The sequence below is a fragment of the Vicia villosa genome, linkage group LG1 (genome assembly GCF_029867415.1).
Source record: "Vicia villosa cultivar HV-30 ecotype Madison, WI linkage group LG1, Vvil1.0, whole genome shotgun sequence".
NCBI classification, from domain to species: Eukaryota; Viridiplantae; Streptophyta; class Magnoliopsida; order Fabales; family Fabaceae; genus Vicia; species Vicia villosa.
The window spans coordinates 19094572-19238750 of NC_081180.1; the positions used below are offsets into that span (position 1 = coordinate 19094572).

Consider the following 144179-nt stretch of genomic DNA (forward strand, 5'->3'; position numbering starts at 1 on the left):
ACTGCGATCCGATCGTCCGGGAGCGTCCAAAGAAATATTCCTTTCGTTTCGAGAATGCTTGGTTGGAAAATGCAGAGTTGGATGATGTTACTACAAGAGGTTGGAGTAGTGAGGCTCAAGTTGGAGTGTTGCATCGTATAGACAATTGCGCAAAGAAGTTAGCTAGCTGGAATAAGGTAAATTGTAACAACCAGCGATAGGAGCTATCAATTCATATGGCAGCCATGGAGGCTGCGAGGTCGGCAAATGACGAAGATGCAGCTAACAGGTTTATAGCAGCACAGAGAGAGTACAATAAAGTTTTGATTCAGGAGGAGGTTTTTTGGAAACAAAGGTCTAAGATGCATTGGCTACGGTATGGTGATTCGAATTCCAAATTTTTCCCCAGGTCGGCTACTGTGAGGAAGAGATTCAAGAAAATTGAGATGCTTGTAGATGAGAGAGGAAATGTGGTAAGAGATCATGAGGACCTGTGTCGTGTTGCGAAGTCATATTTTGATGAACTGTTTGTCGTTAAGCAAGGGGTGTACGAACCGGTTTTGCACTGTGTTCAATCAGTAATCTCACAAGAAGATAATTGCAAGTTGTTATGTCTTATTACCAAAGCAGAGTTATATGAAGCTCTTCTCCAGATGCATCCGGACAAGTCTCCGGGCCCCGACGGGTTTAATCCTGCTTTCTATCAACATTTTTGGAATTTGTGTGGTGATGATATTTTTCATGCAGCATCAACGTGGCTGGCCAGAGGTTTTTTTCCTCCAGAACTCATTGAAACTGATATATGCCTTATTCCTAAATGTCCTAACCCGAAAGATATGAGGGACCTCAGACCCATTTCACTCTACAATGTGGTTTAGAAGATTGTCTCCAAAATGCTTGCTAATTGTCTGAAGATGGTCTTGGATAAGTGTGTTTCGGAGGAGCAATCTGCCTTCGTTACTGGGAGGTCCATTCTTAATAATGCAATGGTAGCTACTGAAATTATTCATGCTTTGAAAAGGAAAACGAGCGGTAACATGGCTAATCTGGCATTGAAGATTGATATTAGCAAAGCCTATGATAGAGTTGACTGGGGGTTTCTTAGAGGGATTCTACTTCGTATGGGGTTTGATAAGCGTTGGACTCATTGGTTGTTGATGTGTGTAACTTCAGTGCATTACTCTGTTCTTGTTAACTCAGATAGAGTCGGACCCATTATTCCAGGAAGAGGTTTGAGACAGGGCGACCCTTTGTCACCTTATTTGTTCATCCTTGTCTCAGAAGGCCTTTCTGCTCTTATTAGAGAAGCCGTTTCCCGTGGAGATCTACATGGTGCTCATATTTGCAGGGGGGCACCAAGCGTGTCCCACTTGCTTTTTGCTGACGATTGTTTTCTTTTTTGCAGGGCGAACCTAGAGGAAGTCTCTAAATTAATGGAGATTCTAAATATTTATGTTGAGGCGACGGGTCAAGTGGTTAATCTGTCTAAGTCCGGAGTGTTTTTCAGCCGTAACTTGAGTGGGCCAGCTCAAGATGATCTAGCCAAAGTGATGGGGGTGAGACGTGTGTTGGGACCATGGACTTATTTGGGTCTACCGTCCATGATTGGTAGAAGCAAAAAGGCGGTGATCTCTTTTATTAAGGACCGGATTTGGAGAAGAATCAATTCATGGAGTGGTCGGGCTTTATCTAAAGCGGGGAAAGAGGTTATGATTAAATCAGTACTTCAGTCGATTCCAGCCTATATTATGAGTGTCTACTTGATTCCGGATGGGGTGGTGAATGATATTGAAAAGATGCTTAACTTGTTTTGGTGGGGGGGAGGTCGTAATAACAAAGGTATCAAGTGGTTGGCTTGGGAGAGAATGACTATGCTGAAGAGTGAGGAAGGTATGGGATTTAGAGACTTCAAAGCTTTCAACATGGCTATGGTTGCAAAACAAGGTTGGAATATTCTGGCAAAACCCAATTCTCTTGTAGCTAGAATCTTCAAAGCAAGGTACTTTCCTCGTTCATCTTATTTGGATTCTAAGGTTGGTAACAATCCGAGTTATGTGTGGCGTAGTTTATGGAAAGCTAAGGAGGTGCTAAAGGTGGGGAGTAGGTGGAGCATAGGGGAAGGAAATAATATTAAGGTTATGTATGAACCGTGGCTTCGAGAGAAAGATAATTGGTGGGTTAGAGGTCCACAAGGTCGAGATGTTCATGCACTTTTTGTCAAGGATCTGTTACTTCCCAGTGTCAAGCAATGGGATGTGGGAAAGGTGAAGAGTTTTTTTGATCCTGTAGGGGCTGAATCTATCCTTTAAGTACCGTTGGTGGAGGATGTTGTGGAGGATAGGTTGGTTTGGCAAGAGGAGAAGCATGGTGAGTATAGTGTGAAATCGGGTTATAGGCTTTGGAGAGAGTTGCAGAGGGGTACGAGGTATCATGGTATGGAGGGTAATTGGAAGAATCTGTGGAATATTTCCGCCCCTTCTAGAGCTAAGCATCTGTTATGGAGAGTTTGTAGGGGCTGCCTCCCGACTCGCACTAAGTTGCAACAACATCATGTTCTTTGTCCATCTATTTGTCCGTGGTGTGAGTTGGAAGAAGAGGATGAGTGGCACATTTTTTCCGGCTGCGTTTCTACTTTTCAGAGTTGGCGGGCAGCAGGTTTGTCTTCTATAATTGACTCTCGTCTACACTCTTTTCATGATGCTAAGTCAATTATTTTTGACGTCTGTAGCCGGGAGGACCGTAGGAATGCAGGTAGATTTGCGGTCATGCTTGAGGTTCTTTGGAAAAGTAGGAATGATGTAGTTTGGAAAGATAGTCGAGAAGATTCCCTTCGAATTGGTTTACAAGCGTATTATAATTGGTATGATTGGTTCGCAGCTAGAAAGGAACCTTCGGAGTGCGATACTAATAATGTTTCCGCAGTTTGGAGTCCGCCAATGGTAAATCAGGTGAAATGCAATGTTGATGCGGGTTTTAATAATGTTCGTGGTACTACTAATAGAGGATGGTGCTTTAGGGATCATTTGGGGAGATTTATCAGAGCAGGTATTTTGTGGGATGTAGGCCTGCTTTCGGTCTTTGAAGCTGAAGCCATTGCTTTGAAGGAAGCAATCCAACATGCTATCTCCTCCCAATTTTCTCATGTTGTCTTTGAAAGTGATTGTCAAGTTGTTGTCAACTCTGTCCAAGCTAAACATGTCGACTCCTCTGAATTTAGTTTTATCATTAGATCTATTCAAGATATGTTATGTTTATTTCCGAACTTTGAGGTAAAGTTCATTAACCGCCAAGCGAATTTGGTTGCCCATACGTTAGCTAAGGCGGCCAATTCTTGGACTAGGCATAGATTTTTTAATGTAATACCTCCTTGTATTGAGCTTTGTTTAATGAATGAAATATGTTGAGTTTGCTTTTGTCAAATATATATATATATATATATATATATATATATATATATATATATATATATATATATATATATATATATATATATAATTAAAAAAAATCGCCTAAAAACATCCTACACCCTTGATTTAGGGTCTAGCTCCGCCATTGTATATTACAAATTAAATATGATGAAGATGAGTTTCTAAAGAAGATGAGTGTATTCAAGACAATCATCCCACACTAAATTCAAACCCCTACCACACTGTTATCTGTTTATTATTTTTTTTCCTATTGAAAAGCTTAATAAAATTTCTTATAATGTGCCTTAATTTTATATAAGCTCGTCTATATAGTTTATTGTTAATTTATGAAGATTCAAATGCATTGTGATCCCACGTTTGCAATATGCTTAATATAAAATTCTCTAACTTAGCAATTGATTTTTTAAATAAGTTTTCAATATGCTTAGTACAAAATTCTCTAACTTTTACAATTGATTTTTTTAATATGTCTAACAACATTGTTTCTAAAATTTTAAGAACAACTAAAAACAATGTTCTTGAATTGTTAAAGCTGCATTAATTGTTCTCTGTTTAAGCTGTTTAAGTACAGATGGCGGCAAGAAAAAACAAGGATTTGTTTTGTCTTGTAGTTGATTAATGGAGAACTCTTTCATAAAATTGTAAGTATTTTATTATTTCATATTACAACTATTAACAAACCCGTGCATACGCACGGGTTCTGTTCGGTTACGCGAATTTGGATACATCATTGATTTTAAAAAAAAATTTTAAAAAAAAATTAGATTAATAATTGATTATTTCATATATAAAAATATTTAGATCAATAATATATTTTTTCCCGTATACCATTTTTGGATTAAAAATATTTAATCATAAATACCATTTCTCGTATATAAAAATATTTAAATCAATAATAGATTTTTTCCCGTACAGAATTCATTTTTGTTTAGGTATCATTCACAAAAATATTTGAATCAATAGTAAATTTCGTATATAAGATTATTTAGATCAATAATAAATTTTTTCCCGTATACCATTTTTTAAAAAAAATATTTAGATCAATAATATATTTTTCGTATATTAAAATATTTAGATCAATAATATATTTTTTTCCGTATACCATTTTTTATCAAAAATATTTGATCATAAATACAATTCCTCGTATATAAAAATATTTAGGTCAATAATAGATTTTTTCCCGTATACAGACTTCATTTTTGTTTAGATATCATTCACAAAAATAAGGGTATTTTGGACTTTTCCACAACGATTAATTTTCTTATATTATAGATTGATAGATTTTTTTTGAAGAAAGAAGTGAGAAAGTGATGAAAGAGAAAAAAAATAGAGAATAGAGAGAGATTTGATAAGTTTGATAAAATATAAAAGTTGTATTATTTTAATAATAAAATTAAGAACTTTATGGTACAAAGACCAAAAAACCACAATTTTAATGTGGTGGCAAAAAATCAAATAAGGGTATTTTGGACTTTTCCACAACTATTAATTTTCTTATATTATAGATAAGTATTTCTTCCCACTCTTTTTTTTCTCTGTTATTTAACTAATCACTTGTTAGTTTTGTGCAGGAATAAACTAATTCTACACTTTTTTGAGTTAAATTAAAGAAAACACTTATATTCGCTATATTTTGCCGCTAGAGAATCTTACTAATTTGGACACAAATTGTGTTGTTTAAGTTTCAGTTTTTAGATCATGTATATATAGGGGTGGGAATAGGCTAGGCTAGGCTAGGCTTTATAAGGCCTGGGCCTGGCCTACGATAAACTTACAAGGCCTGAGCCTGGCCTATGGCCTACTATAGGCTCGTTTTTTCAGCCTGGCCTGGCCTTTTTAAAAGCCTGGCCTGGCCTGAAAGCCTATTTAAAAGCCTATTTCTTATTAATGTTTTCAATTAATTCATATTACTTAATAGATTTATTCCTTATAGGTCGCATATATATGAACATTTAGATCGACCTATTTAGCATTTTTTTTCCTATTACATATGCATATATAGACCAATCTATTTAACACTTTTTCTAATATATATGCATATATAGGTCAACCTATTTAGACTAATTTTAATATATATATATATATATATATATATATATATATATATATATATATATATATATGAAAATATAGGCCGGCCTACAAGGCTTTATAGGCTTTTTTAATAGCCTAGGCCTGACCTATTTTATTAAATAGGCTTTTAAAAAAGCCTAAGCCTGGCCTTTTTATCAAATAGATCTGGCCTGGCCTGGCCTTAAGTAGGCTAGGCTATAGGCCCCTGTAGGCCGGCCTGGCCTATTCCCACCCCTATGTATATATTCACAATAGGTACGATGCCTCTTTGTTTCCCTTTTAAAATAGATTTTACAAAACTGTTTTATAAAATATTAATTTTTTTATATTTGTTTTTTAAATTGAAATATTATTTTTAACATTCAATAACATAAAATGAAGGCCAAAATATAGTCAAAATTATAATTTTTTTTAAAAATAATATTTCAAAAATGATTTTTATAAAAATCTATTTAAAATAGCTTCAAAATTAAGTGATTTTTTAAAATTTTAATATATAAAAAGTAGTTTCAATAAAAAAATGAAATACCTAAAATAATATTTTAAGAATTTTATTTGGAACTTTTCATAAAAGTTTCTTTGTAAATTATTTTTGAACAAAATTAAATAATAATATAAAAATCTTTTTTTTTTAATTATATAAAAATCATTTTTTAAAAAACCAAAACAAACTCAAAAACCATTTTTAATTCGCTTGATATAATTGTTTGATTCCATTATCCGCGATTAATTTGATTCTGGATTGTAGCTTAATTAATTCAATGTTTACCTAGTTGATACTTTAGTTTTGTTATTTTTTGTTGGTAGCATCTAGGACTAGCTTTTAATGAAATTGGGTTGTAAAGTATAAGTGGGCCTTTAGATTCTGGATTGTAGCTTAATTAATTCAAGATAATTTCTTTATTCAATTTTATGATATCTGAATTAATCAATATCTCAAATTTTTTAATTTTTTTAGATTTTTTCGGATATGCATATCCGAAAAAACCTCTGATCATTTGTTGGGTTTTTTTTCCGGATATGCATATCCGAATTAATTAAAATCTCAATTTTTTTTAGTGTTTTCGGAGACGCATCTTTGAATTAACCAAAACCTCAATTTTTTTAGAGATGCATCTCTGAAGAGTATTTTGCGGTTTCTGGCAAGGGTTTTCACCCCATGGGGGTGGATAAAGAAATTGTCTTAATTCAATGTTTACCTAGTTGATACTTTAGTTTTGTTATTTGTTATTGGTAGCATCTACTACCAAGTTTTAATGAAATTGGGTTGTAAAGTATAAGTCTTTAGATAAATATTTGAAGGGAAATTATCATTGCATTCATATACCTACTCAAAGATTCATGGTGAAAATCCTAAAATACTCTTATAATTTGGATATGCATATTTGAAGACACATTTTTTTAAAAAGGTGACTTCGGATATGCATATCCGAAGGCACCCTTTTTTTTAAAAAAAAAATGTGTCTGCGGATATCCATATCCGAAATAATTTGGGATTTTTCACAAAAAGCAAACAGTTACCCCCATTGTTTGCATTCTCTTCAAACACAAAATATTCACTTCAAACCGATTTGTACCAAGTTCCATTCAAAGTATTCCTACTCTACAAGTTCCATTCAATTATCTCGAAAAGCTCAAAGCTACATTCAAGTTCTACTCAAAGCTCCAAAAATTTGTAAGTTTTCTCTACTTTTTAATCTTGCTCAAAGTTGTTATTATGGTACTTTTGATTTAGGATAATGTTTAGGCTGAAGTTATTTTACTTTAATGATAGTGTTTAGATGGAAAAAATTGAATTTTAAATGAGTTAGGGCAAGAAATGGAAGTCTGTCAAAAATGGCTTCGCAGGTTATTTCGGAAGTGGATTTCTAAAATCCCCTCTAACCAGTTTCGGATATGCACTTCCGAAATGTGTTCTGAGTTGTTTTTTTTTTCAAATTTGTTTCATACTCTTACCAGTGACATTTTTTCAGGAAAATGGCTCACAACCAGGCACCAACCAATCGAATTAGACAGAGGAGGCCAACACAGACAACCTCAGCTTGGCGCGAGAGATCCGCACCGCAAGGAGTGGCTTGGGGACGGGGTCGGGTCCGATTCCAAGTCCAAATGGATGAGGAGCCTACAGGATCCTCATCAGCACCGATGAGTCGGCTATCTCGAGCGTCTTCCTCTTGTGAGGTTAGTCGGGAGGAGGAGATACTTGAGGAGGACGAGGTACCTGAGGTTCACCCTGAGCACTACGAAGATGCTCAGGACGATGCTCAAAACGTGCAGGAGGGCGGCTACCCGGGAGGGCCTTCACACACGTCTGTCTTGATATACTATCATGACCACGCCGCTCAACATATTTGGGACGGAGAGGTTGTTTTTTTATTGCACATTTTAATTTAAACGGTTTACTTACAAATAATTGAAATGAATTTAAATATTCTTGTTTTTTTTGTTTTGACAGGAGCGGTTGCCCATAAAATTCATGAACCATTCGCAAAGTGATTTATTTAAACCACACGTTGAGTGATTTAATGATTTTGTTGCTGGATCTAGACTTTGAGGGTTATGATGTACCAGATAAGTTACCATAAGCCACGGTATGCAGGGGGCATTTTCCGAAAGGTGGCACAAGAAGATGTCGTCTTTCCACTTTCCTGTTGGGGAGTTGACAATCATACTGCATGATATGGCTTGTCTGTACCACCTTCCCATCAAATGGAGGTTATTGGACCATTCTCGGATACAGAGAATTGAGTCCTTTGAGTGGATGGTGAATTATCTAGGTATGGACCCATATAAGGCCGATTTTGAGTGCAGGACGACGAATGGGGCACATGTCTAGATCTTAACCCTGAAGAAGATTTACGAGCACCACTTGGTGGCAGCAGCTTGGGCCGAGGATGAGGGGGAGCGATTTTCCTTGAGTACCACCGAGCCTGCGCTTTGCGGTGTTAGTTCATACTTTTGGTTGACACGTCCCTCTTTATGGACAAAAATGCAACCTACGTGGACATGACATACCTCCACTACTTTATTGATTTGTCTACAGTTCATGAGTGGAACTGGGGGGCTTCCATTCTTGTATACCTATACCAAAAGCTGAATGAAGCATGCAATTGGAGGACTATACAATTGACTGGCTCTTGCACACTCCTCACAGTACATTTATTTTTAATTATATCACATTTAATATGTTATTTGTTAACTTGTACTAACATATTATCATATTTGTGTTTCAAAGCTGAATCATCTCTTATGTCCACCGCATTCATGGCTACGATCCTAATCCCTTGTACACTGACGCCATGCCTAAGGTTGTACGATATGTCCTCCATAGGGTGAATCAGAAAGTGGATCCATATCATGTATACCTCGATCGTACTGCTCACGATGACATCAATTGGACTCCCTTCAGTGATTACGGTGATGTTTTCCTACTCGACCGCATCGCATTATATTCCAGATAGTTGGCATGTGGGACATACTCAGTAGTAGTAGCCTATGTTTTATTTATGATTTTTTTTTTTGCGTTGTAATATTTCGACATTTTTTATTATATCCGAACAACTATTACTATATTTCGATATCGATATTTTATTCTAGTCTATGTATTTTTATTTCCATTACATTTTATCGAATAAAAGGAGGTATTAATTTTAGTTGCTACGTTGCTCCGATTATAACAATGTAATTTTGTAGTTTTTAAAATAAATGAAAGACAGAACACATTTCGGATGTGCATATCTGAAACTGGTTTATGGTGTTTTCGGATATGCATATCCGAAATATTTAAAAACATGAAAAAGGACCTTCGGATATGCATCCGAAGGACATTTTGGAGATTTCAAGAGTGTTTTCACCCTATAAAGGTGCAATGAGAAATTTCCATATTTGAATTGCATGCTAATATCTAATTTTGATCACATGACTATGTATTTTCTGCTTATGTTGAAATATTTTTTCGCTTTTTATTATTTATATTATTTTAATTAATTTTATGTATTTTAAATATATATATATATATATATATATATATATATATATATATATATATATATATATATATATATATATATATAAACTTAAATAGTTTTTCTGTTTGATGTGTATAGTAAAGCAGATTGCAATTAAGGACTATGTAGAAGAATATATAGTTTGATCACAAAAGATAATATATTTTTTTAAAAGGAAGTAATAACGTGGCAAATATTAGTATATTAAAATTGGAATAATATATATTAGGTTGGACCGAAACCGACCTAATAATTTATCTTTAACCGATTTAACAAGTATATTTTGTACTAGTGTAATTTTGTTCATATCAATATTGAGTTTAAAATCAACGGTATTCTATTTCCTAATGAAAATACTATTTTTATTAATAGCGTACAAATTTGCTTCTATAGCTTGAATAAATTCAACTTATACAAGAAAAATTCAGAAACAATATTCTTCCTAATCTCTAGAGTATGCATAACTTCTTTGAGGATCAAAGTCTTCAAGGATCAAAGCCATACCTTCAATGATGATTCAGTGTGTTATCTCTTGGATTTTGTGGGATTCGGTTTTCACAGGATTCTTATCAAACATCTAGTACTGAAGGTAATGAATCATAAATTCGCTGGCTGAGTTGCGTATTGTCTTACTCACATAAGCCATCAAAGAAACTACTGGTTGAGTCTCGTACTAGGTCTCTCTCCAATTGGTTAAGTTAACTTATACCCTAAGTTGGCTTGTAATGGATATTTGTAAAAAAGCCCATTAGTTTAGTATGTTAGGTTTATTATAAATAGCATACTAGTCTTTCATCGTTGCATATTACAAATCCTAATTTAGGGTGAGAGGGTTATTTGTTATTCTTGTAACTTGTAATCTTGATTGAAAGAGAAAAGAAAGAATAGCAGTAATAACCAATCGTTGTTGTTCTTCTTGTTTATCATCTTTACTTTTCATTGTGTTCTCTATTATACTCTGTTAGAAACATCCTTTTCACAACATTCTAGAATATACCATTAAATAATGATCATTATAAAATTTATAATAATTTCTCAAACGACGAGAAGTTTTCTCAAAAGGTAACTAATTCTCCAAAGAGAATTTTAAAATATACTTGAAAAGGTTTACGAGTAGAAAGAAAAGAAGGGGTTTCCAAAATTCAAAGAAAAAAAAAGGATTGTGAAGGAAAACTGTGAATTTCTGATGTGATTTAAGAAGTGATTGAAGATCTTTATTTGTAGTGAAAATTTTAGATCTATCTCATGAACGAAAATACCGGATTAATTGACCTTTATGGAAGGGAACAACTAGATGAAAAAAATGAGAATTTTTTTTCAAGGAGATTGTGAGAGAAATTAGAAAGATGTGACACAATCTCACACTCATTCACAACTTGCTCATTCAATATTAACCATAATAGGACTCGGTGTGAATAATGACCGTTAATGATGACATGACAATTCCAAAATTATTTTTCTTGTTAAAAATTAAAGTTTTTACTTCAAAAAAAATATGATTAATATCGAATCATAAGTCGGCTAGACAAAAAGATCGAGCTTGATATGAATCATTAACACCGCTTGCTCCATTCTTAAAATTTCTATACTCTTTTAAATTTTAACAAATAATTTAGCAATTCTTTTAACATTTTTAATATCATCTAAAGTTTATATACATTTTAAAAACATATATAAAAGTAAATAAATATTTTATTTGACATCAAAATTTTGATGTCTAAAAAAAATTTTCCCATTAAATATGGAGCTTTTTTTTTTTTGTTGACCGAATGGAGCTTTTTTTTTTTTTAAAGTTGAATATGTCTAAAAATAATTTTCTCATTAAATATGATGAATTTGTTACTTTTAAGTTAAATACCTAATTTTCCTATAACAGACAAATATATTTGTAGTGTTTGCCGGAATTTGGATAGTAATTAGAGCAAAACCTTGACTTAAAAAACAAGTGTTGTTTAATACCTTTGACCCAGGTATAACACATTTATAAATGACATCATCAATTAACAATTAACATTTATGCATATTGTCTTCAAAATAATGTTTTAAGATTGGCTCAGCCACGAGATCAAAGTATCGATGGTCGAATAACTAAGTTGAATAAAATTAAATGATTCAATCATATAATTGAATCTCAATAACAAAGCAGTAGTATAAATATTAAATCGGTTTCTTAACATTATTAAACAAATTATCTTTCTTTTATGAACAAAGACAAAGATTTTATGTTAATATTTCTATTTTTTTATTACATTTTAACTTTTACTTTTTAATTTGAAGTTTGTTATTTTTTTATTAAAATAATAACAAATGACATGGTTTTCACTATTGTGGCAAAATGAGTCCAATCCGCCAGACATATCTGTTTTATCTGTATTTTTTTTTAAAGACAAATCAAGATTTTAAACACGCACCCCTAATATGTTTGTTCAGTTTCATCCAATTTTTGTTGGACTTTTGCGGACGCAAGCATTAATATGAAATTTTATAATTTTTAAACTTGAAAACTGCAATGCCCATAAGCCCGTCTCGTCATACACACATTTTTTACGGAACAGAACAAAATTTTAGGCTCGCACCCTCAATAAACCTTTTTCAACCGCTTGTACTTTTACAAGACCAACTTAAACAGGACGGACATGCTCGTTTGTCACCTTTAATTTTCACTAAAAAAACAAGCACTTCATCTCTAGTATGCAAAAAGACTAGGGGTGCTCGCGGTGCGGTTTGGGCGGTTTTGACGAAAAAAATCATCCGAACCGCAAGAGAAAAAATAGTGCGGTTTGGTTTGGCTCGGTTGGCTTTTAAAAAAAATCCGAACCAAACCAAACCAAACTAATGCGGTTTGGTTCGGTTCGGTTCGTTCGGTTTTTTACAAATATTTTATTGAGCCATACATACACATATAGATGATAACATAATTTTGTATTTATACATTCATACACTATCAAATAACAACAAAACTCGTCATATTTTGACAACAATTTTCCATTTAATATGTAAAAATTAAATTAGACAAAAGTGGAATATTAAACATAAAATAATAGCATAAAACAATATAAAAATTATTATAACGAAACAAAAAAATAGAAGAGACGAAAGATTAGTGAAAGTGAAAAAGAAAAAAAGTGTTGAGAGATTAGAGAAGAAGATATGCGATAAAAACGAAACAGAAATACGGAACATTTACATAAAAATGAGAAGGTGAAAAAGAAAGAATATAAGAAAGTAGAGATTATAGAAGAAGAAGGAAGATGTATGTGGCAAAGAAGGTGCGATAAGGTTATTAGAGATTTTAGAAGATCGGGACTGAAATTATATGTGTAAGAATGAGAAAATTGTTCGTAATCATAATGCTAATGTATAATAAGTTTAAGTTTGAGTTGAATGTGAGTTAGTAAAATTTAGGTTGTAACATAGTGCGGTTTGATTCGGTTTGGTTCGGTTTACAAAATACAAACTGTAAACCGAACCGAACCGTGCAGTTTTGTTAAAACTGACCCAAACTAATCCAAACCAAATGTTGTTTTTTGCGGTTTCGATTTGGTTTGGTTTGGTTTGCGGTTTTCTATTGGGTTGGTTTGGTTTTGATCACCCCTAAAAAAGACCTCCCCCGAATATCCAAAAGATCTCTAATCTATCGATATTTTTTCAATTTATCCAATTCGCACGGACTTTCGCTAATATGGCTACTGAATCGGATCTATCAATTTTTTTTAATTTTATCCGGTTAGCATCAATTCTCACTAATATAGTTACTGAACCGGTTCAATAGGCAATTCAAGTCTACCATCCCTTTAGTCTAACCAATTTAAAAGCCGATCCGAGTCAACTTTTAAAAGACAGTTTGAAAGTGGTAGACAACAATGATTTGGAGTTAAAATTAAAATATTAAAATCATAAAATTATCGTGATTGAAAAATAAAACAAGGGTTGTTTCCTCCATGAGACTTGGTCAAGTTATTATAGTCTAAAGTCAAAGTTGAAACGGTCTGGTCTCATGTGAAAGTAGCCACTATCGCAGCTTTCCTTTACCAAATGACCAGCTGCAATTTGTTATTTATTCTTTTTCCATGGATTGATTGGATTAGATGTATGACTTTGAAGTAAGTCCATGTTCTTTTGTCCCTATCATCTTTAGCATTAGTAAACTCTCTTTTCAAATATCAAGCCATTGCCGCATGTTACAAGCAATGCATCTATCTCTCTCCCTTTCATTTCTATAGCCCGTTTCTCTTTTTTGTTTTTTTCTTTGTCTCAAAGACTCTCTGTCTAAGAATTTGCTTCCACTCCAAAATAAATAATCTATTTTAAAAAAATATTAATTTTAAATGATTAAGTCATTTTTAATATATAATACAACTTTAACGATTATTTTTTTATTGTAAATTTTAATTCAATATTGTTTATATAATTTTCAATTCAATATATTTCACTTTATAATTATAATTAAAAGTAATGTTTTAAAAAATAACCGGAGATCGAACTGGTGAAGCTTCTGGTTTGAAGTTAAATTTGTTCAATTGATTAAGCCTATGGTCGAACTGTTTTTTTAAAAACTAATAATATGAAACTAATTTTTGATTAGTTATTTCACACATATCATATATTCGTAACCTTATAAAATAAATATTTCAAAAATTAATTACAAACTCAATATAACAATATCGATAGTACATATAATAACACAACATAGTTGTACACTTCATTTCAACCTTCATTTAAAAATAATTTAAACAAATTAAAAAATTATAATAAAATAAGTTAAACTAATTCAAACCAAAAATAAAATAATAGAACATAATAATTAAAATAAAGTTCAAATAATTAAGAATACCTAAATTAAAAGAGAGTACAAAAAATAAACAATACAATACAATACACTTAATTAAATAACAAAAAGCAAATTCGAGTTAAACTACGACAAACATATGATAAAATGTGGTTGAAAGAAAAACTATAATGTAGTGAGTGACAAAACTTAGAAATTTGTATGTTTATAATAAAAACACATAACTTTTGTTTGTGATTGGAGAATGTATGTTATGTTTTTATATTTACATATTAAACTAAAAAAATAAAATAAAAAGACTAATTTGATGATTTTTTTGAACCTGATGGTTTTATAAAACCGGCTCCGTTTCTATGGTTCGAATGGTTTTGAACGGTTCAATTTAGTTTTTTCGGTCCTACTCCGGTTTTGACCCACTAGCGGTTTTAAAAGATTGACCCAACCAGATACATCACCGATTCATGGTCCAACCGGTTGAACCGGCCGATTCGGTCCAATTTTTAAAACATTGAATAAAAGTGAATACACCCATACATAATAATAAAAAACACCCCAAAATTCAATTACTATAAGAAATACCCTCTTCTCTCTTAATGTCTCTTAATTCCGGGCAACATAAGTGTTACTTTTTTGATTTATTTCTAGTGTTATTAATTCGATTTATTTATGTTGTTGAATAATAGTTGTGCAACAGTCTCACAATTTTTCTTCAATGGTGAGTGCCTCTGTATATAGTCCCAAAAATTAGACCGTTGAGAAGGACAAGATGTCGCTTTCCATAACAGTTGACATAACGGAAGAGATTTCACTATTGTTAGAACTTCCTAAAGAGATTTCTAACTAAGTTATCAACAACAATCCTCTTGATAACTTACACCACAAGACAAGAGAACAATCCTTTTTTTACTTGCACACACTTGTTTCCAACAATCCTGGAAAAACAATCACTCTACTTATTTCCAACAATCATGAAAATAATTAATACACTCACACAATCTTATTTTCAACAATCCTGAAAAATAAGATGTTGATATAAATGGAGATTTTGAATATATATAAGTTTGTGAAATAATTATCACTTTGAGTGATGTATCAATATACTTGATATTCTCTTCCAATGAAAATAATTCACACTTATAAAAGTATAGAATGCTCAAGAGTTTCCTGTTATGAATGATATGAAAGTTATGCAGAAAATTCCTTGAACGAAGGTTAAGTGTTTGAAATGTGAATTTATGAAAAATGCAAAAGTTTGATTGGAGTAGGTGAATTATAAATTGAAATTTCATGTATTTATAGTAGTTTAACACCTCTATGAAACATGGTAAAATCTGAAAAAATTTCATGAACAAATGTCAAGATAAAATGAAATGGTTCCATAAAATGGTGCATGAAAAGGTGTATGATTTTCTAATGTTTTTTCAAAAAAGTATAGGTGCAAATAGATTTGCATAATGGAGAAATTGATTGCACAAGCCAACATATACTTGAAATTTCAAAAAATCACAGTGTGCAATCGATTAGCACAGGCAAAGACTAGATTTTCAAAAGATGCAGTGTGTAATCGATTTGCACAGGGAGATGCATAATTTCGTAAGGGAAATTTTTTGGCCATATAATCGATTTGCACATTGGTGCAATCGATTTTCATGTGTTAAAAAAAAGAGTTTTTATGTTTTAAAAGAGTGACTTATGCAATGGAGTGTTTAATCATTTGGGCATCTAGGACTTTAGTAAAGGTAATCATTGTCATTATACCTTCTTGAAATATATTTGCTTGAGTCCAAGGTCTTGAACACGATGCTTTAATATTGAGGATCATCTTTGCCTTCTTGTTGCTAGAGGTTTATCTTTATCAAAACAATATTGATCATGGAGAAGCTTGTCTTCACAATATGTTTAGTCCTCTCATGGAAGTCTTGATTTGAAGCAATGTTTATTGCAGTTTGATTATCACAAACAAGTTTCATTGGTCTTGCTTCTTCAATTTAAAGTTCTTTGAGCAACTATTTTAACCAAAAAAGTTCACATGTTGCCATTGTCATGGCCCTATACTCTGCATCGGCGCTTGATCTTGCAACTACATTTTGTTTCTTACTTTTTCAGAATATAAGGTTTCTTACAATAAGTACACAATACCCAGAGGTGGATCATCTATCAACGCGTGACCCCATCCAATCAACATCAGAGTATCCAACTATTTGAGTATGTCATTTATCTTCATACACGAGGCCTTTCCCAGGAGCACATTTTATGTATCTCAAAATTCAGACAACAACATCCATGAGTTCTTGGCAAGAAGAATTTAAGAATTAGCTTACCACACAAACGGAAAAAGAAATGTCCAGACGAGTGACTAAGAGATAATTCAATTTTCCAACCAATCTCCTATACCTTCCTGAGTCAGATAGAGGCTCCCTCTGATTGGGTAGGATTTTTACACTTGGATCCATAGGAGTATCAGCTGGTTTAGCGTTCAACAAACTTGTTTCTTCCAAAATATCCATAGCATATTTTCGCTGAGAAATTATCAAACCATATTTAGATTGGGCTACATCAATACCCAAGAAATATAGAAGTTAACCAAGATCTTTTGTCTAAAATTGATTCGAGAGATGTTGTTTCAACTGGAGAATTCCCTGCTGATCACTATCAGTTTTGAAAATATCATCTACATACACAATAAGATAAATACACCATCAGGCTTGATAGAAAATGTGTAATTCAAAAAGGAGTAGGTCACCAAATCATAAGTTTTCTCAAAATCTAATTTTAAAATGAGACAATTTTTTTAGTCTCGTTAGTTAGGTCTAATAACTCATTCATAATAACCACTTCATCAACTATAAACATACCTTTAAGGAAGGCTGACTAGTTAGGAGAAATAAGTTTATCCATAACACCAAAAATCCTACCCACCTAGATTTTAGCAAAGAGACCCTAACAAGGAAATAGGTTGAAAGTCCCCCAACTGAGAAGCAAAATCAACCTTTGGCATCAATGTAACAAAGAAAGAGGAAAAACCATGGGGAAGAGAAGCCAACCGATGATACTAATCAAACATAATCCCAACATCATCCCTATGGAGGGACCAAAGCCTCATAACGAAGAAGAAATTAAAACCATCAGAGCCAAAAATCTCATTACCATCAGACAGAGCAACACACCGACCAATCTCAATTAAGAGGAAAGGAGCAGTAAGACCGACGCGATCCTTCTCTAAGAGAGAACGAAAAAAGACCTATTCCCAACCTAGGTCGATCAAAGAGAGATTATCTAAAATGGTTGAAAAAGAAACTAACCACCTCCTGACGGATCTCAGACATCCCCTTAACCCAAACATCCCCTACCTTAACTGTTAAGATTGCATTCCTTCTAGATGTGCTCTTAATACATGCATGAAAGAAACTGTTGGCATCACCCTCCTTAAATGACTTAACTCTAAACCTCTGAAAAAGTTAGACATCTCCTACCTTAAGAACAGGGACAATAGATCCGAAACAACTTTCTTCCTATTATCAATTTCCCCACTAAAAGTTCACCCTAATCAACTCTCACATCCAAAGAGCTTACCTCCCCTTTAAAGAATCAATTTGAGAATCAAAGTTATCGAAAAACCTGATGGTTCCAAGTTTTGAAAATACATTTGAGAGTTTTGAGCTTCTATTTCAAGAAAAAAGCTTTTCAATCGGTAAACTGAGAACTAGCCCAATTGCTAAGATTCACCTCAGAAAGACAGGGAAGATAAAATCAATGATTATTGAATCGAAATGACTTAAGACCCCGCAAAGGTTGAATTATAGTTATTAATGTCTATTAAATTAAAAATATATATAATTAGAAGTTTTTTTTCTATAAATCTTTTCTCTTTTCGACATGAGACTTCAAAAAAAACTTTAATAAAACTTTTACTATTGTCTTTTTCCCCTTAATTGTCCTTTCCACTTGATGAAAGGAAATGAATGAAGTCTACCCTTTGATTGTATTAGTCCACAGTGCAGTTGGACGGTAGCAGCTTCTATGGTTGACTTAAAAGATGAATGAATTCCTTTTTATAGTTATATATATCACAAGACAATTGATGCATGGTTAAACCTACAACACAAATAAGAGGTATCATAATAAACACAAATAGTGCTGTAGTCTATCACTCTATTCACACTAAGTCGAAACAAAAACTACTCTAGTGAGACCACTATTATTTAACTATAAAACTATAATATATATATATATATATATATATATATATATATATATATATATATATATATATATATATATATATATATATATATACACACACACACACTTTGTAAGACTAAAGAAATAAAGTCTTGATGTGCACTCTTTATATTGTTCAGTAGGAAGGCTGCATCCATCTTTCATATGCTGTTGCTAGCTACAAAAATGGAAGCAAAAGTTGGACTGAAAAAATTGCTACAAGGTGAAGAAGTACTATATAATAAATATCCTGTGAGTTCATTCCATTCAACTAACTAGTATATAGCTAACTAACACTTCATCTTTTGTGTCGATCTACTTATATATTTACTTCATATTTTTGATCCTTTCTTCTTTGTTAGTAAATTAAATCTAAGACACAGATTTATAAGACGGATCTATAATATGTATGCATATATATTATATTGGTTTTGAATAATTGTGCAGGTAGGACTTGGATGCAGTGATCTGAGTTTGAGTCTGAATAATAATAACAACAACTCAGAAGAGCTTATCCAGAACCAAGAACAGCCTATCCCCTTACTCAAAGTCAGTAATCTTTCATGATGATATTTTAACTCTATGCACTCTAGTGAATTTTGGATTGAGACTGTGTTCCTCTCACGGTCTTAGGTTCGAGTCATGCTAGTTGCAAAAAATTTCTATGTTTGATCAGTCTATACAGAATTTAGTTTGGACTTCGCTAGTGAATTTTGGATTGATAATTTTATGTTCCTAACCTAACCATAATTTTTTGTGAGTTGACTTAATTCAGGTAGGATGGATGGAAACAAAGGTAGAGGAGATGAAGAAAGAGAATCAGATCTTAAGATCTATGTTAAATCAAGTAACTCAACACTATGCACTTCTTCACACTCAATACTTAACCGTGATGCAGCAACAGAAGCAACAATCTTCTACATCACCTGATAAAATCAATAAACAAATAATAGAGGAGGATCCAACATCTGAGTTAGCTTCTTGCAGAAAAAAAGGTAGAGTGTCCATTAGGGCACCATCAAATTTCTCATTGGTATGTATGTATCTTTCATTTGATTTGTATTGATTAACATCGTCCATCTATATGTCATTTTAACCATATGAAGCACAAACACCATACCCGGCACAGACACTAACACGTCAACACAAACACAGACATTGACACATATTTTTTCAGAGATGGAAGCATGTACATCACTGATAAAAATGAAATATATAGTGAACTATCACCTACATGTGTATGAGAATGATTATGTATTAGCAGTATAATTATAAGTAATTTGATTGTCAGATGAGTGATGGGTGTAGATGGAGAAAGTATGGACAAAAGACATCAAAGGTTAATCCATGTCCCCGGGCCTACTTTCGTTGCAATATGGGAGAAACAACACCATGTCCGGTTCGTAAGCAGGTAATTCCATTTTTTATATAGGCAGGTTTTATTTATTTATTTTATGTAGTCAAAAGTACATAATGCTGTTCTTTTTCAACACCTTTTGGGAAGAATTGTGGCATATATATATGTTAGGTCGGGTTTGTATGTCGGCGTTGGAGGATAGTTGGTATTATTGGGGGCTAGATCCACCGTCCAAACTGTGACAACTTGTATTTTTGGTGCTAACTGTTAGGAGTCAGAGTGCTCTTTCTAATTATAACCTTTGTGTTCACTCTATCAAGTTTTGTGGATAGCAATTCCACCATATTTGTTTTTGTCTATTTTCTGTCTTCATGTTTTTTGAAGGTTGTCCTTGTCATATGAAAGGCCTCGCTTGAATCTATCATATGTGGTGGTCTAAGGTATTTACAAATGATGTTATCTTCTCTAAAAAGATTGAGTCATGTGTTGAGAAATTAGTGAATATAGTTAACTTATTATTCTCTCCGGTCCCTTTTATAAAAAATATACTTGGGTCAACAAAAATTAAAATATTTGGTTTAATATGTGAAACCAAATACATCAACTTTTATTGATTTGGTTTAATATGTGAAACCAAATACACCAACTTTTATTGATTAAAGTGTATCTTATAGAAAGTATATGATGGAGTTTTAAAGGTTCTCTTACACTTTCTTTGAGGGGATTGGGTTGTAAAACATTCCTTTTCTTAATTTAATATGGTTTAGGTGGACCTTTCTCTCATGGAGCTTTTTAGTCTTGTTGGCCGTTTTTCTTTATTTGTGAATGCAAGATTAATATTCCATTCTTCTCTTTATATAGTGAATATTAGACATGAATTTAATTTACCTGTAAAATGGCGCATTCTTCTCTTTAAATAGTAAAGGAGGGTTATACCCGCTTGTGAAATGTGGTGCATCGTGGCGGGGATTGTCAGAATGATTAGGATGGTGTGTGCTGAGTTAGACGTTGGAAGTGATGATTGAATATGAGTTTAAGGTGTTTTGATGAAGACGAAAATTGCTTAGGTTTTTTTAATAGAACGAAGATGAAACGAGGAGTGTTAGAAAGATAAATGAAAGGTTAGAGTTTAATTATGTGAAATATTGATACAAAAGAATTAATTTAAAATTAAAAAGAATTTAAAAGCACCATATTAATTATGATAATTTTCTACAAATGATATATATTACTCTTCGGTTGGATAAAATAATCGAAGAAATAGATCAATTAAAAAATAAAAAATTAATAGAAAAGTGAGGTAATTTGAAACAATGAGACATTAATAATTTAAGGAAATAAATATTTTTATTGTAAACACTTAATTCAATTTTTTTTATATCAATAATATTCTTTTCCATTCTTCTCCTTATATAGTGAATATTAGAGATGAACTTAATTTACATGTAAAATGACGCATTCTTCTCTTTATATAGTAAAGGCGGATTATGCCCGCTTCATGTGAAATGTGGTGCATCGTGGCGGGGATTGTCGGGATGATTAGGACGGTGTGTGATGAGTTAGACGTTGGAAGTGATATTGAATATGAGTTTAAGGTGTTTTGATGAAGATGAAAAATATTGCTTAGGTTGTTTTAATAGAATGAAGATGAAACGGGGAGTGTTAGAAAAATAAATGAAAGGTTAGAGTTTAATTATGTGAAATATTGATAAAAAAAAACTTTTTCGTAGTGTTTAAGAGACAAAGACGCAATGAATTAATTTAAAATTAAAAAGAATTTAAAAGCACCATATTATTTATGATAATTTCCTACAAATGATATATATTACTTTTCGGTTGGATAAAATAATCGAAGAAATAGATCAATTAAAAAATAAAAAATTAATAGAAAAATGAGGTAATTTGAAACAATGAGACATTAATAATTTAAGAAAATAAATATTTTTATTGTAAACACTTAATTCAATTATTTTTTATATCAAGAATATTCTTTTCCATCCAACATATTAATTTCTCTATTCAAAATAAATAAAAAAATGGAAGGAAAAAAAAGGAGTCAACTGAATAAATGTAACGTGGGGTTCATGAAAGATCTATTTCCTCGGTGTTAAATAAAACCAAGAGAATACCCAATATATCTTAGTCATTTAACTAACGTAGTGAAAATTTTATCTAAAATATGTTATTTATAGTAGTGTTGAGTTTACTGAAAGATGTAGAACACGTATGAATTATATTTTTTAAATGGTTGTTTTTTTTTTTTTTTTTTTTTGATGTGAACAAATGGTTGTTGTTAATGTTAAGTAATTCAAAAGTATAAATTTTATAGAGAAAATAAATTTTTAATACATTATGTTTTGTGCAACATTTTGAAGTCAATATTTTTCTCAAGTTTTTTATTTTTTATTTATTTTATCATGTCTTTCAACACATTATGTTTTGTGTAACATTTTGAAGAAAGTTGACATTCACACTCACCCACCATATAAATCTGTGAGCTAAACTCTTTTATAATGCTGTATAAAATACATATTAGTAATATCTCAAGCTAGTCTTCACCACATTATATACATTTACTTTGTAACAGGTTCAAAGATGTTCGGTTGATGAGACAGTTTTCATCGCAACCTATGAAGGAAATCATAACCATTCCCTTCCACCAGAAGCCAGGTTGACAGCAAACACAACATCAGCAGCATTAAGCATGTTTCTCTCTGGTTCAACCACCAGTTTACATGGCAGCACTATCTCAAATCCATGCCTCTTCTCTCCATCACCATCATCCTCATCATCATCTAGTATTTCTTCCACCTCCACTGGCTTGTCTACTTACTATTCATATGCATCATCATGTCCCACAATAACATTGGACTTAACTCAACCCTCTACCAACTTCTTCAAATCTCAAACACCTATTTATCCAAACCAGTACTACAATCATCAATCTCAAGAGGGATTGTGTTTGTCTTCTAAGCTTTCAAATGCCATGATACCAGAGAAAAACGTTCCCTTGATGGATGGTGTGATTGCAGCTATAATAAAGGATCCTTCTATTAAGGCAGCATTAGATGCAGCTGTTTCTTCACTCACTGGAGTAGTGTTGCATCAGTGATCAAATAGTTTATACTTGGTTGTAATTATTGTCAATAAATTAAACTTGCATGTTTAATTTGAATACATGTTTCCTAACACATATAAACGAGTTCTTGTTATCTACCTCAAATTGAATATATATTATACCAATTTGTAACCATGTTTTATGAAATGGTGGCATGGCAAGTAGTATAACTTTCCTAGGGTAGGCAAATATAGTGAATCTATCCATTGAAAAAATTACACTTATCTCCGCAGAGGTTTGTTAAAATGCCACAGACACGGAATCTAATTTTAAAATATCCAATAATTTATTATGGATATACATATACCATTGCAACCCGTGTTTTAAAAATCGGACCGGTCAGTCGGACCGGTTGAACCGGGAACCGGCCAGGTAATCGGTCTAGTTTGATTGTTAGATCAAATATGTCATTGAACCGGTGTGAATCGGTCAAAACCGATGTAAACTGGTAAAACCGAAAAAACCGACGGTTTTCCAGAACCGGTGGTTTAAATGCATTTTTAATTTTTAATTTATTTTAAATACTTAAAACAACATTATTTTAATTATTTTAATGAAAAATTAAAATAAAAAATAAAAATAAAAATAAAAAAATAAAAATAAATAAATATAAAGATATTTCGATGTGTTTAATTTTGTTGTAGATGATTTTGATATTGAAGAAGGAGATACCAACATTGAAATAATTTTTTCTTTGAAATTAAATTTAATAGACAATGAAGTTACTTTTTATAACTTATTCAATTAGATTATTTTGCAATTAAATTTTGTTTGCAAATATACACTTTGTAATTTTGTACTATTTTATTATGTTTTTTTTGAAAGCAAGAGATATATTAAAAGGAGAACAAAGGGTTCCCCAACCCATGTACAAAATACACGGCACAAAGCCTACAACGAACAATATTACAACCAATTACAATTACGACATGAAATACAAAGGATCTTTGTAAAAATCGTAAAAACAACAATTGGAATGTGTAATATTGCCATAAGAAGACCACCTCCAAACCAAAAATTTGATGCTCCAAACCATATTATTTATGTTCCACACTTCCTCCCTAAAACAAAAAGTATTCCTAGTTAACCAAATTATCCAAGCTGTGGCTAACCAAAGCACCCCCAATTTGCCGCTTTTGAACTTTTTACTACGGCTCAAAGAATGCCAATTCACAAAAAAAGATGCACATTCTTCCTCCATCCAACCCGGAAATCCCACCCACGAAGCAATTTCATTCCAAACCAACTTAATCACATAACATTTAGAAAACAAATGATCCACCTCTTCCACATGAGCTTCACAAAAAATGCAATTTAAATTACTAAAAGGGATATCTATACCTCTATACACCAATAAATCTTTGGTAGGTAACCTATTCAAAAAGAGCCTCCAACCAAACGCTTTTATCTTATACAGAACATCCGTTTTCCACAACAAATTAAAAGCCTCATCACCCTTTGCCGGAGGGCCATAAGGGATACGCCTAGAAGCATACAAATCATAACAAGAAGCAACCGAATAACCTTTTTCCAAATCCAACATCCAAACCACACAATCCTTCGAAGAATTAACACTACCAAAAGAGTCCAAAAGATTCTTCAACACCAAAAGAGAGTTTAAAAAGACCACATCCCTACCCGCAACCGGAATACCAAGGTCCCCCCACTTCGAGCAACCATTGTTCCACTCACCCATAACCGCTACCGAAACTTTTTTCAAAGAAGAAGCCAAAAAAAGATCCGGAAAAACCTCCTTTAAAAAACAATTGTTCAACCAACAAGACTCCCAAAAAGGGGTATTATACCCATTTCCAACAATGAAATTGCAAGACGATACAATGGGATCAATATCTAAAGAATTAGAATAAACACTACTAACCTTTAAAATATCTCTCCACCAAAAAGAAGAGGAAGCAAGTTTGTGAGCATCTCCATCACAAATAATTTGCAAGCACAAATCACCGTACCGGGCCTTTAACACATCTAACCATAAAGACTTATGACCTTGAGCTATCCTCCACCTCCACTTGTTCAAAAGAGCCAAATTGAACTCGGCAATATTTTTAATCCCTAGCCCACCTTTCTCGAAAGGGAGAGTCACACCTTTCCAACCAACCCAATGAATAATCCGATTATCACCCCCACCTCCCCATAGAAAATTGCTTTGGATCGCCGTTATCGCTTTTACCACCCTAGCCGGCATTTTATAAAAGGACATAGTAAAGATAAATAACGGACTCAAAATAGACTTTAAAAGAGTTAACCTCCCTCCGAGATTTAGAAATCTAGCCTTCCATCCGGATAATTTCTTTTTCAATTTCTCCATTAAAGGAGCCCAAGTCGCTTCCTTCCTAGGATTGCTACCAATAGGAATACCAAGAAACAAAAAATTGTTGTCTTCAACCCTACAAGAAAGATAAAAAGCCGCGGCATCCAAAAAATGAGAAGACACATTAATACCAATCAACTTGCTTTTGTGAAAGTTTATACCAAGACCCGACACAATTTCGAAGGATCTCAAAACAATCTTTAAAGCCTTAACATGTTTCCAAGTCCCCGTTCCGACCAACAAAGTGTCATCCGCAAATTGAAGAATGTCCACCTCGCATCTACTTTTAAAATCGAAAGCCTCAAAATCACCAATCTCTATAGATTTTCTAACCAATCTCGTGAGGGCCTCCGTCACCAAAACAAAAAGAAAAGGAGATAACGGATCTCCTTGTCTTAAGCCTCTATTAACAACAAATTCCTTTGTTGGACTACCGTTAACCATCACCGACATATTACTTTTGAAAATCAATAAATCCATCCACTTCCTCCATTTAGCTCCAAACCCCATTTTGACCAAAAGATATCGAAGGAAGTTCCACGATACTTTGTCATACGCCTTTTCGAAGTCTACTTTGAAAAGAAGACAAGAACCTCCTTCCTTTCGGGCAAAGTCAACCACCTCATTGGCCACAAGCACTCCATCAAGCAATTGTCTACCCGGAACAAAAGCACTTTGACAATGCGAAACAACCGAATTCAACACATGTTTCAATCTTCCCGCCAATAATTTTGCCACCACTTTATACATACACCCCACCAAACAAATCGGCCTATAATCATCCAAACATAACGGACTTGAACCTTTCGGAATCAAAGCTAAAAAGGAAGAAGTGATTACCTTAGACAATTCGCCTCCATTAAAAACATGTTCAAAATACCTCAAAAAATCCTTTCTCAAAAAAGGCCAACACTTTTTAATAAAAAGGAAAGAGTAACCATCCGGACCCGGGCTTTTAGAACCACCACAACAATTAATAGCCTCCAAAATTTCCTCTTCTTGGAACTCTCTCTCGAGCCAACCTTTCTCCTCCTCACCAATGCAATCAAAAGAAATCCCATCAAGCCTAGCATTGCCCTCGTCAAAGCCATGAAATTTGTTAGAAAAATGATGAACAACTTCCTCCTTAATCCCATCCACCGAATCTAGCATGCCTCTAGATGAATTAATAGGACCAATGTGATTATGATTCCTATTATCCTTCATAACTTTGTGAAAAAGGCCGCTATTGGAATCCCCCTCCTTAAGCCATCTCAATCTAGATTTTTGAACAATCATATTCTCTTTGATTCTCAACCTTGTCCAAAACCTACTAGTTGCCTCCTTTCTCCCTTTAATTATATCGGGGTGTAGATCTTCCGCTTCCACTTCCAACCTATCATCACCAAAATTAATGTCTCTCACTCCTTCCTCTATTTCCAACTCAATCTTGCCAAACACCTCTTTATTCCACCACTTTATTCTATTCTTCAAACGTAAAAGTTTCTCTTTCAAAACATAATCTCCTCTCCCTTCCACCTTAATATCATTCCACTCCTTTTCAACAAAGGGGTAAAACGAAGCTAAAGAAAACTATTATGTGTGATACCTATGTTTAAAATTTGAATTTAAATTATGAACTTGTGAATTTATTTAGGATATTATATTTTTTTTAAAATTTAAGTGTCAGTTATATATTGTAGAGACTGAATCATCATGTTCGACATATTTTATACTTATATAGTTTTGCTATAACGACCGGTTTATTCAACTGAGTTATCCGGTTTAGTCATGCGGTTCGACCAGTGACCCAGTGGTTCGACCAATAAACCAGTGACCCAGTACTCTCACCAGTTTGATGCCCGGTCTGGTTTTTAAAACACTGATTACAACAAATAATAAATTTTATATATAATAAAGTTTTCATCTAAGTCCATATCTAACTGAAGCCTAAATTAGAGGCGTGTTATATTTTAATTTTATATAAAAAAAATCAGTTGAGTTGTCAACTGATAGGAAAAATCTTCAAGAAATACGCCTTCGATTTCCATTAACTACACTTTTTAATTTTATTTAAAAAAATACTATATATATCTTCTTGGTTGAGTTTAAAATCAATAGAAAATGTATTTCACTTGGCGTTCAGTTTTTTTTTAATTTTAAAATGGGAGTTATTACATCAATGGGATGACAACTCACAGCCGATAAGAAATCCCTTTAGTTTTTTTAATTAAAATTATGGCATCCTTTTCTCTCGGTTGGGGTAACAACTCACAAGTAAAGTATTACCTATTACTTTGGTTTAACCACTCAATCGAGGTGGAAAATCAAATACATTTGTATTTCCATAATAGAGACAGTTTTCAAAACATACCGCTATTTTCAATTCCCCTTTTAAATCAAACAAATCATAAACTGAATCTTCATCTTCTTCATCGAAAATTTATCTTCTTCACTATAAACAACTCAAAAATTCATTTATCCTATAAAAGAAACTCGAAAAACATCTTTTCTTCCATAATGAGTTTTAAAAGTTCATCTATTTCATAAACGTGTTTGAAACTCAAAGGAAGCAAGGAAAGAAACAAAATCCAAAGAGAAGCTTCCTCTACCATTTTATTTGTCATCTTCATCACGTTTCTGATACCTAAATGTTTTCTCCATGCATGTAACCAGTGGCGAATCCAGGAAAATTATAAAGCCTGGGCAAAAACTTATGTCTAATATTGGTTTGAGATTGACGGTTCGGATATTCCGATGATGGAGGAACATGCAAGTATGGATGCTGCAAGTTTAAAAAACTCATATTTGGAACAATAGCAGTTGTGTTCTACAACTGCCCCTAATAATACTTATGATAAGTAACAAGTAACAAATAACATTGTTGAAGCCATATAGCTATTCTGTTGTCTAAAATGTAAATTATGCTACATAGCTATTCTGTTTTCCATATAGAACATCAACATTGTTGAAGGTTCAAAATGTAAATTTTTCCTAAAATGACAGTGACACATCTTTGCCAAATACAGTTTCCATCCAAATATGCACTTATATACATATCATTGAAATGTTGGGAACTAGAAAGATATTTGATTTGCATAAAACATAAATGGACTTATTGAAGAAGTCTCTTTCAATATTCCCAACTAACAATAAAAAACAAATTGTAATACAATTAAAAAAGACACTCACATTTGAAGCAGCCATTCATAAATGTTATACTCTTGCATGGTAAGACTTAAATGTTATACTGTTGCCTCTGGTATAGAAAGAAAATTGTCCACACTTGATGGATCCATTGGAAACTCAACATACTCCTCAAATGCACTTGATTTCGTCTCTCTATTATCATTGTTGCATAAACTTATATCAACACCTATAGTTTTCTCATCCACACTCGAATTTTCACGCCTCGATATCGAAAACCAAACTATTCATTTTTTAGGTTACAACTTTCAGCGTCCATTCCAAAAACGGAACTTTCTGGATATTCATTTAAAATAGTAAAGCAAACTTCCTATCTTTTAATTTTTCAACTCATAATTACCGATAACAGTAACTCGTACCTTAAAAGTGATTTCAAGACAGAAAAACAAAAGAACATGGTTCAGGCATTTCACCGAACACTTGGTATGCATAGCACAAAACGATAAATTCAGAAACAATTCTTCACTGATTCATAAACCACAACCCGCAAAAATAATGAATAACATCACAGCAACAATTCTTCATTGAAAATCGAGCTTAAAGTGAAAGAAAAAGAAAAAGAAGAGAACTCACGATGATTCGCCATCTAAACACAATCACTTGATTGTTCCTGTGTGCGTGATATATATATATATATATATATATATATATATATATATATATATATATATATATATATATATATATATATATATAGAGAGAGAGAGAGAGAGAGAGAAAAGTGACTTTAATATTTTGATTTCTTGAGTGAGAGAGATACCACTGCGATGAGATTTCGAGATTCAGGCAAGAGAAGGAAGAGCCCGGGAAGCTGCCCTAGGTCGCCGGGCGCTGGCGTCGCCCCTGCATGTAACTTAGAAATGTTAGTTGTTAATGTTATAAATTAGCTAATGTTGTTGTTATTGTTGTTCAGATTAAAGGTTTAAATATGTTAGTAATATATGTAGTTGTTGATACTATAAGGTTTAGTGAACCATGCATGTAGTGTATCAACTATAAAGGCATTTTCACCTAGAAAAAAGAGCTCACCTAGCGAACATGCTTTTTGGCAGAACCAATAATTACTATCCTGATTTCGCTGAGCGAGCTCATTCTTTATCAACAAACTCTATGTTGCTAAGAATCCTCTATTCAGTTATACTTTTGACATTATTGGATTATTTAACATGTATTTGAGAAGGTCATAAGTCATAGTAATTATAAAGGTGTTAAAATTAAAGTTATCCACTATTTATAATGAACTTGGAGATTTTCATAAGAATATGAATAATCATGAGCAAATAATAAAATTAATTATTTGTTGTCGCTTGTTTAGAATGAAAAATAACAACTAAGAAGCAAAGAAGCCTAACAGAGAAGAAAACATGTTGGTAAATGATTTCATCTAGTGGGTTAGTGTGGTGAAATTTATCGTGATATATGAGAACAGAATCTGACATATGGGCGCATGTGTACAACGACACCATAGGTGCAACACATATATATTTTATATGATCAGTGCATCACAACCACTAACTAATAATACTTTATATGTGTTTAAAAAAAGTCAAATATTTATAAAATTTTAACGTCTACGATTCACTGACGGTGTCAAACTTCTTTACACTATTAGTGTATTTCAATTAAATTCTAAAATTATACCAAAAAATTTAATAAGAAAATTATTTCTTACAATATGTTACATTGTAACTTAATTATATACTAATAAATAAGAATGTCATGACTTAGACTTCTTTTTATTAATTTTTTCATTGCATATTTATTTATTAAGTATTTGTATAATCAAACTTCTTATGTTTCTATTATCTATTAAATGTTATTATATACTATATTAATATTAGAGGTATTTGTATAATCAAACTTCTTATGTTTTTATTATCTATTAAATGTTATTATATACTATATTAATATTAGAGTTGTTATATTTGTATGTTAATTATTAAATTAATTATTTTTAAGTTAAAATATTCATATGTAAAAGATATAGAATTAAAATAGAAATCATTAAAATTTATAATTATATAAATCATAAAAATTTATAATTATATTAAGAGAAGCACTATTAGCATAACACTTAAGTTAAATGAAAGCATCTTTTTTAATGTTCAAATTATAAATAATATTAATATTATTTAACAAATTTAAGTAGATAATTGAGATTATATAAAAAATTAGTAAAAAACTCATTTATAACAAATTATTATATTGTAATTTAATTACATAAAAATGTTATGTCTTAGACCCTTTTGTTTTTTTAATCATTTTTATTGCGAATTTATATATTTATTTCATCCGTTATCCATGGTTTATTGTCATACTTCTCATGTTATACACATGCTAATAGTATTAGAATTGTTGCCCATTTGTCTATTAATTTTTTTTTAAGTTACTAGATGTATGGCCCGTGCGTTGCACGGGATTTATTTATCTTTACCTCAAATATTATTTTAAATAATATATATTTTAGTAAATTTAATTACATATAATTTATACTCATAATAATAATAATAATAATAATAATAATAATTAATATTATGAATTTATATTTTGGTGTTTTCCGTGGAATTTTATAAATCAAAGACAGCATGAAAACTATTATGAATTTATTAAAATCTTACTAAATAAGTATAACATGTTTTCAAATTGTTACCTCCAATTTAAAAATACACTTATTTCCTCAACTCACAGCTTTTTTATTTTTATTTTATACAATATATTTTTATCTCACATATTTCATATTTTGTGGTCTACCATTCTCTTTACATTACATTTAAAATTGAATAATTAATAAAAAAAATACAATCTACAAAATATAATACAATTGAGATTCTGAAAAAGATTGAAAAAAAATTCTTTTATTCTTGTAATACAGTGTTAATATATATATATATATATATATATATATATATATATATATATATATATATATATATAAATATATATATATATATATATATATATATATATATATAAATAATTTTTCTCATTCTATATAATAAAATATTTTATAGTAAAAGGTTTTTAATTCAAGTTCTTAACAAAGCAAACATAAAATGTAATTAAGTTAAAAATATAATCGTATTCAATACAATCAACTTTAAAAAAATATAAATTTTTTAAATATAACATAATATAAATACGTTTAATGTTAAAATTTTATTATAGTAATACTGAATATTATAAAAAAATATATATATCTTTCTTCTTTTATTTTGGTAAGGTAGAGGGTCAAGACCCAAAATATAAATAAAAAAACTACAAAAGAACAACTGGCATACATCTAAATCTCTCAAACTATATAATTGGTAGCATGTTACATCCGATGTAGGATATGTAATTGGTTTGCCAGTTTGTCAATGTATCTATTTCATTCACTTTATGCATGTGAATAATAAAAGCATATGGAAACTTTTATTATGCGTTGTATTTGTGCGATGAGGTATAATAGTACTCTAACCTTCAAGTTAATTTCAATCTTGCCACCCAAAATTTCATACTGGAGTTATCATGGAAGGATACCTACAAACAATAAAACAACAATAAAACAAAAAATTTATCATGTAAAATAAAAATACAAAATACGGTATGTTAATGATATATTTTCAATATCAAACATTGTTAGTCATTTTGACTAATCTACTTAAAAAATTATATGTGTGATGAGATGACTAAATGTAGATATGTGTATGATGAGATGGCCAAATAGAAATAATGAAGGAGGTATTTATAAAGAATAACAAAAATATTAATATAAATATGATTTAATATATATTTGGGAGTTACAAAATATTAATTAATATAAATGTAAATTATATTATATTAATGTGATTAATGATGGTTAATCATACTCCACCGTTTTTTTTGTTAAGATAATATGTACTCTACTGTTTTAACAAAATATATTTAGTAATAATAAAAATTAATTTGGAGTTAATGTGGAGAATTTGTAAAAAGAGTAACTATAAAAACTGAGGATACCTAGATTTTTAATATGAGGTGAATTCATTAATGATGATTAAATTCTATTTTACTAAATTCATAATTGTAATATTTATTATAATCCACCGTTTTATTTTTTTTGTGAGATTTTATTCCACCGTTTTTGCAAAATATATTAAGCAATAAAAAGATTGACTAACGTGTGGAGAATTTAAAATAAAAAAAGGGGGTAACACAAAAATTAATGTTTAATATTCATAATTTTTTATTTCAATTGTTTACCAATTATTAACTACATTACTTTCAATTATATTATTTTTTTAATTTAAATAAAATAATGTTAATCATTTATAACAATTATTTTTTTAGAAAAATAATTAATTAATAACTGAAAAAATGAATGAAATAAGTAAAAAATTTAGTTTTTTTATTATAATTTTAAAAATGTAATGATATTAGAAATTATATGTTTAATTTTTAGATTTGTAACTGAAAAACTTACAGTTGAGTGATTTATAAAAAAAATAAAAAAATAATCCATTAATAATTTAATGGTACATTAATTGAAGAGGTGAGTGATTAAAAATGATTTCTTATTTTTTATTTCTTTTCTATTATAAATTATTTATATAAAAATTTCATATTACGTGATCGACATTATATTTATGTTGTAAATAAGAAAAATAATATTGTATAGAAGAAAGATATGTTTAACTTATATTTTAAAAATGACAAATCTATATTAAAACTTTATATATATAATAAAAAATAAATAATTATTTTAATATATTTTTTCATTAATATTTTACTTTTAATTATATTATTTATAATAGGGTTATTACCATTTTTGCCCCCTGGCATATAGGTGACTTTTGGTTTACCACCCTGTAAAATTTTTTTTTGCAAAATAACCTTGTCAAATGAAGATTCTGTCGTTTTAGACCTCGCCAGCAAATGGCACATGCCATTTGCATATGTGGCATGCTGATTGTGTAATTCTTTTATTTTTTTAATTTTTTAAAATTCAAATATGCTGACGTGTAATTATATTTTTTATATTTTAATATTTTTAATTCCACGTCATATTTTTTTAATTTTTTTAATTTTTTTAATTTTTTTTTAATTTTTAATTTTTATTTATTTTTAATTTTTATTTATTTTTATTTTTTAAATATATATTTTTTTAAAATTATTTTTTTTACGAATATTTTTTTTGCCAAATAAAATACCTGCGGATTTACCTACGGATTTTAAAATACCTGCGGTTTTAAAATACCTGCGGATTTACCTACGGATTTTAAAATACCTACCGATTTTAAAATACCTGCGAATTTACCTGCGGATTTACCTACGGAGTTTAAAATACCTGCAGATTTACTCGCGGATTTTCCTACGGATTTTAAAATACCTGCGGATTTACCTACGAGTTTTAAAATATCTGCGGATTTACCTACGGATTTTAAAATACCTGCGGATTTTAAAATACCTGCGAATTTACCTACGGATTTTAAAATACCTGCGGATTTACCTACGGGTTTTAATATACCTGCGGATTTACCTACGGATTTTAAAAAAAATAAATTTTTTAAAAAAATTATTTTAAAAAAAATATATTTTTTTGAAAAAAAAATAAAAAGAAAATCCACGCGGAAATAAAAAAAAATCAAAATAAAAAAAATAATTCCACGTCAGCTTAGCTGAAATTAAAAAAAAATAAAAAAGAAAAAAAATGCCACTAAGCACGCCACATAGGTTTTGGGCGTGTGTCATTTTTCTCCAAGGTCTAAAAAAATAGAATCTTGAAATGGCAAGGTTACTTTTACAAAAAAAAAAAATTACAGGGAGGTAAACCAGAAATCACCTATATGGCAGGGGGGAAAAATGGTAATAACCCTTTATAATATTATTATTTTGTTTATTATTATTGTTATATATAATACTTAATTATTTTAATTTTTTTATTATTAATATTATACTTTTAAATATATTATTAATATTATTATTATTTTTTTATTATTATTTTGTTTATTATTTTAAGTATAATTATAATTATTATGTTTATTATTATTATTATTTTGTTTACTATTATTGTTATTATTATTATTATTATTATTATTATTATTATTATTATTATTAATAATTTTTAATATAGGGATAAATTAGTAAAAACATAATTAGGGTTGGATAAATTAGTAAAAACACAATTAGGGTTTATGTTTAGAGTTGCTACCAAGGTGACATGTGGCTAGGGTTGCCATCCTGACAACCTAGGATTTATATTAAGTAGATAAGATTCATGATTTCAGTTATCTACTAAATTTCCATACATATTATCATTGATTAGAGATGTTATATCTATTAATTAGTTTTAAGTTACAATACTCATATCGTTTAAAATTAATAATTCACCCTTTTACTCTTCAATGGTGATTATAAAACCAAGTGGATAAATTCGTTCGAATAAACAACAAGTTAGTAAAATTAATAAGAAAAACAATATGATTCATTATTCTATTTTATTAGTGTTTTTCCTATGTGTTACGTCCTCGTACGCGGCTAATAAAGTTGTCCCAGTAAATGTCATTTGTGGAAGAGCCAAAAATCCTTCATTTTGTTCAAATCTTCTCAATCCAAAATCTGGCGCAGACCTTGTTACTCTTTCACAATACACAATTGATGTGACTCGTGCCGATATGACCAACACGGTGAAATTAATCAATACGTTGATCAAACAAAGTGCAAGTAATGTCAAAGCATCAAACCATTACAATTTGTGTTTGAAATTATTTGTTAACGATGGAGGTGCTCTTTTTGTGCTTGATAACGTTCAAAGAGTTTTGAAGGAGGGAAATTATCATCTCATGAATGTTGGAGCAAATGATATCGCAGCTGATATTAATCGTTGCATTAATGATCCTAATTTTAGAGATACTTCTTCCCTTCCAAGGTCCGCAGGAAAGGCATTGCAAGATGATCAAGTTATTCAAACTTTATCAACTTTTTTGATGTCTAATTAATTGATTGCTGTTCAATTCTTTTATGTGTAACTTTAATTTTGGAACAATCGTGCAATAGGTATATTTCTCTCCTTTTATTATTAAATAATACTACTTGAGAATCATTTTCATGTTTGTGAAGACAAGTCTATGCAAATTTAAACATCAAGAATTTTGATTTGTCAATGAAAAAATATTTTTCTTATGTTTAGTTCTAGTAAGTATATTATTCTTTATTTTTTATTATTACTATTTCTTTTCGTCTTTATAAAATTTATTTAATAATTGATCTTTATAATGTATAGAATTTTTTTAATGCCTAATATAATAATATTAAAAATAAAAAAGAATTAGCATAAGAAAGAAACAACATAGAGCACCAACAATATTATCAAACAAACACAACAAACACACATGTAGTGATGTCATTTTATTATACCCTTAAAAAGGGATAGTCTATGGGGAAAAAGGAAGCCTATGTGCAATGCCTACGATTAAGCTACTTAGAGCAACCACATCCATCATCTCCATTTTGATTTTTTAAAAGGAACTCACACAATATTTTCCATTATATTATGTTTTCACATTTTTTAACCAACTCAACTACATTTTACAAATATCCATACAATCTATAAAAAAATTAAAATGGGTCTCATCTAACCCTACACTATACCTAACATTTAAATACAAGTGGCACTTAATATTTGAAGTATGTAGCAATGAATAATTAAATAATATATTTGCAGAGGTGCTGGAAGTGTAGAAGCGTATTCAAACTAAAGAACGTTGGCAAGTATACACACGTTTTTTATGGTCAATTATCCAAAGTATATGACACTGTTACTTTGATAATAGTGTAGAAACAATGCAAAAACCAGTGATATCCATGCTCTTAGAGCATCCACATCCATCATACTCATTTGGGTTCTTTAAATGGGACCCACTTAATTTTTTTATATTATTTTATACTTCTCAATTTTTTAAACAACTCATCTACAATTCTCAAATATCCATCTAATCTATCAAAAAATTTAAAATGGGTCCCACTACACTCCACAATATACTACTTAATGGCTTTATGCAATTTTTTATTAATATTAAGAGTCTAGCTGGCAAGTGTAAATGGTTCACAAACTAACCAACGTCACAAATTAAACAACGCTTATTCTTTCTCAAATATTCATTAATGCTGACAATAATGGCTTTGGTTACTGTGTAGGAACTTTAAAAAACCAGCGATAATTGTGCTCTTAGGCCGCTTAAACGAGTCATATGGTTGCCCAAAAAAGATTACGAGGTCGCGCAGATAGGGTTCCTATTATTCACTCGTCCAATAAATATGGATGATGATGTGGACGCACAGTAATTAACTGACAAATGGCCGGTCAAAGGAAAGAAACCACTCTTCGTAAACTTTATGGTGATCACGTACTCCCATTACTATGTTCTTTGGTCATAAAGCTAGACAATTTCTTTATCCATCCTCTTACTTTCTTAGGAACCTGCGGCGAAATTTTTTAAATGCCCTTATATTTCAGAAGTGCATCTCCGAATGTATTTTTTTGGAAAAAAAAAAGTTATTTCGGAATGCATATCTGAAAACGACTTTTTTTTTATAGAAAAAATGTGACTTCGGAGATGCACTTCCAAAAACACTATTTTTTTTAGAAAATGGTGTCTTCAGAGATGCATATCCTAAATATTCTAATTTTTGGTCTTGGAATTATTGAAAAATTAAAATCAAGGTGAATCAATACAATTAATAGTATAATTAATTGTATTAATTAAAATATATTATTAAATAGATATCATTATAATCAAGATATAATAATAATAATAATAATAATAATAATAATAATAATAATAATAGCTTAATAAATATTTAAATCAACATCTTATTTTTATATATATAATTAATAATAATAATAATAATAATAAAGATATTTATTTATTATTTTTATGATACATAAAAAAATCATTTCATAAACTAATTTTCAAAAACAATTTTATAGTTAAAAAAAATTTCATTTTATAAACAAAATTTCCAAAACAATTTTAAAGTAAAAAATTATTTTACTAAATTATATAAATGAAAAATATTCTTACTATATTACTATATTTCATAAGTAAATTTTGAATTATATAAAATTAAATATATAATTTATTCACTAAATAAAATTAGGACAAAATCTTCTTGTAAATTTTTTTAACTAAGTAAAAAAATAATTTTTTTATTATAATTAATTATTAAAATAATTTTTATATTTTTATATTTGTGATTTTTATTTATTATTTTAAAAAATTAATTAATTTAAAATTTATATTAAAATATGAATAAAGTAGTAAATTATTTTATTCTTACTCGATCTCTTTTATTTAAGACTTTTGTTGAATAATTATTAATATATTTATTTTTTATATAATCATAATTGTTGTGTGTCAATTATAATTTTAGTAATTATTTATATGAAATTTATCAAAAAATAATTAAATTTTTTATGAGTTTTACTTTTTAATTTATAATTGGAATTAGAATAGAAATATCAACAGTATAATTATCATTATTATTATTCATAACTTATAAATTATATTAATTTTAAGATATATGAATTAATCAATATCTCAAATTTTTTAATTTTTTGGAATTTTTTCGAATATGCATATCCGGAAAAAATCTCTGACCATTTTTTGGGTTCTTTCGGATATGCATATTCGAATTAACCAAAATCTCAATTTTTTTTGGTGTTTTTGGAGATGCATCTTCGAATTAACTAAATTTCCAATTTTTTCAAAAATACATCTCCGAATTATCTAAAATCCCAATTTTTTCAAAAATGGATCTCGAATGATATTTTGAGGTTTTTAACAGAGATTTCCCCCATGAGAATGGATAAAGAAATTGTCTAAAGCTAAATAAACTACTATCTAGATCTATAATTCAGGCCCAATAAAACCTCAATAAATACCTTATTCATTCACGAAATAAGGAGGAACATAACACAAATGATCTAATACAAAATTATTAATGAATAACTTTTTTGAAAAGAAAATATACAAAAAAAACACAAATGTTTTATTTCAATAAAAAAACCCAGCTTATTTTGAACAAGCTTAAATCCCAAAGATAACAATTTATTCAGTAAGGAATTTAATCCCACATATTCCTTGATTTATTTATCTAAAAACAGAGTCCCAATTTCCCCAAATCTAACATCTTTGTGCCTAATCCAACCCAATTAATTTTCTGTACATCAAAACAAACTCATAGACATCCTTTTCATCCGACAGAAATTTGGACACACTTTCTCTCTCCAAACACCTCTTTCCCCATTCAATGAGTTTTGGACACTCTAACTTCAATTTGCCCACAGCCTCATAAGTTGAAAACCATTTATAAAATGGAATTATTGCAATATCAAGAAACCCAAATGTGTCTCCCCCAAAATATAGGTTTTCCCCAAGAACCTCTTCTATTTTTTTCAAATTCTCTATCAACTCCTTCTTTTCTTTCTCAAGTTCATCCACCTTTCCAGTCCATATCTTCTTTGCAACCTCATGCACCTGCATATTCAACATAAAATTTGTTGTTGTTAAGAAGTGTGGTTGGGCCTAACTCAACCCTACAAAACCGGCTTGTAGGGTGAGGATTGCCCCCACTTATAAGGACATGTTCAAGCCATATATTGTCCAATGTGGGACTCTTAACACACCCCCTCACGCCCAGGACTAGACAACTGGAGCGTGGCGGGTGGCCCGATAGCGGAAACCATAGAAGGTGGCCCACCGGATCTTAAACGAGGCTCTGATACCATGTTAAGAAGTGTGGTTAGGCCTAACTCAACCCTACAAAACCGGCTTGTAGGGTGAGGATTGCCCCCACTTATAAGGACATGTTCAAGCCATATATTGTCCAATGTGTGACTCTTAACAGTTGTCAACATAATTCTAATAATTTGGTAATTTGGCTCGCAAATATACACATAAACGTATGTGGAATTAAAATTCACACAATGTGCATGCAGTCACGTGCATCTCAATCGTTTTATTTGTATTATGTAACGATTGAGTTGCACGTGATTGTAATTGACAAATTAAAACTAACCTTATTATCAAAAAAATCAGCCCAGAATCTAGCATGGGCTCTTTGATAAGGATCAGTGGACAGCAATGGAGTTTGATCCTTCCAAACCTCATCAATGTACTCAAGAATAATGCGAGATTCCGAAATGGGCTTCCCACTATGGATCAGGACAGGGACTTTCTTGTGAACTGGGTTCATCTGCAGAAGCAATTCACTCTTGGTGTGGACAAGATCTTCTTCCTTGTACTCATACTTGACACCTTTCTCTGCAAGTGCAATCTTAACTCTTACCACAAACATACTCAAATGATAACCCAATAAAACCACTTCTTGCCCCATTGTGAAATGGCTCTTCTGAACAAAGAGGTTTAGGATAGTTGAATTTATAGCAGTAGAAATAACACTCAATTCAAGTTGTATTTAATGTTATGAATATACAAATAAAAAACAATAAAAATTATTTCTTTTTCTCTTAAGAAAATACTATAATCGTCCCTATATAAAGGATCTTTTATACAATGAACTTGAATTATAAAACTTCGGTGGCATTTTGACTGACCAAAAAAAATTGTGATAAAAGTATTAAATTTAACAATTAATATTTTACAAAATTATCATTTAAAAAGACACTCTTTTTTCTTTTTTAATGTTATTTATAGTTTTTTCAAAGTGAAACTAATAATTTTGTTACTTTTCAAATAACAAAGGTTCTTTTATTTATAATATATTTAAGAGAAAATGGGTAATGCACCGACAGTGTAACCATGTATCCAATTTAATCACTCTTTTATTTTTGAAAAAAATTTAATGACATAACAAATTGGTGGTTGTTTATTGAATGACAGTGTAAAACTAGTTTTACACTATCAGTGCATATCCATTAAACCCTATATTTAATAAATTTAGATTTTTTTTATAATTAATAATTAAGAATAATTTTGATAAAAGTGAAATTAATATTAATTTAAATTTGAAAAAGGACAATTAAAAATAAACAAAAATTCATTAAAAAATGACATTTAAATGGAATGGACGGAATAATAATTTATGTTCTTATTATAATAATTATTATAAATAGGTGGAAAATGTAATAAACTATAAAAAGTCTAATAAAAAAGAAAAATCCCTTAAAAAAATTACAACCTTCTATGCTGAAATTTGAGGATGGTGACTTGATCCTCATTTTTATTTAATGTTATTAGTTGAAAATATATTTATTATTCTTAAATGAATGAAGACCAATTTTGGTCCCTCACAAATATTACACAAGTTAAATTAGTCCCTCACAAAAAAATAGACTCGACTTAATCCCTTACAAAATTTAACCAGATTATAGTAGTTCTTCTGCTAATATTTTTTTCAAACAGGGTTTTTTATTTTTAATTTCATTTTTAAACCATTATGAATTAATAATATCAAAAAAGCTAAAATTATTTCCTATAAAGAATCGAACACATTGTCTTTAAAAGACATCTTTGTGCCTTTGTCACTAGGTCAATATACATTCATGATAAATAATTCTCATGATTTCTACTAATATTGAGGAATTCTGTACATATATTTTTACCTATGAGGTCTCAAACCCAAGTTCTTCAAGTTAAATAATATTTACACAAATCAATTTCTATTATTAATAAAGTGACTATCATTTACAACTAGAAAAATCTATTTCTATTGTTAGTAAAGTGACTATTTTTATGTGTAATCTAGTAAAGTGACTATTTTTATGTGTAATCTAGTAAAGTGACTATTATTTACAAGAAGACAAATCAATTTCTATTTTTAATAAAGTGAGTCAACTAGACAAATCAATTTCTATTGTTAATAAAGTGATTATCATTTACAACTAGACAAATTAATTACTATTGTTAGTAAAGTAGTTGTCATTTACAATTACACAAATCAATTTCTATTGTTAATAAAGTGATTATCATTTACAACTAGACAAATCAATTTCTACGGTTAGTAAAGTGACTATTAATACAACCAGACAAATCAATTTCTATTGTTGGTAAACTGACTATTATTTACAAATAAACAAATCAATTTCTATTGTAGTCCCATAAGCTAAATAGGATGTCTGTCGCAAATGCTAAAGTTGGAATGCTACAACAATGCGAAGAAGCTGAAGCTCAATCATTGAAGATCAAGAATCTGAAACCGAAGGACAAGATAAAGAAGAGAAGATTACTACAAGATGCAACTCAACATTCATCATAAACATTCATCATAAACATTCATCATAAATATCTTTGTAGAATCTTGTAAATGTGAATAGGAATTAGTTTAAATGTAATTATTTAGTGTAATTACCGCTATAGCCCTGTAACCTTTATATATACGAGAAATAATAATGAGGAAAGTATCAAGCCAAGAATTATTGACATGGTATCAGTAGGTTTTCGATCAAACCTGTGAGTTTTAGGTTAATCTTGGCTTTATTCAGCGACACCCCACTGGGTCGCTCTTGAAATCGTCCCGGTAGATCTCGTTTCTCGGTAATTGAAATCATCTCGGTTCTCGGCAATCTCTTCCAAGATTGCGATTCTAATCTCGGGTGCTTACAAATCGTGTTTGCTTTGATCGTGTTATCGTATCGGTGTCGGCAAGTATTCTGAATTAGGGTTTTGACTCGGTGTCGCCAAGTATTCTGAATTAGGGTTTTGACTCGGTGTCGGCAAGTATTCTGAATTAGGGTTTTGACTTGGTGTCGGCGAGTATCCTGAATTGGGGTGTTGATTTGGTGTAGGCAAGTATTTTCTTCAGTGTTCCGTTGGTGTTTCTTGTTTCACGTTAACAAAATTGTTACGTTAACAGAATTGTTCTTAAGTCATCTCTGATATTATGGCTTCCGAAGAAGAGATAGATCATATTTGTGTTCGTTTTACCGGAAAGAATTATCTTGTTTGGGAATTTCAATTTCGGATGTATGTCAAAGGGAAAGGATTATGGAGTCACTTGGACGATGTCTCTTTGGCACCGTCAGAGACAACTGACTTAGATGCATGGGAAATAGAAGATGCTCAGATTATCACTTGGATTCTCGGTACTATTGATCCTCACATGATTAATAATTTGCGATCTTTTTCCACTGCCCAAGAAATGTGGAACTACTTGAAGCGTATCTATAACCTAGACAACGCGGCCAAACGTTTTCAATTGGAGCTAGACATTGCCAATTACAAACAAGGCAATCTGTCCGTTCAAGAATATTATTCTGGTTTTTTGAATTTGTGGACAGAACACTCTGCGATTATACATGTTGATGTTCCCAAGAGTTCTCTCGCGGATGCCCAAGAGGTCTACAATACTAGTAGGCGAGATCAATTTCTCATGAAGCTTCGTGCAGAATTTGAGGTTGTCAGAGGTGCTCTGCTGAATAGGAATCCTGTTCCTTCTTTAGATACATGTGTTGGTGAACTTCTCAGAGAGGAACAACGTCTTGCTACTCAAGGATCCATGTCTCACGGTGTTGTCATTTCTGAGTCTGCTATGTTTGCATATGCTCCTCAGAGTAGAGGTAAAGGTCGTGATATTCGACATGTCCAATGTTTCTCTTGCAAACAATTTGGACATTTTGCTCAGAGTTGCAGTAAGAAGTTTTGTAATTATTGCAAGCAGCGGGGCCATATTATCTCTGATTGTCCCACCCGTCCTCCACGATCAACACAACGTTCGGTGCAAGCATTTCCTGCTAGTACAAGCTCTGCAGTTGGTCCTTCCATCACCAATCCATCTAATGGTGGTGCTCTCCAACCTGAAATAATCCAACAGATGGTACTTTCCGCTCTTTCAACCTTGGGAATTCAGGGTAAGTCTTCGAATGTTTCCTGCCCGTGGTTTCTTGATTCTGGTGCATCCAATCACATGACAGCCTCTTCTGAATACTTGCACAATTTACAATCTTACCATGGTAATCAGAAAATTCAAATTGCGGATGGTAATGCTCTCTCTATCACGAATGTTGGTGACCTCAACTCTGATTTTCGGGATGTGTTTGTAGCACCTGGACTTGCTTCCAATTTATTATCTGTTGGTCAATTGGTTGATAATAATTGTAATGTAAATTTTTCTCGTGATGGTTGCCTTGTGCAGGAACAGGTGTCGGGGAAGGTGGTTGCGAAGGGGTCTAAAGTGGGAAGACTGTTTCCACTTCAGTTTATTTCTAGTCATTTATCTCTTGTTTGTAATAATGTCTTGAATTCTTATGAGGATTGGCATAGAAAATTGGGTCATCCTAACTCTGCTGTTTTATCTCATTTATTTAAAAATGGTTTATTGGGAAATAAAAATGTTGTTTCTAATGCCTCTCTTTCATGTTCTGTTTGCAAATTAGCTAAAAGTAAAACACTTCCTTTTCCGTCTGGTGCTTATCGGGCTTCCTCTTGTTTTGAAATGATTCATAGTGATGTATGGGGTATGTCTCCTGTAGTTTCTCATGCTCGCTATAAATATTTTGTCACATTTATTGATGATTATAGTCGTTTTACTTGGATATATTTTCTTCGGTCTAAATCTGAAGTGTTTTCTATGTTTAAGAAATTTCTGACATATGTTGAAACTCAATTTCATGAAAATGTTAAAAGTTTTCGCTCTGATTCTGGTGGTGAGTACATGTCTCGTGAGTTTCAAGAATTTCTTCAACAAAAAGGCATTTTGTCTCAACGATCTTGTCCCAATACCCCCCAACAAAATGGGATGGCAGAACGCAAGAATCGTCATTTGCTTGATGTGACCCGCACTTTACTTCTTCAAGCTTCTGTACCACCCCGATTTTGGGTGGAGGCTCTTTCCACAGCTGTCTTCTTGATCAATCGTCTTCCTTCTACGGTTATTGATCTCGATTCTCCTTTTTTTCGCCTTTTTAAAATTCAGCCTAATTATAATGATTTACATACTTTTGGATGTGTTTGTTTTGTTCACTTACCTCCATTTGAAAGACATAAGCTTGGAGCGCAGTCTGTTCAATGTGCGTTTATGGGGTATAGTCACTCTCATAAGGGATTTGTGTGTTATGATGTCACTAACCATCGTTTTCGCATTTCTAGGAATGTGACATTTTTTGATAATCAGTTTATGTTTCCATGTGTTTCTCCTGTCATGAATGATATTGTTACTCTTCCTAAGTTTTCTATTATGCCTCAATCTATAGAACGCTATAAATCAGGTCATGTATATGTCAGAAAACACAAACAGCAGGTTCCCTCACCCCTTCCCGACGCTGAACCGCCACCTGATCCTGTAACGGTTGAACCACGACGTTCTGGTCGAATATCTCGAGCACCAGATAGATATTCACCAGACAGGTATGATTCCTCACATACTTCTCTGACTGCCACACTCTCTAGCATATCTATTCCTACTTGCTATTCACAGGCTGTTAAAGATGTACGTTGGATAAAAGCAATGAATGAGGAACTTCAAGCTCTTCAAGAGAATTTCACATGGGATATTGTCTCTTGTCCTCCTGATGTTAAACCCATTGGCTGCAAATGGGTGTATTCTGTGAAATTGAATTCTGATGGGTCCCTCAACCGTTTCAAGGCTCGCTTGGTTGCCTTAGGAAACAAGCAGGAATATGGAATTGATTATGATGAGACATTTGCACCGGTTGCCAAAATGACATCTGTTCGTACAGTACTCTCTATAGCTGCTTCTAACGGGTGGACTCTTCATCAATTAGATGTGAAAAATGCTTTTCTTCATGGTGACCTGGCGGAAGATATTTATATGACTCCTCCTCAAGGTTTATTTCCGTTATCTAAGGGTGTGTGCAAGCTCAAACGCTCCTTATATGGTTTGAAACAAGCGCCTAGAGCATGGTATGAAAAATTTCGCTCCACTCTACTTGGGTTTTCCTTTACTCAGAGTCAGTACGATTCTTCTCTATTTATTCATAGAACATCTACTGGAATTGTCCTACTTCTTCTGTATGTTGATGATATGATTATTACTGGTTCTGATCATGCTTCCATTCAAAGCCTTAAACAGCAGTTACAAGCAGCGTTTCATATGAAAGATCTTGGTAATTTGCATTATTTTCTTGGTCTTGAGGTTCATTCTACATCCAAGGGCATATTCCTCCATCAACACAAGTATGCCACAGATTTAATTTCTATGGCTGGTCTGCAATCGGCTAATCCAGTGGATACTCCTCTTGAGGTTAATGTTAAATATCATCGTGATGATGGTGATTTGTTGCATGATCCCTTATTGTATCGTCAACTCGTGGGTAGCCTTAATTACTTGACTATTACTCGCCCCGACATATCATTTGCTGTTCAACAAGTAAGTCAATTCATGCACTCTCCTCGCCACCTTCACTTGGCAGCAGTTCGTCGTATAATTCGTTACTTGAAGGGAAGCTCTCATCGTGGTTTATTCTTTCCTACTGGAGTTCCTCCTAAACTGAGTGCTTATAGTGATGCCGATTGGGCAGGGTGCCCTGATACTCGACGATCTGTCACTGGTTGGTGCATGTTTCTTGGCTCTTCATTGATCTCATGGAAAAGTAAGAAACAAGCGAGAGTCTCTAAATCTTCTACTGAATCTGAGTATCGTGCCATGTCTGCTGCTTGTTCTGAAATAATTTGGCTTCGTGGTCTTTTGGCTGAACTTGGATTTCCTCAAATAGAGCCAACTTCACTTTATGCTGACAATACAAGTGCCATCCAAATTGTTGCGAATCCTGTTTTTCATGAACGCACCAAACATATTGAAGTTGATTGTCACTCAATCCGTGACGCTTATGATGACAGAATAATATCACTTCCTCATGTCAGTACTCAGTTGCAGATTGCAGATATTCTTACCAAGGCTGTTCCGCGTCCACGTCATCAGTTTCTTGTTAGCAAATTGATGCTCATTGACAAGCAGCATCAATTTGAGGGGGGATGTGAATAGGAATTAGTTTAAATGTAATTATTTAGTGTAATTACCGATATAGCCCTGTAACCTTTATATATACGAGAAATAATAATGAGGAAAGTATCAAGCCAAGAATTATTGACAGTAAAAGCAATGAGTTGTTGCTCATATCTTGCTCAACATTTTTGTGTTGCTTATACTTAAACTTTTGTGTAATTTGCTTTTAAGAAGCAACCTTGTAAACACAAAGTTAATCAATTTTGATTAATTGTTCCTTAAGTGACTAGTCTTAGTCTGTATACTCAAGAAGACGGTGACTGGTTGTCATCGTGGGAAATCTTCTTTAAGGACCACTTGGGTCAGAATTCTTAAAAGAGTCGTTGATTGTTATATCTCTTAAGGGACCAGTTGGGTCAGGATTCTTAAGGAATCACTAATAATTTGGTCAATGTGCTTTGGAAAAATCTTCTTTAGGGGACCAGTTAGGTCAGAATTCTTAAAGAAGTCATTGATCGTTATATCTCTTAGAGGACCAGTTGAGTCAGAATTCTTAAGGGATCTTTAACAGAATTGATCAATGTTTTGTTGTTAGTCACCGGCAATTGGCCCGTGTAATTGCAATCATTTTTATGATTAGTGGATTAAGTCATTTTCTAAGGCAAAATTATCTTGGCGGGTGGACAGGACTAACCTTTTCTAAAGGGAACCTAGATAAATGAATGTGTCATCTTTCTATTTTTTGCATGCGTTAATGTTTATCTAAACGGATATTTTTCTAAGAAGGGAAAAGTTTTGAAAACCCAATTCAAACCCCTCCTTTCTTGTGTTTTTCTCTACCTTCAATTCTTTACCCAGATCAAGCCCTTACCACCGCGCTAAAAGCAATTCCTTGTAGCCATAACGCAACTATATTTCCTTATAGTGCGCCTCTTCAAGGGGCCTACCTGGGCCACCTAATACACTTGTGTAGGCGCCCATGGGTGGGATGTTAAGCCCTTCGAATCCCTCAGGTTGACGCTGGATTAAATAATCCAACAATCTCCCCCAGTGTTAGTCGGGGGAAATCGAACCCATGACCTTGCTCTGATACCACTTTACTTGAATTAAGCACTTACCGATGCACTAAAAGTAATTGCTTGTAGCCAAGACGCAACAATATTTCCTTATAGTGAACCTCTTCAAGGGGCCTACCTGGCTCACCTAACACACCTGTGTAGGCGCCCATGGGTGGGATGTTAAGCCCTTTGAATCCCTCAGGTTGACGCTGAGTTAAATCATCCAACAAATATCTCTTATTCTGATGGCATTAGCTTGCTCATTATTTCTCATACAAACAACCCCAAAGTCATCGGTCTCGTAAGTTAAAGAAGATCACACCTTGAGGTAGCGTGAGTAGAAACACCGCTATCAACCACCCAATATATCTCATTATAGGATAGATTGATATTTTTGCACAATTATCACAAAAAACAAAGAAATCCTCAACAATAGCAACATCTTCATTATTGTTACCTTCCTTTTGTCATTGTTGTAGCTATTCTTGTTGTTTTTCTTTTCAGCTTCCGGCAATACCTTTTTATGTGTCCATTTTTCCCGCAATGATGACACTCAATATTATAGAATCTATTAAAGTCTCCTTGTGATTTATCATGTCATGTCTCACGATTACTTGAACCTCTACTTTGATATCTCCCCCACAATTCGGTATGCAACACCTTAGAATGTGAATAAGAACCTTATGACTTATGCCCTAACTCCTCATTCAACACACTAGTTTTAGCCAAGTCCGTCGAGATGATACCATTCAGGACAGAGTTAGAAAAAAATGTCCTAAAAGTCTCCCAAGAGAGCGAGCATGAGTCACCAAGCCTACATGATTCAAAACATTATCATCCACACGAATGTAACCACAAACTTGTCTATGCAACAAAGTTCATTATTCATAACTCTTTCCATTAGGTTTTTCACTAGAGAAAACAACCTTTAACATAAAGCAAATTTTTCATCTTCCCTTTCTAAACATTATGGTTTGATCCATTCAAACTCACCATCTTAGATGTGTTCGTCTCCATCGTTACACAAATCAAATCACGGCTCTAGATACCACTTGTTGGGAGGAAATCCACAACGCAACAAAATAATTCAACACAATCTCTCCCAAATACCAAATGCAGCGACAATCAACAAAACAAACCAAACAACACAACACAATTTTAGCATAGAAAAACCTCTGTTAACTAGGAGTAAAAAAACACGGGATCCGTAAGCTACTTAAATCTCCACTATAATCAAACAATGGGTACAATCAAGGTTTTCTCTAACACTAGTTAGAGGCATACATCAACATACTCAGGACTGACAATCAATCTCAGAATACAACAAGTAAGAGATACAATCAACCAAAAAACAACCACAAAAATAGCACCTCAGAAAACCACTAGATAGACAGATCTAGAAAACTCAAAATTAGATCTCCACCATTCAGAATGTACCTCTATGAATGTTGAACACTGCCACAAAAAATCAGAACGATCTGACGGTTGGATTGTAAGAAAATTTCAATCTCGTGGGACTGATCTATGCTGAATTGGGGTTGCGGGAATTTCACCTTTTTCTCTTCTTTTCTTTGTTGTTGCTCACCCAAAGAATGAAATGACCTAAATCTCTTTGTTGGATAATAACAAAGGCTTACACATATCTGGGCTACTAACCCACATTCATTTGGGCCACTCCAAATAGCCCAACACAGCCCCCGTTTCAGATTCAGCTAATATTAGGCTAATAGTAACACAACTCAAACGCTCATTTCTCCTTCTTTCTTTATCAATGGCAACAATTCAATACTTACCTAAAGAAGCAGAAAAGTAACATACTAGTTGCCAGTTTATGACTACATCAGGGTTGTTAAAATAACCTGGTAGTTTGGTAGAGGAACATAGCAATTAGAATGATGTTTGTCATTAACAAAAAGTTACCTTATGCATTAGTCGTATTATAGTTTGCATTAAAAGAATCAGAATCAATATTAAATGGATATAAACCAAAACAACAAGGCACAGAAAGTTACCTTCCTGTCAACATAATCAGCCCGTCAGCCCAGAATCTAACCCGAGCTCTCTCGAATAAGGACCAGAAGGTAACATGTGTCAAGTCCCCCTCTTTGTACTTGTAAAGTTGTAATTGATACCATTTTCTCTTAGAACAAGAGAACTCAGACCCTCATCCCAAATGTGCAGCCCCAGTAATCGAATAAAACCAACTCATCTACTATTGCTTACTTTGGGAAAGAATGCCAGTCAGACAAGAGCAAGAGGATCACAAAAAGCTCAAGAAACAAATACGGCTACAACAATGAAGTGATTTGCAGACAGTTTACTCTTGTCAATTGACAGTGAAAATTTGAAAATATCAGAGTTGAAAAATGAAATAGAATGCCTAGGAAAGCAAGAACAATTTTTGCTCATAGATAAGAAAGAGTGAAAAATAATTCATATTGAAAAGAAAAGTAACTTAAGAAAAGAGAGAAAGAAAAGAATAGTGCATTAAGCCACAAGTCCGCCAGGGATTGTGTACATCGGCCTCCACTAGGGGCGGAACATTTCATAAGGTGTCTTGTGAAAGTAAGCTGAACCCCTCTAAGCTATATGGCCAACGGTATCAAGCTACGAATTTGAGACGGTGAGAATAAAAGATAAACGAAACTTCTTTAATGATTTTGAGCCGCTTAATTGAATTGTCTGTCATACAAAAAACAGTAATTTGAGATTGAGAAACAGAACCTGGAGATCCTGACTAACTGCATGTCCCTTTCTGCAACTCAACTTCCACTGTTTCGATAACAATAACATTACAGCACTACTGTAACTATTGCAAGTAGGTGAGTGGATCTGTTCAGCAGACAACAGAATGATCGTAAAATTATGAGATTCCTAAGTATGTGTTATCCTGGCTTCCATTTTGCAAACTAGAACAGAGTTTATTCCATTGAAGTTGTGACACAGGACGTTTATAAGACACTCTCCATCACTGACAAGCAAGAAACAATATTTGATAACACTGATGATGATAAGCATATATACTAGTTAATTGTGTCATATGTAAAAAAGGGTGTATATTTGAAGGAATGGGAGGGGAAGAATGTGTAGGAGAATATTCAAGGTCTCTTGAATTTTCCTTGAAGATTGTATATAGCTTCTCATTCTTCCCTTCTCTGGCTCGTTTTAGAATCGGTAAAGATTTGATTTTGGTTCTTACATAAATTTCTAACTCATGTGCATTGCAAAAATAGAGAAAAGCTGACACAGTCTTCTACGCAACAAAAGTTCATTGCAAAAATTAAGTATGCCGAAAATGTTATGTATTAGAGTTTAGAAGTTGGAGAAAACCAGCAACAGAATTATTCACGGATATTGTCAAACAGGGGTAATGGATCAACAAGGATACACATCTAGAGAACATTCATTCAACAAGATCAAAGCTCATAATCGACATATAATTCACTCCTAAACTGATTGATTAGAGCAAAAAGCATTATGACCTCTAAAGCTCATATTGAGAATAAGTTGTATTCGCATCATTCACCATCCAAAGCATTGGCCAGTGCCTTCTCTACCTTGGACATTAGAGCACATTGACAAACTCTTTTGTACATACAAATATTTGTCCCCTCTAAAGAAAGAGCAAAATATGGGAAATTTGTGACTGTTCTTTTCAGTAAAAACAGACAAATAAATAACGAGATTGACACCTCTAAAGTGTGATCTTCATATACATGCCTAGATCATACAAAATTGATATTATTTTTGAACAAAATCAACTATATTGTTATAAATAAACTTGAATTGGTGAATAACATGATCAACTAACCTTTCAAAACAACTGTAACTTTATCAGAAACATAGATATTTGAATAATGCAATCAACCTAATCAACTAGTCCTAATCAAAATCTTTGACAAAAACATTATCACTAGGCCAATCGACATTTAGTTCACAACAATAACCTAAATTCCAATCTAAGTTTCAATGGCAAAGACTAACAAACACTAATCTGATGATTCTGAGTCAGAATTCTCTATACCAGAATCTTCCTCCTGCTCCGACAAACCTTCTTCCCGCTCCTTAGCAGCCACATCCGCGAAAAGCTCCAGCGCCTCAATAGCTCTCTTCCTCGCTCCCACCGCAACCATAGCTCGTCTCTCAGCATCCAACCGAATCGCAACCGCGGCTCTAGTCAAAGTATTAGCCGAAATCTGAGCAGCAGCAGCGAGCACCTTATTGGCATGAAAATCAATCCCTCTCCGATCAACCTTAAAGTAAGCAAAATTCGGATCCGCGCAAGACGGACAGAGGAAAGCGAAATCAGGCGTGGACGAAGGAAGGACACACGATCGGTGAGCGATTGAGGGGCAGCGGATGCACATGAGGTGGAGGTTAGGGATGAAGGAGTCGTTGAAGAGTTCGAAGCAGATGGGGCAGAAAGTGCCTTGCTGTTGCTTGAGGACGCAGTTGGTGCAGAAGCGACGGTTGATGGCTCGGTAGGTGATTGTGTGGAGGAAGAGAGGAGAGGTTGGGGTGATGTTGCAGCAGTCGCATGGGTCCGGAGAGGGGTGAAATGGATTCATCGGAATGGCATTGATGGAGGGTGGAGAGGAGTAACGGTAACCCTAGAAATGAAGTCGAAGTGTAAGTAGGAAAATATTGGTGGGAACTAGATCACTATACTATGTTCTTCACAATGTTGTTGTCTTTTTTTTGGTAACTAGTACTTTATCCCGTGCGATGCACATGTTTAGGCGGGATTTTGATCTAAAATTGGCGCCTAAACATGTATTCTGTTTTAATATATTAAAGATAACACGTGATGTATTTTCTTAATTATACGAGGGGGCAAAAGAAAGATAAGAAACTATTTTATTAAAACAATGTTTGGATTGATTAAATATGATCAAAAGGAGTGAAATGAAATAAAGTTAGCTTCTATCTTTTTGTATCGATTAAAAATAGATGGAAAGTGAAATGAAATAAAATAAAGTTAGCTTCTATCTTTTTGTATCGATTAAAAATAGATGGAATTGACTAGAATCTAATGGAATTTATCATATCTTATTTTATATTTTTTATTTTATTTTATATACTATTTAATTTTATATATTTGAATTTTTATTATGGTTTCATTTGATTTGGTTCGATTTTTTGGTTGAATTGTTATCAAGTTTTAAATTATTTAACCTCGAGATGGAAAAAAAAGAGAAGTAAAATTTAATGACGTCTCTATGGAAATCCTTAGCCTTAATTCCAATATTTGCATTTAAGATGCTAAGAACTATCTAAAAGACAAGGACCTACAAAATTATATTACAACAATTTTTTGAATTATTATTTATGGGTGACACTTTTGTATATCAATTGATTTTGACGAACTATATTATATGAAGCATTAAAAGCTAATGAATTGTTGATAAAGGATGAAGATGTTAAATTAATCAAAACATAAGACGTCAAAAGATCTTTGCCGCCATACGAGGCAATATGATTGTTGGACGTTCACTTAAGGATCATTGTCATCCTAAGAGGCGATATGATTGTTGGACCTTTACTAAAGGTTCCTTGTCGTCCCGAGAGGCAATATGATTGTTGGACCTTCACTGAAGGATCCTTGCCGCCCTACGAGGCAATATAATTGTTGGATATTCACCTAAAGATCCTTGTTGATCTTCGAAGAAATATGATTGTTGGACCTTCACTAAAGGGTCATTGTCGCTAAGAGTGAAAATAAATCAAGCCAACTAACAAAAGCCTACGACCTAGCCTGCACAGAACTCATGCCAAACCAATAATTTTTTAAAATAGAAAGACATATGCTTTTTTATAAGTCTATTTAGCTAAAAAGGCTATGGCACAAACCATAAAAAATCTTTTAAACCTATCACATTGGCTTATTTAAATAAACATGAATACCTTTATTATTATTATTATTATTATTATTATTATTATTATTATATTGTATTTTATAATTTGAATTAAAATACGAAAAAAATATTGCTTAGTTATCTTGAAGAACTTATGAAAATAAGTTAAAAAACACATGAACAATGTCTCAATTCATTATCATAAGTTGTATTCATAAGTTCTCTCAAATAAATAGTATCACAAAACTTATGCTAATAGGTAAACTCGAATGAGTCAATAAAAACAAATATTTAGTCTCATAGATATTTTAATTTATTAGTCTATGTAACATTAGTTGAATAACTTATTTACAAATATTCAAATGAAATAGACTTTTAAGTATGCTAGCAAGCCAATCAGGCATTCGAAAAGACTAAGGTCATGCCTAAAAATAAGCCTATGATAGGCTATAAGTCAGACTTAAGCTTTGAAGTTTTTAGTAGGTCAAACTCCGGTTGGCAAATCCTAACTTGACACAGCCTATTCCCACCCCTACTTGTCACCTTACGAGGTAATATAGTTGTTGCACCTTCATTGAAGGATCCTTGTTGCTCTAAGAGGCAATATGGTTGTTGGACTTTCACTAAAGGATCCCGATCGCCCTAATAGGCAGTATGATTGTTGGATCTTCACTGAAGGATCCTTATCACCGTAAGAGAAAATATCATTGTTGGACCTTCAATGAAGAATATTTGTCGCTCTAAGAAGCAATATGATTGTTGGACCTTCACTGAAGGATCCTGACCATCTTATCGAGCAACATACTATTGGATTGTTTGCCAAAGCGGACTCAACTCGCCCCATGCAAAACTTGGGGGACTGTCCCATGAGGGAAATCTACTCAGTTGGGGCGACATAAAGGAATACTTGTCGAAACTAATTATGAAGAAAGAAGTCTGAATGTAATAAGGCGAATCACCACAAGGTTAGAATATTTTCATTAATAAGACCATGAAAGGAGATGTTACAGAACCTCTCTAAGAGACAATAAAACAAATAGTACAAAAACATATGCCTAAGAGTTGGACAAACTCCCATTTACAAAGTTTCGCCCGGGGAACTCGATTATCTAAGTCTCGCCTAAGGGACTCGATTATCTAAGTCTCGCCTAAAGGACTCAACTATCTAAGTCTCGCCCGAGAGACTCGTCTTTACTAAAATTTGCACGAGGGACTCGATTACCTAAGTCTCGCCTAAGAAACTCGCCTTAAGGACTTGATTATCTAAGTCTCCCTTGAGGGACTCGACTATCTAAGTCTTACGCGAGAAACTCGCCTTTATAAAGTCTCACATGCGGCATTTGACTACTTAAGTCTTGCTTACAAAGTCTTTCCTGAGGGATTCAACTATCTAAATCCCGTCAAGAAACGCACCTTAACGAAGTCTCGCCTTAGGGACACAACTATCTAAGTCTCGCTTGGAAATAAATTACTCGCATCTCGATTAAATCACTTCGTCGTTTCCAAAGCCTCATGCTTAACGGATTGTGGTCTGGAATAATTTTATTGGGCCTTAGAATAGATAGTTCTAAAAGACATAAGCATAGTCAACTACATCAATGTTGGACAAGCACCCAACACAGGGAACTAAGCCGCCCGAAACAGTGGAGCGGTCCGCCAAAAAAAAGGTAAATAGGGCGCCCAAATCGGTCAATTCGTCTGCCCACGTAGCTAGTAAGGTTTATAAGCAAGTAACTAAACAAATGACCGATTCAAAGATAAAACCATCTCTGCTATAATTTGAGGAGAACAAGTCTTCCATTACCTCCACCTTTTTTTGGTCATGGGAGGAGGAAAACCACTCCTAACTTTTTAGCCCATTCCAAAAGAGTCGTATATTTTAGAATTGAGGACATCTACCTAAGTTTACAAAAATCTCGCAAATATATAGTCTATTGAAACCCTCCCAAACAGACTTTATAAATTATTATAATTTTAGTGAGTACTTCTCATAAACCTCAATAATAATTTCTAGTTTGGTTAATGAAGTACCTCAACATAGTTGAGTTAAATAAATATAAAATTTTATTTATGTTCTAAACTTTTTTTTTTTATAATTTTTATAATATTTTTCATTATTTGAAGAAAAGAGCATTTTGTTAAAAGTGTCTTTTTTCAACTTTTTAAGAATCAAGAAAATACACAAATTTTAATAATTTTAATACGGTTATTTATCTTTTCTTATAATACCTTAATAAATTTTCATTATAGTTTATGCATTTTTTCTTAAAAAAATTAAAAATAATAACTAATAAATAATAAATATTACCTTAAAATTTAAAAATCATAATTAAATACCAACGCATTTTTTCAAAACATCTTTTCTCTCCTCACCAATTTGTAAGACCATGTGCAATGGGTTTTAAACTCAACATGCAAAATCTCCTCCAATGGGTGTTGAGAGAGGTGTTGAGTGTGTGCTGGAAGAGAGAGGTGTTGAGAAAACTTAACACAATTGAGGCTGACGCAGGGGACACGTGGCAACAGATGAATGACTGAGTGAAAATAAAAATAAAAAGTTGTGGGGTGGGGTGTTGAAAATAAAAATAAAAAGTGGTGGGGTAGGGTGTTGAGTGAAAAATCATTGGAGAGGGTAAAAGTTGAATGAGAGTTGAGTTATTAGGTGGAAGAAAGAGAAAATGATGTGGAGTGTTGAGAGTTGAAAAAGTGGGTGTTGAGTGTTGAAACCATTGTACATGGTCTAATTGTAACATCTGTAACCTACCAATATACTGTAGCAGCATATAAACGGCAAGAGAAAATAAAAACTTAAAAAAAAAAAAAAAACAAAGAAAGCAACGAATTGTGGAAATTCAAAAGAAAGAAAACCCCAAAACCTGTTTGAAATTGAATTGAAATTTGAAAACATGGAACCAGAAGACTGGGATTTGAGCGCCGAAGACCTCGATTCCCTTGAAAGAGACGCTTTTCAGAAGATTGCTCAACTCCGCTCCAACCCTCCTCCTCCTTCAAACCCCTCTACCGCTTCACATTTTCAAAGAGTAAAGTTCCATTCTTTTTCAAATTATTCTTTTCCGTCATTTTTTTCGTATCACTCATTCATTACCATAATCTCTCTCATTTTAGGTTGATGCTTTGCCTCAAGGAGCTAGAACACTCCCTCACTCATTAGTGAAACCAGGGACAACAAACAACACTAACAAGAGTATACATGCTTGTTTTTTCATCATTGTTTATGTTGGTTTTTTATTTTTATTTTTCTATGTTGGGATTTATTACATTTATTTGTTTTTTTATAAGCAGATGAGCAGCATTTTAAAGAATTGATTAAAGCTTCTGTCAAATTTTTTCTTCATTCAAGTGGAAATGTTGCAGCAAAATTTCAATATGATCAGGTTATTAGGATTTATTATCATTGATCTTGTATACGAGCCGGTGAAGAGCTTTGTGGTTTATGCTTTAGATTTTTGTAATGTTTTTGTGTTAGGTAATAGTGGCTGCTTTTAGAAGAATCCCTAAATCTACTTGGAATGCTAAAGAAAGGTATGTATGTCTCTCCGCTTTTACTCCAATGCGTGTGCGCGTGAGTGGCGAGTGAATTGTTTATCTGGATTTTTTGTCTGTTTTGTTGTTTTAGTTTATGAAAGCTTTTGAGTCTGCAGGTTATGGATTTTCCCTTTATCTTCCTTGTCAGAAGCAGAAAAGGTTCTTAGAGAAGTATCTGGTTATAATGTTCAGGTAATAACTTCTTCCGTCTATGTGGCTGATCTGAATTTTCCGGCTTGAGAGAATCCTTAGTTTTTCATGAACGAGAGAGATAGATTATTATGGAAGTAAAGCATCATATGTGAATAATAGAACTGGGTATTGAAGTTGGGGTCACTAATTCAATAAATGTATTGATCATTGAATCATATTATAATCTGTTATGTTAGAGTGAGGACTAGTAAGGATGTTTGCCATGTTTTGTGATTTTTATCTGATATGATTTTGGTCCTGAATTTATATTTGTTCTAGCCTTCTCCCTACATTTATGCAAATTATTTTACAGGTGGAGAACTTAGATCCCTTAGTGCAGCGTGCTATTGCTGCTGCCACTTCTGTCCCTGATCTTCGAGGTATAAGCTGAATGTTTTGATTATCATTTTTTCTGTTCTCTCCTTTCTATATCAGCAATAGATTTATGTATATATTGGTTATTCCCCAAATAATTTCTGAAGTTTCTATTTTTTTGTCTTTACTGAAAGATCGGTATGATAAGATCCCTGACTATGTTGAAACAAAGCTTTTGCCATTTCAGCGAGATGGTATAAGGTATGTAATGGCTTGCTCATATTTTTCTCCTCAGTCTCACATTATATGGATTGTTCATTTTTTCCCTCTGTACTACTTGCCGTTGATTTTAGTTATTATTTGTTTGTTTTCAGGTTTATATTGCAGCATGGATGTCGTGCTTTTTTAGCGGATGAAATGGGACTGGGGAAAACGTTGCAGGCAATTTACCGCCTTAAACTAAATTATTTCCATACATTCAAGTTTCAACTGTTTTCTGCGTGTTTTATAGTAGTGCAACAAACATGCAACTTTTGTTGATTATCTTCCTTCTCCTACCTTCTGCATTTAAATAATGAGTATTTAGTATCTTCAATGTTAATTAAGTTATGGTAGAAATCACACTTGATGCTTGTATACCTTAATTCACAATAGTACACAAGAATCACATTGTAATTAATGTAGCATCCATGAATTGAGTATAGTTCTCTTTTGCAACTCCAGGTAATACGTTGGAGTTATGTTCTTCATTTCTTAGGTTGTTCCTTTGCTATGACTGCAACTACCTTTTAGTAAGGGTGAAAAGTAAAATTCTGTTTACAGTTCATACTACCCCTGCGCCATCAATGCGGAATAATTACTCTTGTAGGACTATGAAAACTTCTATCAATTTTGATTGACGACGCTGAATATCATAATCTGAACTAAAATTAGGCAGTAAAACTTTAAATTTTAAGTTGGGCAGATAATTCATATACTTAATTGTCTTAAGGCAATGCAATAATACATATCTGCTATGCATTTGTTTGTCTGTCAATGGTATAATCCTTTTTTTCCACTCGGAGAATTTTGTATGTTGCTAAATGTAAGTTTTTAGTCGATCAGATCATCCGCGTATAAATTGCTAGATATTATTTATTCTGACTTTGGTGACTGGGCAGGCTAAGTACTTGTTCCTCACCAGAATTACCCTTCTATTTCATAGGAGTCAACACTCAACATTAGTTTTGAAATAAAGCATAATTTGTGGATGCTTTTATTTACATGCATCTTCACATCAATTGTTGACGCTACCAAAGTCCCATATAATGATTGGAAATTCCTAAACTAGATAAGTAAAATAAACATTCTGGGCTTTTTATGCTTGTGTGGGAGAAGAGGAAAGTAGGCTTATGGGGGAGAGGATTCTGTTTATTGTTAATTAACTTGTGGTTTGGTTTGCCTCGTCTGTTTTTCCGTTCTTCCTTCTAAAAGAAAATTTGGCAATGTTTATTCTGTTGGAGTACCATATTACTGAAGAGTTACATGTATAGTTTCTATTGGTTTTTGCAGGCCATTTCTGTAGCAGCATGCGTTCAGGATTCATGGCCCGTTCTCATTCTTGCGCCATCTGCATTACGATTACAATGGGCTTCTGTAAGGGTTTTATTTCTATATTTTCATAATTTTTTGCAACACACTTGCTAACATATATCCTTATTGTTTTGCTTTGATTTAGATGATTCAACAATGGCTGAATATTCCTTCATCAGATATACTTGTATGTTTTCCACAATCCCTTAATTGACTTTTATTTATTTATTTTGTTTATTCCTTATATTGGTTGGTATTTAAAACTTTCAGAGATTTGTTTTTGGTGCTGTATGTTCCCTTCTGATTAAGTTTACCATATTGTAAGTTCTCTTACACTAGCCAATTATCATGATTAGGTTGTCTTATCTCAAAGCGGTGGATCAAATAGAGGAGGTTTCAATATAGTATCTCCAAGTGCCAAAAACCGCATTCATCTGGATGGACTGTTCAACATTATCTCATATGACATGGTGGCAAAGCTACAAAATACGCTTATGGAGTCTGACTTTAAGGTTAGCGCCATCCAGTTATCTTATTTTTCTCACTTCATTGTAATTCCTAAGTCCCAATCTTAACCATATGTCATTGTATGCTGTTAGTCTTCCATCAGAGGTACAGTGAGTACAATGAATGAAGTCGTCTATATATTATGACTAAAAGTGTTGAAATAAATGAAGTTGACAAAGTACTTGTTTGTTAATTGTAAGTGTCGTTATGTTCAACAGACAATGGTGCATTAAGCTAGGGCTGTTAAACGTGTTCACTGAAAAATGAATTGTGAAAATGTTGTAAAGATTGTTGAAGGCTACAGAGTACATATTAGGTGGAGAATTTATTATTATTGGGTTATATGTACTTTACCATCAGATATTTTCCCTTAAAAGATGACTGCGTCTCTATCTACCTGTGCGCATGTACTTCACCAATTGATGCTTATAAATCACATTCTTAGCTGCAAATTATTTTTGTCCAGGTTGTAATTGCTGATGAGTCTCACTTTCTGAAAAATGCTCAGGCAAAGAGGACAACTGCTTCTCTTCCAGTTATAAAGGTACTCATTCTTGAAAGCCATAATCACATGCTTGCTTCTGGTCTCTTTATACTTGGCTCTAGCCTCTAAAGTACATGTGTTATAAACGTAGAACACAAACATATAACAAAAGATAAAAGAGGTCTGTGGTGTCTGGTGTGTGCAAAGCACGTGCCAACTGCCAAGGGTCTCTCCTCTGAACCCTGATTACCTCCCCCTCCTCCCCAAGAGGGAAGTCTGGTGCTAAATGTGAAACATTTTGATTGGAAAATATATTAGCTTTGTTATTAGTTGCTGTAGAGAGTACATAGCTGCTGAGTAATACCTATTCAATTCTCTCATGCCTTCATTAAAATTTGTGCGCCAATTTCAGAAAGCTAAATATGCAATTTTGCTTAGTGGAACTCCTGCTTTATCCCGACCAATTGAACTATTCAAACAGGTAAGTTATTCATGTCTAGTAGGTCTAATACCTCATTAAGCTCAACATTGATGGAGGAATCTACATTTTGATAATCTCTTTGAAACTGTGTTATAGCTGGAAGCTTTGTATCCTGATGTGTATAAGAATGTTCATGAATATGGTAACCGGTATTGCAAGGGTGTAAGTAATCTCATCTTTGTTACACGTATGATTTTTAAATTAGCCACTTTCCTTTTACTTTTACTGGATAAATATTCCAGCTTGTCGTTTGCATGGATTTTCCAGGGAGTTTTTGGACTTTATCAAGGGGCAAGTAATCATGAAGAATTGCACAATTTGATGAAGGCAACATCGATGATTCGAAGGCTTAAGAAGGATGTTCTTTCTGAACTCCCTGTTAAGCGTAGGCAACAAGTGCGTACATTCATCATCCCCATTTTTCTCTGCAATCGGTTTATATAGTGCATACTTTGACCATGTTTTTTTATGAAGCTTATGGTGCAACTTAAAAGTTTGTATTTGTTTTATAATTGATTTTTAGGTCTTCCTAGACTTGGCCGACAAGGACATGAAGCAAATTAATGCTCTATTTCGCGAGGTAACTCAACATATGTGTTATTCATCTTGCGATGAGGATTGCATCATTCAGTTCTGTTAGGTTATAACTCAAGCTTGTTATGAAATGCAGTTGCTATGCGTCCTTACTCCTTGCAATATTCTTTTAGCTTACTTTATTGCGTCTAGCATTTCTCATAGGATTGTTGAATTTCAATGTTCAAACGAGTAAGTTGATTTGTTTCGTCTGGACTGTTTGGTTGGTATTCATATTACACGGATTTTATTTAACTTGTTTTTGTTAATAAATGAATTGTAGTTTGGCCTTGTGAGAGATGGAGAGATGTCTGGTTTACTTTTTACTTCTGAAATGGTTTGGAATGGGCTTTTAGGCATTTTTATCTAGAAACATGGCTGCAATTTTTTTTTTACCAATAATATGTTAAAAAACAGTAATATTTTTGTTGTGCATATGCAGTTTAAGGTGGTAAAAGCTGACCAGTATTGATTTTTGTTTTGCAGTTGGAGATGGTAAAAGCCAAAATTAAGGCAGCTAAATCACAAGAGGAGGTTGAATCACTCAAGTTTACTCAAAAGAATGTTATTAACAAGGTATTAATGGAAGCAGTTGTGCACATAGATTTAAGTGCACACCTTGTTTTGAAGATTGTTTTGCACTAGAAAATGTTTATAGTTAACTGCAATGCCTGCTCATATCCCTTATGCATGGCAGCAAATCTAAACATTATGATTTGTGTGACTTAACACCGAACCTTTGATTCATTCAATTCCAGATTTATACTGATTCTGCTGAAGCCAAGATTCCAGCTGTTCTTGATTATCTTGGAACTGTAATCGAGGTATGCTGCAGCTTTTTCTCTTTAAAGCAATCGAAGATTAATACTTTCAACTGCTGCGACCTATATGAACTTAAATAGCATTAAAAACTTTGGGTCTTGTTTTAGCTTTTTCACTCAATGCACATTAATGACTTTAATTCTACAAGGATATATAAGGTGTTACTTTGTTGTAACTTGTATCTGATCTCCTTAATTTTGACCCCTTCAAGTTCCTATATATAGTTAGCTATGCTCGAAATATTTGTGATTATTAACCTTCCACGAAACAAATTTGTGAAACTTCAACACTAGGTAATTTAAGTACATATTCCCTAGTGCAATGGAATTTTTAATATCTAAATTATATTTCCAAACCATAGATCTTGACGTACAAATATAATATGGAACAAGACAATGTAGGGCATTTTCTTCTAATGCAACAATTTATTTCGTAATCTTAATTAAAAAGGTGTCTGCTTCAATTTTGTTACCTTTATTTTTTTTTTCTTGTGATTAATCAAGCTGTTGATCACCATAGCATGTGGTAATTCTATGTATGTAATGATTGTTGCAGGCAGGTTGCAAGTTTCTTATATTTGCTCACCATCTATCAATGATTGATGCAATACACGAGTTTCTTCTTGTAAGGCCTCTTAAATTTTACATATTTCATCAATAAGCGATGCTAAACACTTATGAGAACTGTTCAAAATTTCCAGAAAAAAAAGGTTGGTTGCATCCGGATTGATGGAGGTACACCTTCTGGATCAAGGCAACAGTTGGTTACAGAGTTTCAGGAAAAAGATTCTATCAAGGCAGCAGTGGTATTGCAATTTCATTCCCATGTTTTATTGTAATTGTTTTTTCTGTTTGATCTGTCTAGTTTTGACTATAGTTCAGGTGTAAAATATGGTTGAATTTAGAGATAATAGTTTCTAGTTCATTTATTGTCCTGCAGCTATCTATCAAAGCCGGAGGTGTCGGGTTAACATTGACCGCTGCCAGCACCGTCCTCTTTGCAGAATTGTCCTGGACTCCTGGTGATCTAATTCAGGCCGAAGACCGTGTTCATAGAATTGGACAGGTATGTTTTCAAACATGGTTGTTAAGTTGAAAAGAAAGGAAAAGAGTTATCTTAAAGGCTGTTGTAGTTTAAAAGTCAGCATCAAGAGTAAGAGAGTACGGGCACGGTATTGTTTTATAAATTGTGGTGATATCCTAAAATTTTTTGATAGATTATCTCTTTAAAGAAAACATCTCTTTAATGAGAATATGTCATTGCTAAGCTTAGTTGATAGATAGTTCAGTATCCAACAACAATCTGTCATGTAATGATTATGACTTTCTCGCTTTTTTGTTTTCAGGTGTCTTCGGTAAATATATACTACTTGCTTGCAAATGACACAGTTGATGATATCATGTGGTAGGTTGTGTTTTTCGCAGTCCTCTAATTGACCTGACATCTTTGATGCATTGATAATAATCTTATAATTTTCCACATGACAGGGACGTAGTACAAGGCAAACTGGACAATTTGGGACAGGTATATCTCTATTTTGTTTGGGAACTCTGTCACATGTAGTGCAATTTGAAAGTATTTGTAAAATCAGTTTCTACACAGTATAATGCTAAAAGATTGAGTTCTGCTTTGAGACGAATTCTGAACTTTAGTTATTGAAAAAAATCAGATGCTTGATGGCCATGAGAACACCTTAAAGGTCTCAGATGATCAGCCGCTATTGAGAAGCCCTGCAAAGTACTTAAAGGTCTCAGATGATCAACCGGCATTGAGAAGCCCTGCAAAGCAGAAAACTCTTGATCATTTCGTCAGAAGATGTGACAACAGCACGAGTGGATTGGAACATCAGTCATCCCCCAAACGTCCCCGATACTGACCCATAAGTTTTGTGTAATGGTAAGTAAATCCGGAACTGCTGTATAGATCATATAAAATAGGTGGTCAGCACAGCTGGATTTGCAACTAGCAACTCTAAACTATGCTGCTGGGATGACAATGGCTATGAAGTCTTACCCAATAGATTTTGGTTGTATTGCTTAACAACTTGTCCCCCTCTAGTTGTGTGTGGGACTTGTACATAGAATATTTTTAGATGAACGTAGTTTGTAAATTACTTTACTCAATGCAAATTTTTATATTGTCTCCATGTATGCTGCTAAGATGGAAAACCTGTTCACTCAAGGGGAGAAATTTGTTGAAAGAATCTGCGTTAATCATGATTTATAATTTGTTGTGTTCATTTGTTGAGAAGCAACCTCACGAAAAAAAGATTCTTGATTAGGAAGATATACATATTTTATAAAGTCAAAACTAATGTTAAAAATCTCACATCGGATAATATATGGCTTGAACATGTGCTTATAAGTGGGGACAATTCCCACCCTACTAGTCAGTTTTGTAGGGATGAGTTAGGTCCAACCACGTTTTTTAACAAGTATCATTACAAAGGGTCACTTCTAAAATAAAATTCATTAACCATTCAAACTCAATTGTTTAATTACATATTTTATGAAGTCAAAAGTAACATAACAATATATCAATAATATTTAGGTTCATTTTGCTTTTCTTTCGAAAACAATATAAAATTCATAATGACATATTATGAGATAAAGTTTTGTTTAAGCATATCTATGGGTTAGGGGGACGGAAATTGATTTTGGTTAAAAATAATTGGTAAATTCTTAGGTACTCATGATAAGTAGTTGGGTAGCGATACCTTGAGTGTAAGTGTTCACCAAAATAATTTGAAGATAAAGTAATTTAACTTTGAATAAATTTTTGTGAGAGTAAGTTCAACAATAAATTTTAATGTATTGATTTTAGTTAAATGTGGAAAATTGATTTTGGTTAAAAGTAATTTAAAGATAAAGTAGTTTAAGTTTGAATAAATTTTTGTGAGAGTAAGTTCAACAATAAATTTTAATGTATTGATTTTAGTTAAAAGTTATTTAAAGATTAAGTCGTTTATATTTGAATAAATTTTTGCATGAGTAAGTTGAACAAATCCTAACTTCAATTAAAATCTTTTTTAAAAAGCATAATCATTTATACTCAGGAACCATTATACTGAAATCATGAAGAATACAATCAACCATATCAGATCTTCTACACTTTCTAAATAATCCAAACATGAAACCTAACATACTCCAAACATGAAATCAAACATTATGAGAAATACTACACTTTCATAATCCAAACATACCAAACATGAATCCAAACATACCGAGAAGTACTACACTTTCATAAACCAAACATGAAACCAAACATACAGAAAAATTCTACACAATCAATTCTAAATACCGAGAAGTACTACACTTTCATAAACCAAACATGAAACCAAACATACAGAAAAATTCTACACAATCAATTCTAAATAGACCAAACGTAAAACCAAACATACAGAGAAACCAAACATAAACCAAAACATACAGAGAAATTCTACACTTTCATAATCAATTCTAAATAGACCAAACGTGAAACCAAACATACTCAAAACATGAAATCAAACATCAGAATGTGCATCCAAACAATACTTTAAAGGTAAATGACGTTTAAGCTCAAAAAGATACAAATTCTAACTTCATCTAGAATCAACCTAAAAGCAAAATCATCTAGAATCAATTCCAAAAACAAAATCAATTCTATATAACACCACCAATTATAGAAACCATTTGCCCATTCCAAAATGAAAACCAAACATACACGGTTGTTCCTTTGTTTAGGGTTATTTTTCTTAGCCTTTCCTCTTTGTTTGTGGGCAGCAAACATAAACACCAACCGGGTCACCGATAGGAACAACACCAATTAACAGTCAAATAATCATGAGTGAAACGGCATAACACATCTTTCAAAATTACTACAAAAACAAAATAAGAGTAAAGAGATTGACTTTATAATTTCACATTCACTGTACATAAAGTCAGAAACCCACGGGCAAGTTGTACAAGATGAGTAAAGAAAATATAGGAAACAAAAAACCAGAATGCATGATAACTAATTTTCATTCAAAATGAAGTTATATACAATCAGCACACGGCTATCCTTTTCTACAGCTTTTACTCACTAAGACATTGTTGAAGCAGCCATACTCATATCATTATGATCCTCCCCTAAAAATCTAGCCACAATAGTATCAACATCCTCCAAACCAACTCCAATACAGAGAGGGTTACTCGGAACCTTAACAGAATCATTAACTCCTTGAACCATGCCATGATCCACAGAATTCTGAATTCTCACATTAGGACCACTTTTACACTTCCCCATACACTTGCATCCAACAACAGAACCAACACCTTCAACACCCACCACCTTCTCAAACTCTTGCAACAATGCAGCAGCCCCTGATTTCTTGCATTTGTTACCCATGCAGACCTCAATCCTCTTTTGAGCAGCAGGGATAACCACATTAGTCTCTTTTCTAAACCCAACAACAAGAGAAGCATCATTTGTGGAGCATAAATCCATGACATGATGATGTGGGGTGGAAGCTTCAACATCAATAATGGTCTGCAATTGCAATTCATCCACCGGCTTTGAAGCAACATCAACAGCAACATTAACAACGCCAACACCTCTGAAGGTGTTCATGTCAACCACTTTATCACAGTCGCTATCACTCGATTCAGAAGACGAAGATGACGGTGAAGATTCCGATTTATCACAAGTTTTCATCTTAGTGGGTTTAAGTTTAGCCTTTTTCTTCTCTTGTTTCATTTTTTTCTTCAATTCCTTCTTCTCTTCCTTCTTTTCTGCTCTAATTTTCTCCAATTCTTTCAGTAATTCCTCACCACCATCCTGTATTCATTCAAGTAAAAAACATCAAATTCAATATTTGCCTTAATAATTACAATCTTCATCATAATTTGTGGTATAGAAGAAAAAACCCTAAAATTACAAAACAATTTTTTTTTAAATAAAAGCAAAATTATCATAACTATCACACAATCTTCATCATTATAATTTGTGATATAAAAGATAAAAAAAAACCCTAAAATTACAAAACAATTTTTTTTTTTTTAAAATAAAAGCAAAATTGTCATAACTTGTCACACAATCTTCATCATTATAATTTGGGATATAAAAGAAAAAAAACCCTAAAAAATAAAACATAAAAAACAGATTTTTAAATCAAAGCAAAAAAGGCTTAATTCAGAACAACAAACATGCAAAAATTTAGATGACGATAAAAAAAGGCATAAAAATTACCGTGATGAGGTTTTGTTGAAGATGATCGAAGAGATTAGGTTGATTTGGATCAGAAGCAAACCCTAATTGAGGGAAAGATGAAATGTTTTCAGAGAACCGTTTGAGCAATTTTATCTTTTTCTCGTTGGTCTTAACAGGTCCTCTGTTCTTCAAGTCCTGGTAATACTGCAAGTGACTCTCGTCACGGAAATCAAACCCCGTCGACATTCTCACTCTAACAGCGTCTCTCCGTGGAACCACGCCACGGCGGTTGGGGTTAGTTCCAGCGCCGGAGATGTAGGTTAACTGACGGAGAACAGTGCCGGAAACCTCCATGTCTGACGGTGACGGTGAGAGTCGTTGAAGTTGAAAGTTGAATGAGTTTTTTTTCTGTTGGTTTTTGTTATCCGTGGTTGTTATTATCTGTGTTATCGAAATCGTGGTTTTGAAATTTAATGACTTCGTGGCGATTTTTGAGTGGGTGTTGGTGACGTGGCGAAGGGGTTTGGGTTTGAATGTGGCGGGCGTGTGGATGATTTTGGTTTTCGCGTGGCGGGGTTATGAATTCGTTTGATATCTGCCGTTCGTGGAAGTTTAGATGCATCGTGTGGTTGGGAGAAAGGACAACTGGCGACACGTGTAAAAGTTTTGTTGACGTGTATTTGAAAATATACGGGTATTCATTTTATTGGTTTAATACTTTTTTAATTTTGAATCTTAAGATCGGGTTTATTTTAATTCCTTAATTAAAAAAAAGAAATTCATATTGACTACCTAATTTTTTTAAAATCAATATTTTAGTTTTTTTTTTCTAGTTAGTTAAAAAGCACTAAAATAATACGTTTTGAAAAATCAAATTACTAATATATATATTTTTTTAAATTAAAAAATAAAATAAACTTTAGAAATAACATATGCATAATTTATTTATTGAAAGTTAACTAAAATTTTGTGTTAAAAAAATTTAAATATTATATGCGATTAATGATGATGTGTGAAGAGAGCTAATCTATTAATTTTTTTTTTAAAATAATTTAAGTATGCACAAAATAATTAAACTATAGTAGATAATTTTGATTTAATTTGAATTTTGAGATTTATATTTAAATTTTTTAATATATTATAATTTATTCGCGTCCAGAAAGACATTCGTGTGTCTGCTTGTTCAAATTTTTTATTGTGTTAATATATTAATATCCTTCGGCTCCTTTTTCAGCCAACGACAAAATAAGTGGGGTTGAAACAAGGATCCGACTGAAAAGGGTCGTGAGAAAAGGTCTAAGTCATTCAGCTTCTGTGATGTCAGAGTTTCTTTCGAAACCTCTTACATAGTGCTTCCTAGGTTCCGTGTGACTCTTCCTTTTAGGGTGCCTCAGACCACCCATGAGGCATGAGGTTGTTTCTCTGAGCAAGATGATGCTTATATTCAAGGCCTTTCTGATATTTATAAGATGGAAATGATGGTCGAAACTACTTACCACATGTTCCATGATGCTTCTTAAACTACTATGGCGGCTGCTGGTCAGGGTGAGGTACTTGCCATCAACATTTTATCTAAGAAGAAAGAATAAAGGATGAGCAAGTGTGAGACGACTATCTGTCTGTGAAGAACCTCTCTTCAAGAGAAGGTGTCTAAACTCTATAAGGAGTTGGAGTAGTCCCGAAAGGCAGTTGAAGGCTCGCACAAGGAGGTCAAAAAGTTGTCTAGCCATGAAAAAGAAGCATCTCATCTGACTTGACGACTAGAATTATCAACTTGCTAGGGACGTTGGTCCACAAAGAAAAAGATTTAGAGAAAGCCCAGTCTTTTGAGAAGGAGTTGTCCTCCTAAGTGATTACCGCCAAAGAGGCTCTAAAAGAGGAAAAAGAATCACGTCGAGAGTTAGAGAATGAGTATGACGCAACTGTCAATGAGGACATCTAGGGTGCCCTTGATGCCTTCTACAATGCCACCGAACATGTCAAGTCAATGTTCTTTTCTAGAGATTAAAATTTCTTTGGAGAGGATGGGTATGGAGAAACTGATCGTTGACGGGGAGATCATCAGCGATAGTGAGAAGGCGACTATAGATAGTGAAGAGGATGGCAAGAAGGTCGAAAAGGATAAAAGATATAACAAAGAGGTGTAATATTTTGTAATTTTTGTGTAAGCAATAATTTGAATATTCGGGAGAATCTCTTGTCCAAGTAGTAACAATTGTGAAGGAGGTTGTTGTGATGTTTAGCCTCGACAAAGATATTGCATAGGTTGGAAGAAGGGAAAAACTTGGAGCGTTCCCTGGTCAAATCTTGGAGGAACAAGATCTTATTGTGCCAGAATGGACGAAGAGGTCACTGGAACTAGATCATTCTCTATTGGAGGAAAAGGTTAAGCTTTGTTAGCTTAAGCGGCCGTAACAACGACATAGACGTCAGGCAAAATTTTTGATAATCTACGATGTCACCATGGCTTCAAGAGTTCGTTATCTGATCAATTCAAGAGAGAGATCAGAGTTTCATGAAAAAAAGATTGATACTTTGTATATTTGTAGAGAAGTGACAGGAATCAAGAGTCGATTTTACAGTCAGCGCCACTGTTCTGCTAAGAAAACAAAAATGTGTAGTAAAGTTGTTAAATAATGTCTTGGTGCGGTGGAGCAAGCTTCTGGTACGCCGAAATGGGGTAGATCTGCAAGGTTAGCACTTCAACATCTAAAATAATAACTAAGTGAAATGTAATATGAATATGTGAATGAATTGAATACCAGAAATGTCACGATTTGATTTTTATATAGTGGAGGCGGTTTAAACCATCCGTATGAGTTTCAACGCCTCCTGCGAGTAGCCATTCAATTAGATTCAAAGGCAAGAGATGTGATGTGGGACATGATCGTGTGTCCCAAATAGGGATGATAGACTACCTGTTCTGTGCACATTTTTCCTCAACGTTTATTATTGGGCCTTCTTTGTGGGTCTTATGAACGGTCCAACTTCAGAGCAGAAAGTTAAAAAGAAAAAATTAAATATAGGGGATCTAAATCTTGCACAATAGAGTCTGCTTGAATATGAGAATTTATCCTGCCACTCCCGTAGTTTGACCTAGCACCCCCACATATATTTTTAATACTCATATTACCTTTGTAAAAATATCCGAACGGAAAATTCAGTAGAACAGGTAGAAAAAAATCTGATATGCATTTGTACTGTTATCTTTGGTAATTTTTATTTTAATTTTAAAAAAATCGATAGTTCATATTTAATAGGCAAAATAAAATTGTTTTAACACTACCGAAATATTCAAAATATTTTGTAGATTATCAAATTTTTGAAAAATTTGATGGTGTTAAATTTATTTTTTTTCCCTATCAAATATGAAATACCAGTTTCAAAAATCTAGAAAACTTCAAAACATTTCGAAATATCCGGTATTTCTTCATACATTTACTAGAAATGCGTTTTTATCAGAAATTTCCGATATTTCTAAAAAATATCTCAAAATATCCGGTTTTTTTTGTTGCAATATCCGGTATAAACGCAAAATATCCAATATTCCTTTGAAAAATCCGATATTTAACAATACTTTTAAAAATCCAGAAATAATTAGTAAAAACATAAAGGTAACAACACCCCTCATGCCAAATCAAAGTCAGGGTGGCAGGATAAATTCTCCTTCAATATGTATAGGCCAAACACTACAATTTTTTTTCAAACCCTACACTTGACATGAAACATGAGTGTATTACATTATTGAAGTAACTTTGTAAATTGTTAAATATATATATGAAGCTACACACGGCAAAGCTACAACATTAGAGAGAACTATTTCAAAAAATTTACTAATTAAAATCAGCAATTCATAATTGAAGATCCTATTCCTAGATTGTGAGACAGGTTATTACATTTTCATAGCAGACTTATCTATGAACTGGAGTGTACTTTCTTCATAAAATCTTCTGACTGAGGGGCTTCATACTTCATACTTCATAGTAAGCAAGCTTTGAGCATTGGAAAAGATATTTTAAGAATAATAAATGTTTAGTAACCAACATTTTGTAACCATTAGCAGTAGTGTTAAAAATCAGTGACTTCTCATGTTGATGCTATGCCAGCCAAAAGTTCTCTTGACCCTGCTAGGTTTCCTGGTACTCGTTGCCTTATCTCTTCAAATGCACACAAAGTTTCTGAGTCCAAACCTCCAGCAAACTTCAAAACAAAAAATAAAACATGATAGAATTTAATGACTAAATATAGTATAGGATATGTTCAAATGTCGTTTTTCGGAACGTTTACAGGTTACAGATTTCATTTACATTCCTTAAAAGTTGCTAAAAGATTACCTGATGCGCTCTATAAGCAAAATGCACACCCTGTAGTAGAAGAGAATCTTGACTGGATTCTCTGTCTGAATTTCGAATGGATTCGAGCTCCATTGTCAATCTTTTCATGTACATCTTGACCAAAGTCATAGAAGCCTGCTTTATCTGCGTAAACGGTGAATATCTAATCAACTCAAGTTCTAATAAGCCTTTTCAAAGGCCGAGTAAAAGCATAGAAAACAATACCTTGCTCGTTATTCCCGAATCAAGCATCCATGCAGTTGGAATGTTGTAAACTTGATACGAACGTATAGCAGAATTTCTTAACATGACTAGCTTCTGTATGCTCCGCTCAGACCTACCAAAACGAGGAACATAATTAGCCTCTCCCACCGATAAATCTATCAAATCTATAGTTCATAAATAGAATCTTTCTCAGTTTGTCACAATAATCTTACTTGTCTAATAGACTTGCCATCCTTTTCAAACTAGCTACACATGGAATGTCAGGATCATCCTTGTAAGATGAAATCTCTTGTTCTAACATTTTAAGCTCACGATACTCAACTGCAGCCTCACGCATCGTATCAGCTTTCTTCTCAGGCCACTTAAAATGCTTCAAGACAGCACGCTCATCAGCCTGCACAATACACGATCATAAGACGGTACTCATAAACCATTTTTTGTTAATGCATGCTTATAATCAAAGATTTTAATTAGAAAACGATGTTCTTTTATTGTATAAAAATTAGATATAAGAAAATTTTCAAAGCTATCTATCATATGAAGAGTGAACACGCGAATTGATTGCATCAATGGCCCACCAATAAATAACTTTGGCAGAAACTTACCAAAGTAGATAGTTCACCATCAAGCCAATCAACAAACTTGAGGACGTCTTCAATATCGACATAGGCTGCATCAACCACCTTTTTAATAAGCTCATTAATGAACTCCCCTTTTGTTTGAATGTCCAACCTTATCTAGAAACAATGGTCAGTCTTATCAGCACTCACTCATTGATTCACAGAACAATTTCGAAAGTTCGTTAACACAATTAAATGCACTAATGCTTACTGCTAACAGATGAGCCGAACGGTTTTGAATTTCCCCTACAATGCTATTGTGTGCACTGTTAGTTATTATTGGTTTATGATGATGAGTCATGGATCCTTTGGAGTCTTTCTTCGCATCCTGAGTTTTTATCGAGTGAAATAGTTGGACAATTGCAGGAGCCTTTTGAGTGTTGCCTAATTTTGCCAAAGGCCGAGACGGAATCGGTGGTGGTGGCGGTGGAGGAGGTGGTAGGAGGCTTTGATTGGTTGGTGATTTTCTTCCTATACTTGTAGTTTCACGAATGGCTTGACTTGGTGATGAAGTTGGAGGTGGAATTGAAGGTTTAACGAAAATCGCGTCATGATTAGCTTCTTTTTTCGCCTTAGACCTTTCCAATTTGTCAGCAATGAGTTTTTGTATGTCTTTAAATTTGGAACTCTTGTGTTCTCCAATTGTCTCATTCTTCATTCAAGAAAAACAAAAATCAGATTCATTGCCAAGGAAACAGTTTATAACAGAAAGATAACCTTTTATCATCTCAATTTTGTTTACCGATTATACAGATTATACAGAAATAACAGACAAACAAACACGTTGTATGTACTATGAATCAAAACAGAAGAAAACAAAGCAATGAATATAAAAATTTCTCACCTTTCTAGTACTGCTAGTTGTTGCAACAGCTGCTAAATTAGCTTGAGCAGTAGCAAGATTCTGAGTAAGCTTTATATTCTGAGACTCAAGCTCAATTTTCAAGCTTGTAACATGTTCCAATTCATCCTTCAAAGCCTTCACCTCAGACTGTAAACTCTTGATCAAACTCTCACTCACCTCAAGCTTCTCAAGCAACTCTTTTTTCTCCTTCACATCATGATCATCCTCCACCATCCTTCGCCGCGGTCGAGCAATGGAAACAACCTTATTTTCTTCAACTTCCCTAGTACTACCTTTGTGAGAAGAACTTTCAACCTCTTGAATGGATTTCATCACAATACTCCTCTTGGCCTTTGAATTGTGCTTTAACTCAGGAGGTACTGACTTGGCTCTTGTTGATGAAATGGGAGAGACTCTATTGACAATCTCTGGTGGTGTCTTAGAAGAAGCTCTTACTCTGAAACGTGTTGTTGGTGTTGCTGTTGTTGTTTGTGGAGACTTAGTATCAGTATGTTGTTGATGTTTGAGCGAAGTTGTTGGTGTGGTTGATGTTGGATTTTTTTGCTTCATGGTTATGATACTGAAAATGGAGTGTGTAACAAGAGAGAAAAAGATGAAAAGAAGGACAAAGGGGAAGTACTAGTATTGTAACAGGAACCTGACACGTAGAATAATATAAGAAAAAAAAGACAGATTATGCGTCACACGTGTGTGTTGTGTGTGAGTGTGAGTGGAGAAATGGTATATGTATATGTATATGTATATGGTAGATGGTTGCCATAGATGAAGGCGTTGATTGAACCTAACCACACACAAAGAAAGTGATGTAAGGTGAATGATACATAATGTACAGTTAAGATGATGGTGGACAAAACGGAAGAAAAAAACATTTTATTTTTTTCTCTCTTATTCATCTTGTGTTACCACATGATGTCTCAATGTATCCTATTCCTAGGTCTATCTAGTGTCTCTTGGGTTGCTTCCACATGACCAATAAAATTTTGAGATCATAAGTTTAGATAAAATTTATTTTTGGATTGAGATATATGATTCAGATATATTTCTGTTATGCTATAGTTTTTTTTTATGAAATAAAAAGATGGACTAAATTTGTTGGCTACCTTTGAAGACAAGGTTTTGTTTGATACTATTTTTTTGATTATAAATTCTGTTCATACACACAATAAAATATCCAAGTTGGACATATTTTGTGGTTTTGTTTTATTATGTGTCTTGTAATGTAAGACAGAAATAAGTTGTTGTAATGAGGAACCAATTAGTATATAGTGCATACATAGACGATAATGATATCCCATTAAAAATAAATAAATTCTATTTTATTCCTTTTTGTGAAAATTGTAGGTAAATTCATAGGTAAAAGTGCAAATAAAATTTTACAAAGAAATTTATATTTAATTCTATAGAATAGTAAAATAAATTATTAAATAATTCAATTTAATTTTTAAATTGTTAAAAATATTTTAAAATATATCTAATAATTATAAGTTATGATATATCTTAACAAATATTAAAATATAATTTATAAACCAACTCTATAGGATGTTAAAAATATGAATAGTTCTTTTATGTAATTAATTTTCTGCTATTCATAATTGACGCCATACTTAAATATTTACAATTAAATCCAACATGATTTATTATTTATTTTAAAAATGGATGATAAATAATAAATAATTTTTTTATGTGTCTATACAAAATCTAAACCAAATTGAAAAAAAATAAAAATTGTTTGATTCAATCATATATTTTTAAAATAAACAAGAATCCCCTTTACCTAAATGAAGTATGTTAAAAATTTTATACAAATGCTACCATTTATACATTTTAGTTATATATCTTTCTTCAACTTGTTTTTCCTTTTTGACTTCTAGTTTCTCACTAGTGATGATGTTTCTTTTCTATTTAGGATTCTCATTCACTATGTTTTAGTGGAAGGAACATTTTTGTTATTTCAAATACAACAAAATCAAATAGTATAATTGATTTTCAATAGATTAATAATAACGGCTTGAATTTTCAATTTCTAGCTTAGAGAGTAATTAAACAACCTAGTTGATTTCCAAATGATTTATTATTACTTGAGCAGTAATAATTTACTTAATTATTCTCTTCAATGTTTAAGGGGGGAGCAACACTTTGATAAGTCATACGTAATGTTTCTAAGAAGGTCTTTGATGTCAAAATCAAATTTATAAAGTTTGGTTCGTATTGTATCACATTCTTTTCTTTATCTTCACGGCTAATTACCACTATGAATTCAAGCAAAGAGCCAAAGACAGTTACATAACATAGGGGGAATCAAATATTAACAAAGATAAATAGCTAAGATATTCAATATGTGTTAATTGGCGGAGTTAAAGTAAAGCAATTCATTTTGTATAAAAAAAATAAAGTAATTTACTTTAAATAATATATATTATTGATAAAAAAGGAGTCAAGCTAGCTTGTACTCTAATTAATACATAACTTACAAATTCAGATTTTATATTTGGTTTTACACAAATTTGTTGGGAGAGTTCGGGAGAGTCGGGAGTAATAATAGACGTCCAATGCTTCAGGACTACAAGAAATGTCATATTTTTACTCAAATTTGACATTTCATTCATTCATAACCGATGTGAAATTTAGCCACTCATATTTACAACTAATTTTGTAATTAACATTTTCCTAAAAAAAGAAGTTTATGATTGATTGACATGATTATAATAGCAAACATAACAATACTCTTTTTTTAATATTTAAAATGAAAAAAATTCACTGTAATGAATTATTTTGGTATGGATATGTGTGGATGAGATAACTCAATATATGTTAACGGGATGAGATAAGATAACTATTGACTGAGTTAAATACGTGTAAATTATTTAGTGTTTAATTTCTAACGACAATATTTATTTATAATTTTGTATTAATGTAATAAGTTGTTTATAAATAAATTTTATTTAGAAAAAGTCATTTGATAATAGTATAATCATCTAGGTTGAATAAATTAAGCTCTCGTTTAATTAATAATATAAATTTATTTTTTATTTTATTTTACCATTATTAATTATAGATTTTTAAGTTTAAAGCTATATATATATATATATATATATATATATATATATATATATATATATATATATATATATATATATATATATATATATATATATATATATATATATATATATATAATTAAAATCGTTGGATTAATAATAATCAATGGTTATGATTTGGAGTAAGTGTTGAACACTTACTCTTCGAGTAAATATAACCCTCCTCATATATATATATATATATATATATATATATATATATATATATATATATATATATATATATATATATATATATATATATATATATATATATAAAATATATATATAAGATATAAATTCCATTAATGAATTTTTTTCATGCTGTTAGTGTTTATTTAATTTAATATATTTTAATTATATTTTGAATATTAGTTTTTTATAAAATTTTGGTTTTAAATATTTTAATTTTAAATAAAAAATAAAATTTTACTTGATATAAAAATAAATTATAAATTATTATACTATTTTTAATGATTATTATTAAAAAGAAAAAAGGAGATAGGGCAGCAAGGCATGCAAATGCATCCAAAAACTAGCCTAGTAAATCTAAGTAGTAAGTAGGCATGGAATCGAGTAAAGCAAAACCACTAACAAAAAGATGTACATAAATTCTTGAGTCATGATTCATTGTCGATAAAAACAATATTCTCAAATCCAATAGGCCCCCAATAATTTACTTATGTAGAGGTGTCACTAAATATAAAATTAAATTACAATTGTTCTTTATAAAATATTTAAAATAAATTTAGTTTGAGTGGTTATGGATCCATTTGTTATAACCACACAAATAACATTCAAGGAAATACAACTAAGTATTATTGTCCTATAAAAAAATGTATGTCAAGTAAATTTATGACCAGGTTTGATTTGTTTATAAAATTTGTTTCATTACTTAATTGGGTAAAACATGAATGATTGCCAATGTTTAACGTATATCCCAAAGGTGTATTGGTTGGTGTTATATATGTACAATTTTTTCTCACCAAACATTTAGATTATTGAATCCGTGAAATGTGAAGGAAATTCAGAAGCATATCCACATGTGACATTGCATGAATGTGTGCATGAAAGTAAGAGACAAAAAAAATCAGAAACCACCGTTTACTACTCACTACTTTCTTGCCACATATTTCACATAACACCAAATGCAAAAAACATATTTACTAAATCACATGTTTGTCTCTATTCCTTTAATCAGAAATTAATTAATTAATTAGCATAAATACCTGCCTAAGAACTTGTTGTACATTTCACATGAATCATCAAGAAATCCTTTCCAAGCTATGCCAATAAAATCTCCTTGATGTCATTATCTAGTAAGAAATATGAACATGCATGAATTTTGTGCAAGAGATAGATATAGATGAATTATGGTTAAAAAGAGAAAATTGGTACCTTGGCTTTTAGGAACTATAGTCCCACTTTTCACCAATGAGATTAGGTGGTTATATATACTTGTCTTATATGCATTTTTTTCTTCTTTGTGGCAATTGATATTTGATTGAAAGAGAGTTGGAAATGTATGATGAAGAGGAAGACTATGGAGAGAAAAAGGGTTGTAGGGGGTTGAGTATATAGGTAAATAAGTGATTCCCTTTGAAGTAATACTTAAAATATTTTAAGGAAAAATTCCAAGTTTTCACTTGTTTGTTGTGACTTCATGTCAAGGAGGTTGTGATTGTCTTTTGTAACTTGGCTCTTGAATTCATGTGCTTAAATTTTTAACCCTCTTGCTATAGTGGTGTGAACACAAAATTAACCCTTTTCTAGTTGGTACATCGGTATAATTACAAGAATTAAGTATCTTAAGATGTTTATATTAAACTAGTTGTTACTTAATTTCCTAACAAACTTCTAACAATATGCATTTGGAGCCAAAATAAAAATGTATGTCTTTTTCTTACGGATTATTGGATTTGAATATTTGTATTCACACTATAACATTTTTGAGTTTAGGTTTAAGTATAATTAGTTAGCAAGATAGGTTATTAAAGAGTGTAAGGTGAGTAATTGCACATAGCTTAAAGTGTTGCTATGATTAAACCGTAATCAAATAAGATTTATCTAAACATCTGTCACATGACTAAATAGAAGCCTACATATTGCCACATTTACACCATCACTAAATTGAAATTCCTACACATTTGTCACACTTGATTAGCAACTAACTAAATATCTGATATATAAAAGATGAAGCTAATATCTAATGGTTTAAAATATTTTTTTTTTGGTGGAGATGTGGTATTCTAATCTTTATGTGATCATTAGTCTATTTTTACTCTCAACAATTAATATCATTAGTGTAGCATAGTACATATCTGACTTAGCAGTGTGGATCCTTGAATTGAAATCTTCTTGGACTGTTCGTTGTTGTTCTTGTCGCTATGCGGACTACACAATAACTAATAGTATTAGAGTCATAAATCGGATTAATAGGAGAGGAAGAGTGAGATTTTGGTTTGCTCAATCCCGATATTGAAATCTTTCAGCTTAATCAGAGTTCTTAGGGAGAGTTTGCCGCCTATTATGATCCTACAAAACTCAAGGAATTAATTTAGGGGTGGCAAAAGGACATGCCCGTCCCATTTAGATCCGTCCCGCAAAAGTCCGAAAAAAATGGTGCGAGGCGAGAATAGTTAAGAATGTGAACACGACATCTTTTAAGCCTAAAAATGTAAAAATCTATGTAAATGCACATGCCCGCAAAAATTCGCGTTGAAAACGGGACGGACACATTAAAGGGTAAAGGCCTAAACCCTTTGTCCGCCCCGCACTAAAGTGCTGGTAAAACGGACATGTCCAACGGACCAGATCCGTGCCACCCCTAAATTAGTCTCTTCAATTGCGCCCCACATAGAATATCCAGTTTATAAAAAAAAACTACAAATGTTTTTCTACTTCTTTGAAATTTGGAATGTTTGGCACAATAGCTATCTCGATCAATTTTATACGGATCTCACTAGCTAAAAATAGGCATGAAATTGTTGTACTTGCGTTAGGAAATCATAGTTCTTCATTCGAAAAGTTATTACCTTATATGGTATTTTTCACTCTGCACTCTTCTTTTTAAACAATTCTTATTACTTGCCGAATACATATACCTATCATGTAGGTACCGCAAGCATAAACTTAGGCCATCAAACTTTGATATACGTTGTGCATAACAAAGAGGCATGGCAAATGCTAGGCTAAATGTGTAGGTTTGAAAGTTTTCTAGTTTTATTAATTGAGTTGATGAAAATGTACTTTATTTGGAAATTAAGCTAGCTATGGTATGAGCTTGACATAAAGATACACTAGTGGATTGTGGATTTGAAGCTAAGCAGTTGACCTGATCAAGTGATTTGGGAGTTTTTAGTTACCCATTGATGATAGTTTAGTGGTTGATTATTTGATGCTCAATATAGGTAGGACCATGTTTCTCTATCCAGTGCTGTTTTTTCAAAAGTAAATAATAAGCAAGTTTGAGGTGTGATAAACCATCATCATGTGTTTACACCACTAAACCCACTATAATGTTAAAAAAGAGTAAAATTCACTTGGTTTCCTAATAACAACAAACACAATCTTATGATGGGATCTTAACACATCCTAAAAAAGTGGTTATGGAAGTTTTAACAGATTTGTGCAGGTGGTTTGGAATGGAGTAGTGATTATCCTTGTGTTGATCATAAAATTTTTTATCCTTAGGCCAAGTTACATATCCCTTGGAAAAAGAATTGAGGAAAAACTTTAGCAATAGAAAAAAAGGAAGTAGAAGGTTGAAGCAAATAGGTATAGCTTGTGCCCTTCCTAAGACATTCAATTCTTTTGCAGAATATTGAGATTTTAGATGACATCAAGTTACTACAACAGATACATTTGATAAATTCCTCACAGGATCTAATTTTCTTACCATCCATGGGGTTATCCTGGTAATTAGAGCCCTGAGTAGTTAATAAAATGCACTTTCAATGTGAAACAGAAATACATTAGAGCTCTGAGTAGTCAATCCCGAATAGCGGAGCAGAGCGACCATGACCAAAAGTTTGGACAAATTACATTGAATCATTATAAATATATATTTAATGTAAAAGTAACCGCTATTTGATTATTTGGACAAATTACATCAAATAATTATAAATATATATTGAATGTAAAATAAAACAAATAACTCAAAACCAATAAAACCTTCATAAATCAAATAATGAAATGATGGGGCAGAGGGAGGATAGTGTGTCTGAGAGGGAAAAACGATGAAAGAAAAAAGTGCAGAGAGAGATCAGAGAGGAGTTTCAAATCAAATTTGATTGAAAAACCCAAAATTACCCTTAAACCATTTTAAATTTAAGGGGTAATTTTGGTTTTCCAAAAGGAAAAAGGATAGCGGGCTAGAAACCGTTATGCTATCCCACTATTTACCCTAAAGCACCCGCTATAGGTAGGGATGTCAATGGGGCGGGGCGGAAATGGGGGATACATTCTCATCACAATCCCCACCCTCGAATTTATTCCCCATCCCCGCTTCGGGTCCCCGCTACAGGGGATTTTCTCCCCCATCCCCGTCCCCGCGGGTCCCCACGGATCTCCAAGGTTCATGGGGAGATCCATAAACATGATTTTTTATTTATTATTTTAAATCAAATTAATAGTAAAAGCTTTAAAAACTAACCACAAAAATTTAAAAATTATTCCTTTATGATAAATATATTGCTTTAACAATATTTAATCTATAATATTGAGTGTCATTACCACAAAAATTTCAAACTAAAAAAATATTGAAATAATAATTTAGATCCCACTCTTTTACTAACAATACATATATATTTTAAATTTGTGTATAAGATTAATTATATGAAATGAAAAATAAACTTACATAATAATTTAAAATTATACATAAATTAAGGACATTATGCTATTTTAGGCGTTATTTTAGGCGGGGCGGGGACTCCACGGGGCGGGGGATATTTACGCCACCCCCGTCCCCGAAGTGCCTTCGGGGAGACTTTGTTCCTCATCCCCGTCCCCGTGGGGAGAAAATTCCCCGTCTTTGAGGCCCCAAACGGAGAATCCCCACATGGATCCCCACTAACGGAGGCAAGTTGACATCCCTATAGCATTCTTTGCCTCCGCTCCGCTATAGTGCCATTATTGGCCAATATTGACTACTTTGATATGAAGTAAAAGATGCAGACATTATGATCCATACACTAAGACATGAAACCAAAGTATACAAATCCTTAAAAACATAACATGTAATATATGAACTAAAAGTTAAAATCAAAGGTCATTGAACCTAAACATAAGAATAATAGGCAAGTCTCATAAAGCTAGGAACCTTCAAGCTTGATTTGAGCTTACAAAAATGCAGGAAACAAACAAAAATACCTCTGAACGTGACAGTTTGATAAAATATATGAATTGTACGCAAGTCACATAAAACAAGAAAGGAAGGAATTCCTCGTTTCATAGATGTAAAAAAAAATACATTTGGCAGGCACCTCATTACTAGGAAACCTTACTAAAACACATATTGCTTCCAAGATAAACCAATCTTACAATAAAGTTAGACAATAGCTTTTATAAACAAACAGTCTTCAAGTAACAAAAAGAACAAAACACAACAAGTACTTCTATGAGGCAGAAATCTTATACACCTGAACTATTCTTCCATTGTTCCGGTTATCTACAATGCTCCCAAAACAATCAACATTTCTTGATAAACCAACCTTTTTGATTCGTGTATCCCCCTTTCCATACAACACAATAATTCAAATGTAAGCATAAAAAATACCTTCCACAAAACAATTTCGGAGAGAGGACTAACAAAACACATGCAGCATTAAGAAGGAGGTGTAGGACGCAATGATGACACTTGGAGCCTCTCCTTTCTAAGTTCCTTGACAATAGCAGCAAGTGCTTCAGGATTGACCCCGAGATCACAGAGAGCAATGAGAATAGAAAGCGCATGACGGTCTAAACCCGTGTCGAGTATATTGGACATGTGAAATGCCAGGTCCAAAGATTCTCGTGCACTTCTCGCAGCTTCTGGATCCATGCTTAAAGCTGGAGTGAATAAAGACATGCTTAATAAAAAGTGAAAACAACTAAATACATGTCAAAGTTTCCCTCTAGACTAAACCAATGTTTTAAATAATTACCGCGTAAATACTTTCGCGATTCCGGTATGTGGCAACACTAATTTCGGTCGTCTCGGTGAAAATTAACCACAATTTATTCTTAACACAAAAACTGCGAATGACGGCATCCACAATCGACACCTGCCGATACCTTTATCGCGGTCGTCGGACCGTTTTTTAAAACCTTGTTCTAAACTACTTCTTGCGATTGAAACTCATCGGTAACAATTCTAACAAAAATACGAATTGAAACATAAAGAAGCAAGGGGAATCTTGTTCGAAGCGAAGAAGGATCAATTGACAAACCTGTTCTTGCGAAGGTGAAGGATGTTTCGGTGTGGCGGAGGGACGTGCAGAAAAAGAACCTATGCGAACTGTGAAGCAGATGAAACGAAGAAGAGGTGAGCCGGAAATGAGGGACGTTGACGTGCCGGAGGAGAACGGCGTGACGGTGGAGGGTTTGCCGGAATGTTCAGTGAGAAGAAGAAACGAAATTTAGGTCAAATTCAGCTAAAATTTTGGGAAAAGAGGAAAAACTCAAAAATGAAAATTTGCAAATTTTATTTTCTTTGAACCGGATGATAGTTGAATGAAAAAGGTTATCGATTCCAATCGGGATTTTCAGTTAATTTTAATCATTTAATTTTTTTCATATTTTATTATTGAAAATTCTTGTATCTTTGAGATATAAGATTTGATAGATATTGGTACTTTTGTATAAATTAATTTAAAATAAAAAGTGATGTAATGTAACATTGAATTTGAAGAATTTTTTTTAAAGAATTTATGTTTAAAAAGTGATACATATTTGAAATATTCAATGTTTATATTATAGAATGTTAAAATTATTTTTTCAATTTTAAAAAAATGAATTAAAAAAACTTATAAAATTTTAAAAAACATTTTTATGAAAATTAATTTTAAAAATGTTAAAAAAAAACTTATTTTCTAAAGCTAAAACATCTTGGAAAGAAATATGCCGAGTCACGAAAGTGTGAAAACTAAATCATTTTAGAATGTTTTCGATTCACATACAAATAACAATAATCTCCCACTTAAATTTAAAAATTGTCTCAGAATTGTGGTTAAGTAAAAAGTGTCTTCCAACTCGAATCTTTATGTAGTATATATGAATCGGGTCTTACTCGAATTATTAGTAGTCTTGAACTAAATCTCTGACTACAAAGCCCACAACTAATCATTAGTTACTAATGCATTAAAGCCCATACATGTCAATTTCCGATTAGTGAATGCTCTATAAATTTTGCTTAGAATAGGAAGTGGCCTCCATTTTCACGGATACACTCGATTTCAACGACCTTTTCTTAGGTGTATATCCTTGTGCTCGTCTATGTTGATGATATAATCATCGCTGTCACATCCAAAGAATTCATTCAATAACTTATCACCAAGTTAAACCTCTCCTTATCTCAGAGTAAGTACATTAGAGATCTCTTTAATAAGACCAACATGACCACAACTAAGTGCATTGCATCCCCTATAGCCTCAAGCATTATGAAACCATGAGGAAATAGCTACAACAAGTTTAAAGAATCTTAAGATGAAGCAGTACTATTTGTGTGTAGTGCTACTAAAGAAGCATAGGTACCACCCATGTTAATCAACGCGTCATGTTTTCCTTTCTCTTCAATAACTCCATTTTTAACAACTGCAATTGAATTTGCATCTTTTATGGTAGATAATCTATGAGCCACCACAATGGTTGTTCTGTCCATCCTCACTCTATCTAGTGAATCTTGAACCATTTTTTCAGACTCAGCATCAAGTGCACTTGTGGCTTCATCTAGTAGTAATATTCTCGGACTGTTAACTATGGCTCTTGCAATTGCCACACGTTGCTTCTGTCCTCCAGATAGTTGTATTCCTCTCTCCCCTACTATTGTATCATACCCCTGCATATGTTGTTTTTTTAGAATTCAATAAGTCATGCTGCAACTAGTTTTTCTTAAATTATTACAAGTGTCTACGAATCGGTGTCAGTATTGTGTATATGTCTGTGCGTCCGTGATTCATAAACAGACTGTATTTACCTGCTGCAAGCTGCTAATGAACTTATGAGCATTTGCCAGTTCTGCTGCAGCGATAATTTCAGCCTCAGATGCATTTCCACCTTTTCCAAAGGAAATGTTGGCTCTGATGGTATCATTGAACAGAACAGGCTCTTGGCTTACTAGGCCCATTTGTTGCCTAAACCATTTAAGTTGTAGCTTTTGAATTTCTGTTCCATCCAGCTTTATCTGACCGGAATCTGGATTGTAAAATCTTTGCAACAAAGATATCAAAGTTGACTTTCCACTTCCACTTTCTCCAACCAATGCAACTGTCTGATTGAAACAACCAAACTTTAAGCTTCTCTATAACAAAGGCCTAGATGAACTGTTTTTGATAGATTATAATTTTGAAGTTACCTGTCCTGAATGAATGATTAAGGAAAGATTTTTGAATATATGAACATCAGGTCTAGTTGGATACTTGAAAGTGACATGATGGAACTCGATCTCTCCCTTCACATCTTCCAGTATCATTCCTGATTCGTCACTAGGGTCTATTTCTGATTTTTGATCAAGAATAGCAAATACTGAATCAACAGAACATTTTGCTTTACTAGCTCCTGGAGCCATGAAACTGGATTGAGATAACGCGGTGGCTGCCATTGTGAGAGAGTAAAATACCTGCAAAATTAGGTTTGTAAGTAACTTAAAGCGGAAGGTAAGTAAAGTGTGGCAAAAAAATTGACTTCAACAAAAGAATCTAAAAAGGGCTCCAGATTGGGACAATAACATACTTGAAAAACTTCTGACATTGATGTTTTGCCCTTTGCAACAAGTTGGGCGCCGGCATAAAAACTGCATGCATAGAAACTGAAGAAAAGGAAAATGGCTAAGCCAAAACCAGTTCCACTGACTAAACCTTGCCTTTTTCCTGTTTGTACTGGTACTACACATTTCTTCTGGTATAACTCCATCACCTTATCTTCGGCACAGAAAGCAGAAACTGTTCTGATATTTCCTACTGCATCGTTCGCTACTTGACTTGCTTCCTCATATAGTTTCTGTCAAAACATATATAGGTCATAGTAAGACGATGTCAAATCAAACAGATATTAGTACTAACTATATATGTAAAAGGCGCAGACCTTTGCATCTGTGTTAAATCCTTGCATGTACTTCTTTTGCCAATGTCCACTTATTAATAGTATAGGTATTAAAGCAAGAATGATGAGAGAAAGCTGCCAACTTGCTTCAAAGGAAATTACCAAAGCTGTAATAACTGTTGAAATATCTTGAACCATCAAACCGAGCGCATCGCAAACCAAAGTTCGAATCGAAGCAACATCAGTTGAAAGCCTTGCACCAAGTGCACCAGTTGAATTCTCAGTTTTATCAAACCAGCCTATTTCCATGTGAATTATTTTCTCGAAGCACATTAACCGGATCCTTTTTATCAACTTAGAACCAGCTACGGCAAAAAAGTATGACCTTATTGGATGAAAAGTGAACGATACCACGCTAAGGGAAACGAATATTAAAACCCAAAACTTCGAGTCTTTACGAAGTTTATCTGCAGGCTCAAAGAATGTATGTATCATTTTGGAGACTAGAAGTCCTAGAATTGGTAGCATTGCTCCAGTTACAGCTGCTGCTATTGTCCCCATGAGTAACGCTGGGATTTCAGGCTTGTTAAGATAAGCCAGGCGGAGGTATGGGACATTTTGAGTTTTACTTTTTGGCGATGTTGTTTCCTCTGAAGAAACAAGTTCAGATCCACCTACTAGTGTGGGAGGTATAGAAGTTGTTACTCTGAATGAATGGCGACTGCTGCGTCCAATCTCAGATGATCCGCGGCTTAAAGACCGTTGACTTGACACTCTTCCAGAATCTACAAAATTTTCTAACTTATCTGAGTCATTAGCACCATATTTATCTGATGGATCCCTTTTAATATCTTGCAACCTAATAAGTTGACTATAAGCTCCATCAGGATCCTTAGTGAGCTCAGCATGTGTACCTGTTAATTAGTTAGAAGATATAAGAATGCTCCATTGCGCCGTACTTAGTATGCGTGAGTGCGTGCATGTAAGTAACTATGTATCTATCTATGTATACCTTTTTCTACTACTTTTCCTTGATGAATAACAGCGATGATATCAGCATTCCGTATTGTGCTAAGGCGATGTGCTACGATGATGGTTGTTCGGTTTATCATAATTTTGTCTAGTGTCTCTTGTACCACTCTTTCAGATTCTGCATCAAGTGCACTTGTGGCTTCATCAAGTAGTAGAATTCTTGGATCTTTGAGAATTGCTCTTGCTATAGCAATTCTTTGCTTTTGGCCTCCAGAAAGTTGAGCTCCATGCTCGCCGACCATCGTCTCAAGACCCTAAATTAAAAATATTTAATGAAAAAAACATACACTATAAAATAATCTTCAGTATTGGATAATTCAAAACTGAAGTTGAGATCTCACATGAGGAAATTTATCAATGAAATTAGCAGCATTAGCAAGTTCTGCCGCATCTCTGATTTCTTCATCGGTTGCTGCATCCTTACCATAGGCAATATTCTCTTTAATGCTACAACTAAAAAGAACCGGTTCCTGACTGACTAGACCTATTTTCCGTCTGATCCATTTCAGTTGGAATTCTCTAAGGTCGATACCGTCAATGAGAATTTGACCACCTTGTGGATCATAAAATCTCTCTATCAAACTAATAACGGTTGATTTCCCACTTCCACTTTGCCCGACCAAAGCCGCGGTAGTGCCACTTGATATTGACATAGAAAATGCATTCAATATAATTTCATTTGGTCTTGTAGGATAACTAAAGCAAACCTCCCTAACCTCTATGTCTCCGCGAATGTCATCGAGCTTTGTCCCAGTAGTATCATAAGCATCGATCTCTGGCTTCCTTTTAATCGTTTCAAACATCTTTAACGCTGCAGCTTGTCCAGCAGCAAATGAAGTTAAGCATGGAGCTGCCTGTCCCAGAGTCCTATAAATCAGAATTAGTTCATAAAAAGTGATGTATTTATGTATGAAAATTTAATTTTCTTGAAGAAACTAATTTAACTTGACTTACAGGGAACCTGTTAGTATAGCGAAAAATACACTTATGACTTCACCTCCAGTATAACCTTTCTCCACTACCATCTTTCCTCCAAACCATACCGTCAAAATATAAGTGCAATAAACAAATAAACGAACCGTACCAAGGCCTAAACCAATCGCCAATCCCTCTTGTACTCCAATTTTGTAAGCTTTAGTTAACGATTGATTGTATTGAGCTATAGCTTGCTTCTCGCCGGTAAATGACGCAACCTGCACCCATTGGAGAAACTCTATTGTGTATCCTTAGTCTGAAACATGAAAAAGAAAGAAAAAATGACATGCATATACCGTTCGAATTGAACTGATTTTCCGCTCTACAATAGTTGCTGCTTCGGAATAAGCAGCTTGTCCACGAGATGCCATCTTTGCAAAAGTACAGCTCATTATTGAACCAGAGAGGATAAGAAGAGGAAGAGTTGATAAAAGGACAAGGGTTAGCAGCCAACCCTTGACGAATGCCACCACTAAACTTCCTAAAAAACACGACATATGTTGTATGAATTTTGCTACCTGAGAAGAAGTTATCACCCGAAATCGGACGAGTAAGTTATTATCATCTTCAAATTTTGTTATCATAATAGTTAGATCAAATGAAATGATGCTGTATTAATAATACCTTATCTCCCATGGCTTCTTGAATAAGAACCGTGTCACCTGACATTCTTCCAACAACCTCACCACTGTTTGTTTCCTTGTCAAAGAAACCGATATCCTGTCTTAAAATCGCTTTGAGATATAAGGCCCTTATTCTCGCAGTCTGTCTCGCGGCCGTGATCATCCAACAAGCCACCTCTGCAACATAAATCACATTTGCAAATTTTCTAATCATATTAACTTGAATTACAGTAAGCTAATTCATTCGGCATACTTACGCAGAAACACTGCTAAAAAGGCGCATGCACCCGTGATTGCAAAGTTGAGAGACACCTGAGAGCGCGAAACGAACCAAACCACAGTGAATTATGACATGAAAATCAAAGAATTTGAAACAAACTCCAAATCTTACCTTTGAAACTTGATGAACTACTTGTTTATTGTTAGCATTTCCTCCGAAAGCATCAACAGCATCTCCAATAATTATAGTCATCAAAGGCGTAGAGACTCCATTCGCAACAGCACTTACAGTTCCAACAATCATAAGAAAATAATCCAAAGAATCCGCAAACGAGAAAAGCTTGTAAAACGGCACTGTCTTGATTCTTTGATCCATCACCTCCTTCTTGTTGGATTCTTTTTCTTCATGCATGTCAGCCATTTCTTGAAGATTTTCAGAACCAGCAGGAACTGAGAAACATTTATTTGGTGTTATTAATGTTGCCAAGCTATGAAACAGACATTATTAATTAAACAACATTGCATTGAAGTGATAAACGCAATATTCAGCTCAAAAAAATGAATCTCTATGGGACCGCATGATGGTAGCAAAATTGATGTATCATTTTATAGGGCAAGATAGGTAAGTGTAGCATATTACGAATGCAAGAGCCCTATGATAAAAATATACAATAGGACACAAGAGTTTTATCAGCGTCAACCTTAGCAAATAAATACTCTATTTCCCTATAAATGAAATTTCAATGGATTACATCAATGGTTTTATTGCATATGTTTGACTATACAATGAAACTAAACTTTACTCTTCAAACACGATAGATATCGATTCAATAGTTCATATATTATGTCCTAATTATTTTGTGATGAAAGAACATACCTGTTTGCTATGTATAAATTTGAGGTAAGCACCAAATTTGTTTAACAAATGGTAAAGATGTATACGAACTCTAACAAATAATATGAAGAAATTTATCAAATAACTGTTATATACTATGTCCGATTACAATTTACTTTTTAGATTTATCGAATAATCAATGTATATAGTCAATTAATAGTCCAGATAAATTATTTATTTAATAAATTTAAAAATTAAATCATCTGGTATAAATTAAATAAAAAAGTATAAGTTTTTATACGAAATTTATTACAACCTTTAACGAAACATTTTAAGTAATTATAAACTACTACTATAATTGTAGAAAAAGTAATTAATTTTACTTTGAAAAATTTTCTCTCTCTTATATTTTAGGAAATAGTGCATAATTTCAAAATTTGATATATTCTAAATTCAAAGTTTTCAACTCATTCATGTTACACATCTTAAAAATTTAAAACTACCACTTGACTATTATTTTCCCGTCATATTTAACTTTTTAAATTTATTGAATAATTAATATGTTTTATCTATTATATATAATACATATATTAATTATTCAATGAATCTAAATATATTAATTATTATTCAATTAATTATTCACATATTAACTATTTAATTGACATAAATTTCTATATGTGACAAAAATAATACTATGTGCTTCATAAAACGATGAGATGTAAAAAAATTGATTTGGAGTCTCTTTTAATAAATTATTCAAATCATATTAAAATAACTTTAATAATAAAATTGTCATATTACATCAAGAGCTTTAAATGTGTGAGTAATTGATAAAACTTTTTCATATTTTTATGCCTACAATAATCACACCAAAATATAAAAATGAATGAAAATAGAGGTGCCAGCGGTAAAAATAAGACTACTAAACTTATAAAATAATGAGATGGCGTAAAACTGATTTGAATTCTCATCACTATATATATTGGGTCACTTTAAATTAATTTTTAATGCATTGAATACAAGTTTTTTCAATGAAACATACATTTTTCTCCCTCAAAGAAGTTAACTATTTCTATTTTTAATATATTTAATACAAATATTTTTAACAAAACATACATTTTTAAAACTCTTAACCTGTATCCGTGAGAGTGTGATACTCGTTAGCATTTCTTTTATATATTATATAGTCTTATTTCTGACATCTCAATTTTCTCGTTAGCATTTCTTTTATATATTATATAGTCTTATTTCTGACATCTCAATTTTTTTTGTCAAAATTTTACACCAAACAAGAGTTGAACCAAGGACCCCCTAGTATATGTGGGGTTTGCTCTACTATTATATCAATGTATTTTTTGTTTATTTATCTTATAAGTAATACTTATATTAATACAATTTTTCATTATTTTATAATTATTAACAATACGTTCGGCCATGTTAGTCTCATACGATCATCATATATTGAAAAGATCGTTGTATCGACAATTACAACTTAAAAATAAAATATATGATGATGCCATCAAATCCAAAAGACAAACTAAATAAAGTAGAAGGAAATGTCATGTTGACCGCTATTGTGTAAATTCAAGAGTAGGCATGAATCTTGATTGTACTATAATATATGATTGATTGTTTGAGACAAACATGGCCAAATTAAATTTTGCAAGAGATCAAAATGTTAATCCTAATGAAATTTTGAACATATGGGACTAACTTAAGAGTGTGTTTGGATGAAATATTTTAATGAGGAAAAATAATTTTTTGAGAGAATTTAAAATGCCTTGATCAAAATCTATTATTTTGGATAACAAATATGAAGAATTGTTAAAATGATATAAATTTATAAAATATTTTATTCAAGTTAAATTTAGAGAATTTCAAATGACATCAAAAAGTCAAGAATTTGAAATTGCTCCGTAATTTGTATGTTAAATTATTTATTTATTTTTCAAATTTTTTAAGCTGGTCCTAATATGTTATGAAAATTTTTAATTCATCCCCAAAATTTTCAAAAAATTATAAATAAGTCTTAATAATTTTTAAAATTTTACAAATTGATCCCTTGAAATTTTCAACAATTACAAATTGGTCCCTATATTTTAAATTTAACCCAAAATTTAACCCAAAAGTTTTAAAACTTTAAAATTTAACCCAAAAGTTTTAAAATTGGTCCCTATTTGCTATGTATAAATTTGAGGTAGGCACCAAATTTGTTTAACAAACAAATGATAAAGATGTATATGAACTCTAACAAATAATATGAACAAATCAAATAACTACTTATATACTCCGATTACAATTTATTTTTTAGGTTTATTGAATAATTAATGTATATAGTCGATGAGATAAATTAATTATTCAATAAATTTAAAATATCTTTTATAAATAAAATTAAAAGAAATATTTTTTTATACAATATTTATTGTAACCTTTAGCGAAAGATTTTAGATAACTATAAACTAGTATTAGTAATCCACTACTTCCCCTGATCATATTTATAAGAAAAAAATTATTTTTTAAGTTCATTAAAAAGATAATGTATCTGACTCATATATTGTCTAAATACATTAATTATTCAATATATCTAAAAAATAATTTTTTTTCTTATAAATAAAACCCGAAAGAATACAATTTCATAAAAAAGACTTCAAATCAATTTTACGATGTCTCGTTATTTTATAAGTTTCGTAGTCTTATTTTTGCCACATGAATTGGCACCTCTTTTTTCATTTTTATTTTTTGGTGTGATTATTGTAAAAATATGAAAAAGTTTTATCAATTACTCACACATTTAAAGCTCTTGATGTAATATGACTATTTTATTTGGTTTTTATTGACTCAAAATTATTTTAATATCATTTGAATAATATATTAAAAGAGACTCTAAATCAATTTTTTTTGACATCTCATCATTTTATAACGCACATAGTATTATTTTTGTCACATATATGAAAATGTTTTCTCAATTAGTATATTCAAATTTATTGAATAATAAATATATTTAAAATGTATAATAGATAAAAGAGTTAAATATACAACAACACTGTAATATTAGCGAATTTTGATTTTAGCTCTGGTATTTTTTTTTTACAATCTCCCCCTTGCAATTTTCAGATTCTTTTAAAGACCTCTTTGACTGCCACATTGCAGCAAAGATTCTCTTTTGCCGCCTACGAAGCAGTCCACGTGGTATTTTAATTTAATTTTTAATTATTTTTTAAATCCACGTGGATTTTTAAATTTTTTTATTACTGTTAGCATATTTTATTCATGTAATGTTAGCGAATTTTGATTTACTCCTCGTAATAAAAACAATAATAAAGTTATATATAAAAAAATTCCAAAAAAATGTTTTTTTAAATTTTTTCTTTTTCTTAAAATTAAAAAAAAACATCCACCCAAATTTAAAAAATAATTAAAAATACCACGTAGACTGTCTGTCAAGTAGGCAGCAAGAAAAAATATTTGCTGCAATGTGGCAGTAAAGGAGGTATTTGAAAGAATTTAGAAATTATAAAAAAAAATTTACCAAAGACTAAAATCAAAATTCTCTAATATTACCAGGTGTGTTGCATATTTAATCTTAAATAAAATATATTGGTTATTTAATGAATTTAAAAAATAAAATAAAATCGAAATAGTAAGTGGTAGTTTTAAATTTTTGAGATGTGTAATGAATGAGTTGAAAACTTTGAATTTAGAATATATCAAATTTTGAAATTGCACACTACATATCAATTCCATCGTTAAGATATTAATAATGTTACTCGAATCTTAATTCTTTTTAAGCCAAAATTTCTCCATATTTTTTTCTGATTGGACAATAAAAAAATATGTTCATAATTTATTAAATTAAACTTTAAATCAACTTTTTGACATCTCATCACTTTATATATTAGGCTTTAAATAAACTTTTAGTCCTCGTGTTTTGATCAATTCACAAAATTGGTCATGCCTTTTTCAAATTAACGAAATTGGTCCTTACCTCCATTTATCCTTTCAGAAATGCTGATGTGACAAAAAATGCTTATGTGACGGTACTTATTTGGAAAATCACATTTTAAAATTCAGAATTATTATTTTTTTAAATTATGGCAAAAACATTTTAACATTTTATCGATACCTTAAAACATCCTTAAAATACATTCTAAAATATCCTAAATCATTTTAACATTTCACAAACACGATCCATAAAACCCAGAAAGACACTTTCTTAAAATCGTTGTAACAAGTTTCTTTCTTCCTTCTATTAAATCGTTGTAACAAGTTCAAGTGAAGAGAAGAGCATGACAGCCAAGGGAAGAGAAGAGCATAACCCGAAATACACATTCAGGTATGTAACAAGTCTTAGAATTTAAGGTTCATGTCTTTTGAGTTGAACAAAGTAGATGATTTGCGATTAGAGTTTCATGTCTATTATGTTGAACAAAGCAGATGATTAGAAATTAGGGTTTCATGCCTATTGTCTATTTTTTCTGGATGGTAATTTTATTGTTGACAAAATTTTATGTCGTCCAAGTCAAGACAAAGGTTGAAGCTACGTATTAACCTTAGGGGTAGATTTGTAAGTTTTCCTGTCAAATGTTATGTGGAGGGTATAGTCTATGATATGGATTACAACGTTGATGTTGATTTTGTGAACTATAAGGACATTAAAAGTCTGGTCCTTAGTGTTGGATATACGAAGTTCAAGTGTTTGTGGTACCAGCATCCAAAGTTATCATTTCAGTGTGGACTTAAGCCTTTAAACACAGATGGTGACCTCTTGCAGTTTGTTGCATATTCAAAAGGGTATTAGTGTAGTATACATTTTTGTTGAACATGAAGTGGATATACCAGATGTAGTTAAATTTGGCGATGAAGGTCCTTTGGATGATGATTCTAGGAATGATGAAGAAGTTGTCATTGAGGAGGTAATAGGTGAGAAAGAAAATGTCAATAATGAAGGTCCTTTGAATGATGATGTTAGTAATGTTGAGAATGAAGGTACTAGTTAATATAACTCTATGTGACTACTTATATTTTTACTTGCATATAACTTTTATATATAACTCTATATGATCTGTCAGGGACTTGTGGATGTTATTAAAAGACTAGGTGAGAATGTGGAACACAGGTTGTGTGTTAAGTATATTTATGGAAATTGGAAGAAGAGAATCCCAGAAGCATACATGAAGGGACTTTTGTGGAAAGCTGCTAGAGCTACTTCTGTACCAGATTGAAACAATGCAATGTAGAAAATGAAGGACATAAATGGAGATGCATACATTGAAATGTCCAAGGTTCAACATACACAATGGATAAGACCATAATTTAACATTAACACTCAATGTGATTTGCAGGTCAGCAACATGTGTGAAACTTTTAATAGGGCAATACTTGGTATAATGGAGAAACCAATAATCACTTTACTTAAGGGTGTCAAGCATCATATACTATTGTGGATTGTGAAGCAAAGACAAATGCTTGAAAGGTACAATGGTGATATATGCTCTAAGATTTAGGCAATAATTGAAGAGAAAAAACAAAAGAGCAACAGTGGGATGGAAGGAAATTTGGCATGGTGATGTGGAAATGACTCAGTTTAGTGTATCTAATGAGATTGATTCATATATTGTGAATATGGTAGAAAAGTCTTGTACTTGTCATAGGTGGGACCTAACTGGTATACCTTGTGCACATGCTATTGTCTGCATTTGGAACAATGGATTGACTGTTGAAAGTTATGTGGCATCTTACTATAAGTATGCGTATTTTTTTAATGTTTAATTATTTTTGGCACATGCTATTGTCTGCATTTGGCACAAGGTTGTTGCTACTTACTTAATGTTTAACTGTTTTATACATCTCATTTATTTGTAGGAAATCACAATGCCTATCATCTTACTCTCACATTGTGTTACCATCAAATGGACCAAGAATGTGGTCAGTCACAAGTAGTGAGCACATCCATCCACCAGTTATGAGAAGGGCATCAGGAATCCCTAAAAAGTTAAGGAACAAGTCCAATGATGAGCCAAGAAATGCTGGTGTACTACCAAGACAGTTGAAGAGAGTGAAACACACACATTCTAACAAGTATGGACATAACAGTAAGACTTGTAAAGGCAAAAGTGTTGCTGACATGCAGATTCCAAAGGGAGGAAACAAGCCGGAAAAAAAAGTAGATGCTAGTTCAATTGGACCATTTGGACAGAAAAAGAAGAAACAAAAGGCAAAGGAGGATGCAGTTATGGTGTCTCAAGGATCACAAGCTCCACAGACACAACCATCTCAGAATCAGATTAAACTAAAGTTGCTTTTTTGTTTTAGGTGGATGCAATTTATAGGTTAAATATGTTGTCATTGTATGTTCCACAAACATATGTATTTTTTGCTATAACTATGGTACTATTTTGGTGATGTAATGACAATTATTTTGGAGATGTACTGACAATTATGCTTAATTGTAATGACAATTACTAGTTTCAATTAATCCATGTTTGGTTCAACACAATTTATTGATTCAATTTTCATTTTCATTCAAACGTCATTGAAGTTCAACAACTACTAAACAAGAATAAGTACACAATAACATCAAAACGTAACACCTAAGCAATCCTTAACATAACACCTAAATAAAAACATCTAAACAATCCTTCTTAGACATAACATCTAAACAATCCTTACTAAACATAACACCTTAACAAGAACATTTAAACAATCCTTCATATACATAACACCTAAATATAATCAGCAGAGGTAAATAGCAGCCTCCAGCATTCAATTCTTCAAGGTAACAATTCAGAGAATCCCATAATGACCACAACAGATGCAACAACCAATCCTTGGCAAAACTTTAGCTTCTTTTTCAAATCTCATCTTGTTTTAGGTTAATATTCTTCTTCTTCTTAAGTTCATCAATTCTCTTCATTAGTGACAAAATCACCTTCTTTTCACGCACAAACATTTCCTCATCGTCCCAATTGAAGAATTTGCATCCCTTTCTTCCCCGCAACTGCATTCACAAACAAGATTGACATTATTAAACCTATGCCCAGATTCCTAGACAACACATTCACAAACAAACTAACAGCCCCATTTATCTTGTATAACCCAGAGCCATTAAACCTCCGCCCATGATTTCTAGTAGTCCATGAAGTAGTGAGAGGAGAATCAAGATCACAAAAGCAACGAAGTTCTCTACTTCATGATGCACATCTATTACTCGACATATAATATGATTCGACATTGATGAAGATGGAGAAAACGAGTAGGAGAAAACGAGGAAGATGATGAGAACTGAAGGAGACGAGAAAGGAGAACAACGTTTATGAAGAAGATGGCTTGGCTTGGAGAACCAAGGAAGATGATGGGAACTGAAGGAGACGAGGAGGGAGAACCTCGTTTTTGAACCAATTTAGGAATTAGGGTTATTAAAATTTTCAATTGTTTCAGTTGTTTTATTTTATGAAATATGAGATTGAATTTTAAAATGTGATTTTTCAAATAAACACTGCCACGTATGTGCTTTTTTGCCACATCAGTGTTTTTGAAGGGGAAACTGGGGGTACGGACGACAAGACCAATTTCGTGAGTTGATCAAAACGCAAATACTAAAAGTGTATTTACGCATATATATTATATAGTCTTATTTTTGACATCTCATATTTTTTGAGTTACTAAACATGAATGTAAGATATGAGTTGAAAATTTTGTGTATTCAATTCAGTGTTTTATACTTCCTTTGCTAAATTTAGTTTTGATGTAGAATTATAAAGTGTGCCATTTTGGATTTGTATTCGGTGTTAATCAATGAATAATTCTGTTTCACATTGAGGAATGAGCAAAATGTACAATATCTCTATTTCAGGAATCTGCAAAATATGGTTATGTAATTCAGGTGTAGACGACAGTAGGAAAAAACCATAACCCCTCGGTTTCTAAAATAAACCGTGAGGTAATAATATTGGGCGCGCCATCCAGTTATGAAAATAATAAAAATATTGACGCTGGGAATCAAACCCACGTGCAGTTAACTTAACCCCTCGACTTTTTAATAACCGAGGTGATAATTAGTAACCTTTTATGACGCCCTTGCTTACCTCGCTTCTGTAACCGACACCAAACGCATTTCGCGTCCGTCATTACATGTATTTTTGTAGTAGTGTCGATTAAGCGCTAAAGAAGAATTCTCAACTATGACAATAGAAGTTTTGAGCTATTATGGATGAAAAAATGCTAGAAGATTTGAAGATCCAATGTGAAGGCCTTGTGAAGTTGTTTTGTGACAATAAATTAGCCATCAGTATTGCACATAATTCAGTTCAACATTATATGATAAAACACAATGAGATTGATTGACATTTCATCAAAAAAGAGTTGAATAAACGATTGATAACTATCGCCTACAGACCTTTTGGGAATCAGTTGGAAGATATGTTAAAAAAGGCTTTAACAAAAAAAACAATTTAATCAACTTACTTATAAATTTGAATTTGAAATGATTAATATAAATTCACCAAAATGAGGGTGAGTAGTAAGAATATTAACATTTATAACTATTTTATTTAATTAGTATGAGACTCATTAAATAAGTCTCCATCAGATTTAAATTTATCATCATTTAAATTAGTTTATTCTCCTATATTAAAGTACAATTTTGAAATAAAGGAAAATACTTTTTTTTGCAAACAATTACCATCTATGAAAAATGAGATTATTATTATTTACCTAAAGAGATGAAATAGTTATGAAATTGATAAAAATAAATAAATCAAGGTTCCTTATTCTTATAGAATACGAAAACAAACTACAAAAGATCAAGAAACCATTAGAAAATAGATACAATAAGTTCAAAGAATCTTAAAGACTAAGCATTAACATTTGTGTGAAGTGCTACTAAAGAAGCATAGATACCACCCTTGTTGATCAATGTGTCATGTTTTCCTTTCTCCTCAATTACTCCATTTTTAACAACTGCTATTGAGTTTGCACCTTTTATGGTAGACAATCTATGAGCCACCACAATGGTTGTTCTGTCCATCCTCACTCTATCAAGTGCATCTTGAACAACTTTTTCAGACTCAGCATCAAGTGCACTTGTGGCTTCATCTAGTAACAATATTCTTGGACTGTTAACTATGGCTCTTGCAATTGCCACACGTTGCTTCTGTCCTCCAGATAGCTGAATCCCTCTCTCCCCTACTATTGTATCATACCCCTGCATATGATACAAATTCAGCTGATAGAGTACTTTTTGTGTACGTAGCAGTGACATTTCAGATTGAAAGTGTGTCTGGTGTCTGACACATGTTGTTATATTCAATCACGTTTATTTTCTTAAGTGCCCGTGTATGTGTATGTGCTTTATAATTGTGTGGAGTTTACCTGCTGCAAGCTGCTAATGAACTTATGAGCATTTGCCAGTTCTGCGGCAGCGATAATTTCAGCCTCAGATGCATTTCCACCTTTTCCATAGGAAATGTTGGCTCTGATAGTGTCATTGAACAGTACAGGCTCTTGGCTTACCAGGCCCATTTGTTGCCTAAACCATTTAAGTTGTAGCTTTTGGATTTCTGTTCCATCCAGTTTAATCTGACCTGAATCTGGATCATAAAATCTTTGCAACAATGAGATCAAAGTTGACTTTCCACTTCCACTTTCTCCAACCAATGCAACTGGCTGATTGAAACAACCAAACTTTAAGCTTCTCTATAACAAAGGCCTAGATGAATTGCTTTTGAATTATGCATTAAACCGATATATAATTTTTTAGTTACCTGTCCTGAATGAATGGTTAAGGAAAGATTTTTGAATATATGAACATCAGGTCTAGTTGGATACTTGAAAGTGACATGACGGAACTCAATCTCTCCCTTCACGTCTTCCAGTGTCATTCCTGATTCATCACTAGGGTCTATTTCTGATTTCTGATCAAGAATAGAAAATATAGAAGCAGCTGAACTTTTTGCTTTACTAGCACCTGGAGCCAGGAAGGCGGATTGAGATATCGCAGCGGCTGCCAATGTGAGAGAGAAAAATACCTGAAAAGTTTGGAAAAATATATGTTTAATGCTAGAACAATGTGATGAATTTAGATCTTAAATTATTCTTGTTGCTTTATATTTACAAAAAAGAAACTTACTTGAAAAACTTCTGATATTGATGTTTTTCCATTCTCAACAAGTTGGGCGCCCGCATAAAAACTGCATGCATAGACAGAAAACAGAAAGAAGATTGCTAAGCCTAAACCAATTCCACTGACTATACCCTGCCGTTTTCCTGTCTGGACCGGTACTATACATTTCTTCTGGTATAACTCCATCATCTTCTCTTCGGCACAGAAAGATGAAACTGTTCTGATATTCCCTACTGCGTTATTCGCTATTTGACTTGCTTCCTCATAAGGTTTCTGTCAAATATATATAGAGCATTATAAAATCCTCACAATGTAGTTTATAGTTATATATCAATAAGGCACAAACCTTTGCATCTGAGCTGAATCCTTGCATAGACTTGATTTGCAAATGTCCATTTACTAAAAGTAGAGGTAGCAAAACAAGAATGATGAGAGAAAGCTGCCAATTTGCCTCAAAGGAAATTACCAAGGCTGTAATAACTGTAGAAGTATCTTGAACGAGTAAACCGAATGCGTCGCCAACTAAAGTACGAATCAAAGCAGCATCAGTTGACAGCCTTGCTCCAAGTGCACCACTTGAATTCTCAGCTTTATCAAACCATCCTACTTCCATGTGAATTATTTTCTCAAAGCACATTAATCGGATCCTTTTTATTAACTTCAAACCTGCTACTGCAAGAAAGTAGGACCTTAAGGGGTGAAAAGCAAACGATAACACGCTAAAGGAAACAAATATTATTGCCCAAAACTTCGAGTCTTTGCGGAGTTCATCTGCGGGCTCAAAGAATGTACTTATCATCTTTGAGATTAGAAGCCCCAGAATAGGTAGCACTGCTCCGGTTAGCGCGGCTGCTAGAGTCCCTATGAGTAACATTGGGATTTCAGGCTTGTTAAGATAAGCGAGGCGCAAAAATGAGACGTCTGCAGTTTTAATTTTTTGTGATGTAACTACTGAAGGAAGAACTTTTTCAGACCCTTTTACTTGTGTGGTGGGCATAGAATTCAATACTACGAATGAGTTGTGACTACTATCGAAGTCATTAGCAGCATGTTGTTCTGATGAATCCCTTTTAATTTCTTGCAACCTAATGAGTTGACTCTAAGCTCCATAAGGATCCTTAATTAGCTCAACATGTGTACCTGATGATCAGTTACAAGATTTAGAATGATCCATTGCGCCATACTTTGTATGTGTGCGTGCGTGCATGGAAGTAACTATGTATTGTATACCTTTTTCTACTACTTTTCCTTGGTGAATAACAGCGATGATATCAGCATTCCTTATTGTGCTAAGGCGATGGGCTACGATGATGGTTGTTCGGTTTATCATAATTTTGTCTAGTGTCTCTTGTACCACTCTTTCGGATTCTGCATCAAGTGCACTTGTTGCTTCATCAAGGAGTAGAATTCTTGGATCTTTCAGAATCGCTCTTGCTATAGCAATTCTTTGCTTTTGGCCTCCAGAAAGCTGAGCTCCATGCTCGCCAACCATTGTTTCAAGTCCCTAAATTAATCATGTTCCAAAATTAGTGTGGTAAAAACATATACTATAAAATAGTCTTCAATATTGTATGATGTTGAAACTTCTATAAGAATCAAGAAATAAGAGCTCACATGAGGAAATTTATCGATGAAGTTAGTAGCATTAGCAAGTTCTGCCGCGGCTCTGATTTCTTCATCAGTTGCCGCATCCTTACCATATGCAATATTCTCTTTAATGCTAGAAGTGAAGAGAACTGGTTCCTGGCTGACTAGGCCTATTTTCTGTCTGATCCATTTCAGTTGAAATTCTCTGAGGTTGATGCCGTCGATGAGGACTTCACCCCCTTGTGGATCATAAAATCTCTCTATCAAACTAATAACCGTCGATTTCCCACTCCCACTTTGGCCTACCAAAGCCGCGGTTGTGCCACTTGATATGAAAATAGAAAATGCATTGAATATCATTTCATTTGGTCTTGTAGGATAACTAAAGCAAACCTCCCTAAGCTCTATGTCTCCGCGAATGTCATCGAGCTTTCTCCCAGTAGTATCATAAGCATCGATTTCTGGCTTCCTCTTAATTGTTTCGAACATTTTAAATGATGCAGCTTGTCCAGCAGCAAATGCAGATAAGCATGGAATTGCTTGTCCAAGAGACCTAGAAAATAAAATTAGTTCATAAGAAGTGATGTATATATCTGCATCTAATCTTCTTGCAAAAAAAAAAAACTAACTTAACTTACAAGGAACCTGTCAATACTGCGAAAAATATGCTTATGACTTCACCTCCAGTATAACCTTTCTCTAGTACCATCTTCCCTCCAAACCATACAGTCAATGCATAAGGGCAATAAACAAATAAACGAACCGATCCAAGGCCTAAGCCAATAGCCAATCCCTCTTGTACTCCAATTTTGTAGGCTTTAGTTAAGGATTGATTGTATTGAGTTATAGCTTGCTTCTCTCCGGTAAATGATGCAACCTGCATGAATTGGAGGAGATCTGTTGTGTATCATTAGTTATAAACATGAAAAATATAGAAAAAAAACTATGAAATTTTCGTACTGTTCGAATTGAACCGAGTATCTTTTCTACTACAGTTGCTGCTTCAGAATATGCTGTTTGTCCACGAGATGCCATCTTTGCGAAAGCAAAACTCATCATGGAACCGGAGAGGACAAGAAAAGGAAGAGAGGATAGAAGGACAAGAGATAGAAGCCAGCCCTTGATGAATGCAACAACTAAACTTCCTAAAAAACCTGACACATACTGTATGAACTTTCCCACCTGAGGACATATGACAGAAAGAAAAAATGGAAGAATTAGTTAGCATCTTCAAATTTTGCTCTCACAATTAGATGATGAATTAGTTATTACCTTCTCTCCCATAGCTTCTTGAATAAGAACTGTATCACCTGACATTCTTCCAACAATCTCACCATTGTTTGTTTCCTTGTCAAAGAAGCTTATGTCTTGCCTTAAAATTGCTTTGAGGTATAAGGCCCTTATTCTCGCGGCTTGTCTCTCTCCTGTGATCATCCAGCAAGCCACCTCTGAAATTTTTTTCATGAGTATCAAACTCTTGTTATTTAAATCTTAAGGGAAAATTAATATATGTTTCTAGCTTTTAGTTATATCAAGTTGAATTAGACTAAGCTAGAGTATTCGATATGCTTACGCAGAAACACCGCAAAAAAGGTGCATGCACCCATGATTGCAAACTTGAGAGACACCTTGGAAACTTGATGAACTAATTGTTTAGTGTTAACATTTCCTCCAAAAGCATCGATAGTATCTCCGATAATTATAGTCATTAAAGGCATAGAGACTCCATTTCCAATAGCACTTATAGTTCCAACAATCATAAGGATATAATCCCAAGAGTCTGCAAACGAGAAAAGCTTGTAGAAGGGTACTGTCTTGATTCTTTGATCCTTCACCTTGTTCTTCTTGGATTCCTTGTGCATGTCAGCCACTTCCTGAACATTTTCAGAACCTGCACGAATCGGTGGACTACGACTTGTTGACCCTGTCATCTCAGTTGAAGCAATATCTCCATCCGAGCTAGTCTTCGCCACCATTTTCTCCGAGAAAAACCACTACGAAAAACAGTTGCTGAAGAAAGTTAATTCATGGTTTGAGTTAGCAACTTATTCATCTATTCTATTGAGCCTTATTTGAATAAACAGTTTAATCATTTAAGTACTTATGTATAATCTATATTAGTTTTCATAAGCTGTTTTGGAGAGCTTATGCCATTAAACAAGCTCAAATAAGTCAATCAAACAGTTTGATGCAACAGGAAAAAAAGAAAAGCCAAAATCAAATTCAACTGGTTTTGTCATTGCAGTTTCCTGACACAAGCAAAAAAGCCAAAAACAAACCTTTTTGCAAACTTGAGGTAGAGGTGCTTCTAGCCTTGTCAAAATGATGGCAAAGTATAATAACTACAAAGCAACAGAAGAATGAAGAAACTATAAAAACTAAATTTGATGCAACAGGTGGCAGTAGCTTAGCATTGCAAGCAAACTTGACTATTTTTAAATCATGAGACAAAGCAAAAGAATAGTACAGAATTAGATGCTGATACCAAAGCTATAGCAATTTATGTATGGTTAAAATGCAACATGGAACAACATGAACTCTTTGACATTTTAAGGAAACCAAATGTATTTAAAAAGTGGTACATACCATCAACTAAAAATATACCACTAGGAGTTTATAATCATTCATTCTTGAATTATGTTTGAACTCCTTAAAATATTAATAGTTATTTTATTTTATTAGTATGGTCCCCTTGAGTAAGTCTATTAAGTTTATATGTATAAATAGATAGTTTATTCTCCAATTATAAATCACAAGTTTGAAATTTATGAAAATACTTTTTCTTACATGGAACACGAGCTCTCTATTTTGGTGGTCTTGCTTTCGCTTAAATCCTAGTCATCGTCGCTGTGATTTATTTTGTTTTCATCTTAATTGCTGACCACTTGAAATTTCGAAAATATTGTCCATCTTGCAAATAATGTTCATCCGCAACACTGTTCACGAGACATTATTGTTCACACTGTCAATACTGTTCATCCCTGAGAATTGCTCATTCCAGTGACACCGTATATGATGACACTATTCTTTCAATTTTTATTTTTTTTTTCTAAAAAAAAAAATTGGGATGGAATTTACTTGTCTCTTTATTACTATTTGCGAGGATTTTTTTTTCTAAATCTCTTAAGAAGACACTTTTGCAAGTATCAACCAATATGGTTGAAAATAAATCTATTGTGACTTCTGTCTTTAATGTTGTCGATAGTTGCTCCAAGAATGCTTGAATTCTTGATTGAGTAATGCTATTCTTACACCAAATACTTACACTAAATACTGTTCATCGTATTTGATTAATGTAGTGTAAAAATTTGGTTAATGCATTAATGAAGTTGGTTAATGCACATTCAGGTATTAAAATAATTTTTAGCAGTCACCAAACTTGGTTAATTCAGTGTAAAAATTTGGTTAATGCAGTAATAAAGTTGGTTAATGCAACACTCAGGTATTAAAAATAATTTTTAGCAGTCATCAAACTTGGTTAATGCAGTGTAAAAATTTGGTTAATGCAGTAATGAAGTTGGTTAATGAATGTTCAGGTATTAAAAATAAATGTCCGTACATGAATAGTATTCACGCCGTACATGAATAGTATTCGTCCGTACATGAACAGTGTCGTCCGTACATACGGTGTAGGTGTAAGAATTGGTGTAAGAATAGCATTACTGTTATGTTTATTTTCATTTTATTTCTTTTATTTTGTTTTTTTATTTGTTTTTTATTCTTTTATTTTATTTCATGTACATATTATGATATGTTTTTTATAACTAAATTGCTTAGCATTAATTATTTTTAGTTATGGCAAATAATTAGTTTATACTACTCCGGTCTGATTTATAAGTAAAAATTCTCTTTTTAAGTTCATTGAATGATGAATGTATCTAGTCTATATAAAAAACAAGATACATTAATTATTCAATGAACCTAAAAAGAGAATCTTTGCTTATAAATAAGGCCGGAGGGAGTACATACTCTAGGTTTTTACGACCGAATCAAAACATTCACACCACTTGTAAATAAAAATCCAATGCTTTCATCATTAACATGTACAGAATCAAAATCGTTTTTACAATCAAATTAAATAACCTTGTTACAAATAATTGGACGAGGTGGATTTACATCCACACTTTCTTCGAATAACCGATTAGTTGGCGTACACCATATCACTCAGTCATTTAAATTAAAATACCTTAAAATCAACTCAACACAACAAATCAATCTTTTTTCGCTCCCATGCATCAAAACCATTTTTCAAAACAAGTCATTTTTCACTCCCGTGCGTCGAATCATTTTCATAAATTAAAAACAACCAACAAACACTCGTTTTCTACCAAACTACAATGCTTTATATTTCCTATTGCATCCGAGAATACGCTGGTACATGTGTATGTGATGTTTGGGGTTGGTGGAACATAGTTCTATTTATTTAGTTAAATAAGTAGAATTAAGATAATAGAATAATTAGAAATAATCTGTTTTAATAGTTTTTTTTAATTTAATAAAATAAAAAGGGTTGGTAGAATTATTAGAAATAGATTTAAAAATTAAAATAAAAAATAATTAAAAGTAGTAGAGAAAATAAGGGTAGTGGGGTGATTGTAAGAGTAAGTTGGGGATAGTAAGAGAATAACGTAAATGGAAGAATTAGGTTTTTCTTTAAAATATGAGAGGTGAGAAGTGAGAGAATTTACATTACATATTTTGGAAAAGAGAAAAGAGGCTAGAAGAGGCAACGAATTAGGGAGAACAAACTCAAGAACAAGGTTCAATTGCTGGAAATTTGAGGTAAGGGGGAGAAAGTGTTTAGATATTGGGTGTTTTGCATGAAAGGGTAGAAGAGGGACCCTTACTCTCTCTAGAATTTTTGCTATTGTTGTTGTTTATAAGTTTTTTGTGTGATGATGAGGAAAATTATGTTATATGCTATGTCTATTCATGAATTTTGTGCTCCCTAATATGTTGTTTTGATACACTTGGTGTTGGATAAATTATGAATTTTTAATTGCCATTGTTATGTTGTCGGAGCATTGAAAATATAACCTGAAAATCTTGAAAAGTGATGATTTTATTGATACCAATCTATGACATATTGTGAGTTTGTCGTTTTAATCATTGAATAATTGTAGTATGTCGAATTATGAGATCGAGGGGTTTTATAGAATCGAAATCGGAGGTCCAGAAGACCTCCAATGGTGAAAAATAGGTCACTAGGTTGTTTTTCGTACCTGTAACCAGTTACGCACTGAGTGTAACCGGTTACCACTATTCGCGATGGGAAATTGCATAGTTGAAAATGGCGTATCTGGAGTTTCGTAACTCCGTTTGATGTGCGGTTCAAAACGTTGGAAAACTAACGCAAAAGACTACCTTATGGTAATGTCCTTAGATGTTGAATGTGTATTTAAGGATGTGATTATGTCGTTTTACTTGTTGTGTAACACTGTTTGATGGTTAGTAACGATGAAAACAATATTTATGATGTTTTATAGTTTAGTCGATAATTAGCTATTGTTTGGTGTTGTTAATTAATTATTATAAGCTTAATTGATCTCTTTTAGCCATTTCCAGGAGAAGGCATTGAAAATGGTGGTGATAATGGAAGGTGTGGACCAGGTTAGTTTTATCAGAGCCTGACGCCAGTGTACTTGATTAAAAGTACAAATGTGTGGCACCCTTATGCTGGCCAAAGGCTTTAAGAATTTTCGGTGGTTTTAGAGAAAACTCACGGTACTCAAAAACCTTGTTTTAAGGTAACTTTGGTGTGGAGAGAAAGCTCACGTGAGGTGAGAAGATCTGTGTCTTTTGGGGTGTTTCGTATGTATCCCAAATTGTCCTTCCTCCTTCTAGGGTTTTTCGGGAATGACAACCTCCTACCTACTCATGGTATTGGACCGTTGAATCTCTCTTTCTTAGGAAGACGTGGTTTAGTCTCTTGACTCTGGATTCTCTCTTACCAATACGTATAATTTCCCACGTGTCCCTATTATACTGTGCAAGTGGAAAGTGTCTCGGGTGAGGTTATTTCCATTGTGGACGGTAGGAGGATGTCGCCCCTTGCTGACGGCATGGTCTCCTCGGCCTTGGTGGGTCCTTCGTAAATATATCACTACAACATTCGTTTTCACTTTATTAGGGACATGACCGAGTCAAAGGAGATTTTGGTTAGTAAGGAATCCTCAAAATAGAATCCAGATGATAGTTCACCAAATCATTGCCAAGAACGAAGTTCAAGCCTTTGTTGGATTTGATCAAATTTGTTGAAGAGAGCAACAAGTTGGTTGATGGTTAAATTGACTTCACCATCGATTTAAAGTCTATATGAAAAAAAGATAAAAGAAACATCCTATTTTAGTATTGCCAGTTTTCTGGCGGGTGACACGATAGAGTCATGCAACATCAAATGTGGAAGTGCTCTTGTGAAACGACGGCTAGGCGATGGTCGGTGGTCCAAGTTGTTTGCCGGTATCAGACCATGTTTTTGTCCCGAATTAAATTTTGATTCTCCCTCGCTTATTAGTGCCCGTTGCTTAAGTAGAAATCCTAGTGAGAAGAAATGGTAGAAATTAATAGGCTTTTATTCTTGGAGTTTATAGATCTTTGAAATTATTAAAGATTTTGGAAAACACTTTAAACACGTTAGATTTGTGTGATTCATATATTTAAAATTAAAGAAATTGTGAAACACTTGAGTATAAAATATGGTTAGTTTTTGAGAATTTAAAAATTATTTTCTTGTAACTCATATGATAATCATCTCTTGCAACAATTTAGACTATATTAAATCAGATAGTTATTTTTTCTCTCATAGTGGATCAATTTGATAGAAATAGATAAATAATTTTTGTCTGACATTTTATTTTTTTATTATATTAAAATTATTTAATTGATCGTCATTATTTTTGTTCCATATATTAAAGGTTTTGGTGTGATCCAACGATTCAATTTATCTATATTCTTCTTCAACTTTTTTTTTTTGTCTATATCTATTTTCTAATTAAATTATCCAACATGGAATCATTTCAATGTTGAGTGAATACACTTAAAACCATTTTAATTCAATTCAGTCAAGTACTAGTATACGTTACCACTCACATTAATTAATGAGCAAGTCAATGAACATCTCCATTCAAGCTCCACATCAACCTATGTTGGTAAATTATTCCAAATGAAATATGAATGAAAAAGAAAACTAAATAGCCGAAGCGTGTTTAGCCTTAATTTAGTATTTCCTCCGTTCTCAAATATAAGTAAATTTGCAAAAACGCTCACCTTTTAAGGAGAATGTCTCAATGCATTTAATTCTTACTCTCTTTCTAATTCTACTCCTATTTTTTGCTTTGGAAATTGTTGCAAACATTTAAAATGTAAAAAATTATAGGTGTATATTTGGAATAGTGACATTGAATGTAATAAATATTATTATTTTTTCTTATATTTAAGACCTTAGAAATTTTTTTTGCTTATATTTAAGACCGGAGGGAGTATCAAATACATTTAACTTTTTTTTTTATCACAAATACATTTATCTTTTAAATTTCTTTTGTTGTCGAAATGATAGTTGTTAAAAAAAGTCACAGTACTTAATGATGTATATTATAAAATTATAAAGCATGGGGAACCAAATCTTTATATATGAGTTTTAGATATTTTGTTACAAAATAATATGTAGTTTGAGCAAACATTATTGAAAATTGGGTTAAACAAAGATTTTTCTCCGTTAAGATCTATTTCGCGGAAGTCTATAAAAAATGGAGTGAAGTCAAATGAATATAGTTGAGAATGTGAGATTAAAATTTTGACTTATTTCTCGTAAAAATAAGAACCAAGTGAAACAGACATGCAGGTCTTGTTTCCTTGAAGACTACAAGTTCATATTCTCAAAAATCTTTAAAAAACGGAATGGACGGAAGAGAGATATTATAAGATGTGGGCTTAAAATTCTAACCATTCTGCAAGAAAAATCGGACAAAACATACATATCCAACCGATTAGATTGATTTCGCCACCACTACCAAAAATGAAACTCCATGTGAGGTTTTATAAATGCATGTGGGATGTGGTAAGAGAAACTGCTCCCCAATAATGAGTATAGACAGATTGGTTACAAGTTTGGGAGCAACAATTTTTTTTGAAAAAGCACAAACTTGTTGGACTCATTCACTCAAGGTTATATGCAATTATGCATTATAGTACTGCTTTTTAAAGTTTCAATCAACCTTTTAACTTAATATTCTCCAACTATATTGACTCATATAAAACTCGTAGGCTCTACTGTCCTATGAGCTCTAGCTTCTTACTTTTCCCACTTTTAAATATGCTAGACGTAGCCATGGTACACTTATATATAAAATAAATAGTACTATATGAACCAACCAAATACTATATCAATTTATAACAAAGATTGTACTATGTAAATCTTATTTATATGCAATGATCATGAAACTTGGTTGTCTTATGTTAAGATAATGCTATTTGGAAAAGATTCACAGAGATAATTTTATTTAGCAAACATCATGCGGTCCCCTAGTTTCTTGATGCAGAAATAAAAACAAAAGGAGAGGATGCTATTTTTGAGTTGTGATACCAATAATGCGTTTGTAGATTCAATGTAAAGTTATTAAATTATTAACCTTAGTATAAACAAATATGGTGGTAACATTAATTAACTGCAGTTGTCTTTGATATTCTGCTCAAGCATTATGTAGGTTTCTTAGCTAGTAACATTAAAGTTGAAAATAGCAGAAAACAATAAGTTCTTCGATAGTCTAGAATTATACTACTGTTAAAATTTGATATCAACTTTTTAGACTATTGGGACATGAGAGCTTGTTTGATAAAAAAAGCTCAAGATTTGAAAGCGTTGACAGAGAATTTTACGTATTAGTACACGTTCCTCACACACTTTTGGATAGTCTCTAAAGTTAATCAGGCGAGACCGCAGCAGTTTTATATATTCAAGGCTATTGAGTTGTATGTAGTTTTGCGTCGTTGTTTCGTTGTCCCCCTCCTTTCATGGAAGGTTCCTTTTTATACTTAACCTTCTCTCTCGTATTCGTAAAGCAGTGACCTTTCAAGTATAACATTCAAGATGATTGTCTAACGTCCGCCGTCACAATCATGAAGGCGTAACGCCTCCCTCATTAATTTTCGTAACATTTATAGAAAGTTTATGTGAATTGAGTTTCGAGGTCACCAAAATTAAGGTAGGATTTTAGATTCAAAGAGCCATACTTAAAGATTATCTATCTAAAGAGGTTTTCATATTGACATCGGAAGTTGAACCTATTCTTTTGCAGAATATGAATCAACTTCTTACCAACCGAATCAATTTTCATTGGTAGCCAAAAAAAGTATTTTCATATATTTGAAAGTTACGATTTATTTAATGAGCTTCATGCTAATAAAATAAAATAACTATAAATGTTAATATTTTCAAACCCCCCACCCACGGAAGTTGAACCTATTCTTTTGCGGAATATGAATCAACTTCTTACCCATTGAACCAATCTTCATTGGTAAGGAAAAAAGTATTTTCATATATTTCAAAGTTTTGATTTACTTAATGAGCTTCATACTAATAAAATAAAATAACTATAAATGTTAATATTTTCAAACCCCCTCCCCCTCTCATAAACTTGTGAATGAATATCAATCTTGCAAGTAAGTTAGTTGAATCGTTTTGTTGGTAGACTTTGCTTCTTACTTCTTCACACAAGAAGGTACAATAGTTTGAAGTAGATCTTATATCAATCAATGAACCTGCATAATTAGCATTAGTGTAAGCCTCTATAGTCAGACTTCCATCTCTTTTAAACAATAGTCATCTTCCTATAGTGGCTTCGAGATATTGTAGAACACAGTCAACCACTTGCAAGTGTCTCACCCTTCAAATCATGTATGAATTGACTCACCACACTGATTCCATATGCCAAATCCGGCCTAGTGTGTACCAAGTAAATAAACTTTTTTACTAACCTCTGCTATCAACCCTTGTCGACTTTGGCAGTTTCCTCCTCGTAGCTCATCTTGTGGTTTTGTTCAATAAGAACACTAGTAGGTTTGCATTCAAATTTTTCCGTTTCCTTTAAAAGATCAAGCTCATATTTTCTCATAGAGATAAAAATGCCCTTATATCTCAATTTCTAAGAAGTACTTGAGTTCTTCAAGGTCCTTCATTTCAAATTCTACTGGTAATTTCTTTTTAAGTACTTGTCTCTAACTCAAATCATCTTTTGTTAAAATAATATCGTCAACATAAGCAAAAAGTATAGTGTGTTTTCCTTCTTGTGTATGTTTAAAAAATAAAGTGTGATCTCGTTAACTTTGCTTATAGCTAAAACACCACATTGCCTGGGTGAATCTTCCAAACCATGCATGACATAATTGTTTTAGTCCATATAAGACTTTCTCCAATCGACACACTTTATTGGCTCCACTTGTGGTACTATAATCAAGTGGAATTTGCATATACACTTTCTCTTCTAAGTTTCCATGCAAGAATGCAATTTTAACATCAAATTGCTTTAACTCCCATCCAGAATAAGCAACAAGAGATAGTAAGACTCGAATAATGTCACGTGTCTGAGTACAACATTTTTCCGCTAGCCTTGCCTTATAACGATCAAGGGTTTCATCTGATTTATGCTTTACAATATAGATCCATCTCCTTCAATTGACTTATTGTCTTCTTTCCTCTCAACAATTTCTCAAATACCATTTTTCTCAAGAGCTTTCATTTCCTCACTCATAGCTTAGGCCCGATTTTTATATTTCAATGCTTCTTCAACATATGATAGGATTCTCACTAAATCAATAGCTGCAATGAAACTTCTATACTTTGCAGAAATATGTTTAGAGAAGACATATTCAGAAATATGATTCCTATACTTGGAGGGAAAAGGTCTTTTATCTTTTCTCAAATCAATATTTAAATCATTCGAATCAATATCACAAGTACCAGAAATTTGAGAATCACCAATAAGAGAGTCATTTTCAAACCTTACCTCGGTTCACGCGATTGCAGTTGTTCTCGGAGAAGATTAGATTTACTTTTTCTCCGATACACTATAATTGGTGCCTAAGGTGTTGGTTCCTGCAAAACATAAGACAATGGAGGAAAGGAAATAGAACTAAATGTAGATTCAAGACTATGACCAGGAGTAATTTCACTCACGATAGGTGACAACTTAGGCTTAGAAGTAGACTCGGGTGTTTTAGAAAAGTTATGGACAAAGATCAAAAAATCAAACTTAGAATCGGAGTCATTCATGCTCTCCTCTGAGGATGAGGACGGGTGAAGTAAGACACATATTCGTGAAAGGTGACATCTTTAGAAACAAAGATCTTACTACCGGGAGGATGATAATATTTGCACCATCTTCCGTTGGGAGGATAACCTACAAAGACACGTCTAAGGGCATGTGAATCCAATTTAATTTGGTGTAGCTTATGGTCGTGTAAAAAAGTTACACAACCGAATACTCGAGATTCGAGACTCTGAAACATGGAAGCATAAAAAAATGTGAGATCATAAACTGAACATGACTAACATTACCTATAATACTAGATGATATTCGATTAATTTGATAAATAGTAGTCAAAACTGTTTCACTCCAATATAATTTTGGAAGATACATTTGGAGGAGAAGAGCTCGATCAACTTCAAGTAAGTGACAATTTTGTCGTGGGATATCGACACATGTGAATCCATAGATGATGCCAAGATTATTGATAAAGCTATAAAAATTGTGAATGACAAATTATGTATCATTGTCAGAACATATTCTTTTAATACCTTTCTCAAATTGTCTTGGTATAATACTATAAAATTGAATAAACAATTGTAATACTTCTGATTTATTATTCATCAAAAAATATAAGTGACTCGACAACAATCATCAACAAAAAAAATAAACCATCTCACACAGAAAATGTTAGAAACAGGGCTGGTCCCCAAACATCAACATGACTAAGACCAAATGGTTCAACACTTTTAATAAGACTCGAACAAAATAAATCGCAGTGACGATGACTAGGATTTAAACGGAAGTAAGACCACCAATATAGTGAGCTCGTGAGACATGTAAAAAAAAAAGTATTTTCATATATTTTAAAGTTGCGATTTAAAATTAGAGAATAAATTAACTTAAATAGAGATAAATATAAACTTAATAGACTTACTCAAGGGGACCATACTAATAAAATAAAATAACTATTAATATTTTAAGGAGTTCAAACATAATTCAAGAATGAATGATTATAAACTCCTAGTGGTATATTTTTAGTTGATGGTATGTACCACTTTTTAAATACATTTGGTTTCCTTAAAATGTCAAAGAGTTCATGTTGTTCCATGTTGCATTTTAACCATACATAAATTGCTATAGCTTTGGTATCAGCATCTAATTCTGTACTGTTCTTTTGCTTTGTCTCATGATTTAAAAATAGTCAAGTTTGCTTGCAATGTTAAGCTACTGCCACCTGTTGCATCAAACTTAGTTTTTATAGTTTCTTCATTCTTCTGTTGCTTTGTAGTTATTATACTTTGCCATCATTTTGAGAAGCCAAGAAGCACCTCTACCTCAAGTTTGCAAAAAGGTTTGTTTCCCTGTTGCATCAAACTGTTTTTGATTGACTTATTTGAGCTTGTTTAATGGCATAAGCTCTTCAAAACAGCTTATGAAAACTAATATAGATTATACATAAGTACTTAAATGATAAGCATCTAATTGAACTGTTTATTCAAATAAGGCTCAATAGAGTTGATGAATAAGTTGCTAACTCAAACTAGTGAATTAACTTTCTTCAGCAACTGTTTTTCATAGTGGTTTTTCTCGGAGAAAATGGTGGCCAAGACTAGCTCGGATGGAGATATTGCTTCAACTGAGATGACAGGGTCAACAAGTCATAGTCCACCGATTCGTGCAGGTTCTGAAAATGTTCAGGAAGTGGCTGACATGCACAAGGAATCCAAGAAGAACAAGGTGAAGGATCAAAGAATCAAGACAGTACCTTTTTACAAGCTTTTCTCATTTGCAGACTCTTGGGATTATTTTCTAATGATTGTTGGAACTATAAGTGCTGTTGGAAATGGAGTCTCTATGCCTTTAATGACTATACTTATCGGAGATACTATCGATGCTTTTGGAGGAAATGTTAACACCAAACAATTAGTTCATCAAGTTTCCAAGGTGTCTCTCAAGTTTGCAATCATGGGTGTATGCACCTTTTTTGCGGTGTTTCTGCGTAAGCATATCAAATTCTCTAGATTAATATAAATTCAACTTAATATAACTAAAAGCTAGAAACATGTATCAATATACCTTAAGATTAAAATAACAAGAGTTTGATATACATGAAAAATATTTCAGAGGTGGCTTGCTGGATGATCACAGGAGAGAGACAAGCCGCGAGAATAAGGGCCTTATACCTCAAAGCAATTTTAAGGCAAGACATAAGCTTCTTTGACAAGGAAACAAACAATGGTGAGATTGTTGGAAGAATGTCAGGTGATACAGTTCTTATTCAAGAAGCTATGGGAGAGAAGGTAATAACTAATTCATCATCTAACTGTGATAGCCAAATTTGAAGATAATAACTAATTCTACCTTCTTTTTTTTTTGTCATATGGCTTCAGGTAGGAAAGTTTATACAGTATGTGTCAGGTTTTTTAGGAAGTTTAGTTGTTGCATTCATCAAGGGGTGGCTTTTATCCCTTGTTCTTCTATCTTCTCTTCCGTTTCTTGTCCTCTCCGGTTCCATGATGAGTTTTGCTTTCGCAAAGATGGCATCTCGTGGACAAACAGCATATTCTGAAGCAGCAACTGTAGTAGAAAAGATACTCGGTTCAATTCGAACAGTAAGAGAAAATTTCATAGTTTTTTTTTTCTGTATATTTCATGTTTAATAACTAATGGCACACAAGAGTCTCTCCAATGCATGCAGGTTGCATCATTTACCGGCGAGAAGCAAGCTATATCTCAATACAATCAATCCTTAACTAAAGCCTACAAAATTGGAGTACAGGAGGGATTGGCTATTGGCTTAGGCCTTGGATCGGTTCGCTTATTTGTTTATTGCACTTATGCTTTGACCGTATGGTTTGGAGGGAAGATGGTACTGGAGAAGGGTTATACTGGAGGTGAAGTCATAAGCATATTTTTCGCAGTACTGACAGGTTCCATGTAAGTTAAGTTAGTTTTTCTTGCAAGAAGATTAGATGCACATATATTCATCACTTCTTATGAACTAGTTTATTTTCTAGGTCACTTGGACAAGCAATTCCATGCTTATCTGCATTTGCTGCTGGACAAGCTGCATCATTTAAAATGTTTGAAACAATTAAAAGGAAGCCAGAAATCGATGCTTATGATACTACTGGGAGAAAGCTCGATGACATTCGTGGAGACATAGAGCTTAGGGAGGTTTTCTTTAGTTATCCTACAAGACCGGATGAGCTGATATTCAATGCATTTTCTATTTTAATATCAAGTGGCACTACTGCGGCTTTGGTCGGGCAAAGTGGGAGTGGGAAATCAACGGTTATTAGTTTGATAGAGAGATTTTATGATCCACAAGGTGGTGAAATTCTCATCGACGGTATCAACCTCAGAGAATTTCAACTGAAATGGATCAGACAGAAAATAGGCCTAGTCAGCCAGGAACCAGTTCTCTTTACTTGTAGCATTAAAGAGAATATTGCCTATGGTAAGGATGCGGCAACTGATGAAGAAATCAGATCTGCGGCAGAACTTGCTAATGCTACTATTTTCATCGATAAGTTTCCTCATGTGAGCTCTTATTTCTTGATTCTTATAAAATTTTGTCAACAACATAATACAATACTAAAGACTATTTTCATTAAAGAGTATATGTTTTTTCATTAAATGTTTGTTGTTCCTTTTACCTCACAAATTCTGGAAAGTTTTCAATTTAGGGACTTGAAACAATGGTCGGCGAGCATGGAGCTCAGCTTTCTGGAGGCCAAAAGCAAAGAATTGCTATAGCAAGGGCAATTCTCAAAGATCCAAAAATTTTACTCCTTGATGAAGCAACTAGTGCACTTGATGCAGAATCTGAAAGAGTGGTACAAGAGACACTAGACAAAATCATGATAAATCGAACAACCATCATTGTAGCTCATCGCCTTAGCACAATAAGGAATGCTGATATCATCGCTGTTATTCACCAAGGAAAAGTAGTAGAAAAAGGTATACATTTACAACATACATGCATGCATAGGGACTAAGTATGGTGCAATGCAGCATTCTTATACTTTCTAACTGATTATTAGGTACATATGCTGAGCTAACTAAAGATCCCGGTGGAGCTTATAGTCAACTCATTAGGTTGCAAGAAATTAAGAGGGATTCATCAGAACAATATGGTGCTAATGACTCCGATAGTAGTCACAACTCATTCGTAGTATCGAATTCTATGCCCACCACACAAGTAAAACGGTCTGAAAAAGTTCTTCCTTCAGAAGTAACATCACATGAAATTAAAACTCGAGATATCTCATTTCTGCGCCTCGCTTATCTTAACAAGCCTGAAATCCCTATGTTACTCATAGGGACTCTAGCAGCAGTGCTAACCGGAGCAGTGCTACCTATTCTGGGACTTCTAATCTCAAAGATGATAAATACATTCTTTGAGCCTGCAGATGAACTCCGCAAAGACTCGAAGTTTTGGGCAATAATATTTGTTTCCTTTAGCGTGGCATCGTTTGCTTTTCACCCCTTAAGGTCCTACTTTCTTGCAGTAGCAGGTTCGAAGTTAATAAAAAGGATCCGATTAATGTGCTTTGAGAAAATAATTCACATGGAAGTAGGATGGTTTGATAAAGCTGAGAATTCAAGTGGTGCACTTGGAGCAAGGCTGTCAACTGATGCTGCTTTGATTCGTACTTTAGTTGGCGATGCATTCGGTTTACTCGTTCAAGATACTTCTACAGTTATTACAGCCTTGGTAATTTCCTTTGAGGCAAATTGGCAGCTTTCTCTCATCATTCTTGTTTTGCTACCTCTACTTTTAGTAAATGGACATTTGCAAATCAAGTCTATGCAAGGATTCAGCTCAGATGCAAAGGTTTGTGCCTTATTGATATATAACTATAAACTACATTGTGAGGATTTTATAATGCTCTATATATGTTTGACAGAAACTTTATGAGGAAGCAAGTCAAATAGCGAATAACGCAGTAGGGAATATCAGAACAGTTTCATCTTTCTGTGCCGAAGAGAAGGTGATGGAGTTATACCAGAAGAAATGTATAGCACCGGTCCAGACAGGAAAACGGCAGGGTATAGTCAGTGGAATTGGTTTAGGCTTAGCAATCTTCTTCCTGTTTTCTGTCTATGCATGCAGTTTTTATGCGGGCGCCAAACTTGTTGAGAATGGAAAAACATCGATATCAGAAGTTTTTCAAGTAAGTTTCTTTTTTGTAAATATAAAGCAACAAGAATAATTTAAGATCTAAATTCATCACATTGTTCTAGCATTAAACATATATTTTTCCAAACTTTTCAGGTATTTTTCTCTCTCACATTGGCAGCCGCCGCGATATCTCAATCCGCCTTCCTGGCTCCAGGAGCTAGTAAAGCAAAAAGTTCAGCTGCTTCTATATTTGCTATTCTTGATCAGAAATCAGAAATAGACCCTAGTGATGAATCAGGAATGACAATGGAAAACGTGAAGGGAGAGATCGAGTTCTGTCATGTCAGTTTCAAGTATCCAACTAGACCCGATATTCATATACTCAAAAATCTTTCCTTAACCATTCATTCCGGACAGGTAAATTAAAAAATCATATATTAGTATGGTGCATAACTCTCACTAGAAGCTTAAAGTTTGGTTGTTTCAATCAGACAGTTGCCTTGGTTGGAGAAAGTGGAAGTGGAAAGTCAACTTTGATATCATTGTTGCAAAGATTTTATGATCCAGATTCCGGTCAGATTAAACTGGATGGAACAGAAATCCAAAAGCTACAACTTAAATGGTTTAGGCAACAAATGGGCCTAGTAAGCCAAGAGCCTGTATTGTTTAATGACACCATCAGAGCCAACATTTCCTATGGAAAAGGCGGAAATGCATCTGAGGCTGAAATTATCGCTGCAGCAGAACTGGCAAATGCTCATAAGTTCATTAGCAGCTTGCAGCAGGTAAACTACACACAATTTATAAAGCACAGACACATAAACTGATATTTAAGAAAATAAACGTGATTGAATATAACATGTGTAAGACACCAGACACGCTTTCAATCTGAAATGTCACTGTTACGTACACAAAAAGTACTCTATCAGCTGAACTTGTTCTTAAGACTTTTGCAACATTTAACAACATATGTAGGGGTATGATACAATAGTAGGGGAGAGAGGAATACAACTATCTGGAGGACAGAAGCAACGTGTGGCAATTGCAAGAGCCATAGTTAACAGTCCAAGAATATTGTTACTAGATGAAGCCACAAGTGCACTTGATGCTGAGTCTGAAAAAGTTGTTCAAGATGCACTTGATAGAGTGAGGATGGATAGAACAACCATTGTGGTGGCTCATAGATTGTCTACCATAAAAGGTGCAAACTCAATTGCAGTTGTTAAAAATGGAGTAATTGAGGAGAAAGGAAAACATGACGCATTGATCAACAAGGGTGGTATCTATGCTTCTTTAGTAGCACTTCACACAAATGTTAATGCTTAATCTTAAGATTCTTTGAACTTATTGTATCTATTTTCTAATGGTTTCTTGATCTTTTGTAGTTTGTTTTGGTATTTTATAAGAATAAGGAATCTTGATTTATTTATTTTTATCAATTTCATAACTATTTCATCTCTTTAGTTAATAATAATCTCATTTCTCAATTCTCATATAGTAATTGTTTGTAGAAAAAAGTATTTTCCTGTATTTCAAAATTGTAATTTAATATAGGAGAATAAACTAATTTAAATGATGATAAATTTAAATCTGATGGACACTTATTTAATGAGTCTCATACTAATTAAATAAAATAATTATAAATGTTAATATTTTTAATACTCACCCTTTAACTTGGTGAATTTATATCTACAATATAAAAAAAAAAAAATAATTATAAATGTTAATATTTTAATACTCACCCTTAACTTGGTGAATTTATATCTACAATATAAAAAAATAGAGTCTATTTACTTCTCCTTAAAAATGACATGTGTCTTCATTTTCTTTCTCTTTTCCTTCGTTATTTGTTTTCCTCCCCAATCAATTTTGTAGCTCTCTTAACCTTCATTTATTTTCTTCCCCAATCAATTTTGTAATGTAGGCTCTCTTAACCTTCATTTCTTTTCTTCCCCAATCAATTCTGTAACATTGGTTGTTCCAAAATATTGAGGATTTTCCTGTTCCAAAATAGAGGTTTTCCTTCCCAATCAATTCTCTTGGCTCTCTTAGCCTTCATTTTTTTCCCTTCCCTATCAAATATGTTATGTTAGTTGGTTGTTCCAAAATATTGAGGATTTTCACTGTTTTGCAATCTTCCCCTCAAATTGATGGGCGGTTACACTTATCTGTTTCTTTCTCTCTTCTTTCTATTTCATGCTACATCTCTCACATTCCTCTCTATTTCTTTTTTTCTTATTCTCTCGTTTATTTATAGTTATCACTTTATCTTCATCAATAATTTCTATTTTTTTATGTTTTTCAGATTATAGATCTATATACGAAGGCGCAAACTAATTTGAAAAATGGGAAGTTTTAAAGTTTTTAGTTTTTTAGGTGGTAGATCTATACTTATATGTAACCATTTGTGTATTCTTTTGAATAATATAGATATATTTTTTTGCCATTTTTATATTTTATGTCATAACCCATTTTTTTTCCAACTTTTTCACTTCTTTGTTTTTCAGATTATAGATCTACATATAAAAAGATGAAAAAACTTAAACAACATAGATAAAATAATCATTTGTTGCCATTTTTGAAATTTATGATAAAATCCATTTTTTCCATGTTTTTTAACATTCTTTTCATTTTTTTTATTGGGGTAGATCTATAGATAAGAAGATGGAAAAAATTTAAACAACATTTATAAGAAAAAAAGTGTAAGTTTTAACATTTTTATTTTTATATTTTAGGTTATAGATCTATATGTTTGTCTATAATGTAGATCTTCTTTTACCGTATATGTAGTTCATAACAAAACCCATATTTATTTTATCTTTTTAATTTCTTTTATTTTTTTCCAGGTTTTACAAATATGGGGAAGATGAAAAAAGTTAAACAATATCAATAATTTTTTAATATCTTTTTCAGTTATTATATTTTTCATTAATTTGTCTCTTAAGTTTCACAATTTGTTGTTTATATTTTTTAAGTTTTGTATATATTATTTTATGTGTAACTATTTTTTAATGTTTCTAATCATTGAGACTGAGAGGAGAAATATTTAGAGAGATAATACAATGAGATGTGATGTTGGATTATAAAAGTTGTCATACTAAATGTAACTTTATAGGAAAAATCAACCTTTATAGTAAGTATTGCATAAAATTTAAATAAAATAATTAGAATATAATTGACAATAAGGATTATTTTTTTAATATTAATTGTTATAATGAGAATTGTATTTTTAAAATAATCACAAAAGACAAAGTTAAAATTTATTTAAAGGAATTTCGATTCGAAATTTTTTATGAAAAAATTTCAAACTAAAAAAAAGAAAGTAAATTTTAATAAAATTATAAAAGGAAAATTTAGATAATACTGCAAATTAAAATAGTGATTTTTAATATTTTTTTATATATAATTGAAATTTATCGTTTGTAATATATGGTCATTATTACCGCTGTCAAAGAGTTTTTCTCTTCTTTTTAAGTTTAAAAACCCATATCTATTCAATCTTTTCAGCTTTTTTTTTATTTCTTTTATTTTTTTCAGGTTGTAGATCTATGGAGAAGATGAAAAAAGTTAAACAATATCGATAACTTTTTAATATCTTTTTTCAGTTCTTTTATTTTTTATTAACTTCTTTCTTATGTTTCACAATTTGTTGGGTATATTGTTTTAAGTTTTATAACTTTTTTTTTAATGTTGCTAAACATTTAGATTGAGATATAGGAGAAATATTTAGAGAGAATACAATGAGATGTGAGGTTGTCCTTTTTTAGAAAAAGGAAATTTAGATAAAAGTCAAAGATATAATTGGAATAAACGGCGATCATTATCGCTATCAAAGAGTTTTTCTCTTCTTTTGAAATTTAAAAATAAATGTACTTAAATGTAGCATGAGAAAATTGTGTTATTTTTTATAATTATTTATGTTATTAATATAGAAATCAATGAGACAAATATTTATAAGTAAAAAATAATAGAAAAACATACATAAGTAATATATGAGTTAAATAACATTATAATTATATGCTAATATAAACAATTCTTAATTATTTTATGATCACCAAAACAAAAATATTATATATATATATATATATATATATATATATATATATATATATATATATATATATATATATATATATATATATATATATATCATTTAATATAATAAAGCAAAAGGAGTACTTTGGCAAGTTTGCCAAGTGTCACTCCCTTATGCATTCTAACATTTTTTTCCATTCTATTTATAATAAATTTTATTACTTCTTTATTTATTTATTTTATTTTATTTATTTAATTATTTGATTATATTTACTTAATTATTTATAAAATAAAAATTATTCGAAACACGTAAAGTTGTTATTATTAGTTTCACTATTGGAAATCTCAACAATCCCTTATTAACTATACTTTGTTTTTATTTTTCACGTGAAATAAGGAGCGGTTGGACCATTGGAAAGATCAAACATCGCTCATTCTGTTTTGATTCTTGGAATTTATTGGGCCAAAAATTAATCAATTCAAAGCTGCCCAAATTCACTCATTCCTCATGCTATAAAACCATACCTTCACTTCCTTAAAGTCATCTACCATTCTCATAACAAACTTCTGCCAAAATCCTCCATCAACCAATCCAAATCTGCTCAACCAATCACCAGAAATCCTCTTTTTGTTGTTGCAGGAAACCTCACGACAACATCATCACAATTAAGAAGACATAACTAAATTTTTTCCTTTTTGTTTTCTTCGATTTTATTGTTTTATTTTAAATTTTTTCATCCGCATCAAGCCATGTAATTGTAACAGTAAAATTATATAATGGATTGGGGTTAGGGTTTATGTGGGTTGAAGGTATTTTACTTATGTTTTGATTGTTAAATCGTAGAGAGAAAAAGACAGAGAATTAGAGGAAATGGGCACGCGACACATTACAAACAGAGAGGATTTTTTTAAAATTGGTATAAAAGCAAAAAAATTAATATTTATTTTATTATGTTGTTCCAATTAATTTAATTTAACAATTATTTTAATGGGAAATTGTCCATTATCAACTTAGTGGGAAATTTATAAAATAAATTTTAATTATTTGGAGGAAAAATATTTGTAATGATTTCCCTCTATTTTTATCACGTAAAAAAAAAACCAATTTTTCAATGTATCTTTTTGGCATTCTATGAATTATGACAATATTTAAATATTAATGAAAGTTATAAAAATTAAAAGAATAATAAATAAAATCATACATAATAATAAAGCAAAATGAGTTTTTGGGCAATTTTGACAAGTGTCATGCTCACATCAATTCTCATGTTTTATAAACTTTCTAAAAAAGGAAATTTTTTATTTAAAAAATAATTACCTTTTTATAAATTATTTACATTTAGTTTTTTATTTTATTTATTAATTGAAGGATATGGAGGGATTCTTGATACACGTAAAAAGTAATTATACCTTTTTATATGGAATGATATGGGGAAGACCAAAAAAATCTATTTTTAATATAATATACTTTTAATTAATATATAAAAACTGATTACCACCATTTTTATAAAATTAGCAATTAAAACTACTTACATTCCTTAAATTAGGGTTAAAATTATTTAAATCTTTTAATATTTTTCTAACCGTTATTAATTTTTTTGACTGCTAACTCTTCTACCAATATTGAATGTATGGCATGCTTACCACAAATCAAAGCAAATTAAATGGATTACTACTTTTTTATTCACGTGCAAGGTTAACCAAAAGTCTGGTTGTGTCTTACATTACCTATGCAACATCATTATTAAAGAAAAAAATCCCAAACTCTAAATCTAAATACCCTATCTTCTCTATGCTCTCCGTCCAAATGCTATCGCGACCGTCACCGACGACTCTAAGATAGGCTGTAAGTGTTATTGGATTTCGTGTTTCTCATCAGAAACATCGTTGTCATTGTGGGAGCCAATGAAGTTACACTTTCCGAAGAATAAAGAGGAACGGTGGTGGTTTCGTGGAAGGATGAAGGTGCATGCGTGGTCAGAGATTGACCGAGATGGAAAATGTTCATTCGAAGATTAAATAGTAAAAAGACCCGTAACGTGAATCTTAAACAAGGTTCTTACTTCTTCATTCTTTTTTTTCTTCTTTTCTTACTCTGCCTCTAAATCAATTTCGAAAAATAACGGAGAATATTTCTGGAATAACTTTGATGCAGGTATGAATTGATTGGATTTCCTACCTTGAAGTTCTTCTCAAAGTGAAACAAAGTCGGTGAATATTATGGATGTGGAATAGACTTAGATGACTTTATGGCTTTTACCAATGAGAAATCTAGAACAAGTTGAGCAATAATACTCTTATACTTCCATGCAAAACCTCATGAAAATGTAGCAAATGGCCATATACAGTCCTCTTTCATGCAGCAAAGAATTGAGGTACGAGTAGTTCTTTCAAATGACATATTTATGCACTATTTTATTCAAAGTAGTGAATGCAATTTTTGATTGAATAATTGTGTCATGCTTATTGGTGAAAGTGTTGTTGAATCTAATGTTGAACTTGTTGTAAAAATCATGGCTTGCATTTGTCTTGCATCATTTGTACAAACAACCAACAAGGCTGGACAAAAACTCATTATCATGCTGACACAAGGTGGGAGCAAAGTCAAGTTAGTTGCTTCTATCATAAATATCTGCATTGTGAAGTTATAATGTATTATTTATCAGCCTTAAATGTAGGAAGGGCTATGTTATGTTCCAACTTTTATGCTCTAATTAAATTAAATTAAATTGTGTTGTGTGTAACCATTGGGTATTTTGTGAACTAAACTTTACATTGCTTTGGCGAATAACTTGGTTTTGTAAGTTGTCCTTTATAAAATTACTTTATGCGAAGTTTTTGCAAATACAGGTGTAACTACGTGGCACAGTTAAAGATCTTCAAATTATTGGTCGAGATTGTTTACAACCAATTTAGTGTAACTACGTGGCAAATACTATTTTTCAGTATTGTTTTTCGTATGATTAGTTATACGTTTGTTTAAATATCTATACGGGCTTAGATATCGTACACCGCATGGTCAAAGAAATGTCATAAAAGAATTTGTCTCCAAATTGCATCCGGACGGAATCAAGAAACATTGTAAAATTATTGCATAGCTATCTATGAACATGCCATGTTAACAGAGAATTTACTTTGGGATATTCTCATATCAATAACAGAACAAGTTTAGTAATGAACTAATGCTATAACTATGTTTGTAAGAATTTGAATACCTATGATTGTCAGAGTTTAGTTTTAAATATGTTTGTCTTTTGTTATCCTAGCTATGTATTACTTCTGATTTTTTTGGATCATCAACATGTTTACTAACTAATATTTCTTTGAGCCTCCCATGATTTATATGGTCACTAACTATGACAGGTAATTAAATTAAGGGTCATGCTAACGAGTGCCCCGGGGGCACTCTTTAAGCATTCTATTTAAAGAAAATATTCTTTAAAAAGTTAACTATTTCAATTTTCGATGCATTAATTACTTATATTTCCAAGAAAAACTTACTCTTTTAAGCTCTTAAAAAGTGCCCCTGGGGCACTTGTTAGTATTTCCCTTAAATTAAACACTTGCATCCAACTGATATAGTCTTAGTTACTTCACATGTATTAGGTTCAAAACTTCACCTGATAGTTTTTATATGTTGAATTCATTCTTTATGTCATAACAATACAAACTTATAGGCTACTTAATGGATACTTTGGAAAAGTAGATTTTGGAAAAGTAGATATTAGCAGTAAACTGTTTGAAGAACTACTGCTTGGCGCAATTACTATGTTTATGCCCCTTTTACTTCAAATACCTTTATTTAGTTCTTATATGCAACATGATTTTAATTTTACTTATATTATTTAAGTCATTTTTATATGAATATATTAAATATAAATTATTTTACATTCAATTTTAATTTTCTTCGTCGTTAATCAACTAAAAGCCTTGGCACATTTTTATATGATGAACAATTTTTTAAAAAAAATCAATGAAAACCCTTTCATATTTTTCTTAATAATAATTTTTTAAAATAAATTGGTAATAATAACTTTTTTATTAATTATTAGAACAATATATTATTTTCTTAATCATTTCATGTCTGTTAATTTTAATTAACCGAAAATAAACATTATTTTTATATGAGTGAAGATTCATTTTGGTCCCTTACAAAAATTATAGAACTCAAATTAATCCTTACATAAAAAAAATAAAAAAGAATCTAATTTAATCTCTTACAAAATTTAATTGGATCATATTAGTTCTTTCGTACATATTTTTTTAAAATTGATTTTTTCCTACTTTTAAACCGTGACAGGATTGTCACATTGGACCCTAACATAAAAATGGATTCAATTTAATCCCTTACAAACTTTAATTGAACCATATTAGTTCTTTCGTACATATTTTTTTAAAATCGATTTATTTTCTACTTTTAATTAAAATCGACTCCTAAAAAGATCGAACCAAGAACCTTTAAGGGGCATCATATGCTCTGACTACTAGGCTAATGTACTTTGGTGATAAATTATTCCCATAATTTACAGTTATAATAAACATTTGGGAATTTAAAATAAAAAATGCAAGATAAAATGATAGTCATTTTAAAACTACATCGATTGCTTTTAATATTTTTAGAACTACAAAATTTGAAGTTCTCTTCTATAACTCTGTTTTTCTTTTATACCGACCAATACATCAAATTTTCTCTATTTTTTCCCCTCTTTTTTCACACTCTCACATTTTTATCTCTTTTCAACTTCTTCCCTCAACCAAACACATCCTTAGATTAAAGAATTTGTAACTTTGTTGTCCTCACAAAATATTTCCAACACGGAAAAGTATCAGATTAGACAACTGATATTTATGCTATTCGAATAGTTTATAAAAATAGTTTGAACAATTAAGAATGTTTTTTTATGGATTTATTTGAAAAAGTATCATGGACGGGAAAAATCGTATTATATATAATATCATGACATTTTATCTATACAATAGTAATCTTACTATAAGTAAAATTTCTAAATTATAAGTGTTTTTAAAATATTTTTTTTACTTAAAAAATATTTAACCCGTGTCTCGCACGGGTCTTAAGTACTAGTAAGGGTAATATAACAAAAAGAAGTTCTCTTTCTTCTTTTTATCACATTTTCAAAAGAATAATAAATAAAATAAGGGTAATATAACAAAAAGAAGTTCTCTTTCTTCTTTTTATCACATTTTCTTAATCCGTATGAGAAGCTCAATTGCTACAAATAATATAAAACGGATTGTATAATAAATAATTTTAATAATAATTTTAATATTGAAGCAGCATATTAGTTATTTATTTAGTAAAATATTTTTCTATCATTTATTATTTACATTAAAAAAATTATAAAATAATTTAATTTCAAATTCATATAACTTATTAAAGTTTTTGGTATGGTAATAGAGGAAATAAAGTTTTCGTGTAAAAGTCATTATTATTTATCCTGTCATATAAAAAAAATGTTTAAGGAAGTAATAATGATGAAGTCAATTTTATCTTTTTAATTTAAATAGTAGATAATAGAATGCAAAACATAAAAATAAATCGATATAGATTAAAAACAAATAATGCACTTATTTAAGGAAATATATTATTAATTTTAACGTTAATTTTGTATTAAATTTGGCAATAGTAATTTTATAATTAATATTAAACAAAAATGTATACTGATTAATAGAAACAAAAATATATGATACAAAAAGATCTCATTTTATTTAATACAAACTGAATAATTTTTTTTTATGATTGTTAAGATACACAAAAAAAAATGACTAAAAAGTTGAGAAATTTTTTAAACGAAAGTTTACCAGTTATATATAAAAAGATCTGAATTTAATTTTGTTATACTGACAGATTAACCCATAGATTTAATAAAATAAATATGATTGTAATAGTAAATTACTTTAGTACCATTATTATATCTAAGATGCATGGGTCCTCTAAAATGGTACTATTTATAAGTTGATATAATATTCGCTTTAACAAAAAATGTAAGATAATATGATGTATAAAAATCACAACTTTTTCTTATGAAAAAAACAAATGGATAATTATATATTTAATTTATTTTATTATTTTATTATGTATTAAATATTTATAAGAAAGATGAATAAATATAAATGTATAATATATGAATTTTATATTCGTATGATATTTTTGTTAATGTAAATTCATACTATATGAATCTTATGTATCTTTGTTAAAAACAATTCTTAATTTTAAAACTTGAGTTAATAAATAAAAATTATTTTTAATATTTGAAAAATTCTGTCTCAAAAGTCAATATTTTCGAAAAATAAATGAATTATCAAATACTTTTTATTGAATGTTTGAAATGAGAGTAAATGTTTTTAATTATGTATAAAGTTTTATTGAATCTTTTTATCCCGTGCCTCGCACGGAGATGATCAAAAGCCATGAATATACTAATCATTATATGGTTATTTTGAACTTCGTTATAGTCATACTAATCGAAATCAATCATACTAAATTTAAACCCGTGCTTCGCACGGGTATACAAACTACTATATATATATATATATATATATATATATATATATATATATATATATATATATATATATAATTTTACAAATTTTATAATAATAAATACTTTATAAATTAAATCAATTACATGAATTTAAACACAAATAATAATAGAATGAACACATCAGTACCCGTACAGACACACGATATTGATATCAAAATTCGTGTAAACTGATGGGTTATTACGTTTTTTTGTACAATTTAGAAGCATATGAGTGTAATGGGTCAGTACCCATACGAACACGCGGGTGTCCAGATTAGAATTTCTACGAATATGCGAGTTATTATATATTTTTTTGTACAATTCAGAAAAATAAAATATTTTAAAAAATATATGAATCCAAACACGAGAAAAATTAATTGTTTTTTAACTATTTATGTTACTAATATTATTATTTTGAATTTTTTTAATTTAAGATATAATATTTTTTATGAAAATATATACAAATTTAAAATATATATATTATTAATGTAAAACAATTTTGATAAAAATATTTTATTTTTCTTTTAAAAATATGTATTTCTTTTAAAAATAATAAAAAAAATAGTAAAACAATTTTGTTTTTCTTATTTACTTGTTTATTACATATTGAAAACAAAAGTGTGCGTACCACACCAATACCCATGCGAACGCACGGGTAACACATCAATACTGTCTGAACGCACGACTAGGGGTGGAAATAGGCTGGGTCGGGCCAGGCTTTGCCAAGCCTAAGTCTGGCCTGTCAAAAAAACCCAAGTCTAAGCCTGGCCTGTAGCCTGTCGTAGGCTTATTTTTTAGGCCTAAGTTTGACCTTTTCGAAAGTCTGGTTAGCCTGTTAGCCTACATCAAGGCCTATTTGTTTTAGACATATGTAAATAAACAATTAAAATAATGTTTAAATAGACTAACTTAATTTAACTTACTTATTAGTTCTATGAGACTATTTGTTCTAGGAGACTATTTGTTTAAAAAAACTTATGAAAACAATGTTCATCTGGTGTTTTCATCTTATTTTCACAAGTTCTTCAAGATAACCAAGTTTTATTTATGTATTTTAATTTAAAGTACAAAACATAACATAATGATCATAAAAAAAGTATTCATATTTATTCAAATAGGCCGGCCAGATAGACTTAAAAGGCTTTTTTCAGGGCCTGAGGCCTAGCCTTTTTAAGTAAATAGGCTTATAAATAAGCCTAGGCCTTTTCTATTTAAAAATAATGTGTGGCCTGACCTGACCTATTTTCACCCCTACACACGAGTAACCTTATCAGAATTCGTGCGAACTCACCGGTTATTTTACTTATTTTACAATTAAAAAAAATAAAGGTAAATATATTTAAAATAATATATGAATCCAAATAGAGGAAAAATGTGTTATTTTTTAATTATTTATGTTACTGATAACTTTGTTTTGACATTTTTTTTTAATTTAAGATACAATATTTTTAAAAAGGGAAATGCTAACGAGTGCCCCAGGGGCACTCTTTAATAGCTTTAAAAAGTAAGTTTTTCTTGGAAATATGCGTAATTAATGCATCGAAAATTGAAATGGTGAACTTTTGAAAGAATATTTTCTTTATTTAGAATGCTTAAAGAGTGCCCCTGGGGCACTCGTTAGCATGACCCTTTTAAAAATGGTGTGTAACACAGCGGTACTCGTGCTATTTTTTCCCATAAAAGTAATGATAGAAATATTGAATATTAACGGGAACATGAAGTTATTGTTCAAAATATTGAATATTAACGGGAACATATGTTATTGATCAAAATATTTAATATTAACGAAAATATTAAATTACTGATCAAAATATTGAATATTAACGGGAACGTGAAGTTACTCATCAAAATATTGAATATTAACGAGAACATGAAGTTATTAATCAAAATATTTAATAATAACGAAAACATAAAATTACTGATCAAAATATTGAATAATAACGGGAATATAAAGTTACCGATAAAAATATTGAATAATAATATAACAACTTTACTATTGGTTTAAATATTTTTTATAATAATTCCAAATCTTCTAGCATTTTTGCATCCATAATAGCTCAAAACTTCTATTATTATAGCTGTGAATTCTTCTTTAGCGCTTAAACAACACTATTAAAAAACACATGTAACGATGGACGCAAAATGTGTTTGATGTCAGTTATGTAAGCGAGATAAGCAAGGGCGTCATAAAAGGTTACTACTTATCACCTTGGTTATTAAACAGCCGAGGGGTTAAATCAATTGCACGTGGGTTCGATTTCTAGCGTCGGCATTTATATTATTTTCATAACTGTATGGCGCACCTAAGATTATTACCTCGGTTTATTTTAGAAACCGAGGAGTTATGGTTTTATTTTTTTTTTCTATTGTCGTCTACACCTGAATTACAGAACCATATTACAGAATACAGAACCATATTTTGCATATTCCTGAAACAGAGACATTATACATTTTGCCCATTCCTCAATCTGAAACAGAATTTTTCATTGATTAATACCAACTGCAAATCCAAAATGGCACGCACTTTATAATTCTACATCAAAACTAAATTTAGAAAAGGAAGTATAAAACACTGAATTGAATACACAAAAATCTCAACTCTTGCATTCATGTTTAGTAACTTAAAAAAATGAGATGTCAAAAATAAGACTATATAATATATAGACTTAAATACATTTTTAGTCTTTGTGTTTTGATCAACTCAAGAAATTGGTCCCGTCTTTTCTAAATCAATAGAATTGGTCCTTACCCCCAGTCTCCCCTTCAGAAACACTGATGTGGCAAAAAAACGCATACGTGACAGTACTTAATTGGAAAATCACATTTTAAAATTCAATATTATATTTCATAAAATAAAACAAATGAAACAATTGAAAATTTTAATAACCCTAATCCCTAAATTGGTTCAGAGACGAGGTTCTCTCTACACGTCTCCTTCAGTTCCCATATATTCCTTGGATCCCCAAGCCAAGTTGTCTACTTCAAAAACGTTGTTCTCCCTCCTTGTTTCCTTCAGTTCACATCATTTTCCTCGTTATCTCCTACTCGTTTTCTCCATCTTCATCAATGTTGAATCATATTTTGTGTCGAGTAATAGATGTGCATCATGAAGAAGAGAACTTTGTTGCTTTTGTGACATTGATTCACCTCTCACTACTTTGTGGACTACTAAGAATCCTAGGCAGAATTTTAATGGATCTGGGTTATACAAGGTAAATGCAGCTGCAAGTTTGTTTGTGAATGTGTTGTCTAGGAATATGGGCGTAAGTTTAACAATGTCAATCTTGTTTGTGAATGCAATTGCAAGGAATAAAGGGATGCAATTTCTTTAATTGGTACGATGAGGAAATGTTTGTGCGTGAAAAGGAGGTGATTTTGTCACTAATGAAGAGAATTGATGAACTTAAGAAGAACAATAATATAAATCTGAAACAAGATGAGATTTGAAAAAGAAGCTAAATTTTTTCCAAGGATTGGTTGTTGCATCTGTTGTGGTCATTATGAGATTGTTCTGCATTGTTACCTTGAAGAATTCAAGGCTGAAGGTTGCTATTTACCTCTGCTGATTATGTTTAGGTGTTATGTATAGGAAGTATTATTTAGATGTTCTTGTTTAGGTGTTATATTTAGTAAGGATTGTTTAGATGTTATGTCTAGGAAGGATTGTTTAGATGTTCCTGTTAAGATGTTATGTTTAGGATTGTTTAGGTGTTATGTTTAGATGTTCTTGTGTACTTATTCTTGTTTAGTAGTTGTTGAACTTCAATGATGTTTGAATAAAAATGAAAATTGAAAATTGAATCAATGAATTGTGTTGAATCAAACATGGATTAATTAAAACTAGTAATTGTCATTATAGTTAAGCATAATTATCAGTACATCTCCAAAATAGTTGTCATTACATCACCAAAATAGTACCATAATTATAGTAAAAAATATATATGTTTGTGGAACATACATTGACAACACATTTAGCCTATAAATTGCATCCCCCTATAACAAAAAATCAACGTAAGTTTAATTTAATTATGAGATGGTTGTGTCTGTGGAGCTTGTGATCCTTGAGAAAATATAACTTCAGCCTCCTTTGCCTTTTGCTTCTTCTTTTTCTGTCCGGATAGTCCAGTTGAACTAGCATCTCATGTTGTTTTTGTCTGCTTGTTTCCTCCCTTTGGAATCTGCCTGTCAGTAGCTCTTTTGCCTTTACAAGTCATATTGTTATGTCCATACTTGTTACAATGTGTGTATTTCACTCTCTTCAATTGTCTTGGTAGCACACCATCATTTCTTGGCTCATCATTGGACTTGTTCCTTAACTTTTAGGGTCTTCCCGGTGCCTTTCTCATAACTGGTGGATGGATGTGCTCACTACTTGTGACTGTCCACAGTCTTGGCCCATTTGATGGTAGCACAATGTGAGAGTAAGTAGCCAGGAATTTTGATTTCCTACCAATAAATAAGATGTATAAAACAATTAAACATTAAGTAAGTAGCCAGTGTCTTATGCCAAATGCAAACAATAGCATGTGCCAAAAAAATTAAACATTAAAAAAATACACATGCATATAGTAAGATGCCACATAACTTTTAACAACTAATCCATTGTGCCAAATGCAGACAATAACATGTGCATAAGGTATACCAGTTAGGTCCCACCTACGACAAGCACAAGACTTTTCTTCCAGATTCACAATATATGTATCAATCTCATTAGATACACTAATCTGAGTCATTTCCACATCACCGTGCCAAGTTGCCTTCCATCCCACTATTGTTGTTTTATTTTTTTTTCAATTATTTCCTGAATCTTAGGGCATATATCACCATTGTACCTTTCAAGCATTTTCCTTTGCTTCGCAATCCGTAATGTTATATAATGCTTGACACCCTCAAGTAAAGTGATTATTGGTTTCTCCCTTATATTAAGTATTGCCCTATTGAAAGCTTCACACATGTTGTTGACCTACAAATCACATTGAGTGTTAGTGCTAAATGATGATATTATCCATTGTGTAGGTTGAACCTTGGACATTTCAATGTATGCGTCTCCATTTATGTCTTTCATTTTCTGCATTGCATTATTCTAATCTGGTACAGGAGTAGCTCTAGTAGCTTTCCACAATAGTTCCTTCATGTATGCTCCTGGGAATATCTTCTTCCAATTTCCATAAAGATGATTAACACACAACATGTGTTCCACAATCTCACCTAGTCCTTTATTAACCTCCACAAGTTCCTGACATAACATATAGAGTTATATACATAGAGTTATATACAAGCAAAAATATAAGCAGTCACATAGAGTTATATCCATTAGTACCTTCATTCTCAGCATTACTAACATCATCATTCAAAGGACCTTCATTATTTACATCTTCTTTCTCACCTATTACCTCCTCAATGACAACTTCTTCATCATTCCTATAATCATCATCCAAAGGACCTTCATCACCAAATTCAACTGCATCTGGTATATCCACTTCATGTTCAACAAAAATATCTACTACAATATACCCTTTTGAATATGCAACAAGCTGCAACATGTCACCATCTGTGTTTAGAGGCTTAAGTCAATGCTGAAATGATAGCTTTGGACGCTGGTACCACAAACACTTGAACTTTCTATATTCAACACTAAGGACCATACTTTTAATGTCCTTATAGTTCACAAAATCAACATCAACATTGTAATCCATCTCATAGACTATACCCTCCACATAACATTTGACAAAAGAACTTACAAATCTACCCATATGGTTAATACGTAGCTTCAACCTTTGGTCTTGACTTGGCATGTAATAACATTTTATCAACAATAAAATTACCATCCATAAAAAATACACAATAAACTTAAAACCCTAATTTCTAATCATCTGCTTTGTTCAACATAATAGACATGAAACCCTAATCACAAATCATCTACTTTGTTTAACTCAATAGACATGAACCCTAATTTCTAAACCCTGATTTCTAAGACTTGTTACATACCTAAATATGCATTTCGGGTTATGCTCTTCTCTTTCCTTAGCTGCCATGCTCTTTTATTCCCTTGAACTTGTTATAACGATTTGATGGAAGGAAGGAAGAAACTTATTACAACGATTTGAAGAAAGTGTCTTTCTGGATTCTATGGACCGTGTTTGTGAAATGTTAAAATTGTTTAGGATAATTTAGAATGTATTTTAAGAATATTTTCAGGTATCAATGAAATGTTAAAATGTTTTTGTCATAATTAAAAAAATGATTCTGAATTTTTAAATGTGATATTCCAAATAAGCACTACCACATATGTATTTTTTGCCACATCAGCATTTCTGAAGGGAAAATTAGAGGTAAGGATCAATTTTATTGATTTGAAAAAGGCATTACCAATTTTGTGAGTTGATCAAAACACGGGGACTAAAAATTTATTTAAGCCTAATATATATAAAGTGATGAGATGTCAAAAAGCTGATTTAAAGTTTAATTTATTAAATTATGAACATATTTTTTATTGTCCTATCAAAAAAAAAAAAATATGGAGAAAATTTGGCTTAAAAATGATTAACATTCACGTAACACTATTAATATCTTAATGATGGAATTGATATTTCAAAATTTGATATATTCTAAATTCAAAGTTTTCAACTCATTCATACTCTTTGATATTATTTAATTTTTTAAATTCATTAAATAATAATATATTTTATTTATTATACATTTTAAATATATTAATTGACAAAACTTTTCTATATGTGATAAAAATACTATGTGCGTTATAAAATGATGAGATGTAAAAAAAATTGATTTGGAGACTCTTTTAATAAATTATTTAAATGATATTAAAATAATTTTGAGTCAATAAATAAAGGCCATATAAAATAGCCATATTACATCAAGAGCTGTAAATGTGTGAGTAATTGATAAAACTTTTTCATATTTTTATGCCTACAAAGAATAAAAAAAGTAAAAAATAAAAAAGTTCCGATTCATGTGGCAAAAATAAGACTATAAAACTTAAAAAATAACGAGATAATTTACTAATAGTTTATAATTATTTAAAAAATTTGGGTAAAGGTTACAATAAATATCGTATAAAAAATATTTCCTTCAATTTTATCTATAAGAGATAATTTATATATATATATATATATATATATATATATATATATATATATATATATATATATATATATATATATATATATATATATATATATATATATATATCAAAAGGTAAAATGTAATAGGACAGAGTATTCAACTAATTATTTAATATATTTCTTTAAAATGATTTGTTAGAGTTCATATACATCTAGGGATGTGAACGGGACGGGGCGGGGATGAGGGATACATTCCCATCACAATCCCCGCCCTCGAATTTATTCCCCATCCCCGCTTCGGGGGAATTTTCTCTCCCATCTCCGTCCCGGCGGATCCCCGCGGGTCTCAACGGATTCCCAAGGTTCATGCGGAGATCCATAAACATGATTTTTTATTTATTATTTTAAATCAAATTAATAGTAAAAGCTTTAAAAACTAACCACAAAAAATTTAAAAATTATTCCTTTATGATAAATATATTGTTTTAACAATATTTAATCTATAATATTGAGTGTCATGACCACAAAAATTTCAAACTAAAAAATATTATTATTTAGATCTCACTCATTTACTAACAATACATATATATTTTAAATTTTTGCATAAGATTAATTATATGAAATGAAAAATAAACTTACATAATAATTTAAAAGTATACATAAATTAAGGACATTATGCTATTTTAGGCGGGGCGGGGACTCCACGGAGCGGGGGATATTTACGCTACCCCCGTCCCAGAAGTGCCTTCAGGGAGAAAATTCCCGTCTTTGGGCCCAAAACGAGGAATCCCCACATGGATCCCACTAACGAAGGCAAGTTGAGATCCCTAATACATCTTTACCATCTATTAAACAAAATTTGGTGCCTACCTCAAATTTATACATAGCCAAATAGGTATCTTCTTTCATCACATATATATTTATTTGCTAAGATTGACTCTGATAAAACTCTTGTGTCCTATTGTATATTTTTAACATAGGGCTCTTGCATTCGTAATATGCTACACTTACCTATCTTGCCCTATAAAATGATACATCAATTTTGCTACCATCATGCGGTCCCATAGAGATTCATTTTTTTGAGCTGAATATTGCGTTTATCACTTCAATGCAATGTTGTTTAATTAATAATGTCTGTTTCATAGCTTGGCAACATTAATAACACCAAATAAATGTTTCTCAGTTCCTGCTGGTTCTGAAAATCTTCAAGAAATGGCTGACATGCATGAAGAAAAAGAATCCAACAAGAACGAGTTGATGGATCAAACAATCAAGACAGTGCCCTTTTACAAGCTTTTCTCGTTCGCGGATTCTTTGGATTATTTTCTTATGATTGTTGGAACTGTAAGTGCTGTTGCGAATGGAGTCTCTACGCCTTTGATGACTATAATTATTGGAGATGCTGTTGATGCTTTCGGAGGAAATGCTAACAATAAACAAGTAGTTCATCAAGTTTCAAAGGTAAGATTTGGAGTTTGTTTCAAATTCTTTGATTTTCATGTCATAATTCACTGTGGTTTGGTTCGTTTTTCGCTCTCAGGTGTCTCTCAACTTTGCAATCATGGGTGCATGCGCCTTTTTAGCAGTGTTTCTGCGTAAGTATGCCGAATGAATTAGCTTACTGTAATTCAAGTTAATATGATTAGAAAATTTGCAAATGTGATTTATGTTGCAGAGGTGGCTTGTTGGATGATCACGGCCGCGAGACAGACTGCGAGAATAAGGGCATTATATCTCAAAGCGATTTTAAGACAAGATATCAGTTTCTTTGACAAGGAAACAAACAGTGGTGAGGTTGTTGGAAGGATGTCTGGTGACACAGTTCTTATTCAAGAAGCCATGGGAGATAAGGTATTATTAATGCAGCATCATTTGATTTGATCTAACTAAGATAACAAAATTTGAAGATAAAAATAACTTAGTCTTCCGATTTCGGGTGATAACTTCTTCTCAGGTAGCAAAATTCATACAGAATATGTTGTGGTTTTTAGGAAGTTTAGTGGTGGCATTCGTCAAGGGTTGGCTTCTAACCCTTGTCCTTTTATCAACGCTTCCTCTTCTTATCCTCTCTGGTTCAATAATGAGCTGTACTTTTGCAAAGATGGCATCTCGTGGACAAGCTGCTTATTCCGAAGCAGCAACTATTGTAGAGCGGATAATCAGTTCAATTCGAACGGTATATGCATGTCATTTTTTCTTTCTTTTTCATGTTGCAGACAAAGGATACACAATAGAGTTTCTCCAATGGGTGCAGGTTGCGTCATTTACTGGCGAGAAGCACGCTATAGCTCAATACAATCAATCCTTAACTAAAGCTTACAAAATTGGGGTACAAGAGGGATTGGCGATTGGTTTAGGCCTTGGTACGGTTCGTTTATTTGTTTATTGCGCTTATATTTTGACGGTATGGTTTGGAGGAAAGATGGTAGTGGAGAAAGGTTATACTGGAGGTGAAGTCATAAGTGTATTTTTCTCTATACTAACAGGTTCCTTGTAAGTCAAGTTAAATTAGTTTCTTCAAGAAAATTAAATTTACATACATAAATACATCACTTTTTATGAACTAATTCTGATTTATAGGACTCTGGGACAGGCAGCTCCATGCTTAACTTCATTTGCTGCTGGACAAGCTGCAGCGTTAAAGATGTTTGAAACGATTAAAAGGAAGCCAGAGATCGATGCTTATGATACTACTGGGAGAAAGCTCGATGATATTCGCGGAGATATAGAGGTTAGGGAGGTTTGCTTTAGTTATCCTACAAGACCAAATGAAATTATATTGAATGCATTTTCTATGTCAATATCAAGTGGCACTACCACGGCTTTGGTCGGACAAAGTGGAAGTGGGAAATCAACAATTATAAGTTTGATAGAGAGATTCTATGATCCACAAGGTGGTGAAATTCTCATTGACGGTATAGACCTCAGAGAATTCCAACTGAAATGGATCAGACGGAAAATAGGTCTAGTCAGTCAGGAACCGGTTCTTTTTAGTTGTAGTATTAAAGAGAATATTGCCTATGGTAAGGATGCAGCAACCGATGAAGAAATCAGAGATGCGGCAGAACTTGCTAATGCTGCTAACTTCATTGATAAATTTCCTCATGTGAGATCTCAACTTCAGTTTTGAATGATTATTTTATAGTATATGTTTTTTCATTAAATATTTTTAATTTAGGGACTTGAAACGATGGTCGGCGAGCATGGAGCTCAGCTTTCTGGAGGCCAAAAGCAAAGAATTGCTATAGCAAGAGCAATTCTCAAAGATCCAAGAATTCTACTCCTTGATGAAGCAACTAGTGCACTTGATGCAGAATCTGAAAGAGTGGTACAAGAGACACTAGACAAAATTATGATAAACCGAACAACCATCATCGTAGCCCATCGCCTTAGCACAATAAGGAATGCGGATATCATCGCTGTTATTCGCCAAGGAAAAGTAGTAGAAAAAGGTATACAATACATAGTTACTTCCATGCACGCACGCAGACATACTATGTATGGCGCAATGGATCATTCTAAATCTTCTAACTGATTATCAGGTACACATGCTGAGCTCACTAAGGATCACGATGGAGCTTATAGTCAACTTATTAGGTTGCAAGAAATTAAAAGAGATTCATCAGAGAAATATGGTGCTAATGACTCAGATAAGTTAGAAAAATTTGTAGATTCTGGAAGAGAATCAAGCCAACGGTTTTTAAGCCGCGGATCAACTGAGATTGGAAGCAGCAGTCGCCATTCATTCAGTGTAACAACCTCTATACCTTCCACACTAGTAGGAGGATCTGAACTTGTTTCTTCAGAGGAAACAACATCGCCAAAAAGTAAAACTCAAAATGTCCCATACCTCCGCCTCGCTTATCTTAACAAGCCTGAAATCCCAGCGTTACTCATGGGGACAATAGCAGCAGCTGTAACTGGAGCAATGCTACCAATTCTAGGACTTCTAGTCTCCAAAATGATACATACATTCTTTGAGCCTGCAGATAAACTTCGTAAAGACTCGAAGTTTTGGGTTTTAATATTTGTTTCCCTTAGCGTGGTATCATTCACTTTTCATCCAATAAGGTCATACTTTTTTGCTGTAGCTGGTTCTAAGTTGATAAAAAGGATCCGGTTAATGTGCTTTGAGAAAATAATTCACATGGAAATAGGCTGGTTTGATAAAGCTGAGAATTCAACTGGCGCACTTGGTGCAAGGCTTTCAACCGATGTTGCTTCGATTCGAACTTTGGTTGGCGATGCGCTCGGTTTGATGGTTCAAGATGTTTCAACAGTTATTACAGCTTTGGTAATTTCCTTTGAAGCAAGTTGGCAGCTTTCTCTCATCATTCTTGCTTTGATACCTATACTATTAATAAGTGGACATTGGCAAAAGAAGTACATGCAAGGATTTAACACAGATGCAAAGGTTTGTGCCTTACATATTTATTCAGTACTACTAACATCTGTTTGATATCATGTTACTATAATCTATATACGTTTTGACAGAAACTATATGAGGAAGCAAGTCAAGTAGCGAACGATGCAGTAGGAAATATCAGAACAGTTTCTTCTTTTTGTGCCGAAGAGAAGGTGATGGAGTTATACCAGAAGAAATGTGTAGTACCAGTACAAACAGGAAAAAGACAAGGTTTAGTCAGTGGAACTGGTTTTGGCTTAGCCATTTTCCTTTTCTTCAGTTTCTATGCATGCAGTTTTTATGCCGGTGCCCAACTTGTTGAGAAGGGCAAAACATCAATGTCAGAAGTTTTTCAAGTAAGTTATTGTCCCAATTTGAAGGCCATTTTAGATAGTTCTCTTTCGTTAAAGTCAATTTTTTTGCCATACTTTACTTACCTTCCGCTCTAAGTTACTTACCTTCCTAATTTTGTAGGTATTTTACTCTCTCACAATGGCAGCCACCGCGATATCTCAATCCAGCTTCATGGCTCCAGGAGCTAGTAAAGCAAAATGTTGTGTTGACTCAGTATTTGCTATTCTTGATCAGAAGTCGGAAATAGACCCAAGTGATGAATCAGGAATGATACTTGAAGACGTGAAGGGAGAGATCGAATTCCATCATGTCACTTTCAAGTATCCAACTAGACCTGATGTTCATATATTCAAAAATCTTTCCTTAATCATTCATTCAGGACAGGTAACTTCAAAATTATAATCTATCAAAAACAGTTCATCTAGGCCTTTTGTATAGAGAAGTTTAAAGTTTGGTTGTTTCAATCAGACAGTTGCATTGGTTGGAGAAAGTGGAAGTGGAAAGTCAACTTTGATTTCATTGTTACAAAGATTCTACAATCCAGATTCCGGTCAGATTAAACTGGATGGAACAGAAATCCAAAAGCTACAACTTAAATGGTTTAGGCAACAAATGGGCCTAGTAAGCCAAGAGCCTGTATTGTTTAATGACACCATCAGAGCCAACATTTCCTATGGAAAAGGTGGAAATGCATCGGAGGCTGAAATTATCGCTGCAGCAGAACTGGCAAATGCTCATAAGTTCATTAGCAGCTTGCAGCATGTAAGTACGCTGTATATGAATCAAAAACGCACTGACATTGACACGATACTGACATGATTCTTAGACTAGTTATCTATGCAACACGGCTTATTGAAATCTAGAAAAATAACATATGCAGGGGTATGATACAATAGTAGGAGAAAGAGGGATTCAACTATCTGGAGGACAGAAGCAACGTGTGGCGATTGCAAGAGCCATAGTTAACAGTCCGAGAATATTACTACTAGATGAAGCCACAAGTGCACTTGATGCTGAGTCTGAAAAAATGGTTCAAGATTCACTAGATAGAGTGAGGATGGACAGAACAACCATTGTGGTGGCTCATAGAGTATCTACCATAAAAGATGCAAATTCAATTGCTGTTGTTAAAAATGGAGTGATTGAGGAGAAAGGAAAACATGACACATTGATCAACAAGGGTGGGATCTATGCTTCTTTGGTAGCACTTCACACAAATGGGTCTCATACTTAATCTATGCTTCTTTGGTAGCACTTCACACAAATGGGTCTCATACTTAATCTGAAAGTGCCATGAACTGAGATATGAACACTAGTCAAACATTGGTGGAATCAAATTTGGTATTCTCCGAGTGTCGTCTTTGCAAGAGTTCCTTTAACACTGGAACCCAAGTGTTTGGTTGTTTGTTTTCATATTCTATAAGAACAAGGAATCTTAGAGACCCAAAACATTTGCCAAATATTATTTAGGATTAAATGCACCTTTGGTCCCTGTAAGTTACCGAGTTTTTGATTTTCGTCCCTGTAAGTTTTTTTCTGGGTCTGAGTCCCTATATTTCACTTTCGCGTTTGTTTTACTCCATAAAATCAAAATCTGCAGGAAAATTCCTAGGAAAACCTGCAGATTTTCCGGCGGATTTTGGCTTTAGGGACTAAACCGCAAGCAAAAAGTAAGATATAGGGACTCATACCAACAAAAAAAAACTTACAGACGAAAATCAAAAACTCGCTAACTTACAGGGACCAAGGGTGCATTTAAGCCTATTATTTATTTGGCTTCATTAGCATCTCCAATGGTAGTATTTTCTTTTGAGTTCTCCAGCTGGACATCAATATAATAATTAAATATTGAAACAATTTGTCATGTCATAGTATAGTTGCATTGTGTAACTAGTAAAAAATTGTGGTACCCAATCAAATTAATTTATGAGGTAAAGTTGTGGGACCCATTAGAATTACACCAATAAAATAAAAATTAAATAAATTATTTTGAGATGATATGGCTGGTGGGATCCATAAAGAACTAAAAAATAGATTGCACCATTGGAGATGGTGTTTTATATATATATATATATATATATATATATATATATATATATATATATATATATATATATATATATATATATATATATATATTAAAACAGAGACCAAAATATTTGCCACGTATTATAAATTTTGTCATGTCAACAAAAATCTTAAATGGCATCCTTCACAATACGTATATGATACATTTTCATTGCATATCACTCCTCATTTTATAAAGATCATGTTACAAAACCTCCATTTCTTTATGCAAACTTTATTTTATTAATGTAAATTCGACTAAATATTTAACACTACTAACTTTTATATATATATATATATATATATATATATATATATATATATATATATATATATATATATATATATATATATATATATATATATATATATATATATATATATATATATAATTTCATTGTTAAGATTTGGATTAAGTGTTGAACACTTACTCTTGTATATCCCTCCTCTATATAAAATAAATAAAACATTTCATCAACAAAATTACGATAATTATATTTATACATTTTAATTATTTATATTACACATGTGTATTCAAAAAAATTTACAAATAAAAAATCATTGATTATTAAAAATGAATGAATTAATTATTTAAGTTACCAAGAATTTATTACAGAATGAATGAAATTAAATTCTAAATGAGCATTAATTTAGTTAGGATAAATTTAGTATTCAATATTTAACGGACAAAATTAATTATTATTTAAAAACCAATGCGAACAAATATATTGAATCCATTTTAATTTCACAGTCCCACTTTAATAATTTATTTTTATTTATCAGTATTTTAAATGTGAAAATCACTTTTACTAATTATAAATTTATAAAAAAGTTTATTCTATTTATTTTTAGGATAAATTTAGTATTCAATATTTAACGGACAAAATTAATTATTATTTAAAAACCAATACGTACAAATAATATATTGAATCCGCTTTAATTTCACATTTCCACTTTAATAATTTATTTTTAGTCATCAATATTTTAAATGTAAAAATCACTTTTACTAATTATAAATTTATAAAAAAAGTTTATTTATAATTAGATCCACGGCTTCTTCGAGACCCATGATGCAAGCTTCATATTCGGCCTCATTGTTTATGCACTTGAAAGTTAATCTGGCGGTAAATGGAATATGGGTACCTCGGGGGTAACAATGATTGCCCCAATTCCTCGTCCATAAGCATTGACGACTCTGTCAAAGATTAGGCCCCATTGGGATCCTATCTCAGGTCCTTCGTCTGGTAGTGGCTCGTCGTAATCTTTCATCTTGAGGTACATGATGTCCTCGTCCGGAAAGTCAAATCTGATTTATTCATGATCATTGAGTGGGTGGTGAGCCAAGTGCTCAGCTAGGATGCTCCCTTTCACGGATTTCTGAGCGTGATACTCAATGTCGTATTCTGATAACAACATTTGCCAACGGGCAATTCTCCCAGTTAAGGAAGGCTTTTCAAAGATGTACTTGATTGGATCCATCTTGGAGATCAACCAAGTAGTATGTCGAATCATGTATTGGCGGAGACGCTTGGCAGCCCAGGCCAAAGCACAACACGTTTTCTCGAGCATGGAGTAGCTGGATTCACAGTTGGTGAATTTCTTTCTCAGGTAGTAGATGGCATGCTCTTTTCTCTTTGTCTCGTCTTGCTGTCCAAGGACACAACCCATGGAATCTTCTAAGACGGTTAAGTACATTATCAAAGGTCTTCCTTCTTCTGGAGGAGACAAGATGGGTGGTTCGAGCAGATATTCCTTAATGCTGTCGAACGCTTTCTAACAATCGTCTGTCCAGACGCAACTTTGGTTTTTCCGTAGAAGTTTGAAAATTGGAGCACAAGTTGCAGTCATGAGATATATGAATCTCGAGATGTAATTCAGACGTCCAAGAAATCCTCTAACTTGTTTCTCGGTTTTGGGCGAAGGCATTTCTTGAATTGCCTTGACTTTGTCTGGATCCACTTCAATTCCTCGTTTGCTGACGATGAAACCAAGGAGTTTTCCTGAGTAGACACCAAAGGTACACTTGTTGGGGTTCAGGCGAAGCTAAAACTTCTGTAAGCATTGAAATAACTTTGACAGATTCTGTATATGATATTCCTCATTTTCTGATATGGCAGTCATGTCGACCACATAGACTTCCACTTCCTTATGCATCATGTCGTGGAAAAGTGTAGTCATGGCTCTTTGATAAGTTGCCCCTGCGTTCTTTAGTCCAAAAGACATAACGCGGTAGCAGAACGTTTCTCAGGGGGTGATGAAAGTTGTTTTCTCCATGTATTCAGCTACCATTTTGATTTGGTTGTATCCCAAAAATCCGTCCATGAATGAGAAAATGTTGGATTTTGTTGTACTGTCAGGCAACATGTCAATATGTGGTAGAGGAAAGTCAGGGCTAGCTTTGTTCAAATCTCTGTAGTCGACGCATACGCGGACTTTTCCGTCTTTCTTTATTGTTTCTCTCACACAATGAATGACCTAATTCTCTTTGTTGAGTAACAACAAAAGTTTACACACCCATGAGTCACTACCATAGATCCGTTTGAGTCACTCCAAATAGGATTACAAGTTATATGAGATTTCAACTTTATAGGATTAAACATTCACTGGGATTGTATTTTTAATTTCTTAGTGTC

At 32.3% G+C, this 144179-nt stretch overlaps 10 protein-coding genes and 2 pseudogenes across 14 annotated transcripts; 5 read left to right on the plus strand and 7 right to left on the minus strand.

Moving 5' to 3' along the window:
• The first annotated feature begins 18390 nt into the window (after window positions 1-18390).
• LOC131630225 (probable WRKY transcription factor 47) lies at window positions 18391-23229 on the plus strand. 2 transcript variants are annotated; one of them, XM_058901010.1, is made up of 6 exons: window positions 18391-18462; window positions 18641-18749; window positions 18945-19046; window positions 19273-19530; window positions 19789-19908; window positions 22442-23229. In XM_058901010.1, the coding sequence occupies exons 2-6, from the start codon at window positions 18663-18665 to the stop codon at window positions 22964-22966; spliced, it is 1092 nt and encodes a 363-aa protein (XP_058756993.1). In that variant the 5' UTR covers window positions 18391-18462; window positions 18641-18662; the 3' UTR covers window positions 22967-23229. The 2 variants fall into 2 exon arrangements, with proteins under 2 accessions (XP_058756993.1, XP_058756999.1); XM_058901016.1 differs by lacking the exon at window positions 18391-18462 and having other exon boundaries at window positions 18608-18720; window positions 22442-23226.
• Window positions 23230-34924: 11695 nt separating this feature from the next.
• Window positions 34925-35443, plus strand: LOC131657953 (pectinesterase inhibitor 2-like). Its single transcript, XM_058927317.1, has one exon. It carries the CDS (start codon window positions 34925-34927, stop codon window positions 35441-35443), a length of 519 nt encoding a protein of 172 aa, XP_058783300.1.
• A 3078-nt stretch (window positions 35444-38521) lies between these two features.
• LOC131630239 (probable glutathione S-transferase) lies at window positions 38522-39843 on the minus strand. The gene is made up of 2 exons (XM_058901027.1): window positions 39525-39843; window positions 38522-38983 (listed from the first exon to the last, which is right to left on the minus strand). The coding sequence occupies exons 1-2, from the start codon at window positions 39840-39842 to the stop codon at window positions 38645-38647; spliced, it is 657 nt and encodes a 218-aa protein (XP_058757010.1). The 5' UTR covers window position 39843; the 3' UTR covers window positions 38522-38644.
• Window positions 39844-51150: 11307 nt separating this feature from the next.
• Window positions 51151-51983, minus strand: LOC131630245 (uncharacterized; annotated as a pseudogene).
• Window positions 51984-56084: 4101 nt separating this feature from the next.
• LOC131630249 (uncharacterized) lies at window positions 56085-64009 on the plus strand. Its single transcript, XM_058901048.1, has 24 exons — window positions 56085-56321; window positions 56407-56485; window positions 56584-56675; window positions 56768-56823; window positions 56943-57018; window positions 57332-57398; window positions 57528-57594; window positions 57708-57774; window positions 58885-58968; window positions 59051-59092; window positions 59262-59417; window positions 59879-59956; window positions 60309-60377; window positions 60474-60539; window positions 60645-60773; window positions 60901-60957; window positions 61437-61526; window positions 61709-61774; window positions 62328-62396; window positions 62473-62577; window positions 62712-62837; window positions 63118-63176; window positions 63260-63296; window positions 63442-64009. Exons 1-24 carry the CDS (start codon window positions 56187-56189, stop codon window positions 63646-63648), a joined length of 2079 nt encoding a protein of 692 aa, XP_058757031.1. The 5' UTR covers window positions 56085-56186; the 3' UTR covers window positions 63649-64009.
• A 1633-nt stretch (window positions 64010-65642) lies between these two features.
• Window positions 65643-67368, minus strand: LOC131630257 (diacylglycerol O-acyltransferase 3-2). Its single transcript, XM_058901055.1, has 2 exons — window positions 66981-67368; window positions 65643-66569 (listed from the first exon to the last, which is right to left on the minus strand). The coding sequence occupies exons 1-2, from the start codon at window positions 67293-67295 to the stop codon at window positions 65835-65837; spliced, it is 1050 nt and encodes a 349-aa protein (XP_058757038.1). The 5' UTR covers window positions 67296-67368; the 3' UTR covers window positions 65643-65834.
• Window positions 67369-70760: 3392 nt separating this feature from the next.
• On the minus strand, window positions 70761-77612 carry LOC131630267 (protein CHUP1, chloroplastic). 2 transcript variants are annotated; one of them, XM_058901063.1, is made up of 9 exons: window positions 77461-77612; window positions 77292-77378; window positions 72965-73544; window positions 72332-72772; window positions 72106-72237; window positions 71713-71894; window positions 71501-71612; window positions 71276-71419; window positions 70761-71141 (listed from the first exon to the last, which is right to left on the minus strand). In XM_058901063.1, the coding sequence occupies exons 2-9, from the start codon at window positions 77312-77314 to the stop codon at window positions 71028-71030; spliced, it is 1728 nt and encodes a 575-aa protein (XP_058757046.1). In that variant the 5' UTR covers window positions 77315-77378; window positions 77461-77612; the 3' UTR covers window positions 70761-71027. The 2 variants fall into 2 exon arrangements, with proteins under 2 accessions (XP_058757046.1, XP_058757053.1); XM_058901070.1 differs by lacking the exon at window positions 77461-77612 and having other exon boundaries at window positions 77296-77378.
• Window positions 77613-81488: 3876 nt separating this feature from the next.
• LOC131630281 (mitotic-spindle organizing protein 1B-like) lies at window positions 81489-82812 on the minus strand. 2 transcript variants are annotated; one of them, XM_058901076.1, is made up of 2 exons: window positions 82491-82812; window positions 81489-82110 (listed from the first exon to the last, which is right to left on the minus strand). In XM_058901076.1, the coding sequence occupies exon 2, from the start codon at window positions 82100-82102 to the stop codon at window positions 81887-81889; it is 216 nt and encodes a 71-aa protein (XP_058757059.1). In that variant the 5' UTR covers window positions 82103-82110; window positions 82491-82812; the 3' UTR covers window positions 81489-81886. The 2 variants fall into 2 exon arrangements, with proteins under 2 accessions (XP_058757059.1, XP_058757063.1); XM_058901080.1 differs by lacking the exon at window positions 82491-82812 and adding an exon at window positions 82206-82484.
• Window positions 82813-83573: 761 nt separating this feature from the next.
• On the minus strand, window positions 83574-88682 carry LOC131630304 (ABC transporter B family member 4-like). The gene is made up of 12 exons (XM_058901092.1): window positions 88321-88682; window positions 88187-88241; window positions 87931-88106; window positions 87603-87824; window positions 87286-87524; window positions 86673-87198; window positions 86312-86585; window positions 85342-86213; window positions 84991-85257; window positions 84614-84877; window positions 84236-84529; window positions 83574-84097 (listed from the first exon to the last, which is right to left on the minus strand). Exons 1-12 carry the CDS (start codon window positions 88567-88569, stop codon window positions 83741-83743), a joined length of 3795 nt encoding a protein of 1264 aa, XP_058757075.1. The 5' UTR covers window positions 88570-88682; the 3' UTR covers window positions 83574-83740.
• Window positions 88683-97834: 9152 nt separating this feature from the next.
• On the minus strand, window positions 97835-103288 carry LOC131630292 (ABC transporter B family member 21-like; annotated as a pseudogene).
• Window positions 103289-113037: 9749 nt separating this feature from the next.
• On the plus strand, window positions 113038-118498 carry LOC131630316 (ABC transporter B family member 21-like). Of its 2 annotated transcripts, none has more exons than XM_058901108.1 (12): window positions 113038-113284; window positions 113496-113932; window positions 114058-114233; window positions 114324-114545; window positions 114632-114870; window positions 114951-115476; window positions 115623-115896; window positions 115980-116773; window positions 116847-117113; window positions 117215-117478; window positions 117553-117846; window positions 118037-118498. In XM_058901108.1, exons 2-12 carry the CDS (start codon window positions 113530-113532, stop codon window positions 118385-118387), a joined length of 3810 nt encoding a protein of 1269 aa, XP_058757091.1. In that variant the 5' UTR covers window positions 113038-113284; window positions 113496-113529; the 3' UTR covers window positions 118388-118498. The 2 variants fall into 2 exon arrangements, with proteins under 2 accessions (XP_058757091.1, XP_058757084.1); XM_058901101.1 differs by having other exon boundaries at window positions 113512-113932.
• Window positions 118499-135790: 17292 nt separating this feature from the next.
• On the plus strand, window positions 135791-141336 carry LOC131630327 (ABC transporter B family member 4-like). The gene is made up of 12 exons (XM_058901114.1): window positions 135791-136181; window positions 136261-136315; window positions 136396-136571; window positions 136675-136896; window positions 136975-137213; window positions 137301-137826; window positions 137899-138172; window positions 138263-139134; window positions 139215-139481; window positions 139600-139863; window positions 139948-140241; window positions 140360-141336. Exons 1-12 carry the CDS (start codon window positions 135933-135935, stop codon window positions 140711-140713), a joined length of 3792 nt encoding a protein of 1263 aa, XP_058757097.1. The 5' UTR covers window positions 135791-135932; the 3' UTR covers window positions 140714-141336.
• The last annotated feature ends 2843 nt before the right edge of the window (window positions 141337-144179 follow it).

What these genes read in the sequence shown, in the direction of transcription:
- LOC131630225 (XM_058901010.1), top strand. Translation starts at nt 18,663, where the DNA reads ATGCTGTTGCTAGCTACAAAAATGGAAGCAAAAGTTGGACTGAAAAAA. An exon ending in TACTATATAATAAATATCCT is followed by an intron (nt 18,750 to 18,944) that starts GTGAGTTCATTC and finishes ATAATTGTGCAG; the next exon opens with GTAGGACTTGGATGCAGTGA. An exon ending in CACCATCAAATTTCTCATTG is followed by an intron (nt 19,531 to 19,788) that starts GTATGTATGTAT and finishes TTTGATTGTCAG; the next exon opens with ATGAGTGATGGGTGTAGATG.
- LOC131657953 (XM_058927317.1), top strand. Translation starts at nt 34,925, where the DNA reads ATGATTCATTATTCTATTTTATTAGTGTTTTTCCTATGTGTTACGTCC.
- LOC131630239 (XM_058901027.1), bottom strand. Translation starts at nt 39,842, where the DNA reads ATGGGGCAAGAAGTGGTTTTATTGGGTTATCATTTGAGTATGTTTGTG. An exon ending in CTGATTTTTTTGATAATAAG is followed by an intron (nt 38,984 to 39,524) that starts GTTAGTTTTAAT and finishes TTGAATATGCAG; the next exon opens with GTGCATGAGGTTGCAAAGAA.
- LOC131630249 (XM_058901048.1), top strand. Translation starts at nt 56,187, where the DNA reads ATGGAACCAGAAGACTGGGATTTGAGCGCCGAAGACCTCGATTCCCTT. An exon ending in AACAAACAACACTAACAAGA is followed by an intron (nt 56,486 to 56,583) that starts GTATACATGCTT and finishes TTTTATAAGCAG; the next exon opens with ATGAGCAGCATTTTAAAGAA. An exon ending in TTCCTTCATCAGATATACTT is followed by an intron (nt 59,093 to 59,261) that starts GTATGTTTTCCA and finishes TATCATGATTAG; the next exon opens with GTTGTCTTATCTCAAAGCGG.
- LOC131630257 (XM_058901055.1), bottom strand. Translation starts at nt 67,295, where the DNA reads ATGGAGGTTTCCGGCACTGTTCTCCGTCAGTTAACCTACATCTCCGGC. An exon ending in TTCAACAAAACCTCATCACG is followed by an intron (nt 66,570 to 66,980) that starts GTAATTTTTATG and finishes GAATGAATACAG; the next exon opens with GATGGTGGTGAGGAATTACT.
- LOC131630267 (XM_058901063.1), bottom strand. Translation starts at nt 77,314, where the DNA reads ATGTACAACAAGTTCTTAGGCAG. An exon ending in ATGGTGAACTATCTACTTTG is followed by an intron (nt 71,895 to 72,105) that starts GTAAGTTTCTGC and finishes TGTATTGTGCAG; the next exon opens with GCTGATGAGCGTGCTGTCTT. An exon ending in TTGCTTATAGAGCGCATCAG is followed by an intron (nt 71,142 to 71,275) that starts GTAATCTTTTAG and finishes TTTGTTTTGAAG; the next exon opens with TTTGCTGGAGGTTTGGACTC.
- LOC131630281 (XM_058901076.1), bottom strand. Translation starts at nt 82,102, where the DNA reads ATGGATCCAGAAGCTGCGAGAAGTGCACGAGAATCTTTGGACCTGGCA.
- LOC131630304 (XM_058901092.1), bottom strand. Translation starts at nt 88,569, where the DNA reads ATGGCTGACATGCATGAAGAAAAAGAATCCAACAAGAAGGAGGTGATG. An exon ending in GCTATACTAACAGGTTCCCT is followed by an intron (nt 87,199 to 87,285) that starts GTAAGTCAAGTT and finishes TCTGATTTATAG; the next exon opens with GACTCTGGGACAGGCAGCTC. An exon ending in TCATTAGCAGCTTGCAGCAG is followed by an intron (nt 84,098 to 84,235) that starts GTAAATACAGTC and finishes CAACATATGCAG; the next exon opens with GGGTATGATACAATAGTAGG.
- LOC131630316 (XM_058901108.1), top strand. Translation starts at nt 113,530, where the DNA reads ATGGTGGCCAAGACTAGCTCGGATGGAGATATTGCTTCAACTGAGATG. An exon ending in CTTTTTTGCGGTGTTTCTGC is followed by an intron (nt 113,933 to 114,057) that starts GTAAGCATATCA and finishes AAAATATTTCAG; the next exon opens with AGGTGGCTTGCTGGATGATC. An exon ending in GCAGTACTGACAGGTTCCAT is followed by an intron (nt 114,871 to 114,950) that starts GTAAGTTAAGTT and finishes TTTATTTTCTAG; the next exon opens with GTCACTTGGACAAGCAATTC.
- LOC131630327 (XM_058901114.1), top strand. Translation starts at nt 135,933, where the DNA reads ATGGCTGACATGCATGAAGAAAAAGAATCCAACAAGAACGAGTTGATG. An exon ending in CTTTTTAGCAGTGTTTCTGC is followed by an intron (nt 136,316 to 136,395) that starts GTAAGTATGCCG and finishes TTTATGTTGCAG; the next exon opens with AGGTGGCTTGTTGGATGATC. An exon ending in CAATGTCAGAAGTTTTTCAA is followed by an intron (nt 139,482 to 139,599) that starts GTAAGTTATTGT and finishes CTAATTTTGTAG; the next exon opens with GTATTTTACTCTCTCACAAT.